At 37.5% G+C, this 121,896-nt stretch overlaps 2 protein-coding genes and 1 non-coding gene across 5 annotated transcripts in view; 2 read left to right on the top strand and 1 right to left on the bottom strand.

Moving 5' to 3' along the window:
- The window catches only part of RPUSD2 (RNA pseudouridine synthase domain containing 2), a 7,130-nt gene extending 6,862 nt beyond the window's left edge, over nt 1-268 (top strand). Inside the window, exon 3 of the mRNA XM_072624967.1 lies at nt 1-268. This exon is cut by the window's left edge and continues 2,543 nt beyond it. The gene's annotated coding sequence lies outside the window, so the exon portion shown is untranslated.
- A 13,085-nt stretch (nt 269-13,353) lies between these two features.
- Nucleotides 13,354-13,435, bottom strand: TRNAS-GCU (transfer RNA serine (anticodon GCU)). The gene has a single exon. It is a non-coding gene; the product is annotated as a tRNA-Ser (tRNA).
- A 433-nt stretch (nt 13,436-13,868) lies between these two features.
- On the top strand, nt 13,869-118,109 carry KNL1 (kinetochore scaffold 1). Of its 3 annotated transcripts, XM_072625405.1 has the most exons (26): nt 13,869-14,116; nt 23,964-24,031; nt 24,456-24,495; nt 27,020-27,079; nt 27,960-28,021; nt 41,217-41,269; nt 41,526-41,559; nt 43,084-43,121; nt 63,599-63,651; nt 66,516-74,198; nt 75,877-76,015; nt 86,135-86,202; nt 87,397-87,495; nt 98,628-98,743; nt 100,192-100,282; nt 100,836-100,952; nt 101,529-101,616; nt 105,527-105,604; nt 105,952-105,991; nt 106,433-106,534; nt 108,031-108,131; nt 111,420-111,488; nt 111,886-111,995; nt 112,174-112,292; nt 115,331-115,453; nt 116,365-118,109. In XM_072625405.1, the coding sequence occupies exons 2-26, from the start codon at nt 23,997-23,999 to the stop codon at nt 116,477-116,479; spliced, it is 9,633 nt and encodes a 3,210-aa protein (XP_072481506.1). In that variant the 5' UTR covers nt 13,869-14,116; nt 23,964-23,996; the 3' UTR covers nt 116,480-118,109. The 3 variants fall into 3 exon arrangements, with proteins under 3 accessions (XP_072481506.1, XP_072481507.1, XP_072481508.1); XM_072625406.1 differs by lacking the exons at nt 13,869-14,116; nt 23,964-24,031; nt 24,456-24,495 and adding an exon at nt 26,056-26,143; XM_072625407.1 differs by lacking the exons at nt 13,869-14,116; nt 23,964-24,031; nt 24,456-24,495; ... (3 more) ...; nt 41,526-41,559; nt 43,084-43,121 and adding an exon at nt 51,359-51,421.
- The last annotated feature ends 3,787 nt before the right edge of the window (nt 118,110-121,896 follow it).

The raw sequence follows: 121,896 nt of genomic DNA on the forward strand, positions 1-121,896 counted from the left end.
TTTTTCTCCCTCCCTCCCTTCCTTTCCCTCCCCTCCCCAAGACAGCTAGCAGTCTGATATTGGTTATACATGTACAATCATATTTAACGTATTGCCACATTAGTCAGGTTGTGAAAGAAGAATCAGAACAAAAGGAGGGAAGAGGTGAAAATAGTCTGCTTCCATCTCCATTCAGACTCCATGGTTCTTTCTCTGGATATAGAGAGCATTCTCCATTGCAAATCTATTGGAATTATCTTGGATCATTAAATTGCTGAGAAGAGCTAAATGTCTCGTGGTTGATCATCTTGCAGTGTTGCTGTCACTGTTTACAGTGTTCTCCTGGTTCTGCTCACTTCACTCAGCATCAGTTCATGTAGTAGACAAGAGTTTATTTATTAAGCCCCTAATAACAGCTATATACATAGGAGGACCTACCAGCTTTCCTTAGCACAGCTTTTGGGAACCCAGGATCACCTCAACACTGCAGTGAAACATTCAGTTAAAATTCAGCAAGCACTGAGAGTCTGCCACCTCCCTAGCTCAATCCCTTAACATTTGCAGAAATGGTCAGGCCATATGCAGCCACAGCACTCCGTGGTGTGGACTGACCCAGATTAAAATATGATTGGGAAATATTTACCAAAATAAATAAAATGCATTAAAACATAGTGTCCATATGTGAATTTCTATGTCGGTATATGACCTACAGGGTTTAGTGGCCCCTATTTTTATTTGACTTTGACCCTTCTGACATGAACTGTTAATTAGACTATTTGTTTCCAATCTTTTCCTTCTCCAATCCACCCAAAATAATCTCCCTACAACATAGATCTGACTAGGTCGTTTCCCTACTCGAGCCTTCCATGGTTCCTCATTACCTCTGGTATAAAATACAAACAAGCTTGGCCCATCAAGGCCCTCCAAGATCTGGCTTTGACCCAGATTTCCAGCTTTATATCACATTACTCCCCTTTACACAGTATGTTCCAGCCAAATTGCAATGCCAGCTGTTCCCTAAACTCTTTCTCCTGCCTGCTTGTATTTTCCTAACCCATTCCCTATGACTAGAACTCACTCATTTCTTTTTAAAAAATTATTTGTTTTCAGCATTAGCTTTCATAAGATTTTGAATTCCAAATGAGTTACAAATTTCTCTCCCCAAGACTGAATGAAATCTGATAGACTGTACATGTACAATCATATTAAACATATTTCCACATTAGTCATGTTGTGAAAGAAGAACCAGAACAAAAGGAGAAGACCATGAGAAAGAAAATAGTCTGTTTCCACCTGCATTCAGAGTCCATAGTTCTTTTTCTGAATGTGGACCATGTTTTCCATGATGTCACTCATTTCTGCCTCTCAAAATCCCTGCCTTCAAGGCCTAGCCTTAGTGCTGGCTACTCTGGAAAGCTATTGCCATCTGTGATGTTGAAAGCACTGTACAAGGTGATGGGGGTACAAAGACAAAATAGTCATGAAAATAATACAGCATAGGTAAGTAGAACATATACCATGCAAATACAAAATAATTTTTTTTGGCAGAGAGCACTAATCCATGGAGAAAGGGTATTAAAAAACGTCCATGTAGGAGGTATCCTAGATAGGTCTAGAAGGAAGTTGTATTCTAAAATGTGGTACTTAAGAGAGTGCATTCCGACCACAGAACTTGTGTATAGATGTAACAGTGGGATATGGGAATATCCTGTATGAGAACAGTAAACCTAATGTGGAACCTAGTGAGTGAAGGGGTAGAATGTGACATCTGGAATGTTAGCCTAGAGCCAGATTTTGGGAGGAATCAATACATAAAAAAACAGGAAGTTCTGTTTCATCCTAGAGTTCCCGGGGAACCACTGAAGGTTCTTAACAGACGGAAGTGATATGGTCAAACTTGTGCCGTACAAAAAGATTGGCAGTTGTGTGGAAATTATATTAGAAAAAGAGAGATTGGAAACAGACCACTGAGGAAAGCAAAAACCTGGTGGTGGGTCAGCCTACCTCATGTCTTTCTCCCCTCCAATTCTTCCATTTAGCAACCAAAGTGATTTTCCTAAAGTTCCAGTCCAATCATATTACCTCCCTACTTAATAAACTCCAGTGGTTTCCTGTTGCCACCAAGGTCAGATACAAACTCCTCTGCTTGGTGTTAAGAACCCTTCATTACCTAGCCCCTTCCTGACCTTCCACTCTTATACCCTACACCCCAGTGCATACTCTCCAGTCCAGTGACTGGCCTCCTGGTTGTTTCACAAACAAAACACTGCGTCTCAACTTTCAAAATTCTCTGGGAATTCTCTCCCTCCTCTCCTCTAACTATTGACCTCCCTCGATTCCTTTAAATCCCAACTAAAATCCTACCTTCTACTGGAAGACTTGCACAATCCCTCTTAATTCTAGTGCTCTCACTCCTATTTATCCTGTATATAACTTGTTTTTGTCTGTATTTGTTTTCATGTTGTCTCCCCCGTTGTATTGTAAGCTCTTCAAGGCAGGGACTGTCTTTTGCCTCTTTTTGTATCCCTAGCACCTTAGCACAGTGCCTGGCACACAGTAGGCACTTTAAAAAATATTGATTGAGGGCCTACAGTAAGTGGTAGTTAGGTGACTAGAGAGAGAGGATCAAGTGCACAATAGAATAAATACATCCTGACAGCTGATTGTAGGAGGTATAGTAGGGTGGGTGATAGGGAAAGTATAGAATTGAAAATGACTCCACGTTTGCCAACCTGGGTGACAGAAAGGTAAGTGCACTGTGTACAACTCCCCACTGATCCCCAATTTTCTTTGGTTCTCCTTAAATTTATATATTTACTCTTCTTAAAATTTTATATTTTCTTATCTGTGTATCCTTCCTGCCCTGCCATTACAATGTAAGCTTGATGGCAGGAAATGTTTTATTTTTATTTTTGTAGGTGCTTGATATGCTATTAGGCAGCTAGATGACTCAGTGGATAGGGTGCTAGAGCAGGAGACGGAGATAGGAGTTCAGATCCAGCCTCAGACACTTACTAGCTGTGTGACTTTGGAAAAGTCACTTGACCTCTGCCTTAATGCACTGGAGAAAGAAACGGCAAACTACTATAATATCTTTGCCTAGAAAATCCCATGGACAGCATAGGCAAGCTGTAGTGTATGGAGTCACAAAGAGTGAGACCCTGCTGAACACAGTAACAAAGTATACAGTTGCATATGGCACCATTGGATTGGTATCCGTTCTAACAGACATTAAGCACCTGCTGGGGGCTAGCACAAACATTGTGCTAGGTGTCAAAATAAAAATGAATTTGTAACCCAAAGGAGCTTAATTCAACTGAGAGGATACATACATCTGCATGATCTCGGTAACCTCTCAGCTTCAGTTTCCTCATCTGTCAAGTGAGGGGTTCTGATAGCATGGTCTTCTTCGGCAATGAAGGATGAACACACAAATGAGGGTTTAGACTTGGTACCTCCGAGGTCCCTTCTAACTCTCAATCTGTGATCCTAGGTGTACAGATATAAACAAAGAATCATGGAATTTAGAGCTGGGGTGCCTTGAAGGTCATTTTGTATGTCACGTCGTTTATTTATAGGTGTAGAAACTGAGGCCCAGAGAGGCATATGATTATTTGAGGAGGGGCTATAAACAGCTCAGAAGTAGTACATGAGCTAAACCTTGAAGGGAGTCAGGCTAAGTTGGAGGGAAGGAGAAATGAAAGCCTTTGCAAAGATGCTGGAGTGAGGGTTAGATTGTTGAGTTCCTGGAACAGCAAGAAGGCCTATCTGGCTTCAATGTAAAATGCATGAAGGGACATAATGTGAAATAAAGCTGGCAAGGTAAGCTGGAGCTATATGGTGAAGGCTTTAAATGCCAACCTGAAGTGTTTATATTTTATCCCAGAGGAAACAGGTTTAGTAAGAGGGACACATCCCCATTTGTGCTTTAGAAACATGTATTTGACAGCTGGGTCAAGGGTGGATCAGAAAGGGGGAGATGCTGGAAGCCAGTCATTTAGGAGGCTTTTCTAATAATCCAAGATTGAGGAAATGGATTAGAGATGGTGGCTATGTGAGTGAAGAGAAAGGGAGAGAGACAACATATATTTTGGAGGTAGAATTGGAACAACTTGGTAACTGACTATGTAGGGGTTGGAATGGAGTGAAAGGCACCACAGAGTTATGGACTGTGGGGAATCAGGGAATTTTTGTGTGAGTGAGAGCACCTGAGCTGAATCTCAAAGAAAAGGGCAGCTAGGTGGTACAGTGGATAGAGCATCAGGAGCATCTGACTCTTAAAAAAAAGCATCAGATTCTGAAAGAGGTCAGGAGAATAGGAACATGTGAGGAGAGGAGCTAAGGAGATCAGGACCCCTTGTATTGCTATCCTGGGGATGCAGATTTCTTTACGTCCGATATAAAATGTGCGCTTCCATATTCAAAGCAGAATGCAGCAGGGATTGCCTGTTTTTCCTTATAAATATAGAGTATCCTCAATGTGCTGCCCTTGTCTCTTTCTGGCTTTCCTTCTTGTTTCCTTCTGCGATGGCCATCTCCTTTTCACTAAGAATATCTGGACCTCTAGGGTTGTATGTATAATGAGTCTCGTACATGACAAAATCAGCCATAGACCAAAGATACACCCCAAAGTCTAGGATGATAAATAAAAGATGTCAGCAGTAACCCCGGTCCCTTTCTCTTACATCATAACTGTTGAATCCTATATTCTCCTTTTATTCTTGATCTATATTTATCTCCATTTCCTTCCTAATTCAATTCAACGTGCATTTATTAAGTGACTGCTCTGTGCCTAGCACTGTGGTAGACTTCAGACAAAAAAATAGATCATTCCCACCCTCAAGAAGCTTACTCTATACTATTTCATCCTCCTCCTGTCAAACATCATTAATCTTCCAATGGGTGTTGAGCAGCTTATCAAGTAGGTGTTAAAAGCATATATAACATACATTTACATCTTATTATTATATGTAGAACATTTATATTTTAGCTATTTAATATATTTACATTATAGAGAGAGAATATATTATTATAGAGAGAATATATTATTATACAGAGAATATATAAAACAGCCCCTGCCCACAAAAAGTTTGCTGAACTTGAGACAGAGACCCACATACTTAACAAGAACCATAGAATGTTAGAGCTAGAAAAAACCTTTGACTCTATTGAATAAAATCCCGCCCCCATACACACACCCCATCCCTATTTAGCATTTGAGAAACTGAGGCCTAGAGAAAGCAAGTGACTCCTAAGATCAAGCTGACCTGAGGAAGAGATTAGCTGAGTTGTAGTCAGAACCCTTGCTTGAATCAAGGCCTACTTCATTGAAAGCTGGAAGATCTGGATGAACATGAGTCCCCTTTGGTCCCAAAGACCACGAGGAATCCCTTTGACCTTTGTATAAAAGTCTAGATGATCTTAAAATAATCTCAGTAGAAGGGGAGAGAACTGATTTGTTCTCAGTCCTCATTTCATTTGCTCCTAATGCAGTTTTTGACATTTGGCATAAATGGATGCAAATTAGGCCTTACAATTGGGTTCTAAAGATCGGTTTCAGAATGGCATGGTTCGATGGCTCGTAAAAAACAAAATCTGGGGGTTTGATGTGACCCAGTGCATAATGGAGTGAATAATAACTAACTGTCTGACTCTGGACAGATCACTTAACTTTTACCTCATTTTCCTCATTTACCTCATTTTCCTCACTACCCTGGTAGGAAGGTGTTATTATTATGAATCATAATAACACCTTCCTACCAGGGTAGTTGTAAGGCTCAAATGAGATATTTGTAAAGTGCTTAGTACAATGCCTGGCACATAGTAGGAACTGTGTAAATGCTTATTCCCTTCCTCTCTGTATGAGTGAGCTGTGTGCTGTGGCCATCGGAAGAGCTAATGTGATCTTGGACTGTGTTAAGAAGCATAGGTTGCAGGAAGTGAGAGTCCTTCTATACTGTGCCCTCTTCAAACTTCATCTGGAAGATTGTGTTTGGTTCTGGGTGCCATACTTTCAGAAGGATGTTGATATGATGAAAGATTGTCAAAGCAGGCACCAGGATGGTAAAGAGCCTTGGATCCATGTCCTCTGAAGATCGTTGGAAGAAGTGAGATGTTTAAGATGTGTTCATAGATCACTTAGCAGTAAAAGTACCAGAGTGTCCCAAATAAACAATTTGATAGGATTATAGATCTGGAGAGGACTTTAGAGTTAATTGACTGAATCCAACAGTTAAAGTAATTGTGTCTCAGGTAATTTAAGCTAAAAAAACCCCTCAAAGGTAGCTAAATAGTAGGGCTAGAATTTGAATACTACTTCTGTAAATCTTATAATCCTTTAAAAGGGATGTTTAGAGAAGAGAAGACTTCAGAGGATATGCTGACTGTGTTCAAAGATTGTCCTGTAGACTTGCTCTGTTTGGCTTCAGAGGACAGAACCAGAAATAAGGGGTAGAGGTCAAAAAGAGACAAACTTAGGATTGTTGTCAGGAAAAACCTCCAAACAATTAGAACTGTCCAAAAGTGGAATGAGATACCTCTGGAGGAGAGGGGTTCCCTTTCACTGGAGACCTTTGAGCACAGACTGTATGACTACTTAGTGACCGTGGAGTAGGGAATGCTTGTCAAGTGTGAGTTGGATTACATGGCATCTGAGGTCCCTTCCAAACTGGAATTCTGCGATTCTGTGACCTTCCTTGAGCCTCCCCTGGCTTTTGAGACACTCTTCTCTCTTGGTTCTGCTTAGCAGCTGACCACTGCAGTGCTGACCACTGCTCTGTATTCTTTGAGTGGATCCTACGTTATTGTGCTCCCATCCACTAAACTTGGGAATTTCTCCCAGGATTGGGTCTCTAACGTCTCCACAATCTTTTTCAATAAGCTTACCAATTCCCATGGGTTCAAAGATCTCTAAACAGATACTGTCCAAATGAATACATCTAATTGTAATCTCTTAAATTTGAAGTCCGCATCACCAGTAGTCTCCTCGATATCTCTACCTAAATGTCCCAAAGACTTGTCAACTCAATATGTCCAAAATAGAACTCATTACATTTCCCCCCAAAATCATGCAGCATCACCATCTTTCAGATCACTTAAGTTCATGATCTCAGGGTCATCTTTGTCTCTTCACTCTCTTAAACCCACCGTGTTGGGTGAAAGTTGCCAAGTCTTGTTGATTCTACCTCTTAAATGTCTCATCTATCTCCTCTCCACAGAATGTCTTTTTTTAAAAAGATAGACCTTTTTTTTTACTGATATCTTTTGTTTTTACACCACCCTATTATCTCTCTCCCTGCTCTCTGGTAGAAATCCATCATTTTTTCAAGTTCAGACTCTTGTTACCTCTTATCTAGAATACTGCAACAGCCTCCTAATTGGTCTCCATACTTTCAAACTCTTCCATCCAACACACATCTGCCAAATTGATATTCTTTAAGTGTAAATCTGGGTCTGTCACTTCCCTAATGAAACATCTTCTGTAGTTCCCGATCGGCTCTGGAATAAAATTAATCGTCAGCATGGCATTTAAAGCCTTCCACAATCTGGTTCTTTATTTACCTTTGTAGTCATGTTTCACAGTACACACAATTCTCTGTTTCAGTAAAACTGGCACAATAGATATAGTACACAATTTTCCCTCTCACTTCTATATCTTTGTACAAATGATCCACCATGTCTGAATTTCTCTTCATCCTCTCCTCTGATAGAATCCCAATTTTAATATGTATATATGTTTATATGTATACGTACATACACATATACATACTTATAATTTATACGAATATAGACCACTTAGCAGTAAAGGTATCAGGGTGCTCCAAATAAACAATTTCATAGGATCATGTACCTAGAGGGGATTCACTGAGTCCAACAGTTAAAGTAACTGTGGCCCAGGTTAAGCTCAAGGTCTCAAAGGTAGTTAAATAACAGGGGGAGGATTTGAACCCAGATCCTGCAAACCCTGCAAATCCCAATTAATACACTTTGTACCATATTCCATCTTATTTCCTGTTTCCATCATTTCTGCACTCTCAGAAAACAATGTCTTTTCTTAGTCTAACATTTCCTAACACTACCACCCTCCCTAGTGCTGAAAAGAAGGAAATGTTTCCATGTTGAGAAAAATTAAGCATCAACAGAGGATCATGGTAGTACAGTGGAAAAGGTTCTGCCTGACTTCCTTAAAGCACAGCTATCACCTCCTTCGTGAGGCAGCTAAATAGTGGGATAGATAGACTGTTAATTAGCCCTGGAGTCAAAAAGATCTGAGACAAAAATGACTCAGACATTTAGAACTACTACTATTGCTTCCAGTCATCATTGCTACCAGTTACAAATATCATCTCATTTTATTTTCACAACAACCCTGAGAGGTAGGTGCTAATATTATCCTTATTTTACAGTTAAGAGAATTGAGTCAGACCAAAGTTAAGTGACTTTTCTGAGGCTGGATATGAACTGAGATTTTTCTCATTCTAGACCTAATACTCCAATTACTACTGTGACCCTGAACAAATCACTTAACTTCAATTTTCTCATCTGTAGAAATGGGGATAAAAAAACAATACACCTCCCATGGTTGTCATGTGGCTCAAATGGAATAATATTTGTAAAGCACTTTACAAACTTTAAAAACACTATGTAGATGCCATGGAGCAAAAAGGGCCTTTTTTGACTTCCCTCTCCTAGTTTTTAGTAGTCTTTCTCTCTTACAGTTACTTTGCATGACTTTACGTGTGGCTTGTATTTATTTATCTATGTGGATGTCCTATCTCCTATAAGATTCACAAGGGAGGATGGGGAATTTTCCTTTTTGTCTTTGTACCTTCAACACCTAACACAGAAGATGCACAGAAATTGGACTGATAACTGTTGGTTGCAGTAATTTGGACTGATTTTGTTTTCTAGGACCTGCCCTTCTTGGGAGAGCACTGCTTTGCAACTTGCCTATTGCATTACAAGAAATGAGCCAAATCAGTCTGGAGAATTCATTTGAGGCTCCCATCCCCTTCTCCCCCAGACTCCATTTCCTCTCACTTGACTTAACCCTCTAGTTCTTCAGGATTAAAGCATCGCTGCTCATTTCTCTGAGACAAATCAAAAGGTTTTTTCTCCATCCCCATCCATGCTATTCTGTGGGTAGTTCTGAAATGCATCAACACCTTTCCTTCCTATATGAGTGATCTGCACAAGGAAGGCAACTAAGTGTGGCAGAGCCCTTCTGGTCATAACTCTCCATTTCTAGTTCTACTGTCATTTGCCCCATGGACCTAAAGGTCCCATGGAGAAGTCTAGCCATAGTGGTCCCCACCCCAAGCTCTATATAATCTTCCTCTCTGACTCTCCTTAAGTAGCTTTTTTGAAATTCATCTTCAGTCTTTCCCACTAACTAAATAGTGCTTGTGCCCTTGTCTTCTGCCCTTATCGCTTTCTGTAGCCTTCCCGATTGATGTCATCCATTCCTATGTTGTTAATAAAACTATTTTATCTCCTGGATGTATCTGCCTTCTGTTTAATCAATTCTGTGGAAGGAAGGAATTTCTACTTGTTCTACTCATGCTCTACATAATTTTGCAGTGGAAGAACATTGTAAGTTGAAACAAAAAAAGATGTGGGATCTGGTACAGTCTCAACCATGTATTAACTCTGTGATGTTGAGCAAGACAAATGTCTCTGAGCCTCAGTTGCCTCATTTGTAAAGTAATGATTCAAGTTCAGTGAACATTTTTTAAGTGCCAACTGTGGATAAGGTACTATGAATACAAATATGGATATGAACCTAGCTCTGCTTTTAAGCTTGGATCTTATGGGGGAAAGGACAAATACACACACACAAAAACAAAAATAAAACCCTACGATCTAAGAGAGAGGGAGAGAAAAACAAAGGGGTGGGGGGTAAAGAACTAGGAAAAGAAAAGGTGCTGTGAGAAGCAAGAGGTAGAAATCACTTATTTGGAAGGAACCCTGGGAAGACTATCTGGAGGAATTAACACTTAAAATGGACCTTGGAATGAATGAGTGAATGAAAAAGAATTTCAAGAATTTTGTATGTGCTAGATTTTGTATGTGCTAAACACTGGAAATACTAATACAAAATCTAAGGCAAGTCCCCACTCTCAAAGAGCTAACCTTATGTTGGGAGGAGACCACACTCACACCCATCAGGGAAGTTGGTGGGATAGTGAATGGGGCCTGAAGAGAGTAGATTGACATGTACACTCCACCCAGTAGCCTTGATTTGATCAGTTTATGGTTCCAGCTAGGAAGCATGGGGCAGCTAGATGGCAAAGTGGTTTGCAGTCAAGAGGACTGTCTTCTTCAGTTCAAATCTGGCAGGATTTAGCTGTGTGACAGGAACTATCTATGTGACTCTAGGCAAGTCACTTTACCCTGTTTGCCTCAGTCTCCTCATTTGTAAAATGAGCCAGAGAAGGAAATGGCAAACCACTCCAAGTGTCTTCGCCAAGAAAAATCTCACAAGAGATCATGAAAGGTCAGCTATGACTGAACAATAACATGGTTTCAGAGCTAGAGGAAGGAAAGAAGAATTGAAGGCATACATGAATAAATATGTGAATGTAAGTATTATCTAGGAGGCTGTGAATGAGATGATTAGAGAGGAGGGAGTGAAGACTGGAGGGAGCTTTCCATCAATAAATCAACAAGACTTTAGTAAGTTCTATGTTGCAGATATTGTGCTAGGTCCTGGGGCTACAAATACAAAAATTGAAATAGTTATTTCTACCAGAGACAACTACACAAATAAATATATCTCATTGTCTCCGTTATCTGCCCCTTACATCATACAAATTCATCAATCAATCATTTAGAAGGAGGGGGAGCTGGGAATTCAATTGATCAGACGTCTCTAGGTCAGACCTGCACAACTTTGCAGTAGGGAAGGGTCAAAATTAAAATAGGCTAAACTCCAGCCCTCTGGTAGGTTTTTAGTGGCTCACTTTCCAAGTAAAGATATAATTAATGATTAAACTATTTTGCAAATAAACCATATTTTTTAAAAAAAAATTTTAATTAACATCAATTAATGATACTTATTACTTAAGATTTTTATTTATTATAAAATCATATTAATGTTATAAAAATTACTTTGCTAAGCAGTACAAGTTTTAATACATTTTTCAGGGTTATTTTTACTGTTTACATTTAGTAATGACCTAACACACAGAGAAAAGAAACAACTCAATCCAATTAGACTAGAAACAGACTGATAATGGTTGGTTGCCTGGGGTCATGTGGCAAACAGAAGAGAGTTCCCAGTGCCAAACCACCGGCCAAATTACATGATGGGCACGATAGTAACTGTGGAAGGTTAAGGATTGAGGGGGCACAGACAAAACACTCGTTACAGCTTTACTTTCTTTTACATCCTCTACATTTTTTGTGGGCAGCCAGAAATCCTTTGGTGGGCTAGAAGTGACCCAAGGGTCATGTGTTCTGCAGGTCTGCTCTAGGTCAACCCTTGCTACACACACTGTTTTAATTTAACTGGAAGAACAAAATCCAGGTAGATGAGAGAGAACTAAGAGGTATACAGTTTGGTTATCTAATCCCATTAAATTGTGAGGTACTGTCTTTTGCTTTTTTTTTACATTCTAGGAGCTTAGCACAATACCTGGCACATAGACTCTTAATAAATGACTGGTTGGAATGTAGACTATTATATCACAGATTTGAAACTGGGAAGGACCTCATCTAGTCCAACCTTCTCATTTTACAGATGAGGAAAGTGAGACCAAGAAATATTCAGTGTCACGCATCAAGTCTGAGACTACACAGGTAATGACAGAGGTGGAATTCAAATCCTAGACCCATTATTCCAAATCTTGTTTTCTTTCCTGTGTAAGGGGAAATAGTATGAATGTATGTCAGTCAGTGCAGAGAAAAAAATGTGCACTGGAATCCTGTAGGATTGTTGTGATGCCCAAACAAGATAACGTGTAAGGACTTAGAAAATTTTAAAGTTATTATCATTTCTAAGTGTGCTTGCATGTTCTGCAGGGGCATGACTGCTCTCATACTAGATGGAGGGATGGTTTTTCTCCAATCTGAATGGAAGGCTGTTTTTCAGTAGAGATGAGGGAGAATCGTCTGTTGATTTGCAACTGAGGAGCATCCTGTGCTCCCTATTTCATTCAGCCACGCAGGTTGATGTGCCGACTTTCTTGAAATCAATGGAGCCCTGCTCTCTGGAAAGAAAGTCCTTGGGTTCCTGAGATGCAGATTCTAGCTCCTGGTTACAACTGGGGATGCTTCTGTTGTTTCTGCCTTCTTATTAACCATCCCTATGTGTTTTGTAAAATTTATCATGCTGTATTAATAATCATTCAGTGAGGGTGAGAACTATCCCTGTTTTACAGAGAGGGAACTGGAAGATACAGAGAGGTTAATCAACTGGCCTATGGTTATAGTGCTAGCAAGTACCAGTTTTAACTCAGATCATATGATCACAGACTCAGAGCTAGAAGTGACTTCTAAGCTGAGAGGCCATGAGCTCCAGTTCCATTATACAGATGAGGGATTTCCCCAGGGTCAGGATTTGAACTCTAGCCTTCTCCCTTCTGCAAATACATGCACTGTTTTTCCTCTGTTGTTCCACCACTTGCTGCATTGGGAAAGAACATACATGTTTAGTGGCTTGCCCATGAACCTCACTCAGAACTGTTGCATTGGGGCTGGGGAGGGATTTAATGGCAGTGCCTGGAATAGGAAGCCCCACCACTACTTGTAAACCCCCAAGAGCAGCTCTAGGTCTGGGAAATGATCCCATTGACAGTAATGGAGGCATACTATGTGTTACATGGTTTAGTCACTGCCAAAAAAGGGGGGGGGGGGATGAAAACCCCAGATTTTCTAATTTCTAGATTAATCTCATTTCCTTATTTTGTTCAACAAAAATTATTGAGTTGCATACTATGTATAGGACATTACTAAGAGGAAGAAGGTGAGATAAATTGATTGTTAAAGTAGAAAATACTGTTGGGCAAGTTGTCTCAAAGATCGGATAAATTGTCTTATTTTTTTGTGTTAAAGGTATTGCGAATATCTTTTTTACTGAGACTCGGGGCAAAAGTGCAAACGATGCGGATGAAAGGCTAAATGGTTTTCTTTTATCTTTCTGGGTTAAAGGTATTGCAAATATTTTTTTATTGAGACTTGAGGCAAAACTGCAACAGAGGAGGAGAGCAGGCTAAATTACCTTCTTTTATCTTTCTGCGTGAAAAGTATCATAGGTTTGTTTTTTTTACTGAAACTTGAGGCAAAATTGCAACAGATGCGGAAGGGAAGTTAAATTGTTTCATTTGTCTGTGCTGGAAGGAGGGTAAACAGCTTTTACTGAAACAAAATTGCCACCGACGAGGATGGGATTCGAACCCACGCGTGCAGAGCACAATGGATTAGCAGTCCATCGCCTTAACCACTCGGCCACCTCGTCGCAGAAGTCTACAGCTTCCTGGCAGCTATAGGGAATATACTCGTCTGGGCGGTGACGTACAGCTACGGAAGCCGCCATGCTGTACGGATGACTACCGTGATCCTCCATACCTCGTTCCAACCAGCAGGTGTCTCCGTTTAAAAAAAAAAAAAACCTGAAGAAAGTGGCGGCCGCCATACTGTACGGAATGCCCTGCGAGGGAAAGCCCGCTCTCTGGGTAATTAAGGTGGACGCAGAAAATAAAAAGACGGATGAGAAGTGAAGGTAAGGGAGAATAAGAAAACGGAACCGCCTGCTCCAAAATGAGCGGCGTCACCAGGTTGGATTTGATGCCTGCGGCTGAGATAAAGGAAGGGGAGGGGGCGGGGCTAAGGTTGCGTCGCGTCCCAGGCGCGCAGGCGCGGCTTGTGCGCCTGCGCAGCGCGAGGCGGTTAGATTTGAACCGCCGCGCTGAGGCAGCTGCGGCTCTGAGGCCGCCGCTTAGCGCCCGCCTGAGCCGAACCCCGCCGCGAGCGGCCTGAGGGGATGAGTAGGCCGACCGGTGGGCCCCGGGGGGTCGGGCGAAGGAATGGTCTCTGAGTCCCCGGATGCCTGAGGGTTTCCTTGTCGTGAGTGGATTCCCCTTCGCGAGGGGGAGCGCGGGAGGGCGGGGCCGCCCCCGCCGGGGCCTCCTCTCCTCAGGTAGGCCTCGAGCCCGGCGCCAATAGCTGAACCCACCCCTCCCCCCTTCTTCCCCTCCAGATGGGGAAACTGAGGCCCGGAAGCTCCACCAGGCGGGGCTGTCAGTCACTGATCGCACCCCCCAACGCCCCCCCAGAGCAGACGTCGTCCTGACTGCTTAGCGTTCACGTTTAGGGTACCTGGGTTCGAAAGTCCGTCTCCCGCGGCGCCTAGCACGGTGCCCGACCTCCTCCGCCCCACCCCCGCCTCCCCCGGCACTTCCTGCTTGCTGGCTGATTGATTGATGGATAGGGAGCGCAGTTCTGTTTTAGGGAGACTGTGAGCCAGCCCAGAATGGGCCCCGGGCCTGGGGGTGTCCGGCCTGGACAGGAGAAGCCTGGCGGTGGGGGGGGGGGGGGGGCAGAGAGCTTGGCCGACCCTTTCTCCCGCATTCCCACTGTCCTGCCTGGTGGGGTGGGCCAGAGGGGCCGACTTGGACACCGGTGTCAGGACCGTCTTAGAGTGGAATCTGGACAGCAGCGAGGACTGGGCACGGACGTTTGCTCCCCCTCCTTTAGAAGGGGTGCCCTTGAGTGGTGGTCAGCTGTCCGAGGCGCGAACGGATTCCTGGGTGGCCGCAGTACCGTTTTTGGTGGGTCTGAACTAGCCATAAAAGAGTGCGGCTCATCCGTGGGAAAGTCTGGAAGGGGAGTGAGGTGAGATGGAGCAGGTGGATTGGGAATCAAGGAGCCAGAAGCCTTGGGAGTGGTTGGGGTCTCTGCTTTATTGCTTCCTAATAGGAGGAATTCAGGTTCTGCATTTGATCGATTCTGGCCCAGGTAAGAGGCCAGTAGTGGTTGTACCGCGGTCTAAGTGGGACTTCAGTAAGTATTGGACTTGATAATCAATTTAAGATGGAGTTTGAGGACCATTCTTCTGTTGGGTATACGCAGCTGGCCAGAGTAGTGTCTCCCCTAACAGTGTTGTTGATCAGTTTGTGTTGTTATGTATCCGCTTCATTGGTAATGAAGCTTGTGACCTGCTTATGGACCACAGACGAGTACATCAGGGAAGACAGGAATCCAATCTAAAATAGCCTCTGAGCGTGGATTTACATGAGGAGACATTGCCTGGCAGAGTGCGTGGAAATGGCCTGGGCCTGGATTTGAGTCTTGCCTTAGATCCGTATTGGCTTGGTGACCTTGGGCAGATCTCTTAACCTTTCCTGATAACTTCCCAAAGATTCTAGTTGAAGAGTGGGTTAGGGTTGGCTGGAGTAGTTTCCTTACCAGAAGTTGCCTATACAAGTGAAAAACAAGTAGAACTGCATGCCTGCTCTTTGTAAGTGTGGGTCTGTTGTGTGTAGGGTTAATGGAAAAGGGTCGATATTTGATGAGTATGTCCTAGGTGTGTTGTTTACTCTTGACAGTTCTCTCTCCTTTTTAACTCAGTTGTTTTAATCACAGTATCCAAAAGACATGAGTGGAGCATCCCGGGCTAGTTGTAATGTAGTAGATGCCATGAAGAGTTAAGGACAGTATATAATAAGCTGTGTGTGTGTGTGTGTGTGTGTGTGTGTGTGTGTGTGTGAAATAGAGTATAAAAAGGTTATTTAATCATGGTAGTAATGAAGAATTATGAGACCATATAGCGTTAATTTGATATGGGGAATATTAATGCCATTGGCAGATTAGGAAGAAAAATAAAAGGTTTAGGTCCATCTAACTGATATTTAATTGTCTTGGATGGTATTTTATCCCAGAAGTTTATTGTTTTTTATTGATGTTCTATTATAACTGGAGAAGGATTTTTCAGGGTATTTTTTTTTAGGGGTGGGGGAGGGGGCTTTGTTAGTTTGAATTTTTGATAAACCATTCATGACTGTTGAGAATGATTGTCAGAGTTGAAAAGAATAAGTAGTAGCTAATTAAAAAGCGTTTAGGAAGTATAAATGAACAATTATTGTATTTAAAAGTCAAATAATGAGAAATATGAAGAAAAATCAGCATAAAAGCAAAGCCTGAATGTGAATAGAAAATTTTGATTAATAATGATTTAGACATAACTTTAGCTTCAGAAAAAAGCTGTTTCTCAGGCTCTTTGTTAAATTTAATTTGGTAATGCAATATTCTGGAGATGTCTTTTGATATCAAAAGATTTTGAAACTATACTAGCGATTATTATTTCTTTAACCAGAACATAACCTAATCTTGATTGAGCATTGAGTGCTACTATGAAAGATATATGTATGCACACATGTATATGCATATATTATGTATATATGCACATATATACATATATGGGAGGGTTGCTGTGATGGGAATTTGGCTGCAAGACTATTAGTAAAAATGACACTTACTCTGGAGTTAGAGGACCTGATTCCTGCCCTATACCCTTACTATCTGTGTCACTTAACCTTCATGGGCATGAGTTTTGCCCTCTGTAAAACGAGGGGATTGGACTAGATAGATGGCCTCTGAGGTCTTTTCCAGTTTTAAATCTATACTTCTATAATTTAGCCTTCTTGGAGCTGCTATATTTTGAAATGAACCTCAAAATAATTTAACAGCTATTTATTATATATCTACCATATGTTCAGGCTCTGTGCTAGTTGTTGTGATACAAAGAAAAAAGAAATAGTCCTTGCCCTTGAAGAACTTATTTCTCCTGGGGGGGGAGGGGCGGGGGTCTGTGGGGGAAAGGCAACATATACAGATAAATAAAATAAATGCAAACTTGATGTGGAGAAAGTACTAATAAATGGGAAAATCAGGAGAGTCATTATGAAGGAGGAGGATCATAACTAAGGATTTTAAGCTGAGTTAAACTAGAGATTCTAGGTTTGGTAGGTATGAAGAAGTGTATTCTAGAAATGAGGGACTACTTCTGCAGATGCAGAGAGGCAAAGGATGAAATATATATGTACAGTGAAGAAAAGCAGGCCAGTTTGACTGGAATGAAGAGTGCATGAAGGTGAGTAGTATGAAGTAAAACTGGATAGGTGAAAGCCAATTTATGGAAGACTTGGAAATTTTGTGTTTTACCTCAGAAGCAATAGGGAGGCACTAGAAATTTTTGACTAGAGAAATGACAGGATTGGATTTATGTTTTAGAAATATCAATTTTGGATTTCTGGGTCATGTAAGCAGCAAGATGGTGGACTAGACTTTTTTTTTCTGACCTCTGCAGCCTCTTAGGCCTTTCCACAAAAGAGGTTTTGCACTAAAGATAAAGCAACTTCCATGGTCTGTTTCCATGGTCTGGGGTACCTAGAATTCAAAGGAAGATTTAAAAATTCCCCCAAAACCCAGGAACTAAGGCTTACAAAACCTGAGCTCACTCAGTGTCCTTCCTCCTACCATGCTACTGGCAGCTAGGCTGCACTAGTGAACCCAAGAACCTGACACCAGCTTACATCAAAATCCGCCCCTGGACCCCATTCTTCACTCCCTCTTTCCAGTGCCATCGAGACTGTCAGCACTGGGCTGAGAAAGTTCACTTGGCCACAGCCCTTTAAGGGTAAAAGCCTGCCAGAGGCTGCAACCTAGAAGCACTAGTGCTGCCATAACAAGTTCTGCCAGTTCCAAGGGAAGCACGGTGTGAATTGGTGGTCCTAGATCGTAGAACAGAGAAACAGAGAGAGTGGGATAAGTTACCAGGAGGACATTATGCATGTGGAGAGCTGTGTAGCACTCCATCAAACCTAAGAGAACAATATAGCTAGAACCAGCTGGGGCAAGTTCTGAGCACCTAAAAGGCACCAGTTCTAGCTATACTGAATGAATTGAACTGAATGCAGAGAGAGGGGTGGTGAAGAGAAATGAAGACTTTACATTTGATGGGGTCTGGAGGATTTGGTTTTTGCAAAGTCTACTTGTCCTGGGAGTGAGGTGGAGTTGGAACTTTTGAGGTTAAGTGGCACCTGGTGGAGTAGGAGAGTATGGGCACAGGGAGATTTCCAGACAAATGTAAAGGAAAAGGTTCACAAGAGAATATAGATCAGGCGGCATAATGGCGGTGAAGGAGGGGCTCTACAATAGGGCAGTGCTACATGACACAGTAGATAGAGTGCCAAGTCTGAAGTCAGGAAGAACTGAGTTCAAAATATGCCTCAGACACTTACAAGTTGTGTGACCCTGGGCAATTCACTTAATCTCAACTCACCTCAAGTTTCCTTATCTGTAAAATGGAGATAATAATAGTGCCTAACTCTTCTCCTACACTCCAACCCCTAGGATTATTGTGAGAATCAAATGAGGTAATAATTGTAAAGCACTTAGCACAGTGCCTGGCACATAGTTAAGTGCTGTATAAATGTTAGCTGCCATTATTATTACAACAACAACAACTACTGATGCTACTACTAATAATAATTGGCATTGGTCTGGAAATGAGGCACATTGGAAAAGGGGAATCCATGAGGCAAATCCTATAAGACAGTGACAGAAAGTAGAGAAGCTAGAATGAATACCTTGGAAGCTCCAAAAGGACAAAGAACACAGAGAAAAGGGACAAGATAATTGTAGGAGTCATGAATCAAAGAATGTTTATAACTGGAGAGGAGTGCTTATCCATGGATGAGAGGGAATGACCCATATGCTTTTACCAGATTAGTTAAGAGGGTATGGGTTCAAGAGCCACCGGTAGAGGTGGCCTAGAGATGACCCAATGCTACATTAGAGATTGGAGCAAGGAAAAGAAAATGGGAATAATGAAGATGTGTTTTGAGATTTGGAATAGAGAAGAAAGAGTTTGAAAGTGGTAACCTCTGTTTTCTCAGTAAAGTAGAAGCTAAGGTTCTCTGATGGGAGGCTGGAGTAGTAGCTGCCTACAAGTCCTGAGGAATGAAAAATGTTTGAAAGAACTACTATGAAGAATGTGATGGAGATTAAATCAGAAAGAAAAAAAGGATTATCGTTAAGCAGTGAAGGCCTGGTTGAGATTAGAGGACAAACTAATAGTAAATCTAATTAGTTCAGGACCATGTAAATAGGAACAGAGGCCAACTGTTAAGGGTAACTGAGATCTGGAGATTGGCAAGGCATGACCAACAGTAGGACAAGAGGGCAAATTCAAGCATAGCTTATAGTTCATGGTTGGATTGGGTGATCAGGACTGTGGAGGGAGACCTGAACTGGTAGACTGGGAGACTAGATTGCCTCTGAGGTCCCTTCCAGTTTTAAATCCAGGGAGAGGTGGAGGGGACTAGTCATGGTAAAGACTAAGAATAGATTTAGAAGGGATAAAGTAAAAGAAGTTGAGTTTATGGTCAGAGAGGGGATTTTTAGGATTCTGAGTCAGGGGGTCAGAAATCTGGACATAGGTTGACAGAGGGATGTGTTCTAGGTGGGAGAAATGAAATAAAAACATAAGCAGAAGTAATCAATATGTTATATAGGTTGGCTTGACTAGAATAAAGTAGGGAGAAAAGAAATTGGAAATATAAGAAAGGATGGTGGGGATTTTAGCTTTTATGCAGTAGGCAGTAAAAGTAACAAAGCAAACTCATAGAGTGTGTAAATAGGGCTGCACTAGACTGAGAGAAATTAGAAGTAAGGAGACCTGCTAGCCAGCTGCTGGAAATTTTAATCTCTTCTACCACAAAACCTTTCTAGACAACTCCAAAGTGCATGTTAGAGACACACTTGACACTAATAAGGTATCAAGGAAAATTTATTGCAACAGAGTTCAGAGGAATTGAACACTTTTGGCCAAAAGTGGGCTTAACTCCCCCACCTCCTTCAGGAAGGAAGACCACCAAATACAGAAGCGAGATGTATACTGTTAGTTCAAGAAGTGGAGATGGATTGGTCAGTTCTCCATTAGGTAACCATCCCATTACATAACCACCCTTGGCATGATTCCCCCCTCCCAAACATGCTTTAACATAGAACCCATGATCATAAAATGGAGGGATAATTTTATGCGGGGTATGTCTGCTTACGTGCATGAGGTTCATTAAGCAAGTGCAGTGAAAAAAAGCTTTCTCCAGGTTATTCTAGGTCATTTTTCCTGACTGGTTCAGGCTGGTTTCAGGCCTGGACCTTCTTATCAAAAATTTTGTGACTTTCTGAAGTCCAGTGTCTATCTCCTGATTGGTTGAGTCCACTTGCAGTCTGCTGACTTTCTTATTATCTGATTTATTCTCAGTTACTATCTACTAATAACTTCTGTGGAAACTTAACTTTTTGCTGTCTCTCACTCGCATCTATCTCTCTCCTCTGAACTTGTATAGTAGAAAACCACATAGTTTAGTAGCCTGAACTTGTTTTAAATTAGTCTTGGTCCTCCATCTGCATTGTAAGCTCCTTGAAGGCCAGGACACTATATGTACATCTTTTGTAGTACTATGTACTCAATAAGCTACTCAATACTTTTGGTTGATTCAGACAAGATATGATCAGACTCAGTGGGAATTTTGGAAATAAAGACAAATGGGACTAACTGAAGAGAGGTAGGGAAAGAGAAGAATTTTAAAATTGTTTTAATATTATGGACCTTATGAGTAGTATAATAGTGATACCATCGATAGAGGAGAATAAGATAATGAGTTTAACTGTAAAAGATTGCCCCATGTCTGAGGAGCAAGGAAAGAGCCTTTTTTGCTAAAATCCTAGATCTGTACCAACCAAATTTTGTCCTTTTATGTGTGATTCTTTGGGCCCCCTCTGTCCCAAGTATGAGGATCCTTCAAAACAAATGTTGCTGCTAGATCCTCTCTGGTTTTACTCAGTCCTAGAAATCCTTCCTTTATGTATGCCTCAGTTAAACACTGGAGAAGTCTTTTTTTTTTTTTTTAATGTTTTACTGTGTCTGTGGGCAGGCTCCAAGTGAGGATACAGTAGAATTTCTTACCTCTGAACAAGTTGCTTTAAACATGTTAGCCTTTTTTGTTTTAATTCTTTGTATTCATATCCTTGGTAGCTAGTGTAGTACTTGGCACATAGTAGGTTTTTAAGTGATTTTTTTCATTGGTTGAGTCCCCTTCCCGGGATTGATAACCTGGAGAGCTAATAGTTCCCATCCTTTTTTTCTCCCAGAATGATAATAATTGTTAAATTTTGATGGTCTTCCTTGGAAGCCTTTATGTCTATGGGTCCCAAATCATGGCCACCTAACTCACCATAGAAAGCAAGCTAGATTGTTGAAATTCAAGCATTATAAATAAAATCTTTTAAATTCAGATTAACTTTTTTCAACATGTAAAGTCTCCCTAATTGAGGGAGCTAAGCCAATGAATAGAACACAAGCTCTGGCAGCTGCCAGTAAGTTAGAAAGACTTTAGCAGCATTCTTGACATGCCTGTTGTTTGAGGAACAACCTGAGTTGAGAGAGACTTATCACCAAGTTGACTACAGGATTATGAATTTTTCATGCATAGAAACTCTTTAAAACTAAAGTGAGCTTTGATCTGTCTTTGTGGAAGGAATATCTACCCAGATGAAATGACAAATTATTGAAATAAGTTGTGGTTAGCTGTGAGCCATCCACCTACAGAGACAGATAGATATAGGACCAAAAAAGTATGTGGAAGTCATTAGTATGGGTGGTAATTGAAACCCCACTGATCTGCTCTAGAAAATGAGTATAAATAAGCAACAATAGAGAGCCAAGGACTAAAGCTTGGATGATGTCCATAGTTAAAAGGTGGGAGAAAGAATGGAATAGTATTGTGCTATAAGAAATGATGGACAGGTGGACTTCAGAAAAACCTGGAAAGACTTACATGAACTGATGCTGAGTGAGGGGAACAGAACCAGAGGACATTATACACAGTAAGAGCCACAGTGTTCAAGGACTGTTTCTGATAGACTTAGCCCTTCACAGCAATGCCAAGGACCTCAAACATTCCCAGAGGACTCTTTGAGGCAAAATGCCATCCGCATCCAGAGAAAGAACTGTGGAATCAGAATGCAAAATGAAGCAGACTGTTTTCTCTTGTGTTATGTTTTGTTTTGTTTTGTTTTTTCTCTTGGTTTCTCCCATTAGTTTTAATTCTTCTATGCAACATGACTAATGTGAAAATGAAGGGGCAGCTAGGTGGTGCAGTGGTTAGAGGACCAGTGCAGGAGTCAGGAGGACCCGAGTTCAAATCTCACTGCAGATACTTGACACTCACTAGCTGTGTGACCTTGGACAAGTCACTTAACTCCAACTGCCTCATCCTGGGTCATCTCCAGTCATCCTGATGAATATCAGGTCACTGGATTCAGATGGCTCTGGAGGAGAAGTGAGGCTGGTGACCTGCACAGCCCTCCGTCACTCAAAACAAAGTCAAGTGCGAGTCATGTCATCATTTCTCTGATGGCATGGTCTCCTTTGGCAACGAAGGACGAACACACAATGTGAAAATGTATTTAATAAAAATGTATGTGTAGAACCGATATAAGATTACATGCCATCTTGGAGAAGGAGGAGAGAGGGAGGGAGAGAAAATTTAAGACTTATGGGAGTGATTGTTGAAAACTGAAAACAAATTAATTAATTAAATTAAAAAAAAAACTCAACCAACAAAGCTATCAAATCTCATAATATAAGCAACATTTTATACCTGTAGTCTTCCTCTTTGAAAACAAAGGATGAAGAACAACAACACCTTCTAAACAAGACAAGGGAATTGCAACCCTCTCTTTTTCCCTGGTACTGAAAACTGGTCATTGCATAATTATGATGGAGGCACCTCAAGATACTAGATCACCAAGATATTGTTAAATAGTTATCATATGAAGTTTTTTTTATTATATGAAGTTTTTGTGCATATGTTTGTTTTCTGGGAAGCAATATTTTCAATTTAATATGCTTTCCATAATATATTACTGTCGTAGCTTGAGTTTATATGTTACATAACCAACTAATTGAATCCATTGAAATGGAAATATGAAAATTAGCAGAATTCCATTCCAGTTTAGAGATTAAGTTCTTTGTGTCAAGTTGCTCAGAATTGATTTCCTGTTGTGTATGATGATGATACTATATATAGTAAGATTATATCTTTTGTCCACATATTTTTCTTTTTGCTTAAAAAAATGCAAAAAACACCAGCTATCTGAATATTTGTTTATTCAGGACTGGTCTGTTCTTATAAGAACAATTGCAGATGTGGTTTAGAAAAAAGCTCTAGATATCATGTTCTTTTTAAGAAAATAATATGTCTAGATAATGTTCTCCATTTAATTGTTATATAACCCACATAAGAATCCTGCATATCAGGCCAAATTTTTCATCTGGAGTCACTAAAATTCATGTCATCTCAATTGGAACAATAATCAACTTTATTCAGAATATTTAGAAAATCTCTAAAGAGATTTATTGAATTCATTCGGTAAAAGTTTATAAAAGGATGTATATTGTCCTGGGCCAGTTATTGGGGACGTTGACTTGAAATACTTGCCTTCAAAGAGTTTACAGTTTAATAAGAAGAGATAAGACATCTTCACAGATAAATGTAATACAAATTAGACCATGACAAATTCATAAGTGGTGTATAAAGTTCATAAAATTCAGTAAGAGAAAATTTCAGCTTTGGGTAGGGATGGGGAATCAGTAGGGGCTTTATGGAAATGGTAGCATTTGAACTGGTCCTTGATGCCATCAACTCATCTGCTACCTCTTTGAAATTATTGTTACCAAGCTCTACCTTTATCTTGTCTCAACTTAGAATACTGCATATGTTAAATCAGGTAGCACATTAGTGTGTTGGAAGTTCTGTCAAAAGACCATTTGTTGTCCCTTAACAAAGAAACTCTCTTTAGATTTTTCTCTTCTTGTGTTTTTTCCTTCATATATAACCTTGAGTTATAGAATATAGTTATGTCCTTAATGTGTTTTCTATATCATCTATTCTTCTTTTCTATTTCTTTTTGTACAGGGCAATTGTTACTTGAAAAGTAACTCTTCAGAAATGGATGGGTTTTGCCTAGAGCCCAGTGAAGAAAAGTAAGTTCATCCAATGCTTTTCTCTGAAAATAAAAAGATAGCTACTTTTATTGCTCTGTCTTCTAAAGACAGATGTTTTTTTAATTGGTAAGGACTATTACTTTTGAAATCTTTTTTCTATTCAATCCTACAGGCAAGAAAGAAAAGTCATGACAACACAGCCTTTTTTTTGCTGTATTATTTTCTGTATAAACAGACCTCATAAATTCTTGATATAAATTTTTATAGGTAGAATGAAAAATTAGTGAAGTTGTAGTGTGGGTAAGTGCTGCCAAAGGTAGTTGAGTTAAGCTTTCTTAATTTTAAAGTAGTGCTGGCCAGTTTAAAAACATGCTATAGATGCAGTGATGTCCTATGTTGAAAACAGTCCCTTATTACAAATCAGTGCATGAATGTTTTTGTTCTTTTTCTTTTTCCCTTCCAGTAACCATAAAGAACACACCAGCCGAAAGCGGCGTTCTTCAGTAAGTAAAGCCAATTTTAGTCATTTCCCTGGTTTTTCAACAGTGTACATAACCTAGAGTTTAAAAAAATTTTAATCTTATTTTATTGATGTCATGTGTTTTTATATCACATTTATTTCTGAATGTATCCCTGCCCCTCAGTGAGTGTCCCTTGTGACAGACTTAAAAAAAGAAAAAAGCACTTCATCAAAACGAAGCACTACACTGGGCTTAACTGGTAGTGTATGCAAATTTCATACTCATAAATCACCACTTCTGTAATGCTCGTACCCTTTTTTTAGTGTTCTTTTGTAGCCTCCCGTGCTAAATTTGGGCATTGTAATTACACAACCTTCAGTTTTGGGTTTTTTCTTTTCATTTACATTGTTATGGTTGTGTATATTACTTTACTACTCCTTTGCATCAGCTGTGTAAGTCCTCCTGTGCTTCTCTTAATTTTTGATGTTCATAATTTCTTATAGTGCAGTGATATTCTATTACAAGGCAGTTAAGTGCTCAAAATGGACAGGATAGGACTTGGAGTCAGGTAGACCTGAGTTCAAATTAAGAACTTAACAGTTGTGTGACTCTGGCTCGGCAAATCACTTTACCTTTCTCAGCCTCAGTTTCTTCATCTGTAAAATGGGAATGATAATGGAACCTCTCTCACAGGATTGTTCTATCTAATGAGGTCACAAAATAACACGTGTAAAATTTCTTTGCAAACCTGAAAGCAGTATACGGTACCAGTAATGGTAATGACAGCGTCAACAACCGCGATGATGTGTGATCTACTGGAATGAAGAGAAAAGGGCACAGTCTGTTCAACAAGCAAATAACAACAATAATAATTGCAGTTATGATTATATTCTTGTGCCACAATTTGGCCACTATCCAGCTGACATCCACTTCTTCTGGGCTGTCAGGAAAAGTGTTGGCTATCACCTATAGAGCTAACCAAACAAATACATAGCAAATTAGCATTTTCCACTTTAAGGTAGTAAAAAAAAAAAAAAGGACAATTGGCTCTCCTAAGGCTGATGAATTAACTGGTTGAGAAGTTCTCTTCTTTTAGATTATAGGAAAGTCACAAAACATTTTCATACTAAGAGTTTTCACGTATATTCTCAATATCTGATGGTGGATTAGGATAGTAGTTATTCCTATTTTACAGAATTCTTTCAATTTATAAGGTCAGTATTATTAAAATTTTTGTCAATAGCAAGGGATGGATTTCTTGAAAAGTATTAAGGTATTTTCACTGTTCTAAGTTACCAAAAATGAGAGGAAATTATTTGTAATATCTTCTGTGATTTAAATGCTATTCTTATGGGAAGAAAAAATGTATGTAATAAAGCAGGGATGGAAGGCAGAACTCTAAGCTACTTGAAGGTATTGAATTTGCCAAACCAATTAATTTCTCCCTGTTTTTCTTTAGAGGTTATGTATTACCTGCTTCCTGTATTTTTGGCAGCCACATCCAGCAGGCAATAAAACTGATGCACCTGGGGCAACTCGGTGGTGCAGTGCATAGAGTGTGGGAGCTGCAGTCAGGGAGATCTCAGTTCCAATTCAGCCTCAGACATTTACCAGCTGTGTGTGACCCTGGGCAAGGCACTTCACCCCTCTTTGCCATCTGTAAAATGAGGACACGCTGGAGAAGGCAATGGTAAACCACTTCAGTGTCTATGCCAAGAAAATGAAGAGTCAGATACAACTGAACAACAACAATTGGGGTCTAGCTTTGAACAGCTGATTGATTAGCCACTGCTTTGCTGTATCTACTGTTGTTTTTGAAAAAACCCTGCACAGCACTTTTAGAACCTTAAGCATTTCTAAAAGCCTTGGATAGAAGGGGTAGGGATGAATTTTTCTGACCCACTCCTGTTGCCATCTGCTTCAACTTTTCTTTTCAGCCCAGGCTATTCTGATTCTATCTGAGTTTCCCCTACTCTGAGTTGAGAGCAGTTGGTGAGAAAAAAAGAAAATAAAATTAGTCACTACCTAGCTTCTTATTTGCAACAAAAATTTTGGTTTCTTTTTTGAATACTGTAAAGGAATACTGAATTTATAGATGTTTTTGGAGGAACCTTAGTTGCATAATATTTTCAAGCTAAAGTGATCTATTAAATGATATAAGCTATCATTTTCATTAAAGTTCAGAAGAATATTGAATGGCTTAAGATAGTGAAATGAACTGTGCTTCAGAAATATGGAACATATTAACCTACTAGCCTTTTAAAATAAAGCTGCACATTTAATATCATTAATTTATTTTAAATAAGTCCTTACTAATTCTTAAATTTTTAATTAACTGCAGGCTTCAGCACTGATGAGTCAGATGGATTTGCGTAGTTATTGGATTTGTCATGGAGTTGGTTTTTGTTTTGATTTTTAGCAGCAATGCCTGACTGGTCTTTGGATTGATTTGGCCTCAAAGGTCTCCGTGAGCAAATCTAAATCTACAAGCCTATAATCCTTTAAAATGAATTGATTTCTAGTGGATATACCTGAGTAACTTGAATATTTTAAATGTATCCCTTAGATTTTGAAACCCCCACGGAGTCCTCTTCAAGACATAAGAAGTGGAAATGAAATTGGTCAGGTAGGTAGTTTTGTAAATGACCTTGCCTCATTTTAATAATTGCCAAATATCAAGTTATTTTATTAGGTAATATGGAGAGAGAACTCCATAAGTTATTCTCAATTGAACTGGTATAAGAAAATCAAAGTATAGGTAATTTGAGGTCGCTACTTGATCAATAATGCAGACTCACAAATTTTTAGTTTGTTACCACAGCTATACCACATCAGCTACTTTATCAGCCTCATTAATGTTGGGCTTAAGTTACCTCATTATATCTCTTATGGCACTAGCAGTTTAAATTTCTGAATGCAAAATAGAGAATCTTTGTTGGTTCTCCATTGTGAAAAGGTCTGTGCCCTTCTTTCAAGAAGAATCACCAAGTAAAAACACCTATGGATGTGTTTTTGTGTAGGTAGAGATGTTTATTCTTGTCAGGGAAGGGACTGGGAAAAAAAGAGCACCACACTTTCTGCTGTGTCTGAATTGTTCTTTTTCCTTATAGTCAAGGATACCTATTTATTTGAAAGGAGGGTATGACAGGAAGGGAGAGTAAATTTCCTACTTTAATGTATCCTAGTTGTCCATATGTATTGACATTTTAATATTTTTTCCTCTTTACATTGGAAATGAGATTCAAGCAAATTTAACACTTATACATATGGGATGTTATGGATAAATTATTTTTTGGTCTGGACTTCAGTATATGTCAGAATCAGACTTTGAATTCAGGTCTCTCTTGCTCTGAGACTGGCTCTCCCCAGTCATATGCCAATTCTCTTGCAAGGTACTGTTCCAAATTAATTAAAAAAGAAGATTTGGTTTATGCATATAATGCCCCTGAGTTCTAGTTTATAATAGCTTGATCTTAACAATAATGCCACCTATTTTTTGTCCTTAGGACTTTATCACTACAAGAAGTCGGAAAAGCTCTCGTCGAGTCAGCTTTGCAGAAACCATTAAGTAAGTTAAAAAAGGAGAGTTAAAAAAACTAGGGTTTATAAATTATACTCCTAATGTGTCAGACCCCATATGATAATAGAAGAGGTCAGTAGGACAGTCTCTGGTTGGATTAAATAAACATCTGAAAGTTCTAGTTTTAAAAAGTTAGTGTTTAAATTTATGTAAAGATTGAGATGTATAGATGTCTTACAAGAAGGAAAAACCACTACAGATAAAAATCCAATTTCAGTGAAATTAGATTGAATATTAAAACTGTTATGATACATCCAAACTTCATTAAAATGGAAGCCTATTAAAATTAAATTAAAATTAAAAATTAAAAAAAGCCTCTAAAACAGATGGAATGTACATTATTTTCACAAAGACCTATGGTGAAAAGACTCAGGCAAGATGGAGATGTTTCACTTTTTTCAAAACGGTGATACCCTAAAGGGTAGATATTACATTGCCTATCTTTATCCTTTCTGCCATAATCCTATTTGAATAAAATATTACTGTTGGGTCAGTGATTTTGTGAAGATTTATAACTTTTGGGAACCTTATTCCTAGCTTGTAGTGTTTAGGTAAGCTATCAGCAGATAATTGTACATTCAGTGTACCGTGCTGGTGCCCCTGTAGGTACTATTCTAGATAATAATGACACTTCATATATAGTATGTAGCACTTTTGAGTTTACAAGTACTTTATCTCATATGATCCTCATAATAATCTTGTGAGCTAGATAAGGCAAATATTATCATTTCCATTTTAAGGATGAGAAAATTGAGGCCCAGAGAACTTAACTAATTTGTCCATTCGCTGCTAGTAAATGGCGGAGTTGGAATTTATAAGTCAAATTTTTTTACTTCGTCTGACATTCCAATAAACTATCCTAATTCTTGCTTTTTTTAGCAACCTAATTTAACAAAACACTGGGTATCCCAGCAATATCTGAAGGAGACGTCCACATGGTTATATATTGTGCAGAAGATATACCCTGACTAGAGATATCAGGGAACATTATACTAAGCACCTTAGTAGCTACTCAAATACTTGTAGGTTGAATTGATTTGATAATTTTTATAGTTCTCTACCTTGTCATTTCAACCAAAATTATGTTTCATTTAAGTAAAAGGCCCTGTACTGGGTGCTTTTTTTAAACAAAAACAAAGCAGTACCTGCCCTCAAAAACCTTACCTTTTTTCAGAGGATGTAACATAAACATGTGAAAATATAAAGTGATTTGAGGTTGGAGAAAGCACTGAAAAATGGAGGTGTCTGAGAAAGTATCATAGAGGAAGTACCAGTTGAACTGAATCTCGAAAGAAGATAAAGATTCTAAAACATGAAGTGAATACATTTTAGGCATGAAGGCATGAAGGTAGGAGATGGAATTTTGAATTCAGAAAATAGCTAAGAGCCCTACTTACCTTGAAGACAAGATTACATAAAGGGCAGTAATATGAAAAAAGACTGGAAAAGTAGGTTAAAGTCATATTGAGGAAGGCCTTAAAATACAAGTCGATTTTATTCTAATTGCAATAGCCACTGATTGTGTCTGAGCAGAGGAGTGGTGTGGTCAGACCAATGCTTTAAGATGATTATTTTGTCACCTACAATAAATTGGAAAGGGGAAGTATTGGAAGCAAGGAAACCAATTAGAAAGCTTTCACAGTAGTCTGTCTGATTGGGGTTAAAAGCCTTGAACTCTTGTGATGGCAGAGGAATGGAGAAGACACAGGTGTGGGAGATGTTGTGAGAGTAGAATCAGTAGAACTTGGCAAGTGATTGGAAATAAGGAAAAAGGAAAAGTCAGAGGATCCTTAGGTAATGAGTTCCCCTGAATGGGAAAATGATGGTTTCCTTGACAGAAATAAGAAAGTTTGGATAGATGGATGAACATATGTGAGCATTTATTAAGCACTTATGCAGTGCCAAACATTACTCAGAAGCCTCTCCATTGAGCCTTGTCACTTCCCAACACTCTCATCACATGCCTTTTCCTGCTGCCAATTTCACTGTTTCCACTAAAAGAAAAGAATTATATGGTCACCATCTAGAACCTCAGGATTCTTTCAAAACTATTTCTGATGCTAATAAGGGTGATAACCTGCTTCTTGGTGGGAGTGAGGATTATTTAGCTATATTAGAATTAGACAAAGGTGGGGCAGAGCCAAGATGGTAGAGAAAAGGCAGGACTCACCTGATTTCTCCCCCAAAACCTCCCCAAACAGCTTTGAATAATTCCCCAAAACAAATTCTGGGGTAGCAGAACTCACAAAAGGACAGAGTAAAACAATCTTCTGGCCCAAGAAAACTTAGAAGGTTGGCAAGAAAAGTCTGTTGAACTGAGGTGAATAGGTATAGTCCAACACAGGCCATGCTTCAGCAAACCAGCACTGCCTTGGGGGTGACTGAATCAGTGGTGGCAGTGGCAGTTTCCAGATCTCTCAACTGACAGGCAGGAAGGGGGTCAGCTGGTCAGAAGGAGATTAGAGGGGTCCCTTTGGTGGAACTGGGGGCAGGACTCTGTTGCATTGTCCATACTTGGATCTGGGTTTCAGTCCTAGGTCTCAGTCCCAGGCCAAGGAGGAGCAGTAGCACACCAGAGCTTGTGGCTGCAGGGGAGGTGGGACCCTCATTATAGTTCCAAGGGTGGAAAAAAATCCTTGGGATTGCAAAACAGAGCACAGGTAGTAAACACCTCATCTAGATTGTACCACCTTGGAAAAACTGAAAACTTATAGGTCCTGCCCTCTCCCCCCGCCATTATCTCTGAAAACAGTTGCACAAACCTGAGGCTTGGGGAAGTGCCCTCTCTACTCAGAGGCAGAGCCCCACTTTAGTATAGAATTAAAAGTCAAAAACTAAGCTAGAAAAATGAAGAAACAGTGGGAAAAGATCCTGACTAGAAAGTTACTGTGGTGACAGGGAAGATCAAAACACAAACTCAGAAGACAACCAAGTTAAAACGACTACATCCAAATCCTCAAAGAAAAACATGAATTGGTCTCAGGCCATGGAAGAGCTCAAAAAGAATTTTGAAAATGAAGTAAGAGAGGTACAGGAAAAATTGGTAGGAAAAATGAGAGTGATGCAAGAAAACTATGAAAAAAAGAGTCAACAGCTTGGTAAAGGAGAATTAAGTAAAGAAACTCCAATAAGTCCCTCATTACTCTTTGTGAGATTTCTGATGATTGTGATAAAAAAAATTAGTGAAAACGTTTAAGAAGAAGTTTGCGTTCAGTGATACTGTAATTGACCAGTATAAGAACATATTCTGGTTCCCCTCGAGACTGGATTAGCTAAAGACAACCAGCTAAAAGTTTCATAGATTTTAAGTGCATTTTGGTCACTGAAGTTTAAGTGAAAATTTCCTTGAAGTTGAAGTAAGTAGAAAAATTCCTTTTCTGTCTCATTGTAAGTTTTAAAAAACCTTACAGCTTATATAATATAACCATTTGGGGTCTACTGTCTAAATTGTTGGTGGCACAGTGGATAAGTGCTGGGCCTGGAGTCAGGAAGACCTGAGTTCAAATATGACCTCAAATTCTAGCTGGCTCTATGAAAAGAACCTGGGTAAGTCATTTAAGCTCTGCTTCACTTTCCTCAGTTGTGAAAAGAGGACAATTATAGCATCTACCTCAAAGGGTTGTTGTGAGAGTCAGATGAGATACTTGTTTTTTAAAGAGCTTGTGACACTGACTCATGTAGGTGGTATGTAAATGCTTGTCCCCTTGTCCCTCCCTCCCAGTGCAACTTACTCATTTAATAAACAGAAAAGAGCCATTCCCCCTGCTTCCAACAACAACAACAAAAAGACCTAGAAGAGACCTTAACGGCTATCAATTCCAAGGATAAATAAAAAAATAGAAATAGAAAAGATGAAACAGTTTCTTTTCAAAGACCTCATACTTTAATTGGGAGAGGTAACTCATAAAAGAAAGTTAAGCAGATGGAAAGGCCTAGAAATCCTGTGGGTTTAGCGGTGCATTGGCCAGCAAGACCTAGGGGTGCTTAGGCTATATTTGTTGCTCACTACTTAAAGTTCTGCAGGGAGTAGAGGCAAGATAGATGGCAAGCCTAGTGTTCCCCATCTCACTAGAATGAAAAGAGCTGGTGACTTTCATTGCCTCCAAGCTATATGATCAGTCAAGCAAGGGTCCTGGGTCCTGGGAAGCCCCTGCCAGGGGAGAGGGGAAATAGAACAGGGGAAGTATGTTCCCAGTGGGAGCCTAGCTGTCTTACATGGGTTCAGGAAGATCAGATTTAAAGGAAAAGGTGATTAGTTCTAATTGAGACATTGATTTTGAGGTAGCAAGGGGAAATCCAGGAAAGATATCTTGGAGGCTGTTAGTGATCTAGAACTTGAATTCAGGAGAGAAATTAGCACTGGGACTGTGTAGTTTCAGGAGTCATTTGTGCAGAGATGATAATTGATTCTGTGGGAGCTGATGAGATCATCAAAGATGAGAGAATAGAAAGAGAGGGGAGCCCCAAGATAAAGTCTGAAAGAGGAGAGATGACTGCTGCTTCTCAATCTCTTACTAATTCATCATGCATTTGCCAGCCCTAAGTATGAGTCCCCTTCTGGCTCAACCAAAGAATATAAAAATGAGTGGAATCCAGGGCACAGATACAAAGGTTGACCTGGGCAAGGAAAAAGGCGTCCTCATCCTCTTCTCTGAAACAAAGGAAGAGATGATGGGGTAAAGATGTAGGTAGAGTTTGAGATGTGAAGTCAGAGAGATGAGCAAGTTAAAGACACATGGCTCTTACTTCCTCAGGTTATCTGCTGAGAGCAGGATGGGGCTAGGGGCTTGAGAAGAGAGTTTTTGGAACAATTATGTAGGGATCATCATAGAGCCATTCAGGGTACAGCAGTGAGGACCCAGTTGAGATAAGATAACATCAATTTGTAGTGAACCTGGTTAGCATTCACCACCCTAGGAATAGGGGTTCAGAAGATATTTAATGAAACTGACCCACAGTGAATTGGATGGAAGTAGGCCAAGGCAGTGAGGGAATCAAGTATGGAAAGTAGGGAAAACAGTATAGTTGGATTGGTCAAAGGTTAAGACTGAAGGCAGGGAAACGAGGCCAAAGCAAGGGTGCTAGACTGGGAAAAGAGAGAAGGGTAGAGTGAATGGAAGTCACTGAGGACAAAGAGTAGTTCATTGGTATGGAGGCTGAGGAGAGATGGAATGATAGGAAATTATGATGAGGAGAGGAATTTCGAAATGTAATATTATAGAGGTGGCATAGTTTAGGTGATTATAAGAGATCTTGAGGTGATCAAAGGTAAAGTGAAGGAACAGGTCATGAATGTTGAGAAAAGTGATGAGCTAGAGTCTTTAAGAGTAAATCAGTGTGTATGTTGTAGCTCCCAAGAATGATTGCAAGGGTTGAGGTCAAGAGAGGAAGACTATGAGTCAGGTAATGAATTCTTGAAAAAAGGAAGAAACAGGCTGGTATATTGGAACAGAATGGGAGAAGTTGCACAATGAACATGGCAGAGAGTATATCTGGAATAACTGTGTGCTAGGAACATATTGACTTCATGATCCTGTGGGTAATGAGGGGGTTTGAGAGAGGAGCACCCAGTCCTAGAGAGGGTGGTATGAGATGCAGAACCACATTTCCATGACTGCAAAAAGATGGAAAGTGATTGAGAGAAAGAGATTTAGAATGAAGAAGAATTTACTTTTTAATGATAGACTGGAGGTCCAAAAGGCAAAGGGAAAGTGGAAGAGGACAAGTACTGGAAAGGCAGAAGTGAAGAAGACTTTCTATCTATCTTGGGCAATTATAGGTCACATATGCATGAATATTTTAAATAAATTAGGAGCCTGGAACATACCCATCAAACTTGTATAGGGAAAGGCAGCCCCTTGGGTTCCACTCTGCTTTGCAGTGTAACATATTATAAGACCAAATAGGTCAACTATGCAGTTGATTGTCAAAAACCAGTACTGTCCCAGCCAAACTAATGATCTTAAATTTGGAAGGGAATTTGAAATTCATGTAGTCTAAATACCCCAGTTTTACAGACAAGATCTTCCGATTTCTGATGTAGTGCTTCTTAGTTCAGATATTTTGAATTCCTATTGACTTTTCTCTCCATTAAAAATAAAAATAAGTGTGTGTGTGTGTGTGTGTGTGTGTGTGTGTGTAAAACTTTTAAGTTTCACAAGTTGCTTTACATTATTTCATTTGTTCTCCCAACAACCTTGTGAGGTGATATCATTCCTATTTTACAGATGAGGAAACTGAGACTTAGAGAAGATTTGCCCAGGGTTAAGTAGTTAGTAAGTTAGTATCTGGGGAGTGATTTTAATTCAGATTTTCCTCATTCCCAGTTCCTCATTCTGTTCATTACATGTACTTTCTTTTTACTTGCTTCACTTTTAATTTTGTATTTATTTTTAAATTTTACTTATTTATTTTTGTTACGTTTTAAATTCCAAACTGCAAACCACATTATTCATACTTCTGTTTATCCGCTCTTTCCCTGGAGGTGGATATGGCATCTTCCTTCACTGGTCCTTTGTAGTTCATTTGAGTATAATACTTAAAACAACTTAGTCATTCACAGTTACTCTTCAAATAATATTAATGTATATAGTAGTCTCTTCAGTCTGCTTATTTCATTCTCCATTATTTTATGTAAATCTTTCCATGTTTTTCTAAAATCAACCTGCTCATCATTTCTAATAGTACAGTAATATTCCATCACAATTATATAACACTACTTGCTTAACCATTCCCCAACTGATAGACTTCCCCTTAATTTCCAGTTCTTTGCCACCACAAAAAAGCTTCTATGAATATTTTAGAACATATAAGTTCGTTTTCTTTTTCTCTGATCACCTTGGGAAACAAATCTAATAGTGGTATTGCTGAGTCAAAGGATATGCAATTTTATAACTCTATGGGCATAATTCCAGATTGCTTTCCAAAATGGTTCGATCAATTCACAGGTCCACCAACAATGTAGTTTTTCCCTCTCATTTTCTCTGTCTGTCATTTTAACTAGTTTGATAAGTGTGAAATATCTCAAAGTTGTTTTATTTGCATTTCTCTAATCAACAATAATTTAGACCATTTGTTCTTATAACCATATATAGCTTTGATTTCATCGCCAAATTGCTTGTTCTTATCTTTTATGAATTGGAGAATGATTAATATTCTTATAAATTTGACTGAATTCTCTACATATTTGAGATATGAGACTTTTATCTGAGAAAATTGTCTGTGAGTTCCCTCCCCCCCCAATTTTCTGCTTTTCTTCTAACGTTGGCTACATTGGTTTTATTTGTACAAAACTTTTTTAATTTAATGTAATCAAAATTATCCATTTACATCCCACAATGCCCTCTGTCTCTTATTCATAAAATCTTTTCCTATCCTTAAGTCTGATATGTGCTTATGATATCTCCCTTTATATCTCGGTCATATGTACATTTTGATTTTATCTTGGTAAATGGTGCATACCCAATTTCTGCTTTCCAATTTTTAGGGGTTTTTTTGGAGGGGGGAAAGGCAGGGCAGTTGGAGTTAAAATGATTTGCCCACACAGCTAGTAAGTGTCGAATGCCAGAGGCTGGATTTGAACTCAGGTCCTTCTGACTCCAGGATCGGTGCTGTATTCACTGCATCACCTAGCTGCACCTGCTTTCCAGTTTTCCCAACAATTTTTACCAAATAATGAATTCTTATCCCACAAACTTAAAGCTTTACATTTGTTAAACCCAAGGGTTCTATAATCATTTCTGCTGTGTATTATATGTCTACTCTGTTTCACTGCTCTACTTTTCTGTTTCTTAGCCAGTATCAGATGGTTTTGATAATTTTGCTACCTAATAATAGAGGTTAATATCTGTACTGCTAAGCCTCCTTCCCTTACATTTTTTCATTAATTTCTTTTATATTCTTGATCATTTGTTCTTCCAAATAAATTTTGTTATTTTTTACTAGCTCAATAAAATAATTTTTGGGTAATTTAATTGAGATGGCATTGATTAAATTACATAAGGTAGAATTACTGGTTTTTTCCTACCCATGAGAAGTTAATATTTCTCCATGAAGACTACAATAAGTGTAGATACACAAACATATGTATACATATATATATATATACACATATGCATCAATATCCATAATCATACACATATATACAATATACATTCAAACACATATATGTAAGATTGCATTATGCTTATTTCCATTTCTCATTTTTTTTATATTGTCTAGTTACTTTATATAGTCTAATACTATTGATTAACATGGTTGACACATAGTGTAGTTTCCCAGTTTTTCTTTTGATTAAATCTGTTTTAGCTTTAACTTTGTCTGAGATCATGATTTCTACCCCTGCTTTTTTATATAATGAATTCTACTCCTGACCTTTATTTCATGTTTGTGTGTATCTCTCATTTTTATAGCATTTCCTGAAAGCAAACATATTATTGTTGCTATTTTTATTTTTAATCCATCAGTTTCCATTTTATAGGTAAATTCATCCCATTCACATTCTAACCTGTCTTGTTAGATATTTTTCTTCTTCCTATTTTCATCATTATCCTTCTTACCCTGTTCCTCACTCCTCTGCTTTATTTCTAACTCACTACCTTGCCCTCCTGTTACTGAACCTACCCTCCTCCAAAAATCTCACCTTTATCCTTTCCTTTCATCCTATCCCCTTACTCTCTTACTTCTTTCTGAATTTAGAAGACTTTTATATCCTTCTAGATATATATATGTAGTTCCTTCTTTAACACTTTCTCATCCTCTTCCCCCATGTGTTTCCTCTGTATCAGTTCTTCTCATACCTCATTTGTAATAATTACAAAATTACCATTTTGCTTTTTTAGAATCAACATTACTCAGCTCTACACCACTCTTTCTTTCAAACTGCCTAATTACTAATGACAATCTTAGGTATATGGTTTGTATTTCCACATATAGAAAGTGAACAATTTGTTCTGATTGAGTCCCTTACAATTAGTCTTTGATGTTGACTTTATATTTCTCTTGGATCTCGTATGTCAAATTTTCTATTAAGTTCTGATCATTTGGCAACAAAATCCTGAAAGTCTGTCAAGTCATTTAATTTTCTTTTTTTGTTGTTGTTGTTCAGGATTATATTTAACTTTGCTGGGTATGACATTTTTGGCCACAACTCCAATTCTTTTGCTCTTTGATATATGGTGTTTCAAAAACTGCAGTCTTTTATTGTAGCTCCTGCTAGGTCCACCGTATTTGAATTTTTTTTCCTTGTGGTTTGTAATATTTTCTCCTTAATCTGGGGATTTTGGAATTTGGCTATGATATCCCTGTATGTTTTCCTCCTAGGATCTTTTTCAGGTGGTGATCAATGAATTTTTTCTCTTTCTACTTTCCCCTCTTGTTCTAACTCTAAAGGACAATTTTCTTTATTTCTTGTATTATTGTATCAAATTCTTTTTTTTTAATCATAGCTTTCAGGTAGTCCAGTTATTCTTATGTTTTCTCTTTTTGTTCTGTTCTCCAGATCAATTGTTTTTCTTATCAGCTATTTCTCATTCTCATCTATTTTTTGATTCTTTATATTTTGTTTTATTATTTCTTGGTATCTTATAACTTCGCTGGCTTCCCCTTGACCAGTTCTAATTTTCAAGGAATCATTTTTTTTTCCTTAAGATTCTGTATCTCCTTTTCTAGTGGGTTGACTTTCTTTTCATAATCTTCTTGTTTTTCTTGGGTTGCTCTTTAAAAAAAAAATCTTTTTCCCAATCTCTCTTATTTGATTTTTTAAGTCTTTTTTGAGTTCTTCTATGAATTCTTTTTGGGGAGGTAACCATTTGATGTTAGTTTTGGGGGTAAGAGAGGCTTTTTTTGCATCAATATCCTCTGAAGACTTACCTTGGTCTTTTCTATTCCCACAATAACTGTTTGTGGTGGGTTCTTTCTCCTTTGCCTGCTCTTTTGTTTTTTTCTAAATTTTTAGCAGCTTCACCTCTATGGTACCTCTGGCCTCAGGTCTTTCTTACTGTTATTTTTTGAATTGTGTCCTGATCTGAACCTCTGCAATCCTTTCACCCTCTAAGCTACACTATACTGAAAACACTTTTGCTCCCTGAGAACCTGCCAGTGGCTATAACCCTCAGTTCTCTCCTCTGGCCTGAAACCAATACCAAGAACTGGGCTATCCTGTAAGTGCCCACAGCCAGCAGCATCCCCGCCCCACTGCTTCTGCACTCATTGGGCATGTGTGCTGGTTCTTGCCTAGGACTGCCCAGAGCTGGGCCTGGTATCTTTTGTCAGCAAAGGCTCCCTCAGTCTTCCCCCAACTCCCCACACTGTGTGGGAGGTGAAAATTCCTGTGGCTGAGGTCGAAGCTACCTCCCAACCTGGCTGACCCCCTTGCTGCTTGCTTTTTTAGCGGAGCTAACCTGGAGGTGTTTACACTTCACTTGGACTGAACCTCCAGCCTTTCTTCAGACTTTCTCCCAGGAAGACCACTGTTATGCCCCAAATCTTATTTTTGTTTCTCTACTACTTTCACCCTGAAGTGCTGTTTTGTGCTGTTAATGGAGGAAATCTGGAGAGCTTGGAATTTTCTTACTCTACCATCTTCCCAAAATCCTCTCCTCTCTCCATCCTCTTTTTCCTCACTATTTATCCTTCTCCCTTCCTCTTCTTCCTCTTTACCTATTCCTCTTCAGACATCTAATTTACTTCTGACCAGCGCCTCCCTAATCTGTACCTCCTCTAAGATTCCCTCTTATCCTTTCTCCTTACCCTCCTCTTCCTTAATCTACACACCTTTCTAAGAGTTCCTTCCTTATCCTCTCCCCTTTATCCTCCTGTTTCTTAATCTGCACACCCTTCTAAAAGTCCTTCCCTTACCTCTTTGCCCTTCTATTTCTTAATCTGCATGCCTTCTATGAGTTTCCTCCTCCCATTATCCTGTCTCCTCACTCTATTTTTCTGTAAGTTAAGAAGACTTTTATAACCATATATATATATATATATATATATATATTATTCTGTCTTTAACCCAGTTCTGATGAAAATAAGGTTCTAGCACTACTAGCCCTCCATCCCTTCCTGCTGTCTACTGTAATAGTTCTTCCTTTCATGCCTCAGTTATATGAGATAATTATTCCATTTTACCTCTCCCTACAAATTTTATTTTTTTAGGATTATTCCATCATACTCAACTCCAAGCCTTCTATCTATGTAGGTACTTTCAAACTACCATAATGATAACATTCTTAAGAGTTACAGATAATGTTTTCCCATATAAGAAGTAAAAAGTTTGACCTTATTAAATCCCTCATAATTGGTCTTTCACGGTTTGCCTTCTTATGATTCTTCTGATTCTTGTAAATTTTCCATTTAGTTCTGGTCTTTTCCTCATAAATACCTGAAAGTCTTTTAATTCATTAAATTTCCTTTTTTTCCCATTCAGGATATGCTCAGCTTTGCTGAATAAGTTATTCTTGATTGCAGACACAACTCCTTTGCTCTTTGGAATATCATGTTCCATGCCCTTAGTCTTTTAATGTTAAAGCTGCCAAATCTTGTGTTATCTTGACTGTAGCTCAACAGTATTTAAACTGTTTCTTTCTAGTTGCTTCTAGTATTTTCTCCTTGACCTGGGAACTTTGAAACTTAAACTGTAATGTTCCTGTGAGTTTTTATTTTGGAACCTCTTTCAAGCAATGATTAGTGAATTTTTTCAATTTCTATTTTGCTGTCTCATTCTAAAATTTCAGGGCAATTTTCCATAATAACTTCTGTAAGTATATTCTCTAGTTTCTTTTTGTAATCATAGCTTTCAGGTGGTTCAACAATTTTTATATTTTCTCTCTTCACTCTATTTTCTAGGTCAGTTTTTCTAATGAGATGTTTGACATTCTCTTCTATTTTTTCATCCTTTTGATTTTGCTTAATTATTTCTTGATGTCTTATGAAGTCATTAGCTTACCTTTGCCTAATTCTAATTTTTAAGGAGTTGTTTTCTACAGTAAATTTTTGGATTTCTTTTTCTAGTTGGTTGACTATCTTTTCATAATTTTCTTGATTTTCTTGCATTACTTTTTTTCCCTAATTTTTCCTAAAACTCTCTTGCTTGATTTTTAAAGTCCTTTTAAAGTTCTTCCAAGAACTTTTTTTGAGCTTGTGACCATTTTACATTTTTCTTTGAAGTAGAAGTAGCTGCTTTGACTTTTATGCCTTCTTCTGAGTTTGAACCTAGTTCCTCTCTGTTGCTGTAGTACTTGTCTGTGGTCACGTTCTTTTTCTTTTGCTTACTCATTTTTTAAAAGTGGCTTATTTCTTGGCTGTTAAAATTTTTTATTAATTTATTTATTAATATTTTTATTTAACTTTTTTGTATTAGAGTAAGACCCTAATCCTCAGGTATTGGGGATAATGTCTCAAGCTTCAGGTTTTTGGTGGTGTTGTTTTCTGAGCTCTCTCTGGGAGCCTGACCTTAGATATTGCTCTCTGCTCCCAAGCCTGACCAGGGGCCTCCAGATATGTTGTCTCCAAAAACACTCTTGTTCCCTGTGTTCCCTCCCTCGCCGTCAGCTTCAGCTCACCCTTCTTCCCTAGAACCAAAACCAGGGTCTCCACTCTCCTGCAAGTGACCACAACCAGCAGGGCCTCCACCCCCTCTGCAGTCACATTCACCAGCCTGCATTCATTCCTTGTCCATAGACACAGCCTGGGACTGCATCTAATCAGCTCACCCGGGCCCCGCATTGGCTCCACATCCAGTGCCAGCAGAGGGGTGTGTGTGTGCGTGTGTGTGTGTGTGTGTGTGTGTGCGTGCGCGCGCACATGTGCACATGCGTGCCTGTGTCTCTGTGTCTGTATGTGTCTGTGTCTGTCCATGTGCGTCTGTGTCTCTGTGTCTGTGTGTGTATACACACATACATATGCATTTTTTAACTGAATGGTATTCATTAAAACAGGATCCTGTCTCTAATGAGAAGTATATCATGTCATTTTGCTGGTAGTAAGACTACGTTAGCAAATTGAAGTGATGTATTTGAAATACATTATTTTGTGGCAAATGAAATTCTCTTAGCTTTTTTAGCTTATGGACAGTATACAGTGGGACAAAAATAAAAAATAATATTCTTGGCTTAGGACAGAAAATAAGATTAAAGCATTCTTCATTTGAAATCTACAGATTTTCATTAACCTTTATTGGCTCTTTCAGAGTATTCCAGACAGAAGTTCCTACAGAAGTTAAGGAAGAGCCAAAAAATACAGGTGACTATGTTGTTATTTGTTTAATTCACTAACCCTAAATTAGGTCAGCCTTTCCTGAGTTAGTTTTCCTTTTATCTGCTTAAGGAGTTGTGAATGGCTAGGAAATTGTCTAAAGTTAATGAAATTCTATAAGTGAGGTCCCATTTGGCCTCTACTGGAGTTCTTTTCTTCTTTTTATGAATATTCTTATGCAGTTTTTTCTTATTGCTTTTTTAATTCATCCCTTAACACATTGTGTTTTCTGGCTTATTTTTAGGACTAGCTGTAGAAGAGAAAGTTCCATTTAAACAGTAAGTAGAAAAACATTTTACTGCTTCTAAGAGTTTCTGGTTCATATTATACAAATAGAAGTATATTTTTTCCTAGTTTCTATCAAACTGAAATTTGATTTGGCATCTTTTAAAAATAGTTCAACTTTGAGATCAATAAAAATTTAAGGCTTTAAAATTCCAGTAAAGTTACTTCTAAGAAATGACCACAGGTTATCTTTTTAAATTTCTATACCTTCTCAGTGTACTCAGCACTCATTTTTTAATATTTTATTAATGTATTTTGATTTTATATTAGATTCACTTCCCAGTAATCACTCCCTACTCTTACCAAATAATATCCTTCCATATGACAGAAAAAGGAAGTACTTAAATAAAACTTACTGCTATAGAGCATGAAACATTCATCTAGGTTCACAAAAAAACTCCTACAAAAAGTATACAAAAATTATATGGAGTCACTCAAAGGGAAACTTGAAGAACAGAAATCGGAAAAAATAATAGCATTTTTCATGGGAACTGCAGAACAAATTGAACATATCCTTATTCATATCAAAACCTATTAGTACTTTATGGGCAAAAACATGAAGGCAGATGGTATGGTGGGTTTATTAGACTTCTGTGAGAATGGGGCAATTCAATTTTGGTTTTATTTACGGATGATGTAGAATGGAGAAATATTAACAGATTTGACCGACTACTTTGATCACCTCTTTGCATAATTGTCACCTGTTTTTTGTCACCTGTGCAGCACCAAGAATTGGACAGACTTTGAACTGATGTCATCTTGATCTTTGTTAATTTTTTTAACCTTAATTTTTTTGAAGTGGAGGATTGTTTTTTAAAAAGTTATGTAGCCTGTCTAAAATAAAGTGCATTTAAACATGTTTGAAAGAATTTCTGTTGGTCTGATGTTCTTAAAGCTAAAATTATAATAATCTGATACAAGCAATATACTTCAAGGATCATTGCTGAACCTAGGTTACTTTTCTGCATGATTGTCTTCAAACAGACCTGAATAAAGCTGACTGCTTGTGAGATTCCACCTGCTAGTTAAATCTCAACTGAGAATCAGGAGACACACCCAGAGACATGCCAATAATATGAAGTGGACCTTTCTACATTTCATTTCAATATCTATAATGTAGATTTAAGTTTGGAAGAGATTACCAAATTGAATAAAAAGAAACCATGTGCATCTTTTTTTAAATGTATTCGACAGTGGTTTTGAAGTAAAGTCAGTATCAACTTAGGCCCCTTTCATTTCCTCTCCATAGTCAGTAAATGTAGAAGAAATTAAATGGCTCACTAGTAAAATTTTTCTATAATCGTATACTGTATCCTGTAACTACCAGTAATAGAAAAGTCTTCCAGTGAAAACACACAGAATGTGTGTGTGCATAAACAATGCATATATGTGTCTGTTACATCCGTACTGCACGTACTCCAGGAAAGGTTTTTTACACTTAACGTTAAATGCAAGTTATTATTCTTATAAATATTTTTTTGAAGGATGAAGGATGATAAAATTTTATTTATTTTTAGAGCCAAAAGGACAGAAGATAATCAATGTGAGATCATTGGTGAGTGAAGAAGTAGACTTCCTTACTGTGTGACTGTCTGTCTAGATAGATTGGATGTAAGTGACTCTTGGGCTGTTGGATGAGGTGTCATGTTGGGAACCTTCTTGCTCCTTAGTATCATGTGATGTGTAAGTGAGGATGTTAGTGATAGCCAGCTACTAATTCAATACGCACAATTTGGCTGTTAAAGGAATTTTTAATGTATGTATTTAACCTACAACTTTTTTCATACATGCATAAATTGAAAAATAATGCCAGTGAATTATATTAGAAAGCAAGATTCCTAATGAAGAAGCTAAACGTATATTGAGTCTGTCGTGTCACAAGTTATACCCTCCCACATCACGACTTTTCTCATCACAGTTTTGATATTATTGTGGGTTGGCATAAGAAATTAAATGGAAATTTTTGGGGGAGTTTTGCTGATGCCACAGACAACACACGAAGGCCAGCAAATGACAGAAAAAGTTTAGAAACTCAGAAATGCATAAAACATGTATATGTGTGTGTGTGTTTGTGTATATATATGTATATATAAAATATTATAATATCAACAGACTTCTTCTGTGGTATGAAGGGAGGGCCAAAAAATTTTATGCTGATTTTTTTCAGATTGGAGATGGCACACACCCCTGGGGTGTGTAAGGGACAAGTGTATTCATTTTGCATATTACTTTGAATTCTATAAGTTAAGTTAGATTCTTTGAAAGAGGGAAGAAATTTCAGAAACTAGCACACTTAGAAAATATATATACCATACTCTCTGAGATTTAAAGCTGAAGAACAGGAATATTCTATTTAACTTCAGTTTTCTCTAATGACCTATAGAGAGAATATCTAAAATAATTTAGTCCCTACACCACAAATTCTTTTTGCTAAATTAAAATCAATATCTTGGATTACCCTTTGAAATATTGTCAGGATCAACTGTAATGCACAGATGGAATAGGAAATAGCATATTGCAGTGGAAAGATCACTAGACTGGGAGCCAGAAGATCTGTGTTCTTGTCCCATTTTTGCCACTCACTAGCTCCATGAATTTGGGTAAATCACATTACCTCTCTAGGTCTCAGTTTCATCATCTGTAAAATAAGAGGCTTCATTTAACTATTTATCACTAATATTACTTTTGGGTGTCTTGGTCTTTGAATATACTACTTTGTTAGTTTTGTTGTAGTAGACTTCCAAGAGGAAATGTGCTATTATGTTTACAATATCTTTTGTTTTAAGTGCTTTTTGAGAAAATGTGTGTGAAACAGTGGAAAGGGTGCTAGATTTGGAGCCAAAAGAGCGGGGCTCAAACCCTGTCTCTACTACTTAGTTACCTGTGTGACCTTGGACTTAATTTATCTGCTCCGTTTATGGATGTATATAATCCCATATCTACTAGGATATAAGTAACAATGAGCTATGCACATCAGAATCACTGCTTTCTGTCTGTCTTCCTAAGCATACAAGTTTATTTTTTTTTGTAAACACATTTTTTAAAATTAGTAGACATTTCTTTTCTCTACCTCCCACACTACTGAAAATAAGAAAAATAAATCCCTTGTAGCACGTATGCATAGTCAAGCAAAACAAATTCCCACATGGGCCATGTCCAAAATTGCATATGTCATTATAAATTTTTACCTTTCTGCTGAGAGTATGAGAGTATGCCTCGTCATCTGTCTTCTGGACCTGTGGCTGGTCACTGTATTGACCACCCTTTCAAAGTTAGTTTTTATGATATTGTTGTTACTATAGAAATTATTCTGCTGGTTCTAGTCACTTCATTGTGCATATGTCCTCCCAGATTTCTATGAAATCTTTCATTTTAATCTTTTAAATCATGTAATCCTTTCTTATAGTGCAATAGTATTCCATTGCATTCATATACCACCTTTTGTTTAACTGTTCCTCAATTGATGGGTAACCTTAATTTCCAGCTCTTTACGATAGCTAACAAGCTGCTATAAATATTTTTGTTCCTATAGGTCTTTTTTCTCTTTATTCAATCCTTTTGGACCCAGTCCAGCCTAGTATTTGCTATCATTGGGTTTAATACCTTTTTGGGTATAGTTCCAAATTGCTTTCAAGAATGACTAATCCAATCCAATAAACATTTATTAAGCACCTGCTATGTGCCAGGTACTGTGTTAAGCATTAGAGATTAAATTAATTTTTTAAAAGACAGTCTCTGCCCTCAAGGAACTTACAATCTTACGAGGAGGGAGGCAACATACAAAGGGAAGCAAGAAAGTTGGAATGGGGGGGGAGAAGAGGCACTTTGGGAAATCGGGGGGACTTGACTTAGAGATATCTTATTCTGTGGAGCTGAAACCAGGCAGAGTAAGAAATGCAAAATGGAGTGAGCTGAGAGTCCAGTTTTTTTGCCTTCTATAAAGGAAGGCATTAGAAGGAGTTTGGTGCTCAGTCTCCAGTCAGAAGGAAGAGGAGGCTGAGGGAAGTGGTGTCAGTCAAGGCTTGAGTTAGTAGCTTGGTGGTGAGTTTAGAAGTGAGGAGCTTAACCTGGAGGGGGCATCTTGTTCCTTGAAGTTGAAATCCAGCAGAGCAGCTGAGGCAGAGTGGCTGGACCCATTAATATCTCCACCAGCAGTGCATTAATGTTCCTCTTTTCTAGAATTTCCTGCAACATTTGTCATTTTCCTTTTTATGTCAGCTTTGCCAATTTGATGGGTGTGAGACTTTAATTTTGCATTTCTCTAATCGTGATATGGAGCATTGTTTTCATATGGACATTGGTAGCTTAGATTTATTCTTATCCTTTGACCATTTTATCTACTGGGGAATGGTTCTTATAGATTTGAATCATTTCCTTCTGTATCTTGGACATGAGACCTTTATCAAAGAAACTTGCTGCAAAGATTCTTCCTACTATTTCCCTTCTGATTTTGTCTACATTAATTTTGTTTGCATGTAAACTTTTAAATTTTATGTAGTAAAAATTATTCATTTTTTCTCTGTCTTGTTTCATCATGAACTCTTCTGCCTATAGATCTTGATTTCTTCTTTAATTTTATAATTTGTGATGTGACCTTTTATATCTAACTTGTATATCCACTTAGAGTTTATGTGTGTATAAGTTGTTAGATTTTTGTTTGAATGTAAGTTCTGCCTATTTTCCTGTTTTCCCAGTTTTTGGCCGATGGCAAACCTTTGCCTCAATTGTTGGGTCTTTGGGTTTACTGAATCATAAGGTTATTAGAAATTTATCTACTTTTGTATATTGTTTCTTTAACCTGTTCTGCTGTATCATCCTCTCTATTTCTAACCAGTATGATGATAACTGTCCTGTAATACAGTTTGGGATCTGGTATAGCTAAGTCCGCTTTTTTTCTTTAAAAAAATTATTTCTCTTGAGATTCTTGATCTTCTATTATTCTAAAATCTAGATTAATTTTTATGTAATTTTTCTACATATATAAATTTGATGGATATGCACTGAATAAGAAAATCTAGTATTGTCATTTTTATCATATTGGTTCAACAGCAATTAATATTTTTCCAATTATTTAGGTCTGTATTTTTGTAGAGTGTTCTGTGGTTAATCGAGTTTCTGTGTGACTTGACTTCCAAATACTTTGTATATCATAATTATTTTAAATGGAATTTCTCTTTCTATCACTTCCTGTTGATTTTTGTTGGTAATATATAGAAATGCTGAACATGGATTTATTTTCTTGATATGCATCTTTGCTGAAGTTATTGTTTCAACTAATGTTTAATCCACTTTCTAGAGTTTTCTAATTAAACCATCATATTATCACAAAAAGTGATTGATTTGTCTCCTTTTTGCCTTCAATTTCTTTTTATCATTCCTATAGTTAGCACTTCTAACTCTTTATCAAGCAATAATGGTGACAATGTACGTCCTTGTTTTATCCCAGTATTGTTTAACCCTACCACGTATAATGCTTCCTCTTGCTTTTAGATAGATTCTTTTTGTTAAAGTAACAAAAGATCCATTTATTCTTATAATTTTTTCTATTTTTTAATAGGAGTAGGTATTATAGTTTGTCAAAAGCTTTTTCTGCATGTATTGATCGTGGTCATCATGATTTTTGTTCTTTTTAATATTATATGTTATGTTATGGTTTTTCATTTTTCAATTTATCATTTTTTTAATTTTCATATTAAAGTTCTGAATTCTCTCCCAGCTTCTCTCACCCTGCCTCTTGAGAAGGCATGAAATATGATATCAATTACACTTGTGAAGTCATGAAAAATACATTTCCATATTAGCCATTTTGCAAAAAAAAACAAAAAAAAAGCAAGAAAAATAAAATTTAAAAAATTATGCTTTAATCTGTACTCAAACTCCATTAGTCCTCTTTCTGGAGGGAAGAGCATGTTTCATCATGAGACCTTCAGAACTGTCTTGGATCACTGTATTGATCAGAATACCCAAGTCATTCACTGTTGATCATTGTACAATATTGCTCTTATTATGTGTGATATACTCCTGGTTTTACTCACTTCACTTTGCTTCAGTTCATATAAGTCTTCTCCATTCTTTCTGAAAGCATCGTGCTCATCATTTCTTAAAAGCACAGTATTCCATCACAATCATATACCACAACTTCTTCAACCATTCTCCAGTTGATGGGCATCCTCTTGATTTTCAAGAACTGCAATAAATATTTTTGTATATATAGGTCCCTTTTCTTTTTCTTTGATCTCGTTGGGATACAGACCTTCAGAAGTTGTATTGCTGGGTCAAAGGGTATGCACAGTTTAATAGCCCTTTGGGCATAGTCCCAAATTGTTCTCTAGAATGGTTGGATCAGTTCACACTTCCACCAACAGTGCCTTAGCATCCCAATTTTTTTCACATTCCCTCCAGCATTTATCATTTCACTTTTCTGCCATATTAACCAGCCTAATAGGTATGAGGCTGTACCTCAAAGTTGTTCTAATCAATAGTGATTTGGACCAGTTTTTCTTTTTTTGTTTATTTAATAGTATTTTATTTTTTCCAATTACATGTAATGACAGTTTTTAACTTGCATTTTTTGAAAGATTATGAGTTGCAAATTTTTCTCCTGTCCTCTCTCCCCTCCCCTAGACATGTGCAATCATGTCAGATATATTTTCACATTAGTTATGTTGTGAAAGAAGAAATAGAACAAAAGAAGGAACACAACCCCCACTCCCCAAAAAAGTGAAAATATTCAAACTCCATCAGTTCTTTTCTTTGGATGTAGATAGCATTTTCCATCGTGAGTCTTTTGGAATTGACCTGGATCATTGCATTACTGAGAAGAGCTAAGTCAATCGAAATTGATCATTTCACAATGTTACTCTTATTGTGTACAATGTTCTGGTTCTGCTCACTTAACTCAGCATCAGTTCATGTAAGTCTTTCCAGGTTTTTCTGAAATCTGCCTGTTTATCATTTCTTTTAGCACAATGGTATTCCATTACATTCATGTACCACAACTTGTTTAACCATTTCCCAGTTGATGGGCATCACCTCAATTTCCAGTTCTTTGTCACTACAAAATGAGCTGCTATAAATATTTTTGTACCTATGGGTCCTTTTCCCTTTTTTATGATTTCTTTGGGATACAGACCTAGTAGAAGTAGTACTGGGTTAAAGGGTATGTATAGTTTTATAGCCTTTTGGGCATAATTCCAAATTGCTCTCCAGAATGGTTGGATCAGTTGACACCAACAGTGCATTAGTGTCCCAAATCTTTCCCAACGTTTATCATTTTCTCTTTTTTTGTCATATTAACCAATCTGATAGGTATGAGATGGTACCTCGGAGTTCTTTTAATTTGCATTTCTCTATATAGTGATTTGGAACATTTTTTCATATAGCTATAGATAGCTTTGATTTCTTCTGAAAACACTATTCATATCCTTTGACCATTTATCAACTGGGTAATGACTTGTATTTTCATACATTTGACTCAGTTCTCTATATATTTGAGAAATGGAGCCTTTATTAGAGAAACTAGTTGTAAATTTTCCCCCTGGTTTCTTGATTTCCTCCTAGTGTTGCCTGCATTGGTTTTGTTTATGTAAAATCTTTTTAAATTAATGTAACAAAACTATCCATTTTACTTCCCATGATCTTATCTATCTTTCATTTGGTCATAAATTCTTCCCTTGTCCATAGTTCTGATGTAAAATTTTCCATACTCGCCTAATTTTCTTATTGTAATTTTTCTAATATTGAAGCAACTCTGTATCCCTGGTACAAATCCACCTTGGTCATAATGCATAATCTTTTTGATATTTTGCTGGATTCTCTTTGTTAATATTTTAAAAACTTTTTGTCATTATTCAGTAGGGACTTGGGGCTATAGTTTTTCTTCTTTATTTTGACTTTCCTGGTTTAAAAAATCACTGATGGAAATTGATAGGATCCTTTCTGTTCCTATTTTTACAAGGAGTATATGATATTGGAATTAATTGTTCCTTGTTTGATAGAATTCATTTGTAAATCCTTCTGGTTCTGACTTTTCTTTTTTTCTCTAATAGTTCATTATGCATTGTTCATTTTCTTTTTCTGAGATTGGATTACTGAAGTTCCCTGTTCTTTGTTCTGTTGATCTGGGTATTTTCTTTTTGTAAATATTCAGCATTTTCTTTTAAGTTATTGATTTTATTTGACATAAAATCAAGCAAAAACATTTCTAATAATTATTTTTTATTATAAACTAAAACACCAAAAAACTTACATAAACAACAATACAAGAAGGGCTTTACATATGAAACTATGAATCCTACATGTAGATATATGTGTATTCTCATGTTACTTTCAAACTGTTCCTGCTTGTCTGAACTTCCTTCTGTTCCCCTCTCTTTGCATTTAGAAAAATGTTTCAATTGTCTTCTCTCCCTTTTTTTTTTGGTAGCACTATTGCTAACTACTGTTCTCTCCCTCCCAAGTTAAAAATCATGAAAGAGAAAAAAAACCACCCTGAAACAACCAAGCAAAACAAATCACCACAGTGACTATGTCCAAAATATTTATCTCTTTCTGTACCTGAAGTCCATTGTATCTCAGGTAACATGCTTCATCCTAAGTCCGCTGGAGTCAGGGTTGATTTATTGCATTGATCAGAATTCTAGTCTTTCAAATTCCTTTTTTTTTTTTTTGACAATGTTGTAATTATAGAAATTGTTCTTCTGGTTCTTACTTCACTCTATCAGTTCGTAATACTCAGAATTCTCTGAAAGTGTCTCTTTCACCATTTTTTATGATTCAGTAAGATCCTATCACATTCATATTGTGAAATTTGTTCAACCATTCCCTCATTGGGGGGTACCCATTAGATTCTAGCTCTTTGCTTTTCTTTTTTTCCCTTCATCGAGGTGGTACGGTGAATAGATTGCTGGGACTAGAGTCAGGAAGACCTGGTTCAGATCCTACCTCAGACACTTACTAGCTGTGTGACCCTGGGCAGCTCACTTAACCTCTGCTTGCCTCAGTTCTCTCATCTATAAAATGGAGATAATAATAGCACCTACCTCCCAGAATTGCTATGAGGATCACATGAAATGGTTAGAAGTCATCTATTCTATTAAAAATCCATTTTTTCCTCTGTAAAATTATACTTAGCTTTTTATTTTTTGTTATAAGCATTTTTTTTTTACTTTTATAATATCATATTCTAATATATCCTAACATTTATAGTGAAAGCTCAGGTCTTGTGATTGGTTGTGATTCCTTGATACTTGAACTGCATCTTTAGGTGACCTTGTAGTCACCTAGCTCACCCAGGGTGAAATCTTGAAGTCATCCCTGGGGCCAAGGGTTTGAGTAAGAAAGAGCTGGGGAAAAGCTTTTGATGAAGTATCAAGCAAGAATATATGTGTAGGAATGGGAGCAGATTGACCTGAGCTTCTCCTTAGGGTGGCAGCTAGGGCACAAACAGAGCCATTACCTCCTGTAATCTGCCTTCCCTTCTATTCACTTCCCCTCCCTCCTTTTTCTTAACCCATTTCTCTGTTACTTCCCTCTAGGGTGAGATAGATAAGATAGATTTCTATACCCAATTGAGTGCGTTATTCTTTTTTTGAGCACTTTTGATGAAAGAAAGAAAAAGCCTTAAACCTAGTGCAGTCTGAAGCCCATAGACTGGACAACAATATGTTCGGGCCCAAGCTTCACTTAAGGGCTGTTTTCTGGACCCTCCTGGCTTAAGAGTGATTATCAATAGTAACTGTTGCTCTTTCCCTCCCATCTTGATTTAGTTATTTTTTCTTTTGTTCTTTAAAGGGGCCATTCCTTGACTACTTTTTAAAGAGGCCTATTCACTGAATGGACATTACCTCACTTTAAGTAAGTACCTGACAAGGCCAAAGTCTCCCATTGCATTCTGGGCCTTCTCCAGTCATCCTGATGAATATCTGATCACTGGATCCAGATGGCTCAGGAGGAGAATGTGAGGCTAGTGACCTGCACAGCCCTCCCTCACTCAGAACAAAGTCAAGTGCAAGTCATGTCATCATTTCTCTGATGTCATGGTCTTCAAAAATGAAGGACAAACCCAACACAACAACAATATAGATGCTTGTAACAATTTATCTTTGAAGTGGGAGTGATGGATTTTGGCTATGGCAGTCCTGGGATTTTTCCTTTCGAGGTTCCTGTCAGGAAGTGAACAATGTATTCTTTCTGTCTTTACCCTCTGGTTCTAATAGATCTGATTAGTTTTCATTAATAATTTCTTGAAATATTGCAGACAGGTTTTTTTTTTTAAAGTCATGGTTTCTGAGTGAATCCATTGATTCTTAAATTATCTCTCAACTTAGTTTTAATCTTTTTATACCACATATATTACATTTTCTTCTATTTTTCAGTCTTTTTATTTCTAATATTTTTTACTATCATAGAATTGTTGATTTCTGTACTAGTTTTTAGGGATTCCATTTCTTATATAAGTTTTACTACTTCCCTTGCTGTGTGCCATTTATTCTTCTTCCAATTCTTTCCTCAAGAGCTTTTATTTCATTTTACTTTCTGATCCCTCTTTTTTCCGTTCCACCTTTTCACCATCTCTTTTGCACATTTACAGATAACTCATCTCTGAAGCAATGCTTGTTGGTTGATGAGCCTCTACTATGAACCACATCTTAAGAAGCCCCAGCTGTCCCTCCCTTTCTTCACACTCCCTCTTTAGTCTGCTCTGCTTCCATACCACTTGCCCTGTCCCTGCATGGATACTATCCCTCCTCTTCCAGCTCCTTGTTTGTATGGGTTTTTTTTAAGCTCCTTGGGAGCAAGTAGACTTATTTTCTTGTTTTTTGTGTTCCCAAAGCTTAGCACAGTGCCTGGCAATTAATAAATGCTATCTATCTTTTTTTTTTGTCTTTTATTTCATTTCTTCTATGACTTCTTCATGATTTCTTTCAGTCTTCAAACATTATTAAGTGCTTTCTGTGTGCCAGGCATTGTGTTACATGCTAGAAGGCATCCATGTGGTTCTTATCAAATAGCCATTTTTTCTTTGAATCACTATTTGCGATTCTCCCTTATACTAAGCAATGTTTTCTTTGGCTTACTTATCTGTCTAGTTTTAGTTCCTAAATTGGGGTTTTTGTGCCAGGGCCAGGTCCCATTCTCTGCTCTTCTTATGGATAGGTTGATTGACCCTTCTCTGTCTTACCCTTGGCTTCCTGTGTTTGCCTCTACCCTCTGGCCTAAGGCCCCAGGGATCTTTGAGATTCAGAGCACTTCTTTTGTGTCTCAGGACAGAGTACTAAGGATCTTAGAGCTCCTACTCCAGAGCTGTTTGATCTGCACATTGCTTGCACTATTTTTGTTGCTACTACTTTCTGAGGCTTTCTCATGTCTCTGGGACTTTGTAGGAGGGCCTCTGGACCCGAGTTCCTCAGCATGTGTTATAGAGTTGATTAGATGGATTACAGTTTTGTCACGTACAGTAAGAGCTGGGAAAGTTGAGGCTAAGATACAAATTTTTAGTGGATCCAGTTGGCAGAATTGTATTACCTTTTTCATTAGCGTTTAGCATCTTGGAGGCAGGAGAGAAGATAGATAATGAGGTTTGCCAAGGGTTCAGGATTGGTAGTATGTGAGTAGCAGAAGGACGTAAAGACATGAAATTCAAGGGCAAAAGACAGCGTCTTATTGGCTTGATTAGCCATGTGGTCGGTCAGCGGCTAGTCCTGTGGTGTCTCTCACATCTATTTCTCCAATCTGTTTCTTTTCTCTTCCCATCAAACAGAAAGGTCTTCATTACCATTCACTTGAATTATTGCAGTAGCTTCCTGGCTACTTCATTTCTTTTGTTCAATCCACGAGGTCAGCCAATCACAGCCCAACCCAGTCCAATAGACATAAACATTATACTAAGCATTGGGTATACCGCCTTCAAGGAGCTACAATGTAACGGGGAAGACAACAAATGAAAGGAGGCCAGAAGGCCGGGGGGGGGGGGGGGGGGGGGGGGGGGGGGGCGGTGCGGGCGGGTCACCAGGGAGTAAAGGAAGGAGGATCTTGTTCCTTGAAGTTGAAACCAGCAGAGCAGCATATGCAGAGTGGAGGGAGCTGGATCCAGCCCCTGCCTGTTTTTGCACAGCCTGTGAGCTAAGAGTGCTTTTTACATTTTAAATACAATAGAACCTTATTCCAAATTGCAGAAATCATTCTTATTTCAGGGGCTATACAAAACAGATGGCAAGCTGGATTTAACTGCCAAGCAGTAGTTTGTCAATCCTTGCAGTTCAGTCCTTTATATTTCAGCCTGGATAATCTTTTTTACACATCTAGGAATAAGCATTTACACTTACCATGTTCCCAGCATTGTGTTAAGTGCTTTCACAATTATTATCTCATGTGATTCTTACAAAACCCTGCAGGGGAGGTATTATTATCCCCGTTTTGCAGTAGAAGAAACTATGAGGCAAAGAAAGATTAAGTTACTTGGTAAGGGGGGCACATCGTTAGTGTGTGAGACCATTTTAGAACTCAGGTCCTCCCGACTCTAGGCCTAGCATTCCAAAAGCCTGTGGGATCTGAACATCTGTTCTGGGAGAACTTCCACATTCCTTCAGTGAACCATTCAGAGCATCAGGGCGCAGATGAAAGAAAAATTTACTAAAAACATAGTGATTTTCTTTCCCCCAGGTAAAAGCAGCCCACAGAGAGGTTTTGTGCGGTTCAAACTTCTTCCCTAAAGTGAGTTTCAGGTCAATTCACCTGGGAACAAAGTTAACGCACATTCCTCAGGTCTGTTGCATCCTAGCCTGCAACAGCCCTGCTTGATGGTGGGTGTGACCCCCAACATTGATTTGGTTGTCATTCTGTCACTCCAAAATTTCCATTGGCTTCCTACTGGTCTAACCAAGTAAAGTTCAAACTACTTTTCCTGACATTCAGAGCCTACCTTTCCAGATATATCTTATGTCACACTTTATACTTCAGTTAAGCTTTTCTGCTAGAAAAATGCTAGAAGTTATTCTAGAAATGTTGTCCTCTCTACTCTTTACAAACAATGCCAACCCATTCTTTTAAATTAAGATAGATAGATAGATAGATAGATAGTCTTTGTCTTAATATTTCAAATTTCCAAAATGTATTCCTTCACCCTCCCATACCCATCACACCATTCCTTGTGAAAGAAAAAACAAAACTGTTAAGAAAAAACGAACTAATACAGTCAGTTCAGTCAGACAGTATAGTTTCACACCCATGGTCTCCTGTCTTTCCTATTAAAAGAAGGAGGTTCATTTTGTCATCAGTTTTTCCAAAACAACTTTGGTAATTATAATTACAGTATCAATTTTTTTCTCTTTCCATTTGCATTACCGTAGCCATTTTGTGTATTGATTTTTCTCATTCATCTTAACTTTACTGTGCATCAGTTCATACGTGTTTTTTATGCTTTTCTGGATCCTTCATATTCATTATTTCTTTATGGTATGGTAATATTCATTTACAATCATGTACCACAATTTGTTTAGCTATGCTCCAATTAATGAGCTTCTAGTATTTCGCTACCACAGAAGTGTTACTATGAGTATTCTGGTATATATGAGACCTTTCTTTGAGTTTTTTACTTTCTTCAAGTAAAGGCCTAGAAGTGTAATTTCTGGGTTCAAGGGTGTAGATACTAAAGTTATTTTGGTGGCATAATTCCAAATTACCTTCCAGGATAGTTCACCACCTCTTTATAGTGTGCCTTTCTTTCCTCAGCCTTTATAACATTGATTATTCAGATCTTTTATGATCTTTTCCAGTTTATTGTGCATGAAGTTAAACCTCATAGAACAACCTATTCTTTAAAATACAATTCAAATGCTTCTTCTAACAAGCAGCCTTCTCTGATCCTCTGGCAATGACTGTGACCTTTACCCTCTGACCTTATCTAGTACCATGTTTTGTAGCTTTCTAGTACACTATCATGTTATGTTATTAAACTATTCTGTGTCTTATTCTTTTTCTAGCCTGTAAACTCCTTGAGAACAGGTTTCTTATCTAAATTTTGTATCACTCTGGGCACCTTGCATCCAATAAATGCCTAATTAATGTTTGAATGAATTAACTAATGAAATGAGTGTGGAAATGTATAGTTGGTTGTCCTTTTTTTCTCCTGTGTTTTGCTCCCATCCGTTGCCTTCTCCAGGTATAGTTTCCCATTCATTTTCACTCACTGGCCAGCCTCTGAAGGGAGGAGGAAAGGAAGTAAAAGTCCACCTAGTGAGTCCAGATGTGATGAGCATTGGAAAGTCATGGGTAAACAGACAAAAAGAAGCATGTGTTAGAATTTCCTAGCAATGCCAAGGAGAGGGGGGGCACATAAGGATGCAGTCACAGGAGTAAAACATGACTCTTCCTTTTTCTGTCATGTGCACCCTAGTCCCAGAGACATGGGGAAAGCGGGAAAGGGATGAGCAGCTCAAGGAAACACTGTTGTTGTTTTTTCCAATAAACACTGATTTTTTTCTCCCCCATATTTCCTCCCTTCCCCAATTGAGAAAGAAAAAGAAATCTTCATAACAAATATGCATAGTCAAGCAAAACCAATCCCCACACTGGCCATGTCCAAAAATATTTCTCATTCTTGGCACTGAGACTGTCACCTCTCAGTCAGATGGCAGATAGCCTTGCTCATCAGTCTACTGGAATTATAGTCAGTCATTGTGCCAATTAAAGTTCTTAAATCTTTCCGTTGTTTATTTTTGTAATGGTGTTATTCTTCAATTCTTTTCCTAGTTCTCTTCACTTTGCCTGTATTCATTACAAATCTTTCCAGGTTTCTTTGAAACCATTTGTGTAGTTATTTCTTACAATAATAGTTCATTTTATTTATACACCCTTTTTTCTCTTTTTAAGTATCTTTATTTTTTCACTAGTTTTATGTAAAAGCAATTTTTAACATTTGTTTTTAAAACTTTGAATTCCAAATTCTCTCCCTCCCCTCCTGTAAGCAATTCTATATAGGTCATACATGTGTAGTCATGCAAAACATATCTATAATAGTCATGTTGTGAAAGAAAACAGACAAAAAAACCTCAAGGAAAATGAAGTTTAAAAAGTATGCTTCAGTCTGTATTCAGACACCATCAGTTCTTTCTCTGGGGACAGATAGCATTTTTCTTTAGAAGTCCTTCAGAGTTGTCTTGGATCATTGTATTGCTGAGAATAGCTGATCATCTTACAGAAATCTTACAGTAATGCTGTTCATATACTGTTTTTATTCATCTATTCCCCAACTGATCTGATCCCTATAGCTTCCATTTCTTTGAGGTGGCATCTTTTGAAATACGTTGAATCAGGTTGCCATGAAGGAGTATATATGGGAGTCCAGAAAAGATTAGAAAGGATAGATTACAGGAGGAAGCTGCTGACAGGTCAAAAAATAAAGACTGAGAAAAAGCCAACAGATTTAACAGTTAAAAATTAGAGCAAAGATGGTGGGGTAGCAGGAACAATACAGGAAGCTCTCCCTTTCAGCCTTCTACAAACAGACCTAGAAAACACACCAAACTGAATCATTTTGAGGAAATCTTAAGAAAAAGTCACAGTGAGTTATTTTTCCAGCCTAGATTGACATAGGGAAACAGAAGAGGTCTGTGAACAATGGGAATGGGGTTTGGTCAAGAGCACTCCAGTTCTCAGGAGAAGTCACACATACTAAGGGCAAGAAAGGGTCATAGACGCATAACCGGGCACCAAGACAATTGGCAGCTTTTGTGCCCATTACCCATTTCTGTGCCACAAATCCAGGGTGGACTGAGAAGGGGTCTGACACTGAGGGATAGCAGTGGAGTAGTTACACCACAGGTCTCAAAAGGTGTACTGAGGAAAGCAAGTTTAGGAACAAGTTGAGAAACAAGCAGTTTGGTTCAGATCCCAGGAGCAGAATGGGGTCTTAATTCTGGCTTCTGGCCCAATCTGAAGACTGTAAAGGAGTAACTAGGGCAAGAATCCCAGACCAAAGGGAAGTCTATAGTTCTGGCACTCTGAAGCAGTAGGGTTTCTGAGTTGGCTGATAGTGACAGTCCAGCAGCAGTGTACACTTAGACCAAAATTCAGTCCAAGAACAAAAAATACTTATGGTCACTCACAGACCAGAGCACAGGCCAGGAGAGTAGTAAACATATGGCTCCTTAGATTATCCATCTTTTTTTTTTCTCCTCCAACTTTATTTTTAATTTTCAGCAATCACTTCTATAAGTTTTCAGTTTTCTCCCCCCCTCCACAGATGGCATGCAATCTTATATGGGCTCTACACATACATTCTTATTAAACACATTTTCACATTAGTCATGTTGCATAGAAGAATTAAAACAAATGGGAGAAAGCATGAGTAAAACTAAACAAAATCGAAAATAACAAAAGGGAAAATAGTCTGCTTCATTCTGCATTCCAGCTCCATAGTTCTTTCTCTGGATGTGGATGACATTTTGTATCATGAGTCCTTTGAAATGTTTTAGGTCCTCGCATTGCTGTGAAGGACGATGTCTATCAAAAATAGTCCTCGCACACTGTGGTGGGCATTACTGTGTATAATGTTCTCCTGGTTCTGCTCACTTCATTCAGCATCAGTTCATAGAAGTCTATCCAGGTATTTCTGAAGTCCGCCTGTTCATCATTTGTTATAGCACAATAGTATTCCATTACATTCATATACCACAACTTGTTTAACCATTTCCCAGTTGATGGGCATCACTTCAATTTCCAGTTCTTTGTCACTACAAAAAGAATTGTTGTAAATATTTTTGTACACGTGGGTCCTTTTCCTATTTTTATGATCTTTTTGGGATACAACCCTAGAAGCAATATTGCTGGGTCAAAGGGTATGCACATTTTTGTAGCCCTTTGGACATAGTTCCAGATTGTTCTCCAGATTGGTTGGATCAGCTCACAGCTCCACCAGCAATGAATTAGTGTTCCAACTCTCCCACATCTTCTCCAATATTTATCATTTTCCTATTTTGTGATGTTAGCCTGTCTGATAGATGTGATATGGTACCTCAGAGTTGTTTTGATTTGCATCTCTTTAATCAATAGTGATTTAGAGCGTTTTCTCATATGACTATAGATGGTTTTAATTTCTTCCTCTGAAAACCAGTTCATATCCTTTGACCGTTTATCAGTTGGGAAATGACTTGTATTCTTGTAAGTTTGACTCAGTTCTCTATATATTTTAGAAATAAGGCCTTTATCACAGCCACTAGTTGCAAAAATTCTTTCCCAGTTTTCTGCTTCCCTCCTAATCTTGGTTGCATTGGCTTGGTTTGTGCAAAAACTTTTCAATTTAATATAACCAAAATTATCCATTTTGCATTTCATAGCATTTTCTATCTCGTTTGGTCATAAATTCCTTCATTATCCACAAATTTGACAAACTTTTCCTTGCTCCCCTAATTTGTTTATAGTATAAGCTTTTGTACCAAGATCGTGTACCCACTGGGACTTTATTCTGGTATGCCGTGTCAGGAGTTGGTCAATGCCCCGTTCCTGCTGCACCATTTTCCAGTTTCCCCATCAGTTTTTGTCAAACAGTGAGTTCTTATTTCAGAAGCTGGGGTCTCCCGGTTTATCAAACAGTAGACTGCTATAATCATTGACTACTGTGTTATATATACTCATCCTATTCCATTGATCTGCCCCTCTATTTTTTAGCCAGTACCAGATGGTTTTGATGATTGCTGCTTTATAATACAGTTTCAGATCTGACATGGCGAGGCCATCTTCCCTAGTATTTCTTTTCATTAATTCCCTTGATATTCTGGACCTTTTGTTCTTCCAGATGAATTTTGATATTATTTTTTCTAGCCTTTTAAAATAGTTTTTTGGTAGTTTGATTGGTATGACACTGAATAAGTAAATTAATTTAGGTAGAATTGTCACTTTTATTATATTAGCTTGGCCTACCCATGAGCAACTGATGTTTTTCCTATTATTTAGATCTGACTTTATTTGTGTGATAGATCATACATCCTTGGAAGAACTGAAAACTTACAGACTCCCAGAACAGTTCTGAAAAGAGCTGCACAAAAAGACTAAAGCTTAGGTCAGTGTCCCCTCCAGCCTGGGAGCAGAGCATAACTTTAACATAAAATTAAAAGTCAAGAAATAGACTGGAAAAGACAACAAACAACAAAAACTATAAGAAGTTACTATGGTGATAGGGAAGATCAAAACACAAACTCAGAAGACAACAAAGTCAAAATTGCTACATCCAAAGCCTCAAAGTAAAATGTGAATTGGTCTCAGACCCAAAAGAATTTTTGGAAGAACTCGAAAAGGATTTTAAAAATCAAATAAGAGATGTTGAGGAAAAATTGGGAAAAGAAATGAGAGTAATGCAAGAAAATCATGACAAAAATCAACAGCTTAATAAGGGAGGCACCAAAAAATAGTGCAGAAAATAATACCTTAAAAAACAGAAATGGCCAAATGGTAAAAGAGGCACAAAAATCCACTGAAGAGAAGAACTCTTAAAAGGCAGAATTGGCCACATGGAAAAACATGTACAAAAATTCCTTGAAGAAAAGAGTTCCTTAAAAAATAGAACTGGAGAAATGCAAAAGGAGGTACAAAAACTCACTGAAGAAAATAATTCCTTAAAAATTAGATTTAGGCAAGTGGAAGCTAAAAAGTTCATGAGACATCAAGAAATAATCAAACAAAACCAAAGAAAATGAGACTCAAAAGAAGCATAAAAAGTTAAAATCATAAGGGATTCAATAAGGTTAAGCTGTTTACATCCTCACATAGGAAGATGATACTTGTAATTCTTAGAACTTTATTGTTCTTAGGGCAGTTAGGAGTATACATAGACAGTGCGTGGGTATGAGTTGAATATTGATGGAATGGTATCTTTTAAAAAATAAAATTTAGGGGTGAGAAAGAGAAAAGCACTAAGAAAAGGGGGAAGGGAGAGGTAGAATGGGATAAATTATCTCACACAAAAGAGGCATAAAAAACTTTTATTCTCATCAGAATTGGCTCAAAGAAGGAATACCATACACAGTCAATTGGGTATAGAAATCTTTCTTAACTCTACAGGAAAGTAGGGGAAGGGCATAAGAAAGGGGGAGACAGGAGGAGTGGAAGAGCTGATAGAAGGGAGGACAGACTGTAAGAGATGGTAGTCCAAAGAAGAACATTTTTTAGGGTGGACAGGGTGAAAGGAGAGAGAGTAGGATAAATGGGGAACATTGGATTGAGGGAAATACACAGTAATCGTAACTGTAATAAATATTTACACCAAGTTTCTCTGATAAATGCCCCATTTCTCAAATACACAGAGAGAGAACTGAGTCAGATTTATAAGAATGTGTCATTCCCAAACTGATAAACAGTCAAAGGATACGAATGTGTAGTTTTCAGATGAAGTAATCCAAGCCATCTATGGTTATATGAAAAAAGTGCTCCAAATCACTATTGATTAGAGAAAAAAATGCAAATTAAAACAACTCTGAGGTACCATCCTTCGCCTATCAGATTGGCTAATATGACAAATGTTGTAGGGGATGTGGGGAAATTGAGACACTAATGCGCTGTTGGAGTTATGAACTGATCTAACCATTCTGGAGAGCAATTTGGAACTATGTCCAAAGGGCTGTAAAACCTTTGACCCAGCATTGCCATTACTAGGTCTGTATCCCAAAGAGGGAAAAATGAAAAGGACCTTTATGTAAAAAAATATTTATAGCAGCTCTTTTAATGGTGCAAAGAATTGGAAATTGAGGGACTGTCCATCAACTGGGGAATGACTAAGCAAGTTGTGGTATATGATTGTGATGGAATACTAGTTTGTTATAAGAAATGATGAGCAGGCTGCTCTCAGAAAAAAATCTGGAAAAACTTACATGAACTTATGCAAAGTGAAATGAGCAGAACCAGAAGAACATTGTATATGCAGTAACATCAATATTTTATGGTGATCAACTGTGAATAACTTAGCTATTCTCAGCAGTATAATGATCCAAGACAATTCTGAAGGACTAAGGATAAAAAAATGCTATCTATCTTCAGAGAAAGAACTGATGGAGTCTGCAAATCAAATTATATTTTTCTTTTATTTTTTGTTTGTGTTTTGTTTTATCATATGACTAATATGGAAATATGTTTTGAATGACTGCACATGCATAAGCTATATCAAATTCCTTGCCTTCTCAAGGAAGGGAGTAGACTGAGTATTTGAAACTCAAACTTTTTGAAAATGAATGTTAAAAATTGTTTTTAAATGTAATTGGGAAAATATTAGAAAAGAAGGAAATGAGGGGAGGTGAGAAAGATGAAGGCCTCTTTTTTTAATTTGGCATTGAAAGGGAGAGTAGATATAGGAGGTAATGACAGGATTAAGTAAAGGTTTTTCAAGGCTGGGGAATGTCTTTAGGCATCAGGTAAAGAGCCAGTAGACAAGGAGACACTGAAGATGAGAGGGAAGAGGAATGATTGCTGGAATAAGTTCAGGGCAGATACTAGGGGCAATGAGGTCAAAGGCACAGCTAGAAGAGTCATCCTTGACAAGAAGATTTCCTCAGGGGCTGGAGCAAAAGAGAAGCAAGTGAAGGTCTATATAGAGGGGTTCAAGGTGTGGAGCAAATGAAAAGAGGGAGCTGAGTCTCTTTTCTTTGTAAAGAAGCAAGAAAATCTGAATGGAAACAGCATATAGGAGATGGTAACGGAAAGGTAGAGGCTTTTTTCTAGGAGTTTGGCAGAGAAATGGAGGAGAAATAAAGAATTTTGAAATTTACTGTGAACAGTACATTTTGACATATACACTGGGCCTGGCTCTGAAAGCAAGGTCTTTGTTAAAACCGATTGTTCATTTCTGTGTAATGCTCTTAGTATCCAAATTAATGTTAGCAACCAATAGAAAATATCTTGTTGCCAAAGTCAAGACAAATCATCAGAGACTTAAGCTGTCTTGGTTGGGGGGACATCTCATTATGGCATCCAATTCTGACTGGAGAAGGCTCTCTCTTTGAAGGAAGATGAAATTTCTTGTAGACCAAAGAATGCAGAGGATCTGACTGCCTACCATAGGATGTTGAAGGAATGACAGAAGCAAGGAAGGTTTTCTCTGTAAAGTTAAGAAGTAAAAGATTGAGAAGACAGGATAAAGTTCAGAATATCCCTGCAGGAAACTGGGATTTTATTACATGAATTTGTAGTAGATATGGTTGCATAACATTCTCCATTGGAATTCATTAGCGTAGCAGGTGGAGTAGAGAAGGCAGTGTTGGGGTGATCCAGGGTTGAGCATTGGCAGGATGTGAATGATAGTGGTAGGTAGTGTGACTTTGAATTCGTCAGTTAAAGAATCTAGATTGTAAAGAAAGGAATGTAGACCAGAACAGGATTATTGTTCTGGAAGAAGAGAACTTGGAGGTTGTGGTAAGTATGAAGTATAGGTTTTGGAGTAGTAAGGAAGAAATTAAGACAGGAAATTATAAAGAAGGGAAATTTCAAACTACATGATAATGGAGATGGCACAATTGTGGGAGGCATCAGAGATTAGAGGGAAGGACATTCACAGACAGTAGGAATGGGATTACAGGCTTAGAGTCCTGCTGGGCCTTATTCTACTCTGCTCCCTGACCCCACCCCCTAACTCCTTCCTACCCTACCATAATAGAAAATAGGAAAAAGAAAGAGGCAGAATGATAAGGGGGAAAGAGTCTGGATTTGATGTCACAGGACCTGATTGAGTCTCTCCTGGACATTTACTAACTGTGTGATTGTGGACAAGTAGTTTCTTATCCCCAAATCTCAGTTTTTCCATTTGTAAAATGAGGCATGGATGAGGTGCCGCCACCTATGCGAAGCATTCCCTGATCCCCCATTTGTTAATACTTTCTCCCTCCTCACCTTGTACTTTACTTATCTGTGTGCATATTATATCTGCCCCAGTAATATGCCAACACTTTAAAAGCATGAACTGTCTTTGTATATGTAGTATAACATGTTAGTTAAATTGAATTCTTGGAAAATGGGAACCATGGACTAGCATTCCTTTTTTTTTCTCTGTAGGAATGGAAACACTGCTTCGTGCTCCTATTCAGGTCCAGTTGCAGCAGCCAGAGGTATAAATGTGTGAAGATATTTTCATATTTGAGATTTACTCAAATAGGAAACTTTTAACTGTAACTTTTAACTGTAACTTTTAACATTACTTTTAGAACTTTAGGTGACAGGAGCGTGAATGTGTTGAACCCTTTCCCCCAAGAATAAAACCATTGCTAAGTATTCTAGATTTTAAAAAGAAGCTCCATAAAATAATAGTGCCATTGATCCATAATAATACAGCTTGTTATATTGTGGTAAATCATTGGTCTGTTTTTTTAATTCTCTTCTTAGGAAAATGCAATAGCAATTTTTCTTCTGAGTAGGTTAAGATACACAGGCCCAGTTAGCATTTATAAGATAGCCTATCCGTTGCTTTAAAAAAGAATGGACCCTCCACACAACTTCTGAGTAGGAACATTTTAATTCTTACCAAATATACTTCTACAAAGTTAGATTGCACTGAATTATAAGGTCATGTTTTTGAGTGATTGCTATTGTTTTTGCCCAGAGTTAATTTATACTGTATACATTTTACTGAGAGGGTCTTTCTTAAATAGTCTTCTCCATATAAACATATGTGTTTTTTTATAGTGCCTATATCAGTGCCAAGTCCTTGGGGGGAAAATAATAAAAACATATTGCCTACACTGATGACTGTTCTTGATTTAAGTCACATCTGCTAGTTCTTTACTAATACTATGTCTTTCATATTTTACAAAAATTCTTGCAATCATTTTTGTTAACTGAAATAAACTTACGTTATTTTTTTAAAAAAATTTAAGGTGAATTAGTAAAGTATCATCATATAGCATTTATTAAGGTCATTGCCGTCCTAGAGAATTGTTTTATTCTGAAAAAAGTTAAGCAAAAATTGTTCCTACCTTCTAGAGGCAAGTGAGGAAGTATGATATAATTTAAAGACTACCCATCTGTGTCCTATTTCTACCATTAACCAGTTGTATGAATTTGGACAAATAACCTTGCTGAACCTTGGTACCCTTAACTGCAGAATAAGGGAGTTGACCTAGTTGATTTCTAAGGTCCTTCCAGCACTAAAATTCTTTGATTCCCATGAAAATGTAAATCTGAAATTTATATAATGTATAGGAGTTGTGATTTATAAACAGTGATGTTCAATTCTAATAGAAACAGAGTCCTGCAGGCTACATAGTGAATTAGAAAACCACAAATTAGTATTATCTATGTTACAATGGCTTTTTATTTATTTTGTTAAACATTTTCCAATACATTTTAATCTGGTTCTAGCCTAACTGACAGTTTGACATCTCTGCTCTAGAGAGTAGGAACTCACTGTGCTATATATGTGAACTTGGTGCTATGGCAATGGCTGTAAGTCATGATAACATGTTTATATGTTGCTTTTTCTTTCTCCTTATCCCACTTCTGACTGGCTATTCCCTAAGTGTCTATAAAATACTGTTGTCACATGACTTGAATAGTAGAGTACTTTATTTAAGTTATATATTAGTAATTTTTATACTTCATATAATTTTGAAGCAGTAACGTTCCTACATTTTTCACGTTTCTTCTGAAAATAATTTTACAAAACTAAGTTGGTGCATTGTGCTTACGATTTTTCTCTGAAGGTTTTGTGTTTTCCATTGACTATTTAACTATAGATAATATGAAATGGAGTAAGTGAAGTGAAGTGTGAACAGTTTGTGTTCTCTTGCAACTCCATAATCTACTTTGGTTTGGCTCCAGCTCTAGGAATGTGTGTCTTAATGAGCTATAGACTGACCTAGTACTGCTCACATTGGATCCTTTTCTCACGCTTAGAACTCAGCAAGGTAAAAAGCATTTATTAAGCACTTACTGTGTGCCAAACTCTCTACTAAGTGCTAGGGATACAAATACAAGCAAAAGGAAAAAAAAAACAGTCCATAAGACATACAAAAGGAAGGTAAAAGGAAGGGAAGGGAGTGAGAAAGAAGAGATACTCATGGTATCAAAAGTCAGAACCAGAACCAGAAGAGAAATAAAGGTTGGCCAGCCTGGGCATTTCCCCAAAATTGAGGCCTTAGGGGGAATTCACCAATGAGAGGGAGGGAAGGAAGGCGTGAAGAAACAAGTATTTATTAAGTGCCTTTTTTGCCAGCATTGTGCTAAGCACTGTACAAATAACTCATTTGAGAGCAGAGAGGAATAAACCAACATGGTGGATGGATGTTCCAAGGTGAGGAGGCCCCAGGTACAGAGGGAAGTTATAAGTGAGACTACAGGTGAGGCATAGTATTCAAGTTGAGAATGTCAGAAGCATAGCTCAGAGGAAAATGAAAATTAGTCTGTCTGGACCTCTTCCCAAAATGGAATATAAATTGGATTGGTTTCTGTGGGTATATAGATGGAGTTCAATATCAACTGATGTTTACTTCACTATATTCAATATTCTACATGACACTTGAAAACATTTTGATATTCTTGTTAATAAATGGGATAAACATTACTGACAATAGGACAATTTGGATTTCATACAGAGAATCCTTTAGTAAAACAAGATGCCATGTGACTAACAATTCCCATCTAATTCTAATCGTTATTGAAGATGCTGTTTATTTTTAGTACGTGCCACATGTTATAACTCATCATTTAATTTGTAACAATTCACTTCTCGGTTTTAGAATGAGAATAATTTAGAATGTAAGTTCCTTAAGAGCAGGGACTTTGCTTGTATATGTATTACTATCACTTAGCACAGTATCTGGTACATAGTAAGAATTTAATAAATTTTTTTTTTCCTTCCTCTGTTCTTTGAGACTTATACATTAAAACATCACCTTGGTACTATAGGTAGGAAAGATGTAAAGCCTTTGGTATGTACAACCAAACACTAATTTGTTCTTTTTTGCTTTTATTACAGGACTCAGATATGGAACCTATTCATGAAAAAAAATGTGGAAATGATCAAACAGTCATCTTCTCAGATGAAAATCAAATGGACTTGACAGCTAGTCACACTGTAATGATTACAAAAGACCTCTTCAGTTGCCCTGAAATGGGAAAGCCCTCCAAAATAGACACCAAATCCTTTCTGACCAACTTAAAGTCCCACACTGAAGATGTAACCATGAACAAAGAATTTAATTTGTCTACTGATCCTGATACAATAGCTGATAAATGTTCTTTCCAGTCCAAGACAAGCACCTCTTCAGAAAAAAAAGTAAATTTCAATGACTTTATAAAAAGATTGAAGTTAGAAAAATCTATTAGTTCTTGTACTGAAGGACCTGATAAGGAAAATGTCTTTATAGCCCATGTCCCTTCCCAAGGACCAAACAATGATGCCTTTTCTCTGCCAAAAAAGTATGTATTTGCTAATGCAGAAGAGAACAGCCTTGGTGTCACTAGACTCTTCAGAGAACAAGGTGATGGAAAGGATATCACCCAGTGCCATAGAGATAATATTCAGTCCACGGACCCTATTGCCAGAGAGACTCTCTTGAGGCCAGCTGAAGGATGTGATTTTACAGTATATGGCAATGACTTTATGGACTTGACAGTTAACCACACTGCACAGATTTTCCTTCCTACAAATAACGTATCTGGGATAGAGAATCATATTCAGAGTGTCACAGTAGATGTCACAAAAGGTGATTATACTACTAAAAATCCTGGGTCAAAGAGAATCTGTAGCAACCAACAGAATGTTCTGTGTCATGACCCTTCAGGAAATCTTGAGGATAAAATAGACATTACCAGAAGCCACACCGGGATGACAGATACTCCCCCAGCATCACAGGCTTCCAACCAGAGCTCTGTGACATTGGCCTTAGCCCCAGAATCCACATGTCCTGGCCCAGTATTTCAAAGTGATAAAACAATTTTCTTCTCCAGTTGTGATGATGCCATGGAAATGACCAAAAGTCTTATACCCAAAGGAGATGACAAAAATGCATGTGTCAGTAACTTAACTCAAATGTATTCAAATCCAGAGAAGGCCATCTCTAATCTCATGGATAAAACTGTTTATTCAGAAGAAGATGACATGGACATTACTAAGAGTAACACAGTTGCCATACATGATCAGATTATTAAATTATCCCCAACTAATGTACAGGGCTCTTCTGTACCAAATCTTGAAAATGAGTTATTATTTCAGGATCAGGAAACTGTTTCAGAGAATATAAAACAGAACAAAAGCTGCAGTCCAGTTTCTTATGTAACTGCAGGAAGATTACAGCAGAGTCTTGCAAATCCTTTAAGTGTTCCATTGTCTGGTAACAAGTCTGTTGTCTTCTCAGGTGAAGATATGGATTTGACCAAGTGTTGTACAGTCAAGATTGATAGCAGTGACTTAGGAACTCAGTTACCTCTGACCTCAGCTAATTTGCTAGCCCCTGTGAAAACCAAAAAACCTCTCTCTCACAGCAGCAGACATTCATCTGGTTTAGAGATGTGGGAAGAAATGGAAATAACTAAAAGTCATACTGTGCCTATTCATCTTCACGACAGTGCATTAGTCACACAAAGAAAATTAGGACCTAAAAATACCCAAACAGAAACCTGCATCAAAGATAAAAAAATCTTGGAACTTTCATCCTATCCTGATAACGATATTCTTCATTCAAGTGTTTATAAAGTAGATATGACAAAAAGCCATACCATAGATATCTGTGATGAGAATCTTGAAAGAAAAGTGGCATTGGGAAACAATGGAAATGCACATTTTCACAAGCAGTCTTGGTTATCCAATGTAAAACCAATAACTTTTTCATCAGAAGATGACATGGAAAGGCACACTATTGACATTAACACCTATGCATTGAAATCTACACTTGGACAGAATTCTAGACTTTCTGATCCACTGAAAAAACATGTAGCCAATACTTCACTTGCCTTTTGTCATGACAAGACTGTCATGTTTACAGAACAACAAAATATGGACTTAACCACAAGTCACACTGCTGTTATTGGATGTATGTCCTGTCCTTCAATACAGGAGTCTGGAGACATGGTTCCACAGAACATCATCTTTAAACCACAGTCTGAGTTGCAAAATAATGCCAATTTACTTTCTAATTCATCAGTTATGGATTTTGTTAGAAATAATACTGCAGTCATACAAATGGGAAAGCCCTGCAAAATAGACTCCAAATCCTTTCTGACCAACTTAAAGTCCCACACTGAAGATGTAACCATGAACAAAGAATTTAATTTGTCTACTGATCCTGAAACAATAGCTGATAAATGTTCTTTCCAGTGCAAGACAAGCACCTCTTCAGAAAAAATAAATTTCAATGACTTCATAAAAAGATTGAAGTTAGAAAAATCTATTAGTTCTTGTACTGAAGGACCTGATAAGGAAAATGTCTTTATAGCCCATGTCCCTTCCCAAGGACCAAACAATGATGCCTTTTCTCTGCCAAAAAAGTATGTATTTGCTAATGCAGAAGAGAACAGCCTTGGTGTCACTAGACTCTTCAGAGAACAAGGTGATGGAAAGGGTATCACCCAGTGCCATAGAGATAATATTCAGTCCACGGACCCTATTGCCAGAGAGACTCTCTTGAGGCCAGCTGAAGGATGTGATTTTACAGTATATGGCAATGACTTTATGGACTTGACAGTTAACCACACTGCACAGATTTTCCTTCCTACAAATAACGTATCTGGGATAGAGAATCATATTCAGAGTGTCACAGTAGATGTCACAAAAGGTGATTATACTACTAAAAATCCTGGGTCAAAGAGAATCTGTAGCAACCAACAGAATGTTCTGTGTCATGACCCTTCAGGAAATCTTGAGGATAAAATAGACATTACCAGAAGCCACACCGGGATGACAGATACTCCCCCAGCATCACAGGCTTCCAACCAGAGCTCTGTGACATTGGCCTTAGCCCCAGAATCCACATGTCCTGGCCCAGTATTTCAAAGTGATAAAACAATTTTCTTCTCCAGTTGTGATGATGCCATGGAAATGACCAAAAGTCTTATACCCAAAGGAGATGACAAAAATGCATGTGTCAGTAACTTAACTCAAATGTATTCAAATCCAGAGAAGGCCATCTCTAATCTCATGGATAAAACTGTTTATTCAGAAGAAGATGACATGGACATTACTAAGAGTAACACAGTTGCCATACATGATCAGATTATTAAATTATCCCCAACTAATGTACAGGGCTCTTCTGTACCAAATCTTGAAAATGAGTTATTATTTCAGGATCAGGAAACTGTTTCAGAGAATATAAAACAGAACAAAAGCTGCAGTCCAGTTTCTTATGTAACTGCAGGAAGATTACAGCAGAGTCTTGCAAATCCTTTAAGTGTTCCATTGTCTGGTAACAAGTCTGTTGTCTTCTCAGGTGAAGATATGGATTTGACCAAGTGTTGTACAGTCAAGACTGATAGCAGTGACTTAGGAACTCAGTTACCTCTGACCTCAGCTAATATGCTGGCTCCTGTGAAAACCAAAAACCCTCTCTCTCCCAATGGTAGACCTACTTCTCAAATTGTTCTCCAACAGATTCCATTTCCACTGAAAGAGGCATTTAATTCCTTCTCGCAAGACAAAGGTGATCTACAGTCTGAAAAACCATTTGGTAACTGCCAGAATTCATTATCACAACCTGAGAATCTCACAGTTGCTAATACAGATGTGAGCCCAGAATATGCTCATCAATCACTGTTAGCCACGAAATTAGTTTCGACCAATTCACTCTTGCCTTATCCTTCAGAAAAGACTATTATTTTTGCCCCTGAGCAAGATAATATGGACTTGACTGAAAACCATGAAGTAATTATTCAAACTGGCAACTCAGAGATACCTGCAGATGAACAGCAGAAGCAGAAATACAGTGAGGCTTCCATGAGATATGAGAAATCACCAAGCTTAACTCTCTCATGTTTGAATAAGAAAGGGATGACTGAAATTCTGGGGGATAGTTTGGAGATCAATAAATTCCATACAATTGCAGGAGACAAAGCAGATTTAGAAGAAGGAGCAAGCAGGGCCACAAATAAAACGGTAGTATTTGTAAATAATCAAGATGAGCTAGAAATTACTAAGCCCCACACTGTCCTCATTGATTACCAAACTATGGAAAAGAGGCAAGGTAGGTCTCATCTGACAGATTCTAGAAGCAAAAGCCTGGGTCAAGCAAAGATGATGTTTGCTCCTAATGATCAGACTGTTTTCTTTTCAGAGGAATGTGGGAATGATTTGGATCTCACTAAGAGCCACACAACAATAATAAACAGCCAGACAGTGCCACAAGGAGATGGCCACAGAAGTATTCCTGTGGATAAGACTATAATGTTTACATCCAATAATGACATGGAATTAACTAAGCCAGTCCCTTGTATGACTGATAAAACTGTGGAGAGATCCAGATTGGAGAATGCACAGCTGTTAGACAAACCTGGGGGAAGTAAAAGCATGAACGAACTCTACAGTAACAAAACTGTTGTATTTCCAGTAGGTGATGAGAATAATATGGAAATTACCAGTGCTCCTACAAAGGAAATAAACCACAAAGATGTCTTAAAAAGTGAACAGGATAGTTGTTTGGCACCTTTAGCCTCAGCTTCCAAAACTGTTTTGTATAGAGGTGAGCAGGATGACATGGAGATCACTGACCTCACTAAAAGCCACATTTTTGCAATGGACTGTGAAGCCAATTTACAAGATGCAGGAACCAGTAGGAAAATGGATAAAACTGTGGTATTTGCAGATAATCAGAATGAGCTAGAAATTACTAAATCCCATACTGTTGTCATCAATTACCAAACTATGGAAAAGATGCAAAGTAGTTCTCATCTGATGGACTCTAGAAGAAAAAGCTTAGGTCAAACAAAGATGATGTTTGCTCCTAATGATCAAACTGTTTTCTTTTCAGAGGAAGGTGAGAATGATTTGGATCTCACTAAGAGCCACACAACAATAATAAACAGCCAGACAGTGCCACAAGGAGATGGCCACAGAAGTATTCCTGTGGATAAGACTATAATGTTTACATCCAATAATGACATGGAATTAACTAAGCCAGTCCCTTGTATGACTGATAAAACTGTGGAGAGATCCAGATTGGAGAATGCACAGCTGTTAGACAAACCTGGGGGAAGTAAAAGCATGAACGAACTCTACAGTAACAAAACTGTTGTATTTCCAGCAGGTGATGAGAATAATATGGAAATTACCAGTGCTCCTACAAAGGAAATAAACCACAAAGATGTCTTGAAAGGTGAACAGGATAGTTGTTTGGCACCTTTAGCCTCAGCTTCCAAAACTGTTTTGTATAGAGGTGAGCAGGATGACATGGAGATCACTGATCTCACTAAAAGCCACATTTTTGCAATGGACTGTGAAGCCAATTTACAAGATGCAGGAACCAGTAGGAAAATGGATAAAACTGTGGTGTTTGCAGATAATCAGAATGAGCTAGAAATTACTAAATCCCACACTGTCCTCATTGATTACCAAACTGTGGAAAAGAGGCAAGGTAGGTCTCATCTGACAGATTCTAGAAGGAAAAGCCTGGGTCAAGCAAAGATGATGTTTGCTCCTAATGATCAGACTGTTTTCTTTTCAGAGGAATGTGGGAATGATTTGGATCTCACTAAGAGCCACACAACAATAATAAACAGCCAGACAGTGCCACAAGGAGATGGCCACAGAAGTATTCCTGTGGATAAAACTATAATGTTTACATCCAATAATGACATGGAATTAACTAAACCAGTCCCTTGTATGACTGATAGAACTGTAGAGAGATCCAGATTGGAGAATGCACAGCTGTTAGACAAACCTGGGGGAAGTAAAAGCATGAACGAACTCTACAGTAACAAAACTGTTGTATTTCCAGCAGGTGATGAGAATAATATGGAAATTACCAGTGCTCCTACAAAGGAAATAAACCACAAAGATGTCCTAGAAGGTGAACAGGACAGTTGTAGGAAAATGAATAAAACAGTGGTGTTTGAAGATAATCAGAATGAGCTAGAAATTACCAAATCCCATACTGTTGTTATTGATTATCAAACTATGGAGAAAACACAAAGCATGTTTCCAGATAAGACAAAAATTGATAGCTTTAAAAGGACTAGTCTAGTTGGAGCACTTGTTCCTAATAATGAGACTGTTTTCCTTTCAGATGAAGATGTTAATGATAGAAAGGTCACTAAAAAACAAATAGATGCAATAGAAAACAGAAGTTTTCTTCAGGCTGAACAGCACTGTGCGTTATCTTTCTTCCCTGCAGATAAAACTATTATGTTTACTGGTGATCAGGATGCAATGGAAATTGACAGATCTCAGAGCACTGTTATTAATGAAAAAACTTTAGAGAAAGTTGTTGATCATATGGTCAAAAAAGAAGTATGTTCTTTTGATAGTACAGTTTTACTGGGAAAAAGAACTAAATCTAACTCTAAAACAATTCCATTTAAGTTTCCAAAGCATCAAGTGAAAGCTTTCATTGATGATAGAGAACAAAGACAAAGAAGTGAGCTCTTCAGGGATACTGTATTTGTTGACTCTCAACCTCAGTTACCAACTCACTCAATTCCCTTACCAGAAAAGGAGCAATATAGTGTAAATGAGGTTAAATTAATGCAACCTGAGGCAGAAAATGGAAATTTGGAAGTTGCTGCAGGAAACCTTTGCGCACTTAACTATGAAAACAAGTCCAAAATGTTGCATGATGATAGAGAACTTATTCCAGCCTCAGAAAAGAAACCAAAGCAGAATATACAAATATCTGAATGGGGAACAACTATGGAAATCCAAGTTAACTCAGACTCAGCTACAGAAATAGATCAGCTTCATGCCACTTATTCCAAACTGTCAGATCCTGTGATTTCATCTAAAGTTATTAATACTGCTAATATTGAACAAAATCTGAATACAATCAAGAGATCTGAAATTTTTTCACAATCTCAGATTAGTCAAATAGCTAACCTTACAGAACAGTTACCCAAATTGGGAAAACAAGTGGGAGACAGTATGGATAAATCTCAAATGACTGAAACACAAAACACAGAAATAGGAACCAATAATACGAAGAACATCGAAGATGAGGGAAAAGCATATTCTTCTAATGGAGATGCAACTTATTCTGTACCCTTAAAAACTGTTGTAAAGGATACAATTAAGGCAAAAAGGTACTCTTTGGGAATCTTCTTACCCAAACTGCCAAACAAAAGAAATTGCAGTGTCACTGGTATGGATGCCTTGGAGCATAACTCAGTAGATTTAACTGATTTAAACAGTTTAGAAATTCAACCAGTCAATAAGAAAAATTCAGATTTGATGTCTGCTTTAACAGAGTCACACTTGAGTCCTTCTCAGTATATAAATGAGGAGCACCTTCCTCTAGATCCAGAAGAGAGTAATTCTTCTGAATCCATCAGCATTGAAGCCAAGGGAAAGGCTGTGGTTGAGACTTGCCAACAAGAGACCCAGCCACCTGAAAGTATAGTGAAGGAAATCTTCAGTAGTCAGAAAAGACTCCTACTACAAGGAGAAGATGACAGTATTCCCAGTGAGAAGAAAGTTCAAAAAGATGAAACCAGTCTTAGTGATTCAGCCCAGGCTCTCCAGGTGAGTTCACGTCTGTGTAGTAACTAAAGTGTGTTCAACTTGCATTTTAGTCTTTGATGAAAGGGAATTGATTTTTTTGCTCTCTTCCAATTAACAGTGCTGTAGAAAGACTTCTGTGTCAAAAGTCGAACAGGACAAAGATATACTGCAAGAAATTGTTGCATTCTAAATTTTGTTAGTTTTAAATGACTTAACCAAAATACATTTTCCTCCAAACTATAATTTTTTAGGTAGAGAACAGAAAGCTTCAGGAGTTCATAAAAGATTATAGGTGTTTTTATAACAGTTTTAAGGTTTATTAATTTTTTGAAAAGTAAGTCATGAATTGCCAAATGCAGTGTAGCATAGTTTATAGAGAACTAGACTTAGAGTCAGAATACCTAAGTTCAAGTTAGGCCTCTGATTCATACTGTCTATGTGACCCTGGGAAAGTCACTTAATTTCTCAGTCCCCAAGGCAACTCTTAAAAAAGTATAAGTTAAAAAAAGAAAAAAAAAAGTATAAGTTGCAGAACAGTTTCTAACCTACATGAGGCAGAGGATTTTCCTTATTGGGAGAGTTATATGCCAGTGAAACACAAGAGTGGACAGGAGAAAAAAAATGTAGAAGTTATAACTTCACAGGAAAGATGGGGTTCTAAAAAAGGATTAGATGAGTTGAAGTTTTAATTAAGGCCATGTGACTCCTAAGAAGCAGTCCATGTATGCTACATGGCCACCATCTATATGTGTGCCTTTGGGCAAATGTCTTAACATTCCTGAGTCTCAAGTTTCCCTACCTATAAAATGAAGTAGTTGAATGTTTCTTTATGATCACTAAGGTGACCTGTAAAGCTAAACTTCTATAACTAGATGTCAGGTAACACTTTGCAGCTTTCCTTCCTTTAGGTATTATTCTGTATTATAATTATTTGTATATGTATCATTACCACCACTGTCCTGCCTCCCTTTCCACCACCACCGCCACTCCTGCTTTAAGACCAAAAGATCCATGAGGACAGAGCCTATGTCTTCTGTAACCTTCATATCTTGCCCCAGCACCTGGTTTAGCTGCTTCATAAATGTTGAATTAGTTTAATAACTGATAAGGGATCTTTCCCTAAAATATGTACTTGTGGAGAAGTCAGAAATCACAAAATCAAAAATACTGACTTGGGGATTTTATGAGTTGTTTGCCCTCTAGCCAGAAACACCTTAGCTATTTATGATGTTGGCTAATCTTGGAGATAAGCCTTTTCCATTAACCCTAGTGCAGGACTAGACAGATGACTCAGATTAATGTTAGGTAGCAAATTGGGCCTGCATTAGTGTAAAAATAACTATAAAAGAGAGAGTTTATAAATATGGGATATAATCATGAAGTTTTTCTATGGGCCTTAGTAAAATTATTTTAAATTCAGAATGAAAGACCCAAGTTAATGACATATTTTCTAATTTTTTATTAGAGTATCCCAGAAACATCAAATGGATTTTTAGCAAGTGATGATTCTTCTTGTACCCAGCACACACATCTTGGTCAAAAGGACATCTTACAGGCTGTCTCTCTGGGAGAAGGGGAGGGAGAGGAATGTGGGAAAAATCTGGGCAATGTAAAAACAAAAGATCAGAATCAAAATCTTTTTATGAAAGTATACCTTATACTTGCTTCTTGATAGTTTTTTCTTAATTAACGATTTTAGGCATTTGATCACCATACAGAAGAGTATGTGGATAAAAATCCTTGTAGTTCATTGATGAAAACTCTCAACAGGACCCCTCCTAGTTGTTCCAGCTCCTCGGACTCCATCAAGACTGATGGGACATCTATGAGTTATAGCAGTAAGATCTCTATTTTTTTTTTTTTGTTACGTTTTGAGTTCCAGATTGTTTCCCTTTCTTCTCCTTCCCAACCCCTCATAGAAAAGGCCAACATTCGATATAGATATGTATGTGGAGCCGTAAAATACATGCTTCTCCATGTCAGTTCTTTCTTTGGAGGGGGACGGCACTTTCCTTCTTAAGAACTCCATAGTTGATTTGGATGAACGTATTACTCAGCATAGCTTAGTCATTCACAGTTACTTTTCAAACAGTATTGCTGTTATTGTACGCAACCTTCTTTTGGTTCTGTTCATTTCACATTGTATTATTTCATGCAAGTCTCTGCATGTTTCTGTAAAACAACCTGCTCATCGTTTCTTACAATGTAGTAACAACAGCAATAACTCCTTCGCAAGCATGCACCACAACATATTCAGCCATTGCCCGATGGATGGGCATCCCCTCACTTTCCAGTTCTTTGCTACCACAAAGAAAGCTGCTATAAATATTTTAAAACACATAGATTCTTTTCCTTTTTCCCCGATTACCTTGGGAAACAGGCCTAATCGTTAGGTCAAAGGGCAAACACAGATTTGTAACTCTTTATATGTAATTCAGAATTGCTTTCCAAAATGGTTAGATCAGTTCACAGTTCCATCAACTGTGGAATTTTGTTGTTGTTGTTTTGTCATTCAGTTGTATCTGACACTTCACGACCCCATGGACCATAATACACTCACCCTTTTGTCTTCAGTCTTCCAAAATCTGTCCAAGCTCATGTTCATTTCTTCTGTGACACTATCTGTCCATCTCATCCTCTGCCATTTTCTCCTTTTCAGTCTTTCCAAACATAAGGGTCACATCAGTTGTGCAGCTCAACTTTATAGTCCAGTTCTCACAGTCATACATTGCTATTGGAAAAACCATAGTTTTGACTATACAGACCTTTGTCAGCAAGAAGATGTCTCTGCTTTTTACTCTTCTATCCTGATTTACCATAGCTTTCCTTTCAAGGAGTAAGTATCTTTTAATTTTATGGCTGCAGTCACCATCTGCAGTGATCAATGAGGCCAATTATATAAAATCAGACACTGCTTCCATTTCTTCTCCCTCTATTTGGCAGGAAGTGATGGGACCAGTTGCCATAATCTGTTTGTATGTTTTTTTACTATTGAGCTTCAGGCCTCTTTCATTCTCTCCAAGAGATATCTTAGTTCTTTCTTTTTGCCATCAGAATGATGGGGGCTATCTCCAGTCATGTTGATGTGTATCTGGTCACTGGACCCAGATGGCTTTGGAGGATAAAGTAAAGCTAGTGGCTTTACACAGCTTTCCCTCACTTAACTCCAGTTCACTTGCATGTCATGGCATCACCTCCATGATGACATAGTCTTCTTTGAGAATGAAGGACAAACAACCACCCACCGCCCCACTGGGGACCCATCTGGAACTGGCCAGTTCAGCAATATAGCTTTTTTCTTTTCCTTCCTTCTTTCTCTTCCTCATTCCCTCCCTCCCTTCAGAAACTTTCAAAATATCTCGGGGTTTATATGCTAGATTTCTTTCTTAAGGACCATGCCTTAAACTCAAATCACTCTGGTTCTCACTAATTGGCCAGCAATAGGTCTGAGACCAAACCCCACTTGGTCATTGTTTGGGCCCTGATTGACTCAGAGTGAATGTAAATAGGAGTTGTTTCTGTTTTGGCCAGAAATCCTGAGAGTCTTCTCCCAGTTTGATTTTTTTTTTTTCTGGACTAGATTAAAGATGCCTTTCTTTACCTTATTTTTCACCTAACCTTAATCACTGAATGTGTGTTGCCTCAGTCAACTTGAGATCTGATAATGAATTTAGCTTTAAACGGCCAAGATCTTCCACTACATACGTATATTTGACCACTGGACCCAGATGGCTTCAGAAGAGAAAATGAGGCTGGTGACTGCATAGTCCTCCCTCACTAAAAGCCAAATCACTTCCATGATGTCATAGTCCTCTTCGAGAATGAAGGATTAACAACAGCAATCAGAATGGCATTGTTTGCATCTCTGAGATTGTTGATATTTCTCCCTGAGCCTTAATTCTGGCTTTTGATTTGTCCATCTTGGCATTTCACACGATGTCGTCTGCATCTGAGTTAAATAAGTAAGATGACAATGTACAGTTGTTGTACTCCTTTTTCATTTTTAAACCAATCTCTTTGTTTCATGTTCAGTTCTAACTGTTGCTTCTTGGACTACATACAGGTTGCTTAGGAGACAAGATGACCTGATACTTCAGTCTCTTTGAGCTCTTACCACATTTTGTTGTGAACCACAAAGTCAAAGGCAAAGTGTAGTTAATGAAGGAGAAATAGATGTTTTTCTGGAATTCTCTTGCTTCGTCCATAGTCCAGGGAATGTTAACAATTTGGTCTCTAGTTCCTCTGCTCTTTGAAAACTAGCCTGCTGTTCTGGTAGTTCTTAATTCACATATTGCAAGCCTAGCTTATAGAAGCTTCAGTATAACCTTGCTGGCACATGAAATGAGAGCAGTTGTTCAGCCATTTGAACATTCTTTGGCATTGCTCTTCTTTAGGATGGGAACATAAACTGATCTTTTCCAATCCATGGGCCAATGTTGTTTTCTGAATTTGCTAGCATGTTGAGCGCAGTGCCTTAACAGCATTATCTTTTAAATAAAAGGATTTTAAATAGCTCAGCTGGAATTCTTTCACCTCCACTAGCCTTATTGTTAGTATTGCTTCCAGAGGGCCACTTGGCTTCAGTCTCCAGGATGTCTGGCTCTAAGTCAGTAACCACACCATCATAGTTATCAGTGAGGTTAAGATCTTTCTTATATATTTCTTCTGTATATCTTTGCCACCTCTTCTTAATGTCTTCTACTTCTGTAAAGTCTCTACATTTTTGTCTTTATCATGCCCATTTTTGCATGAAATATTTCCTTGATAGTGATAGCTCTAATTTTCTTGATGAGATCTCTTGTCTTTCCCATTATATTGTTTCCCATTATATTATATATATATATTCTCTGCAATGCTTGTTTAAGGAAACCTTTTTTTTATTTCTCTTTGCTATTCTCTGAAATTCTGCATTTAGTTGGGTTTATCTTTCCCTTTCTCCTTTCCCTTTCTTTCCTCAGCTATTTGTAAAGCCTCATCAGACAGTCATTTTGCTTTCTTACTCTTCTTTGGGACGTTTTTTGTTGCTGCCTCCTGTACAGTATTTTGAACCTCTATCTATAGTTTTTCAGGCATTCTATCTACCAGATCTTAAACCTTAAATCTATCCAGCACTTCTACTTCATAAGGGATGTGATTTAGGTCATACTTATATAGTCTGATACTTTTCCCTACTTGTTTCCATTTAAGTCTGAATTTTGTAATAAAAACTCATTATCTGAGTCATAATCAGCTCCAGATCTTGTTTCAACTGACATCATAGAACTTTGGCTGCAAAATGTGTAATTAATTTGATTATTGATCATCTGATGATGTCCATATGTAACATCATCTTTCAACTTGTTGAAAAAGTGTTTGCTTATGACCAGTGAGTTATCTTAACAAAACTCTATTAGTCTCTGCCCTGATTCATTTTGTAATTCATGGATAAACTTGCTTGTTATTCCAGTTATCTTTTCATTTTTGACTTTAGCATTCTAATCCCCTGTGATGAATGTGACATTGGCGGGGTGGGGAGAAAGAGCAGGGAATTTGTAGAAAATGTATGTCTTCATAAATTGATCAACTTTGGCCTCTTCAGTTGGGGCATAAATTTGTATAATTGTGTTGAATGGTTTGCCTTGGATTCAAACAGATATTGTCATTTTTGAGATTATACTTCATTACCACTTTTCTCCTCCTTGTTATTGACTATGAAGGCTAATCCATTTCTTCTAAGGGATTCTTGCCCACAGTAGTATGTGTAGTGATCACCTGAATTAAAATCACCCATTCCTGTCCATTTAAGTTCACTGACACCCAAGATGCCAGTGTTTAATCTTCCCATCTCCTGTCTGACCATATCCAACTTACCTTAGTTCACAGGTCTTACATTCCAGGTTCCTATGCAGTATTGATCTTTACAGCATCAGACATTCCTTTCATCACCAGACACATCTGCAGCTGAGCTTCTTTTCAGTTTTGGCCTAGTTGCTTCATTAGTTCTGGAGTTATTTGTAGTCATCCTCTATTCTTCCCCAGTAGGTAGGTGGCCTAGTGGACAGAGCACTGGACTTGGAGTCTGGAAGACCTGTATTCAAATCTGGCCTCAGATACTTACTAGCTGTGTAACCCTGGGCAAGTCACTTACCCTTGTTTGCCTTAGTTTTCCTCCTCTGTAAAACAAGCTTGAGAAATGACAAACCACTCTAGTATCTTTGCCAAGAAAACCCCAAGTGGTGTCATGAAAAATGGAATAAAAACTGAAATGACTGAACAAGTAGTGTCCCAACTTTTCTACAACCCCTCCCACATTTGTCATTTCCCCTTCTGTCATTTTAACCAATCTGGTAGATGTGAGATTGTACCTCAGAGTTGTTTTGATTTACAGTCTTCTAATCAACAATGATCTAGAGTATTTTATATGACTATATGTAGCTTTGATTTTTTTCTTCCAAAAACTGCTTGTTCTTATCCTTTGACCATTTGTCAATTGGAGAATAACTAATATTCTTACAAATTTGACTCGGTTCTCTCTATATTTGAGATACAAGAACTTTTTCCAAGAAACTGACTAAAAAACTTTCCCCCCAATTTTCTGCTTTCCTTTCTAATCTTGGCTACATTGGTTTTATTTGTACAAAACCTTTTTAATTTAGTGTAATCAAAACTATCCATTTTACATTCATTCCGCAATGGACTCTATCTCTTATTCATAAATTCTTCTCTTATCCATAAATCTGTTAGTTAATATATTCCATGCTCCTCTAATTTACTTGTGATATCTCCCTTTATGTCTAGGTCATGTACATATTTTGACTTTATCTTTGTAAATGGTATAACATAATGGTCCATACCTAGTTTCTGCCAGCCTGCTTTCTAGTTTTCTCAGAAATTTTTATCAGATAATGAGTTCATATCCTAAAAGCCTAGATCTTTACATTTATGAAACTCAGAGTCACTATAATCATTTATGACTGTGTCCAATTATTTAAATGTAACTTTTTTTTTTTATAAAAAGTGTTTTATAATCACATTCATGTAGTTCCTGAGTTTGTCTTGATAGGTATGTTCCCAAGTATTTTATATTCTGCAGTTATTTTAAATGAAATACCTCTTACTATCTCTTCTTGTAGGGCTTTGTTGGTAATATGTAGAAAGACTGATGATTCATATAGATTTATTTCATATCCTGCTACTTTGCTAAAATTATTGTTTCAGATAATTTTTAGTTGAACCACTGGGATTTTCCACCTGTACTATCATATTATCTGCAAAAAGAGATAGTTTTATTTCCTCATTGCCTATTCCGATTCCTTCAATTTCTTTTTCTTCTCTTATTGCTATTGCTAGCATTTAAAAAAAAAAATTTTACTTTTCCCCTAATTACATGTTAAAACAGTTTTTAAACTTTTTTTAAGTTTAAATTAATTCTGTCCATCTCTCCTTCTCTCCCTGAGATAATAAGCAATTAGATATAGATTATACATGTATGATCATATAAAACATTTTCATGTTAGTCATTTTGTACAAGAAGACTCAAATAAAAGCAAAAGAAAGAAAGAAAGTGAAAAATAGCATGCTTCAGTCTGTATTCAAACAATACCAGTTCTTTCTCTGGAATCAGATAGCATGTTTCATTGTTAGTCCTTTGGGACTGTCTCAGAAGACTTAGATCATTGGATTGCTAAGAATAGCTAAGTCATTCACAGTTCTTCATCGAACAATATTGCTGTTACTGTAAACGACGTTCTCCTGGTTCTTTTCACTTCATTTTACGTCAATTCACGCGCATCTTTCCAGGTTTTTCTGAAATCATCCTGCTTATCACTTATTATAGCACAATAATATTCCATTACAGTCACATACCACAGCTTGTTTAGCCATTTCCCAATTGATGGGCATTTCTGCAATTTCCAGTTCTTAGCTACCACACAAAGAGCTGCTATGAATATTTTTGTACATCCAGGTCCTTTCCCCCTTTCCTATATCCTTTGGGATATAGACCTAGCAGAGGTATTGATGGATCAATGCACAGTTTTATAGCTCTTGGAACAGTTCCGAATTGCTCTCCATATGGTTGGATCAGTTCACAACTCCCACAACAGTGTATCAGTGCCCCAGTGTTCCCACATCCCCTCCAACATCCATCATTTTCTGTTTTTGTTGTTGTTACATTAGCCAATCTCGTAGGTGTGAGGTGGTACCTCAGAGCTGATTTAATTGCATTTCTCTATTCAGTAATGATATAGAGCATTTTTTTCAGATGACTGTAGGTTATTGCTGGCATTTCTGATACAATGTTGAGTAATAGAGTTGATAATGGGCATCCTTGCTGATCTTACTGGGAAAGTTGATACCTTCCTCCCTTAACAAGTAATGCTTGCTAATGGTTTTAGGGAGATTATCATTTTAAGGAAAAATCCCTTCATACTTATGCCTTCAAACATTTTAATAGGAATGAGTTTATTTTGTCAAAAGCTTTTTCTACATCTATTGATATAATCATCATTAATTACTTTTGTTATTGATATAATCAGTTATATTAATAATTTTCATTATATTGAGCTAACTCTACATTCCTGGTAAAAATCCCACTTGGTCACAGTGTATAACCTTTGTGATATATTGCTGTAGTTTCCTATCTAGTATTTTATTTAGGATTTTTGCATCCATATTCTTTAGTGAAATTGGTCTATAATTTTCTTTTTCTGTTTTTGCTCTTTGTGGTTTAGATATCAGCATCATATTTGTTTTATAAAAGGAGTTTGGTAGGACCCCTTCTTTGCCTATTATTTCAAATGATTTATTTAAATTAGTTGATCTTTAAATGTTTTGTAGCTTTCACTTGTAAATCCATCCAGTCCTGATCCTTTTTTTCTTAGGAAGTTCATTTGGCCTATTCACTTTTTTCTAAAAATAGATTTCTTTAGATACTCTATTTCCTCTTCTGTTAATCTAGGCAGTTTATATTTTTGTAAATATTATTCCACTTCACTTAAGTTGTTAAATTTATTGGCATATAATTGGACAAAGTAACTCCTAATGATTGCTTTGATTTCATCTTTCTTAGTGATATAGTTACCCTTTTCATTTTTTATACTATTGATTTGGTTTCTTTTTTAAAATCGTGTTAACTAATGCTTTATCTATTTTATTGGGTTGTTTTCTCCCCATACACACACAAAACTAACCCCTGGTTTTATTTATTAATTCAACAGTGTTCTTACATTCAATTTTATTAATCTCACCTTTAGTTTTCAGGATTTTCAATTTGGTGTTTAATTGGAAATTTTTAAGTTGTTCTTTTTCTACTTTTTTTAAATTGCATGCCCAATTCATTGGTCCGCTTTTTCTCTGTTTTGTTGATGTAAGCATTTAGAAATATGAATTTTCTTCCAGTTACTGCTTTTACTACATCCTATAGTTTTGGTATGTTGTTTCACTATCATTCTCTTTAACTAAATTATTGATTGTTTCTGTGACTTGTTCTTTAACCCACCCCATTCTTTAAAATTAGGTCAGTTTCCAATTAATTTTGAATGTTTCTGTGATCCCTTATTAAATATAATTTTATTGCAGTATGATATGAAAAGGGTACACTTAATATTTCTGCTTTTCTGCATATGACTAAAGTTTTTATACTCTATTATACTGTCAGTTTTTGAAAAGGTGCCATGCACCACTGAGAAAAAGATATATTCCTTTCTATTCTCATTCAGTTCTCTCCAGATGTCTATCATTGTCAGGCCTAGAGGCCTAAGGGCTACCCGAGTCTTACCTTACCTATCGCAGGTCTTCAGCTGGCCAAACCGGATAAATGTATGAGAGAAGAGACTTTCCAGAGTCAAACAAGGGTTAGGCTTTATTCAGGGTCTTGGTTACATGTGCAGGGGGAATTCTTCCTCAGGAGAGAGAAATCCTCTTCCCAAGGAGGCAAAGATCTTACAGTAAGAGGAGGGAAGAGGGGCCTTCTGTCCTTTAAGGGCCCCTCAGCGCTAAGAGCGCCTTCAGGCTTTCCTGACCCTACTTAAGCTCTCCCGCCGCATAGTTTGCACCTGAATACCGTGCCTGTTCTCAGCCCTTAGACAACAATAGGTGTGCTCAGACTATGGATTAATCTCGAGGGCAGGGATGCTCTCCCCAGCAAGTTTCCCACGGGGAAGAGGCGGAAATGCACGAGATAGCCCGGGTCTCACACCTCAATTCCCAGCTGTTCCCTGGAGGGCCTCATGAGAACTCTAAGGTTTAGAAGTCCTCACCTTTACCTGCCCAAGACTGTCCACATAGAACTGAGCTTACACCCCCAACATATCATATCTAGCTTATCTAAGACTCTATTCATCTCCTTGACTTCTTTCTTATTTGTTTTTTGGCTAGATTTATCTAGTCTCAAGGGGGGAAAGTTGAAGTCCCCCCCATTATGGTTTTGCTATTTCCATCTAATTCATTTACCTTTTCCTTTATAAATTTGGATGCTGTAGCATTTGGTACATAGATGTTTAGTATTGATATTACTTCATTTTCTATGGTGCCTTTTAACATAGTATCGTTTCCTTGCTTATTTCTTTTAATTAAATCTATTTTAGCTTTAACTTTGTCTGAAATTATGATTTCCACACCTACTTTTTTTTTTTACACCTGCTGAAACATAATAAATTCTACTCCAGCCCTTTATTTTTAAATGTGTTTTTTGTAAACAACGTATTGTCAGATTCTGGTTTTTAATCCATTCTGCTGTCCATTTCCATTTCATGGGTGAGTTCATCCCATTCACATTTAAAGTTATAATAACTACTTGTGTATTTCCCTCCATTCTATTTTCCCCCACTGTTTATGCTTCTCTCTCTCTCTCTCTCTCTCTCTCTCTCTCTCTCTCTCTCTCTCTCTCTCTCTCTCTCTCTATCTCTCCGTGTCTCTGTGTCTGTTTCTGCTGGCTTATGTCTTAGTTTTTGAGTAACCTGAAGTACTCTACTCCTGAGCTGCCCCCCTCACTGCTGCTACAAACACCTTCACTCCCCATGAAGTCCTGGAAACACACTTCAGTTCTCCCACTGCTACAAGCATCATCTCTGTCCTGGGCATACCTACTACCAGGGATTTCACTCTCCTCAGAGTGACCACGTTCAGCTCTCTTTGTCCTAGAACTGCAAGTGGTGCTGCCACTCTGCAGCCATACTCAGTAGTTTGTACTAACTCTTCCTCGAGGGCAGCCACAATCTGGGACCATGTCCAGTCAACTGCTTAGGCCCTGCATCCAGTGTTGTACTTGTACTGCCAGCAGAGGGCCCCTGCAGTCTTCTCCCAATCAGTCTCTGACCCCCCAGGGCAAAAGTTCTCACCCACACAGCTGCCCCCAAGGCTTGCTGTTTGTGATAGTGGTGTCTGTGCTTCCCTGAGTCAGACCACCACCCTGTAGATCAGATATTTTCTAAAGTTCTAAGTTGTCTTAAGACTAGATGACTGCTTTATCCCAACTTTTTATTATTTCTGCCTCTCTAAAATTCTACTTGAGATGTTGTTTTAAGTTATTTGGAGGGAAATTTGAGAGAGCCAAATAATTTCTCCTGCCTCATCCTGCCGTCTTCACTGTAGATCTGTCTGTAGCATGTAACTTAAAGTATTTATCTCTTGGTTTGACAAATAATGAGAATTTTTCAGCGTATGAAGTATATGAATATTGTTTAGGCCTTACTTGGTTCTCTGAAATTAATGTTTTATGAATTTAGAATTTAAAGTTTATGTTTTTCATTTTAATAAACTCTAAGTAGTGAAAATCTACAGAAGTATAAAGTGAGTGACAAAGTAAAAATGAACTCACCCTGAGCAGTGAAGTTAAACCTTAACTGGAAATAAGCCACTTGTATATTTGAACCCTGCAGAAAGGTCTCTGGAGGTGATTTCAGGTCCAGTTACACAAACATGAGTTTGCCAGTGAAGTTCTTTCTGACTTATTTCTTAATTTCTCTTTTTATTCTTAGTGCAGCAGAGCAGTCAGATGGAATCACAATTTCTCATGGACCACATTTGTGAAGAGAACTTGAAAGAGGTGTGTTAAAGCATTTGAAAACCCTGAAAATCCTACAGCTAATCCTATGACTTTCCATGTTTTCCTTTAGATTTTTTCAGTTAGATGGCACAGCTTAATGCACTGAGTATAGCTGTAGCTATAAGGATATACAGGCTATTTTCTCAGCTCTTTTCATGTTGAATAGTAGCACTTTTGAAAGTATTTCTTTCCTTTTTTAAAAAAAAATAAATTTCAAAATTTTTGTATTATGATGTCACCTTTATTTCCAACATATCATTTCCTTACCCAGCAAGCCATCTAGTATAACAAAGAGTACTAAAAGAAAAAGGAAAAGAAATATTTCAGCAAAGCCATACAGCACTACCTGAGGCCTGACAATATACTAAATATTCCCACACTCAGTCCCCTAACTCTGCACACTACAAATGGAATTACATTTTCTTTATACTTTTCCAGGGGCCAAACTTCTTAGTTTTTATGATAACAATGTTTATTTTGTGGTTTTTTTGTTATTATTTTCATTTATATTATAGTCACATATGTTCTTATTTTACTCTGGACTACTTCTTTTAAATCTTCCTATGCTTCTGTGAATTCTTCATATTAATTTCTTATGGTGCAGTAAAAATCTATTACATTCACATAGAGAAATTTGTTTAGCTATGCCCCAATTGATGGGCATCATTTTGATATTTTGATGTATATCCAACCTTTGTTGTCTTTGGCCTTCTTGGGTTACATGCTTAGCAGTCGGATCTTTGGGCCAAAGGGTGTGTATATAGATGTTTTAGTTGCTTTTTTAGCATTAATTCCTAATTGCTTTACAGAATGTTAGGGAGAGTCTAAATCAGTTTTTTGCTAAGAGTAGCAACATATTATAGCAGAAGTAGTAATAAACTAGGAGGCAAAGGATCTGGATTCTAGTCCTAGTTTTACAAATGCAGCCTTGGAGAGGTCACCTAATCCCTCTTAACTTTCAGTTCCTTTTTCCCTGAGGTGATGTGTTTCGAATTCTTTGAATAATATATGTTTACTTACTGTATACCCTGGGAAAATAGGAATGATTATATTTTCTGGATAATTCACATATATTGTATAAATTAATAAATATGGATAACGTGCTTTCATCTCTTTGGAAGAAAATTATGAGATAATAATAGTCAAAGAGAACATATTTCAAATGATAACACAATATTTCCTTTTCTTCCTCAGAAACTCCATGATGGTAGGATCACAGTAAGAGAGTTCTTGTCACTTCTGCAGGTCCACATTCTAATTCAGAAACCCCGACAGAGCAACCTTCCAGCCAATGTAAGTTGAAATCTCTTTTATATACTTTACCTTTCTTTAAATTTTGTTCTGCTTGATTGACTAGTAGGACCAGTATAGACTGACATTTTTTTTTAAAGTTTAGTGGGAACCCTCCCCCCTAATTTTGAAGTAAGAATTCCAGGATTCAAAAACTAGACTTTGATTTTTTTTTTTAATGTATTTATTTATTTTAAATTTTCAACATTCATTTCCACAAAATTTTGAGTTTCAAATTTTCTCTCCATCTCTCCTCTCCCCCCACCCCAAAACGCCGAACATTCTAATTACCACTATCACTAATCTGCCCTCCCTTCTAACATCCCTCCTTTCCCTTATCCCCATCTTCTCTTTTGTCCTGTAGAGCAAGATAAATTTCTATACCCCATTACCTGTATTTCTTATTTCCCAGTTGTATGCAGGAACAACAGTCAACAGTTGTTCCTAAAACTTTGAGTTTTAATTTTGTATCCTTCCTCCCCACTCATCCCCATTGGGAAGGCAAGCCATACAGGCCATATATGTGTAGTTTTGCAAATGACTTCTATAATAGTCATGTTGTGTAAGACTGACTATATTTCCCTCCATCCTATCCTGCCCCCCATTTCTTCTATTCTCTCTTTTGACACTGTCCCTTCCCAAGCGTTGACTTCTGATTGCTCCCTCCTTCCATTGCCCTCCTTTCCATCATCCCCCCAACCCTGCTTATCCCTTTCTCCCCCACTTTCCTGTATTTTAAGATAGGCTTTCATAGCAAAATGAGTGTGCATTTTATTCCTTCCTTGAGTCAAATGTAATGAGAGTAAGCTTCATGTTTTTTTCTCTTACCTCCCCTCTTTTTCCCTCCACTCAAAAATCTTTTACTTGCCTCTTTTATGAAAGATAATTTGCCCCATTCCATTTCTCCCTTTCTCCTCCCAATATATTCCTCTCACCCCTTATTTTCATTTTTTTAAGATATGATCCCATCCTATTCAACTCTCCCTGTGTTCTCTGTCTCTCTTTCTCTGTGTATGTGTGTGTGTATGTGTGTGTGTGTGTAATCCCACCAACTACCCAGATACTGAAAAACATTTCAAGAGTTTCAAATATTGTCTTTCTATGTAGAAATGTAAACAACTCAACTTTAGTAAGTCCCTTATGATTTCTCTTTGCTGTTTACCTTTTCATGCTTCTCTTGATTCTTGTGTTTGAAAGTCAGATTTTCTTTTCAGCTCTGGTCTTTTCATCAAGAATGCTTGAAAGTCCTCTATTTCATTGAAAGACCATTTTTTCCCCTGAAGTATTATACTCAGTTTTGCTGGGTAGGTGATTCTTGGTTTTAGTCCTAGTTTGACTTCTGGAATATCATATACCATGCCCTTTGATCCCTTAATGTAGAAGCTGCTAGATCTTGTGTTATCCTGATTGTATTTCCACAATACTTGAATTGTTTCTTTCTAGCTGCTTGCAATATTTTCTCCTTGACCTGGGAACTCTGGAATTTGGTCACAATGTTCCTAGGAGTTTCTCTTTTTGGATCTCTTTCAGGATATGATCTGTGGATTCTTTCAATATTTATTTTGCCCCCTGGTTCTAGAATATCAGGGCAGTTTTCCTTGATTATTTCATGAAAGATGATGTCTAGACTTTTTTAAATTGTCTCTCCTGGATCTATTTTCCAGGTCAGTTGTTATTCCAGTGAGATATTTCACATTATCTTCCATTTTTTCATTCTTTTGGTTTTGTTTTGTGATTTCTTGGTTTCTCATAAAGTCATTAGCCTCCATCTGTTCCATTCTAATTTTGAAAGAACTATTTTCTTCAGTGAGCTTTTGAACCTCCTTTTCCATTTGGCTAATTCTGCTTTTGAAAGCATTCTTCTCCTCATTGGCTTTTTGAACCTCTTTTGCCAATTGAGTTAGCCTATTTTTAAAAGTGTTATTTTCTTCAACATTTTTTTGGGTCTCCTTTAGCAAGTTGTTGACTCGTTTTTCATGATTTTCTTGCATCTCTCTCATTTCTCTTCCCAATTTTTCATCCACCTCTCTTACTTGATTTCAAAATCCTTTTTGAGCTCCTCCATGGCCTGAGACCATTGAATATTTATTTTGGATGTTTGGGATACAGAAGCCTTGACTTTTATATCTTTCTCTGATGGTAAGCATTGTTCTTCCTCATCTGTAAGAATGGGAGAAGATATCTGTTCACCAAGAAAGTGACCTTCTATAGTCTTATTTTTTTTCCCTTTTTTGGGCATTTTCCCAACCAGTTACTTGACTTTTGGATTCAAGAGTAGGGTATACTCTGGGGATCTGTAAGATCTCAGTTCCTCCAAGGTGGCACAATCAAGCCTGTACACTGGTCTGGGAGCAACCAGAAACTTTTGTGTGCAAAATCTGTGAGTAATAGAGTTTCCTCTCCACAGCCACCTGGCCTCCAGTCCTACCAAGCCAGCACTGGGGGCTGAGATTCAAATAAGCTTCTCAATTCCCCCAGAGCCTTTTGGTGGGGGCAGGGCCACCATTCAGTGTGAAATAAAGATCAGCTGCTCAAATCCCTCAGGAGTATTAGATGGGGGCAGGGCTGCTACACAGGGCTGAGGTAAGGATCAGCTGCTCCGTGCCCCCAGGGGTTTTATAATCCAACAATGGATGCAGGCTGCTGTGGGAGCTACTGCCACCCAATGTGGCCTCTACTGCTGCAGCCTGAGACTGGAGCTGTGGGAAGACCCTGCTCCCTTCTTGGCCAGCTGAAAAAACCTCTCACTGACCTTTGGTGCCTATGGGTTGAGGGATCTACAAACCATTGCTACTGTTGCTGGGTATTCCACCCCCAGACCTGCTCTGTCCTCCTCTCAGAGGCCAAGGCTGGGCTGGGCTCCACTCCGAGTATGGTGCCGTGTGACAGACCTTTCCCGTTGGCCTTTCAGGTCACCCTTGGCTGGAAATCTCCTCAACTTTGTTGTTCTGGGGCTTCTGCTGCTCTAGAATTTGTTGAGAGTCTTTCTTTACAGGTATTTTATGGGCTGTGGGGAAAGAGCTAGTGTATGAGTGTCTTTCTATTCTGCCATCTTGGCTCCGTCCCCCTGATTTTTTTTTTTTTTTAACCATCTGTGTGACCTTGGACAAGTCATTTGGTTTTTCTGGGCCTCAATTTCTTTATCTGCAAATTGAGGCAATTAGAGTAACTTATTTCTAAGGTTTCTTCTATCTCTTATGATCTCCATTGACCAGACTTTGCTAAAAGGTCTGTTTCTTTCCTTTTTTAAAAAAGTTTTTATTATGAACTTAATCACCAGCCATCAACAAATAAAAACATTTTAATATGCAAAGAACAAAACTGAAACCATGAACTTCTTTTAATGTACAGGTATTTTAAAGTAGTAATAAAAATTTGCCTAATTTGTATGTCTCATTCTGCATTTCTGGTCCTTTATCTCTCTGTCAGTAAATCCATAGCTCACTGCACTGAATAGAGTTCTGCAGTCTTTCAGAATCGTTTTTCCATAGATTATTGGGGTGATTCTCCTGATTCTGCTTATTTCATTCTATATCAATTCATCAAAATTTTCCTAGTTTTCTCTGATTTCGTAATATTCCTCATTTCTTTCAGTATAATATTTTGTTAGATTCATATACCATAACTTGTTCAGCTGTTGCCCTGCTTTTTTTGTTTTTCAATTCTTTGATATAACAGAGTGCTTCTATGACTACTTTTGTACGTATGGATCTTTTTCCTCTATCTTTGACCTCTTTGGGGTATATACCTGTAATGGTTACATCTCCTTTAAGTAAACCAATAAAACATGAACTTTGAGAAGCAAGAAAATGAAAAATGAATCCTATTTTGAAGTAATATAGAAACAGTTTTCACATAAGAGGTTTCTTTTTCAATGTATTAATTTATTTTTTAGTTTTCAACATTTACCTCCATAAGTTTTAAATTTTCTTCCCTTCCTTTTCCCTCCTCAAGATGGCCTGCCATCTGATATAGGCTTTATACATACATCCCTGTGAAACACATTTTCACGTTAGTCATGTTGCATAGAAGAATTATAACAGATGGGAGAAACCATGAGAAAGAAAAACAAAACAAAATGAAACAAAAAAGAAATAGTCTATTCCACTCTACATTCCAACTCCATGGTTCTTTCTCTGGGTGTGGATGGCATTTTGCATAGTGAGTCCTTTGGAATTGTTTTAGGTCCTTGCATTGCTGAGAAAGGGCTAAGTCTATCAAAATCGGTCATCACACGTTGTGGCTGTTTCTGTGAACAATGTTCTCCTGGTCCTGCTCACTTCACCATCAGTTCATATAAGTCTTCCCAGGTTTTTCTGAAATCCACCTGTTCATCATTTCTTATAGTACAATAGTATTCCATTACATTCATATACCACATCTTGTTCAGCCATTCCCCCATTGATGGGCATCCCCTCAATTTCCAGTTCTTGGCCACCACAAAAAGAGCTGCTATATTTTTGTACATATAGATACTTTTCCCATTTTTCTGATCTCTTTGGGATACAACCCTAGAAGTGATATTGCCACGTCAAACGTTATACACATTTTTATAGCCCTTTGGGCATAGTTCCAAATTGCTCTCCAGAATGGTTGGATCAGCTCACAGCTCCACCGGCAATGAATTAGTGTTCCAGCTCTCCCACATCTTCTCCAGCATTTATCATTTTCCTGTATTGTCATATTAGGCAATTTGATAGATGTGATGTGGTGACTCAGAGTTGTTTTGATTTGCATCTGTCTAATCAGTAGTGATTTAGAGCATTTTTTTCAAATGAATATAGATCACTTTAATTTCTTCCTCTGAAAACTGCCTGTTCATATCCTTTGATCATTTATAAATTGGAGAAAGACTTGTATTCTTGTAAGTTTGACTTGGTTCTCTATATATTTTAGAAATAAGGCCTTTGTCACAGCCACTAGTTGTAAAAATTCTTTCCCATTTTTCTGCTTCCCTCCTAATCTTGATTGCATTGGCTTTGCTTGCAAAAACTTTTCAATTTAATGTAATCAAAATTATCCACCCTTAAGGGTTTTTAATACTAAGATTGTGCTTTCATTCACAATTCTGACTCTAAGAAAGAATTACATATATTTTTAAAGATACTACCAGGCATGGTCACACATGCCTATAATCTCAGTTACCAGGGAAGCTAAGGTTGCCTGATGTGAGCCCTGCAATTCCAAACTGCAGGTGGCTGTACCAGTCTGATGGGACTAAGTTTAGTATATCAGTATGGTGAGCCCCTGGAAATGGGGTGCCCACCGGGTTGCCTAAGGTAGGACAGACAAAACCAGTTCAAAAATGGATCAGGTCAAAGATCTTGTGTAGATCAAAAAGGGCAATCAGGGTCATCATGGTCTCTACATGTCTGGCCTGGGGATCCTAAATTTTAAAAATAAAAATAAAGATATAGGCAACTTTTTCATTATTAAAGGGTTGATTAACAAGTATGTGTGTTATCCAGTATATTTATCATCTGAGTTTTGCTTTTTTTTTTGTTTTCTTAAGCACTTTAACTAAAGAGTGAAAGTATTCAGAGATTAAACACAAATCAATTTTGCACCCTTTTGTACTTCAGGTAAATGTTTTGGTGGAGTAGTAGGAAATTAATTGACAAAATAAGACTTTTAGATTATTATATATTTGTTCAACTACATTTAATTAAATTGAATTATGATATTCTTGTCATTAATACACAAAAAGTAAATGTGTGAGAGAGAGAGAGAGAGTGTGTGTGTGTGTGTGTGTGTGTGTGTGTGTGTGTGTGTGTGTGTGTGTTGATAAAAGTACAACCTTAGAATCTGGCTTTGAGAGTGTAGGGAGGGAGACAGGGAGGAATTATTTAATGTCAATTTGTTATAAAGTAAAATGAGCTTTATCTGGTTTTGGGATGTGGGCTCAGGTGCTTGTATGCTGTTAAAAGTGTGATACTTTGGACTGATACAGAAAGAAAAATATATAACTTTTTTTCATATGATTGTTGGTAACTTGGATTATTCCTATGAAATCTTCTTGTTCTTTGACCATTTATCTATTGATGAATGACTCTTGTTCTTATATATTTGAATTAATTCCTTACAATATCTTGAACATGAGACCTTTATCAGAGAAACTTGATTTAATCATTTTTTCCAGATAATCATTTCCTAATTTTAACTACAATTAGTGTTTTTTGTACAAAAGCTAATAAAATTTATGCAATGGAAATGATCCATTTTTTCTTTTATGTCATCTTGAAGCCTCAAGGCCACATGTGGCCCTCTAGGTCCTCAAGTGCAACCCTTTGCTTGAATCCCAACTTCACAGAACAAATCCCCTTAATAAAAGAATTTTTTCTGTAAAACTTGGACTTAGTGGAAAGGCTGCTCCCAAAGACCTAGAAGGCCCTATATGGCCATGAGGCTGCAAGTTCCCCACTCCTGTGGTAATCTCTGTCTCTCTTGTTTGGTCAGAAACTCTTCCTCTATCCAGGGTTGCAAGAGATCTTTTCTTTCTTGCTCTTCTAATTTATTATATGACCTTTTATATCTAAGTTATGTACCCACCTGGAGTTTATCTAGATTTATGGTGTGACACATTGATCTAAAAATCATTTTTACCATACTGATTTTTAGTTTTCCTAGCAGTTTTTGTTGAATAGTGAATCTTTGCCTGAATTGTGGGGTCTTGGCTTTACTGAACACGATCACTTCTATGTACGTTTGTTTATGAATGCTTTGTGCGTGATCTGCTGGTCTACTCTTGGACATTTTTATTTTTTACCAGTACCAAATAGCTGTGATTATACCTGCTTTGTAATAGAACTTGAGTTACAGTACAGAGTGGCTCCTTTTCGTCCATTATTTTCCTTTGAGATTCTTGATCTTTTGTTCCTTCTGGGTAATTTTCTTATGTTACATAATCTCTTGGTAATTTGATTGGCGTAGCATGAAATAAACTCATTGATTTTAGATGCTGCTACCATTTGTGGTGTATTAACATGGCCTAAAATGAGTGATTACTCTCTCTCCAGTTCTTTAGACCTATCTTTATTTCTGTAGTGATCAGACCCAGGGGCTCCAGTGATAGCTGAGCTCCTAGGCTGCCAGGTGATAGCCGTTTTGAAATGATACAAGCGTTTACAGATCTTTATAGGTAAGTGAAATGAAATGGCTATTACAAAAGAAAAAAATGTAAAGAACAAAGAGGATCTGCTTTCCCCAATCATGAGTTGAAAAAACAATTTATCTTATCATCTATAAACTGAGGGGAACTGGATGACTTCTAAGATCCCTTCTAATGCTAAATCTTTCTCTTATGATCTAGGTAAATGTTAAAGTAGTAGAACTTTCTAGTTAAAGGAAGTCATAAATAGGTAAAAGGAAAAATTATTTTGTAATACAAATATTCACACTTAATTGATCCATTTTATTAGTTTGAATTTGTATATATCTATCATACCTTTTGTATAATAGACCTGGGGTAGGAACCTGCAGTCTCAAGGCCACATGTGGCCTTCTAGGTCCTTGAGTGTGACTTTTTCACTGAGTCCAAATTTTAGAGTGTTTCCTTTTATTAAGTTCTGTCAAGACTTTTAATAAACATTATCAATATTTGTTTAATTAAGTTAAAAATTTAAAGGGAGCACACATGTTCTAATCATTTCCAGTCATCTCAACATGGACATTATGAGTTAAACCTATATGAATATCCAGTTTTTTGTATTTAAAGTGAATTTATGCACACACGCACACACATCACATGTATGCATGTATTTTGGCTGATGATTTGTCTGATTTTATTTTATATTCTGCAACTTTACTGAAGTTGCTAATTGTTTTGATTAGTTTTTAGTTGACTCTAACTTTTCTAAATAAGCCATCATACCTTCTGCAAAAAGTAAAAGTTTTGTTTCCTTGTTGCCTATGCTTATTCCTTCAATTTCACTTGTTAATCTATTATTCTATTAATCTAGGTTTGAGAGGGATGAATTGAGGTTCCCCAACTATTAAAGTTTGCTATTTTTCCTGTAATTCATTTAACTTTTTCTTTAAAAACTTAAATACTATTCCATTTGGGGGGGGTGATTATTGATATTAATTCATTGTCTAAGATACCTTTTAGCAAAGTGTGGTTTTCTTTCTAATTTTTAAAACTAGGTCTATTTTTTCTTTTGCTTTGTCTGAGATTGTAGTTGCTACCCTTGCCTTTTTTATTTATTTATTTTTTGAGGGGTCAACAAGCACTTTAATCAAGCACATGTATCATTCACTTAGTTCAGGGGAAAAAGTCAGCACCCTGAACTTCAGAGAAAATACAAAAAAAAAAAATGATCAACAGACAAGGCTTCCAACTGTCTGACATAAGCAGTACATACATCACAGATCAACAGACAGATCCAACTGTCTGACCATTACATACATACATAGTTACCAGAGAGAGAAGCACCAACACCTGGGATTTCAAAGCCGGGGGCTCCTAGCGGCTGCCCAGAGTCTTGTCTGGCCCAACAATACTTCCAATCATTAAGCCCTCCGTGCCTTTTTTCTTTAAACTGAAGTGTATTAAATTTTTCTCCAGTCCATCATTTTAACTTGGCATGTATCTTTCTGTTTCAAGTTTTTGTTAAACAATATACTGTTAGATTCTTATTTCTAAATGTGCTATCCTCTTCCAATTTATTTATGTCCATCCCATTCACATTCACAATTATTGATAACTGTGTATTTCTCTCCATCCTATTTTCTTATATTTATCCTCCTCTTTTTTTCCCTACATCCTCTTTAAGATGTTTTGCTTTTGACTGCCTTCTTTGATCTACCCACCTTTTTTATTCTTCCCTTTTCCCTTAATCTCTTTTCTTTCTGTTTGCCCCTTAGGTAAGATGTGTTTCTGTTTCCAACTGTGTCTGTATGTATTCTTCCTTCCTTTAAGCAGTTCAGATGAAAACAAGGTTCAAGTGTCATCTACGCTCCCTGTTTCCCTTTCCTTATTGTATAAACTCCTTTTTGTGCCCCATTTTTGTGAGATACTTTTTCAGTATTCTTCCTTTCACTTCTCCCTTCTCCCAATGCATTCTTCTTCCTTCATCATCCAGTCTTATTTTGAGATCATTTAAACACAACAGAATCACACCCAGCTACTCTAATTAGACTTCCTCTGTGATCCCTGGTGATGAAAAACTTCTGAGAGGCAGCATATACCATCTCCCCATATGAGAAGTTTAGTCCCTTATTTTTTCACTCATGTTTACCCTTCTATGCTTCACTTGACTCCTTTGTATGTCAAATTTTCTACTTAGCTCCAGGCTTTTCATTAGGAATGCTTGGAAGTCTTTTTTTTTTTTAAGATCAGTTTTTTCATTTGTGGGATTACACTTAGTTTTCCTGGGTAGAGTATTCTTGGTTGTAAGTCTAGATCCTTTGCCTTCTGGAATATGATATTCCAAACTCTCTTCCTCTTTATGGTAGTAGCTGCTAAATCTTGTGTGATCCTAATCATGACTCTTCAGTGCTTGAATTTTTTCTTCCTTCTTATTTTATAGTATTTTCTCTTAATCTGAGAGTTTTGGATTTTAGCTATAATGTTCTTCTAAGTTTTCATTTTGGGGTTTTCTTTTAGAAGGTGACAGGTGGATTTTTTCACTTCCTATTTTGCCTTCTAAGATATCTAGACAATTTTCTTTTATGCTTTCTTGAAATATAATGTTTAGACTCTTTTTAAAAAATGACTTTCAGGTAGTCTACTCATTCTTATATTATCTCTCCTCTGTTTTCCAGGTCCATTGTCTTCATGAGATATTTCAATTTTCCTTTTTTTTTTCCACTCTTTTGACTTTGTTTTATTATTTATTATTATTTCATGATGTCATTAGCTTCCATTTGGCCACTTCTCATTTTTGAGGAGTTATTTATTAAGGTCTTGTACCCCTTTTTGCAAGCTGTTTGTTCTCTTTCCACATCTTTCTTCCCTAACTTTTTTTCTCATTCTTTTTTCTACTCTCATTTAGTTTTTAAGATCAATTTTTAGTTCCTTCTTTAACCCTTCTAGGAATTCTCGTTGAATTTTTGTCTTTTAGACTTTGTTCTTTTTTTAAAAAATTATTCTCTTCTTTGTTTGTATCCTGAGCTTCCCTGTCACCATAATAGATAGCTCTTTAAGTTCTTGTTTGTTTGTTTGCTCGTTTTTCCAACCTACTTTTTGACTTGGGAATTTATAGTAGTGTTGGGCTTTTTAGGGGGCGATGTCTGACCTGAACTTCTGTCTTCTTACATACTTTTGTTATTTTCATAGCTCCATCAGGGAGCCTGTAAGCTTTCAGTACTCCTGAACTGATATGATCAGTGGAAAATCCGTTCATTGCCCTCTGGTGTAAGTTTTGCAAATTCTTGGCCCAAGTTTGGGTCTCAGCTTCTTTCTAGCAGGAGTTTCAGCAGTCTGCTGATAGACTCAGCAACTATTGAGCTGCTAGTATGCCCTCCAGATTCAGAGTAACTGAACTGCCAGTTCCCCCTTTGGTCTGTGGTGCTGTCCTCTTCTCCTAGGATCAGAGCTGTCCTATACTAAATACTTACTTAAGGCCAATGTTCACAACCATTCCTCTTTACCCATGGATCTGAGAGCCAGCACCAAGTGGTAGGTGACAGAGCTGCTAGGTGGCACCTGTACTTGTACCCAGCACTTGCTCAGGAATCCCCCAGGATCTCTTTTTAGTGCTCTGTCTTGGCCCTCTGTCAGTTCCTAGGTGCTAGAATGCTCACCTATGCCAACATTACAGTCATGTATACTCCTAGTCAGACCCCCTCCCCAGTGTCCACAGACTTCTCTGTCTCCCTGTAAAAATTACTGTGACTTTCCTTGGGCTTTCCCAATCAGAAGTCAGTCTGTTGCATTCTCTAGATCTTATTTTAAGGAGGCATGGAGAGAGCTAAACTCTTTCTGATGGTTCCTCTCACTCTGCTATCTCTGAATTTTTACATTTTGGATAGTTTTTTTACCTTGTTAATCAAGTGGATTAGGGTATTGTTGTTTCCATAGACAAATTCATCAAGATAAGAATTCAAGAAGTTAGTTCCTGATCATGAATTTGTCGACAATTTTGCATTTCTGAAGTGCTACGGAATTTACCTTTTTGTTTTGTTTTTTCTTTCAGTTTGCTACAAATGTGCCATCTACACCAAAAGACTTAATGTTAAGTCAGTATGTTTACTGGCCTAAAATACAGATTTATAAAGAAGATTGCCAGGCTCTCCATCAAAAGACTGAAGAGTAAGAATGTGTTTGCTTTCTTGGATGTAGTAAAAGAGATATTACAGTTTTTTAAATCACCATCTTTAATTAGTGGCATGGTACAAAATTGAGTGTGAGTAGGTCCTCCACTTTTAGATTTGTGTAAGAAAATGTAACTTATAACATTGACATATCATTACCTTATACTTCATGTGAAAGTTGAATTTGAGAGAACATCTGAAAGTAAAGATAATCTAGCCAATCAGCCACCAAACAGTTATTAAGTGCCTGCTAAGTAGCTGGGGAAACAAAAGCAAAACTAGGCCCTACCTGCAAAGAGTTCACAGTCTAATAAGGGAGACAACCTACAATTATGTACAAGCAAAATGCTTATAGGATAAACTGGAAATAATCTCAGAAGGAAAGGCATCCATCACCCTTTTTTAGAAGTAATTTGCTAAGTCTGATAGACACAGAGACAAAAACAATGTAGCCCCTGGCCTACTGTGACTGGAATTCTGGTAGGGGAATGTGATGAATGTATAAATAATTAGAATACAAAATCTTCTTAATTCATATGTGGGACCAGATGTCAGACTCATACCTCTACCTTTTGGCCCTCATTTACATGCAAAAATAGTGTTCCTTTCAGAACAGTGAAGTGCATCTCAGTCCTTCAATTGAAGGCTTTATATGCACAAATACTGAAGGAAAATTAGCAGATGGTCACATCTAAAACATCAAGTATCCTCCAATAATTATTTTTAAAGCCTAGAAATTTAAGTCACTAGATTCTTTTTTTCATACCTACCTGAATCTGAGTGGGTACTTCATGATTTGTCCAGGCATATTTCCATAATTTGCTTAAATTTGTTATTTTGCCTGTGACAATGTTAGGATTTGTCTAAAATGAGTAGGTAGATCTTAATAGGGTATCATTTCTGGATTTTGTCTGTGGCACAAGCACGTACTATACCCTGCTACATCTGATAAAAGTTTGTTTTTATTTATTGACAAATGACTGGATTCCTGTGATGACAGTTAACCTCACTGGGCTGTTTTTAACAATGAAAATAGGGCATGGAGGAAAGAGTCTTTCTTGCAGATGCATTCTGATTAGAATATTCACAATAGCTTTGGAAAAGCATAGTAATTTAAAGGCTAGATCTCAGAGGCACATTTCCAAGCTGGAATGTGAAATCAATTATTTTTGAAAAGGAAGTTTTTAGGTTATCACATTCTACTGTCATTTTGCAAGTTCTGAGGAGTGTTTAAACCAAGGAAGGTCACTGTCCAGGGACGGTTTTCGTACTCATTATGTGGAACAAAGTTCAGAATTGGTTGATAGTGTTGGTTAAAGACAAAAGAAGAAGTTATTTCTTTTGTTCCCTAGCATATTTAGACATTGTTGGTTTTAAAGAATATAGACAGCTCATTTTGTGCTTTTCTGTCACCTTATTCTCATGAACTCTTTTTCATTGCTTTAGATTAAAACTTCATGCCTTGAAACAGGATAAACTACTGGTGGACGTGAATAGGAGTCTGTGGGAAGTAATGAAGGGCTGCTCTGATGAAGAGGTACTTTTCTTCTGAATGGTGAAAATGTCTGAACTGATTCCCAGTGTTTGTTATGAAATATATAACTCGAAGATACATTTGACTGTGATAAATTTTTCTCTTTGAATCTGCTCTTAATGGAAGATTAATTCAAAAAAGCCTTTTTTAAAAATTTTGCAACTGTGATGTGAAGTTTGCTTGTAATCAGGTTTTCTCCCTTTTTTATTTCATAGTAGACTTAGATAAGGAAAAGTTTAGGACATAACTGGAGTTTGAATGATTGAATAATAAGTAAACCATTTAAAACTTGACTATTATGTTAAATAGGGTATCCTTACTAGACAGTTTTATGTTCAGTAGTTTGATGTAAACCTCAGCTGGAGAGTGAAACTCAAGTCCTGAGTTCTGTAATCAAACAAATAAATGGAATTACATTTACAAAAGAGAGGATGCCATAAGAATTAGGCTTGGATGACTAAAGGAAATTTTGTGTTGTGTTACCTACCTACCATACAGCGGCTAAGCCTACCCCACCGAAATGACTTTTAATGTAATGCCTTATTCTTTCCTGCAGCTGAAGACATTTGGAGCCCATCTGAACAAAATGAAATCCCGTTTTGCCAAGAAGACTAAAGTTTTTGCTCACCAAGGGAAAGCAGTTCTTTATAGCAAACTGGTTCAATCAGCAAAGGTGATTTTGACAGAGAGCAATCAGAATTCCTTTTTTGTGGTAGTGATCATGAAATTGGCAAAAATATTTGGAGAAGTGTGGGGAAGGTTATGCTGTTAGGGAGTAGTTCCTAGGATGTCTGACCCATGAATAAACCAGAATAGGTTTAAAAATCTGGCGTGTTATGGAAAATATCCCCATCCCTGTTCTGTGCTCAAAGTGAGCATCCCAATGTGAGGGCCATCCTTTTGAATTCATTCTTCAAAGACAAGAAGATCTTAGTAAATGTATATCATGATGCCATTGGTCAGAGATCAGCCAATCAACAAGCATTGTGCACCTACTATGTATCAGGTATTGTGATAAGCACTAAGAATATAGATTCAAAGAGTAAAATAACCCTATTTACAAGAAGCTTACATTCTAATAGATCATCTTTCTTACTTTATTTAGGTCAGTTATTCTGTCCAAGTTTGAAACATGAAGGATTGTCTTTTTATTCTAGGATTGCTTTTCGTATCCATCATGTCACATGAGTTATAATAAAGTTTTTCGCTTTAACTTCAGCTAATCTATTTGCATTTATTTTGTGTGTAGGATGAACTGGAGAAGCTTCAGACAAGGATGGGCAAGATGGATTCTGTACTCACAGAGGTGGATACCTGTCTTGCTGCTCTGGACCTGGGTAAAAATTTTTGGACACATTTCCAAAGTTGGGAGTTCAGACAGCTAGTATCTTTTCTCTTCAGATACTTTCTTTTCACATCATGAATTCTACATTGGAACAAATTAAAGCCCTTCTATTCTGATGATTCATAACCTAGCCAATAAGAACAGTTCAGGCCACTAGATTGCTTTAGAAGACTGTACATTCCTTTTTGTTTTTAGAAAATAAACCTGACTCAGCCTGATGAATAAGCCTTTTTAAGCACTGAGTAAATTCCTAAATAACCAACACTCCATGACCTACTGAAAAGACAATAAGCACATAAATCCACAATCTCAGAGCTGTCAGCTACAAAATTATTCACAGATATTTTTTTGAGTAGCTACTTTGTGCAAGATACTTACTATTGAGGACATAGAGACCTGTAAAATAGAAGTCCTGAACTTTGGAAATTATCTTGTCCATACATCCCTAAGCCTTAACAGAGGATGAATCAGCAACTGGAAAACTCTCCCTCTTATAGCCTTTAGTGGAATTATTTTCCAAAGTGTGACTTAAGAATACTCATGGCACTTAGAACGCTCTTCCCTTTCCTCTCCTCTCCTGATTTTTGAAGTCCCATTCTCTGCTGTAGAGGATTTAGGAACCAAAAATAATGGATACGATAAGGAATACTTTGATAATTCCAGAAACCTGTAATGTTATTCATGAAGTTACTCCCTCCAGTGGTGCAGATTGTACCTTATCTTTACAGAAGAAATAATGAAGAAATAAAGAAATTGTTGCCTTCAAAGAGTAGTAATCAAATCTTACCACAAAAACTATCCCCCTCTCCAATCCCCCCAGAAAGGAAAGAAAATTACCCTAAAACAGACAACACTTGCTCAAGTAGTCAACATGGTTAGAGGTCTCAGGACTGAGAGCAGGAAAGACCTGTAGAGACGTACAGGTCTTTTTATAGATCAGGAAATAAGTCCATAAAGATTAAGTTAAATAACTCTTAAGTAGCTATTAAGATAACATTTACACCTAGGTCTTCTCATTTCACATGTAGTATTCTTTCCACAAAATCAAACTAAGGGTTAAGAAATCTCATTCTATTAGTATTCATTTCTGACTAGATTAATCGCTTTGGAAAGTATAAAGTTATATGATAGGCAACATGATGTAGTGGATAGAGTTGTCCTTGGAGTCAGGAAAATCTCGGTTCATTTCTGCCTCTGATACTGGCTCTGTGACTCAGGATGTCACTTACCTTCTCAGTATCCTTTACAAGTCTAAGACTATGTGAGACATAAAGAAAATGCTGATCTGAATTGGTAAGAAAGTGGGGGGGGGGTTTCCTGGGAGTTCCCTACACTAATGAAATCACAAGTCCAATTTTTTAAAGTGATGTACAAATATAAGATATTTATCGTTAGATATATAGGCATACCCAATCTAACTTCCTTATTTAGTTTCTTGAAAACATTAACTTGGTAAAACCCAAATATGAGAGATAATTTCAGAGTAGCAGCATTACCTTAAATGAAAGATACATTTCTTATTTTTTGTGTGTTACATTTTATATTTTAATCTTACATTTTTTACATGCGAAGTTTTATATTTTTTTACATTTACATTATATAATGTAATCTTACATTTTAGTCTTTACGAAGATTAGTGAAAGTGAAGATATATCCTTTTTTTAAAATTTATTTGTTTTCACTTCTCTACAATCACTTCCATAAGTCTTAGATTTTTCTCCCTCTCCTTCCCACCTCCCTTCCTGAGAGGGCATGCAATATATGGGTTCTACACATACATTCTTATTAAATACATTTTCACATTAGTCATATTGCATGTAAGAATTAAAATGAATGGGAGAAATCATGAGAAAAACCTAAACAAAACATAACACAAGAGAAAATATTCTGCTTCATTCTGCTTTCCAGTTCCATAGTTCTTTCTCTGGATGTGGATGGCATTTTGCATCAAGAGTCCTGTGGGAATGTTTTAGGGACACATTTCTTATAACCCAGAATTCTGACTATAACGTCTAAAATAATAAAGGAAGAGAACTAGAAAAGATTCTTTAGGCCTTAAAAACTCTTTCTCCATACTCTCCACCCCACCTCAACTGAATCTCTCTCTTCATTATGTCATCCTTCTCCCCATCCAGTGTCCCGTCTCCTTACCATTTCCTACCCCCAAACTGCAGAGCACCATTTTCTTTTTTTAATTTTATTTAATATTTTTTCCCAATTACATGTAAAAACAATTTTAACATTCTGGTTTTTGTTTTCAAATTTTGAGTTCCAAATTCTCTCCCTCCTTCTCCTCCCTCTTCCCCACATTGAGAAGGCAAGCAATTTTAAGTAGGTTATACATGTATAGTCATGCAAAACACATTTCCATATAAGTTATTCTGTGAAAGAAAACACAAACCAAAAACTCCAAGAAAAATAAAAGAAAAAGTGTCTTTGATCTGCATTCAGGCTCTACCAGTTCTTTCTCTGGAAATGGATAGCACCTTTCATCATAAATCTACAGAATTGTCTTAGATCATTGTATTGCTGAGAATAGCTAAGTTATTCATAGTAGATCATCATACACTATTGGTGTTACTTTGTACAGTATTCTCCTGGTTCTCCTCATTTCATTTTGCAACCGTTCATGTAAGTCTTTCCAGGTTTTTCTGAGAGCATCCTGCTTATCATTTCTTAAAGTACAATAGTATTCCATCACAGTCATATACAAAACTTGTTCAGCTGTTCCCCAATTAATGGACATCCCCTCAGTTTCCAAATCTTTGCCACCACTAAAAGAGCTGCTATAAATATTTTCGTACATATAACTCCTTTTACTTTTTGTTTTTTATCCTTTGGGAATATAGATCTCTAAGTAGTATTCCTTGGTCAAAGGGTATGCATAGTTTTGTAACCCTTCCAAAACCTCTCTCAGAATGCTTTAATAACTATACAGTTTCACCTGTAGTATATTACTATTTTCATTTTCCCACATCCACTCTAACATTTGTCCTTTTCCTTTTCTGTCCCTGTGACCACAAACTCTGCAGTGCTAGTGCTCATCCTCACACTGGGACTAAGACCCAGATCCATGTCTTCAGCAGAGTCTTGCCCCTGGTGCCCTGACCCATTGTCCCATCCCCTTTTCATCTGTAGTCTGAGAGGTCTGAAAACCACCTCTGATGCCACTGATTCAGTTGCCCCAAGGCCTGCTCCTGGTTTGCTGGGGCCCAGTCTGCACTAGCTTGGACTGTGCTCCTCTCTCACCCTGGTGCAGCAGACTTACCCTGCTACCCTTCTAAATTGTCATGGGCTGGAAAATTGTTTCACTCCCATCTTTTTGTGGGTTCTACTGCTTTAGAATTTGTTTAAAGTAAGAATTTAAAGGTATTTGGAGGAATTTAGGGGAGCGCCCAGGCAGGATCCCTGCCCTTACTCCATCATCTTAGCTCTGCCCTGCACCATTTTCTAATTGACCAGACAGGCTATTTTCTACTGATGAAAGCAAAGGACAGATTCACCAGGAACATAAAAACAACTGTCCTCCTACAATGAAGTTGGTTACAGAAGAGTTTGGTTTTAATATATTAAATTTGCTGCTTACTGATACTGTTCAGAACAACATCACACTACTTATGCCTGTACAAAAAAAATGCTAGCTATTTCTCATAAGGCCCTTGGAAAAATTTCATTCTGCAGCTTAAAATACAGCTTAAAAAAAATTTGACTTCTTCTAATATTATTCTTCATTAGCATCATCATCCTGTGTTTTGATCTTAGAGGACTGATAGTTCTTATGTACTTAGTGTTTAAAAGAAATACATTCTTCTGCTAGTTTTAAGACATTGATTTTTAACACCTGTGGTTACATAGTAAATGCTTATTTATAGAGTTACTCTACTGTATGTTTTCTCCTTTAGAAATTAAGAATCTAGACAAGAATGAAGAAGATATCCCTGTGGTAGAGTGGGATTCTGAAATGTTAGCTACAGAAAAAGGTAACTGCCATTTAATAGGATAATAATTTAACTGAGAAAAGTTTTCTCAGTGCATAATTTTTATGTAATAATAATCACTTTATGATTAAAGTGGCTCATTTTATGTAGCACATTACAGCTTTAAAAGGACTTTTATCATAGTATTTCTCTGAGATAAGTAGATGTGGATTAGTAGCTATGCAAGCCCTAGTTGAACAGAGGTAGTCACCTGGGATTTTCAGTAAAATTATTTTCTTCTGTGTGTGTGGCAGAAAATCTCTGGACAATTCTCTGTTTCCTAAGAGGTGTTAGTAGAAAATATGTTCACTAGGAATATAATTTTGTCTCTCTCTCCTTCCTCTCATCAGAATTAGAACAATTACAAGCTGAAGAAGAGGAACTCAAGAGGTAAGCCTTCAATTTTTGTGTTTGTCAGTATAGTGCCAAAGACCATCAAACAAATGGCATCCTACCTCCAGAAACTGGTTTAGTTCCAGACCATTTTGGGAGGATGTGTCTTAATAATTCTTAATGGTTCAGAGCTTCTGTTTTATTCTGAAATAAGTCCAGATAATTGCTTCATTCAGTTGATGACATTTTTTGAAACTGGACTGACATAGAGTGTTGTTCTGGATCTGTCTAAAACAGACCCAAACCTCTTTGTCAAAATAGTCTTTGTGGATTCAAGGGTAGCAACAAAGATGTTCACCAGAAGTTTAAACTTCATGAGGATGAGGATTAGGGCATTAAGTATTTCTTTTCATGTTCATACCCCATATCTATTGATGGATTCTGGAGTTTATACTAAAGGATTTATCTTTCCCTGAATATCTGATTTTTTTGCTGCAGGAATATATCAGAATTGGAGATACAAAGGGAGCAGGTACTTGCCCAAGTAAACAGTCTACAACAAGAAGCAAATAGAACTAAGGAATGCCTGGAAAAATTCAGGTAAGGAAAAACATCTCATTTATTCAATTAAATTCAACAAATACTTATTAAGTGTTTCTCTTACCTCACTGCCCTTTCCTCCACACTCCTGTTTCCATTTTCTGGAACCAAGAGCCATGATCAAATCAGCTCTGCTCTTGTTTCCAAATGGGGTATGTAGACTATTTCCTCTTGCCCCATTCACCTATCTAGTGAATCTTGTGAACCTAATCTTTCAGATTAAGGTGACCCTTCCCTGAGCACCATTTCCCCATGAATTCCTTAAAGGCAGGGACTTTATTTGCTTTTTTAGTGGTGTAGTGAGCCTTTTGGAAAGCTAAAGATTCTGAGAGGCAATGGGAGGAATGTTCTTAGCAGAGGCACGAGGTGTAGAACTGACTTTGGAGAACCTTGGTCTGGTTTGCCTGGAATGTAGAATACATCAGAGTCATGGGAAACAAGCATGGAAAGGTGGCTTGGATGCGGACTGGGGGAGCTTAACATACCAGGATAAGAAAATTTGTATTTAATTCTAGAAATAGTAGGGAGCTTTAGAAAAAGCATGAAGGACTTGCATTAAATAACCAAGAGTGAAATGAGCAGGACCAAGAGAACACTGTATACAGTAACAGCAATGTCATTTGAAGAATAAATGTGAACAATTAAGTTATTTTGAGTATCATATGGACTCAAATCAACTACAAAGGATCTATGAAAGAAGATCCATCTCCAGAGCAAGAACTGATAAATAGAAATATGTATAGTATGATTTTACATGCAGACACACATACATACGTATCTAATGGTGGTGCAGGGTCTGAGGGAGGGAGAAAAAAATAAAGTACACTGCAGAAAACAAAAAATTCATAAGGAAGCACAGAAAAGCAGGGTAACTTTGAAAACAACGTGTAGTACGTATTATGTAGTTTTTTTATAGTAAACTGAAATGGAAACTAGTGGTTTCATATTGAATCCTTTTCATGTTGTGCTATGTACGTGGAAATGTGGAATTCTTTGTCTTTTTGTATTTGAGTTCAAGTTGAAGAAATTTTTTTTTTTTAAAAAACGAAGAATAGGGAGTCATTAAATATTTTCTTTTCTTCTTTCTTTCAACAGCCTAAGACTATAGCATCATAGTACTTAATTTTAAATACCTGGTGTCACTTGTCCAGAGGAAAGAGTACCACCTGATACTATTTTTGTGGGATTAGATGTGATTTGGTTATTCTTATCTCAAAAAAAAAAAAAGAGAGAGGCAGCATGACGGTAATTAGTCAACCTCAGAATCACCTCTGACCCTGGGATTGTGGGCAAATATTTGCCTTCTTTGTCAGTGCTCCAGGAGACTCTTTTTTAGGCTCTAAGTCACAGAGCATGTGCTGACCTGCATTGCTAAAGGAAATTTCCTTACTGGGAGCTCCCTATATCAATGAAATTTCAGGTTCACTCCAAAGAAAAGTGATGATTCCTGAAACTGGTAGATTGACTTTTTTTTTTTTTTTTTTGGTAAACTCTAGCTACTCAGAATGGGAGATCATTGAATGGAGTGATAGCCAGGCTGTATTCACTTTCCTTTACGATTCAGTAGAGCTCACCATCACCTTTGGAGAGCCTGTGGGTAAGTAGCAGAAGCAATCTGATTTTATTTTACAACCATTTCTGTGTGAGGAGGAACACGTCATAAAACCCCATGATTAAATTCATCCAGGATTCAAATCTTAATTTTAAATATGGGAAGAAATAAAAAGCAATATGTGCTGATGCTGCAGGCTCACATAAAATAGAACATTTGTTGATTGAAAATGTCATCATTCTAGAGCTTTCACAGGTGTTTACCTGTTGCTTACAGAGTAGAGACTGATGCATGGATGGACAAAGAAATTGTTTGGTTCTATCATCGTTTTTAAAGTTTTTTTATTGCTATAAACTTGATAAATATCAACAAATTTGAACATTTTCTTATAAAAAGAACAAAAAAAGTATTTCATGTGACATGACTGCTTACAGCTTGGGTTTAGTTGTTTTTTTTTAAGCATATACCATATTAAAGGTAAAACGGTATTTGCAGCACGGTTCTGCTTGTCCGTTATCTCCTGAACTTCCTTCTCTTCTCTGTGTTTTTTTCTTAATGTTTTGTTTTGTATTATTACTTTCACACACTACCCTTCAAGAAATGAACGCACCTCCTTTCCCCCACAACAGATAATTACATACAGTCCAAATCCATGCATGAACTCGCCTGAAAACGTGCACCCTTCTGTCCCTTCTGCTGAGGCAGGAAACACTTCTCATCCCCAGTTTGCCGGACTTACGTTTGGTCATTGCCGCTCTTTAAAACTTGCCGTTTTTTCTTTTACAGTGTTGAGGTCATTGTATAAGTCATTCTCCTCGCTCCATTTATTTCTCTCTGTTTCAGTTAATACACAACCCCCCATGTTGTTTCTAGAGCTACCCCTTAGACCGTCTAACAGTTCATAATATACCATTAAATTAATATACCTTAATTTGCTCCGCACTTTTACGGCAACATTTTGTTTCCATTTCTTTTCTAAGACAAAAAGTGCCATTGGAGGTGTTTGTGCAGTTGGTTCCTTTTTTCCATCTCTTTGCTCTGTGTGTTCAGTAATTACATACTGAATCCAAGCATATGCATAATTTAATGGTTTTTTCTGTATAGTTTCAAGTTGCTTTCCACAATGATTGAATCAGTTCACAGTTCTACCACCAGGGCAGGGGATTTAGAAAGGAGAGCAATTCTGATGTCATCATCTTCTAATATTTTCAGAAAAAAATTAATTTCAGAAACGTAGGCTTACCTAAATTCTATTGCTAGGCAATTTTAAATCTCACCCTATGGAAACCAGATTGGTGTTAAGGAATAGTTTTCCCATCTTGTGGCTTGGTGCTGACATTGCTTCACTGGTTCAACCAGGTTGTTACTCAGATGTGAAATGCTTTGTAGAAGAATTAGAGTATTTTAGTGAAATTCTTTTATCTCAGTTCCTTCATTTTACAGATGAGGAAACTAAAGCTCATAGAAGTTACATGACTTGCCCAAGACATCGCCGCTTGTGTTTGTGCTTTGTTTATTGTACTGTGCTGAGGTTTCTTGAGAACACTGATCTACCTTGCATACATTTCTTGATATTTTAAGAGGCAGTGTGTATAGAATGCTGGACATAGAGGCAGGAAGATTTGTGTTAGAGTCCTTCCCTGGCACTCACTGTGTCTGTGACCATCTTCACTTAAACTTTCTGAGCCTCAGTTCTTCTGTTTCTTCTCAGTTTCTTCTGTAAAGTTGAAAAATACCCGTCGCAGGGTTATTAGATTTAAATGAGATAATATAAATTACTCTGCAAGCAAAAATTTCTATAAAATATTAGTCATTCATGATACTAAATTGCACGTTAATTGTGCCCAGAATGGTGCTCAGTGTCAAGAATTAAAAAGACCTAGTAGAAGAATTTTGGCTTTGTAGAATGACTTCAGAAGCATTATCTGTTGATACTGATGTAGATTGATGCTCTTGTCAACCACCCTAGCAGAAATTTCTTAGTGAAGCATTTCCAGTCTTTACTTCCCACCAGCAGACTTAGCATATATTAGACGCAGATGACAGGTGCTTGTAGTCCACTGTGTAAAAGTCACTAATAGTGCTTTGAACGGTGCTGACATCTGCAAAAAGTTAAAATAAGATGATTTTCTTAATGATTTAAAAATCATTAAGTGCACAAAAGCACTTCAGAGAAAAGACCTCTGCCTTTGCTGAGTAATTTTGCAAAAAGGCAGCTATATTACATTATAGGGAGTTAATGAAGATTTTAACCATTCCTAAAAATAAACTGGCAGTTCTTATTGGTAACAAAGAATTGACAGTGAAATAGATGCCAATGGGTGGGGGTGGGTAGCTAAGCAAAGTATGGTACATGAATGTAATAGAATAATATTGCACCGTAAGAAATAACTATAAAGAATTAAGAGAAGCTTAGGAAATTTTATACGAACTGATGTAGAGTAAAGTAAGCAGAACCAGGAACATAGTATAAAGTGACCACAACAGTGTGAACAAAATAATAAATTGAAGCAGTATGCTATTTGATTAAAATACCAAACTTGTTCCCAGAGAAGAGCTGAAAAATTGCACCCACCTTCCTTCATTTCACAGGTGAAAGACTATGAGTATAGAATATTGTATCTTCTATCAGGTACTATCAGTCATGATCAACACTTTGGGTGTTTTTATAAATGGCTTTTATTCTTCATTCTTTTTTCAACAAGGTACCTAGCTGAATGGGAAAAGAGATGTATGCAGAAATGAATGCTGTATAAAAAATAAAAGGTGTTCTGCAAAAAGGCATAGATTAAAAAATTAGAATAAGATGGTATATGGGTCTTTCTCAGTATCAATAATGTAAGCGCTGTGGACTCTTACGTAGTCAGCACCACTCTGCCTCTGTGTTCCTATGCCATTTACAGCTAAATCTTTATTATGTCCCAGTAATTAAATAATAATAATGCCCTTGAACAATTAAGAAAAGGTTAAATTATTTTCAGTATGTTCTAAGAAGTATATGCTATATGTTAGATTTCCCTTGATGTTTTTTTTTAATCTCCTTCCTAAACATAATCAAAACCAAAAATCTGGAGAAAAATTAAAAATTGAAATCAAATTGTTTAATCTGATAGTTATTTTGGTAGGGACCGAACCTGTGATTTTCCTGGTATAGGGAACCCCTAGGTCCTTCAAAGTTTTAAAAGCTTTGGCACTTAATGGGTTAATTAATCTAACTAACCAAAACTTTTCTGCATAAAGCTACTTATTTTATGTAGTTGAGATTATGATGCACAAGTGATTTAAAGCTAATGAGAGAGTTAGGAAATGACTTTTTCTTCTGACTTTTCCTAGATGGTCTTCCTTTCCTGAGCAAGGCTTGCAGAAGGATTATTGATATAAACTTTAAAACTCTGCTGCATGGTATGACTTTAAACATTTGTTCCTAAAGTTAGGAATTTTCAAGTATATGTTACTCCTTGAGGTCTGTGCTTCAAGGGCTATTGCAAAGTTAATACAATCTGATATTTCCCAGCTTGAATCATTGTATAGAGATCATCAGTGTGGGTCTTAGAACTTTAAATAAAATAATTTTCTTATGATTAGTCCCAAGGAATGATTGGTATTGAGATTTTTATAGTTCTATATAAGTATATCCTACGTTATCCATATCAACAGTTATCAAGTTTTTCTTTCACGTGACTAAAATTTAGAATGAAAGAGCACTCATTTTCACAGAGCTTTGTGAGGTTGCCATCTAGTCACCTATAAGGAACAAATTTATATGAAATATGAAAAATAACTCAATTTATTTTTGCAGAAAATAAAGCTCCCCCATCATCACTGTTAGTGCATAGACTCATTTTTCAATTCATCGAGGATCAGGGATCATGGAAGAATAAGTGCGTAACACAGCACCATGTGCCTAAGGTAAAGTATGAGTGCAAAATCCTCAGAAACATTAGTGGTGTCACCTGCCCCTGAAGGCGGCAGTTCAGTTGCAACTTCTGAAATAGTCCATCTGGTTCCGGGGCTTTGAACTCCATGGAGAAAAATCACTAAGGGCAAAAAATTATTTACAGTCTCATTTATCTTCCTGTTTCTCCAGATGCTACAAGAGATTTCATTGGTAGTAAGCCGTTGCAAACTCCTGGGAGAAGAGATTGAATTTCTAAATAGATGGGGGCCGAACTATAACCTCATGAACGTAGATGTGAATAATACTGAGTAAGTAGTTATTAGAGAAACCTACTGTACTTATGATTATTGATTTTACATCCAAAGTGTGCTTATACACTTAGCTCTTATTGTTGTGAGCAATACCTGCTTAAGCATAAAACAATTGAATAATTATAGTTTAAGAAGCCTCCTGGTTCTCTCTCATTTTATCACCACCCTAGGGCACTAGCTCCATTTCCTTTACTACTATTTTGAATCACAAATACAGTTGTTTAATTTGCCAGTCATAACCCCAGGAAACCCTAGTCTTTCCGCAAATATATATTTGATGCCTACTGTGTGCTAGTCCCAGTGCTAAGCTATGCAAGTACAAAGAAAAGAAATATTCCCTGCTGTAAAGGAGCTTATATATCAGGGGAAATAATGTGTAGGTATATACAAAATAGATATAAGGTCAATTGACATTTGAACTAACTCTTGAAGGAAACTAGAGATTCTATTCAGTGTCTACTATGTTCCAATTCCAAAGGTAAGAGTAGGTTTTGGGGAAAAAATAGTGAGTTGTGTTTGAATATATTGAGTTTGGGATGCCTGTGGGATATCCCATTTTAAATGGTCAGTGGGCAGTTGATTGAAGCAGGACTGACACTCCGCAGAGAGACTGGGAGAGAGACTAGAGCTGTGTATAGAGATGACAAGGCTGTGGAAGATGATGAGGTCTGCAAGCAGGAGGGTGTGGAGACCCACTGAGGGCCAGGGTACCGCAGCTGCTGAGAACAAGTAAAATCGACAAGCATTCATTATGGACTAACTGTGTGCTGGCCACTGTGCTTGAGTGTTAGGAATACAAAGAAGGCAAAAACTGTCCCTTCCCTTAGGGAACTCACATTCGAATGGGGGACATAACATGTAAACAACGGCATACATAGAAGTATGTACAGGTATATTGGAGGGGAGACTCCAGCCTTGAGGGGACCAGTAAAGGTCTCTTGCATAAGATGGAATTTGAGCTGAAACTTGAAGGAAGCCAGGAGGTGGAGGTGGGGAGAACATTCCAGGCAGGTATCGCTGGTGGACCTTCAAAGAATTGGGAAATGAAGCATCATATGGGAGGAACAGCCGGGAGGCCAGTGTCACTAGGAGCATGAGATACGCTTGCATTATCTCTCTGCCCCCCACATTCGCTGTTGTATGTATACTGCATGACAGTGAACAAAAAATGGAAAAGTGACATCAAATCCTTTTCCCCCTTAGTTCTATGTTTCTGTTTCGTTTGTAGCTCCCTTGTCATTGACTCAGTAATTTCTCTAAGAATACCATCTTCCAAACTAGATGAAGTCGTTCATTTGGAGTGACTTTAGAACATGTTTTGTTGTTGTTTAAAGAGCAGTCACAATAGTAACCCTGTTGCAGATGTTCTGCCTTCTGTTCATTCAAGTCCCTTCAGAGAAGACAACACTGTGCATCTACCAGTTCATTTTACTAATGAAATGGAGAGAAGCATAGCCAAGTGCTCCACTGTATCTTTGTCCTATATGTCTCAACAGGCAATTTTGGGCACCTTTAGCAGCACGGCTCTACTGTTTGCATCCACCACTTTCTTTCTCTTCCCTCTTATTCTCTCTTTCCTCCTTTCCTTTTCTACTTTGCCATGCACTATTTCTTCTCCCTTTCGTCTTCTCTCATGTGGTTTTTTAGGCCTGTCAAAATGCCACTGGCAAATATTCCTTAGTCCTACTCTGGTGCTCTAGGGAATGAATGGAACACGACCTAAGTGGTAGTTCTAGGAACACGTCACCATTTGACAGCAGTATGACTGGGGAGCCAACATTAACCTAATTTGGTTTAGCCAACATATAAGTATCTCTTCTTTGCAAGGTACTGGGGATGCAGACACAAAAACAAGATAGTCTCTGTCTGTGAGTCTATACACAGATAAGTAAATATAAATACAAAGTTGTTCAAAGTCATTTCTAGAGAGAGAGAAAAGTAATAGCTGGAGGATTGGGAAGGGCCTGATATAGGAGTATCCCTGGAGATGTGCTTTAAAGGAAGCTGGGATTTGAGGAGGGAATGTATTCTAGGCAGTGAGGGAATCATGTAAAGCCATGGAGATGGGAGGTGTCATTCTGTGTACATGAGTAGTGAAGAAGCCAGTTTGGCTGGAACAGAATATACATGAATGATGAATAATGTGAAATAATCATGGGAAGGTAGGTAGGAGCCAGATTGTGAAGGGCTTTAAATGCCAGACTGAGGATTTTGTATTTTGCCTTCAAGGCAATAGGGAACCGCTGAAGATTTCTGGATAGTTGAATAACATGACCAGATCTGTGTTTGAGGAAGATCTATTTGGTGGCTGTGTGGATTAAAGAGGGGAATCATTTCTGTGTCTTGGTTCTCACATTTATCAAATGAGGATGATAGTAGTTATTATACCAGGCTATCTTACCAGAACGATATAAGGACAAATACTACACAATAAAACATTAATATAAAAAGTTAATCAGGAAAAAAAGACAATATAAAAGTCTAAGACACTACTATAAAAATAGTATTACAAATTAATGACTGATTTTGTCATTTGTCGGATTCACAGATTCTCAGAGTAAGGAGAGAAATCAGAGTGTCCTAGTCCAAATCTTACTTGAGCAGAAATTTTTTTTTAACAGCTTCTCCTAGAAAAGCCTCCAGGGATGAAGAGCTCACCATTTCCTTCACTTGTGGAGAGCTCTAATTAATTGCTAGTAACTGTAATTTCCTTTTAAGCCAAATTCTGCCTCTTTTATACTTTCACTGTTGTTACTAGTTCTACCTTTTAACTACAAACAAAACACATGTAAATCTATTTTCTACATGACAACCTTTCAGTTACTTGATAGTGATAATGTCCCCACTAAATCTTGTCCTCTTCTAATTTCACTTTTCTTTATTCAGTTGAGATTAGGGCCTTCTATGGAGACAGAGAGATTGCTACTGAAAATGTACAATAATTGTAAAAATAAATATTAATGATTTCTAAGATCTTTTAGATTAAATCAGAATGCCTAATTTAATGGGATCTTTGTGGGTCTTGTCTTTTACAGACTGAAGTTCTTATTCTCCAGCTCTGCTGCTTTTGCAAAATTTGAATTGACACTGACTCTTTCAGCCCATTATCCATCTGTCCCATTATCTTTCACCATTCAGAACCTCATTGGGAACATTGCGTGAGTAAAACAAAGGGAGAAATAAGATAGTGCTCTGCTGCTAAATTTCCAGCATTTCACTTGAAAAACCCTGAAATTGATCCACTGAGGCAATGTGGAAGTGAGCTGGGAGCTTATCTAGGCACACTGCCTCATAGCAAATGGTTTCTTTGCCCACCCTTAGCTTCATTTTGAAGTGTTGCATCTTCAAAGACCTGCTATTATCTACACTGTGGTTATATATGATGCTGTCCTCAATAACTCATTTTTAGTGAGGAGCTCTTAGGCTCTTTTTAACTCCAGGGCTTAGAGTTGCATGTTTTATGTATTTTTGCCTTTAAAGATATCTGCTAGGTGAAGGCATATTTTTATATTTCCCAACCACTCCAAATTCTTTTTTACATCCCTTTCGCTCTTTTGGACACCCCATTCTAGTGTCCTTCTTGGCTAAGCTAGACTGGTAGAATCTGAAACCTTTCCTTACTCTAATATCTCTGGTGAGGAGTCTAGTGTGGATTTGAAAAAATCCTAAACATCCATGAGGTCAGATTCCCATAAAATCTAGAGCCAACATTTTCGGCTCTAGAAACTGAATTGTTGGCACATGCTGCAGAATCTGAGAAGTGTGTGCTAATTGTAATAGCCTGACCTCAGCTGTCTGACGGAACCACACCTGAAAAGAGCCAGCTCACATTCCGATATGGAGTGAATCTTATCCATTCTTTAAGCTTAGCCCTAATGAACTAAGAGGTGACAGACCCCAAAATATATACCTGCTAGAAAGTGCCAATAATTCTCCCACTGGTTAGACACTTCACTTTTACTCAATTCACTCCCCGTTTGTGACTTCTAGTGCTCCATTAAAAAATTAATCCCTTGAATTGAGAATGTGAGTTTCCAGAAAAACTGATTCTCTTTTTTGTATTTCCCAGCCAAGACAAAATTGCTGCCATTTTGTCTAATGTGCCACTGGATAACAACTACCTGAAGACGGCGGTCAGGTGTATTTACCAAGATCTCCTCCAAGGCCCTCATCTTCATCACTAGAGCCACCACTAGAACAGCTATAATGATCAAATTTTTTCCACCACTTGCTGTTCAGCTTTGACCCTCTTTGGTATACTAGAAGCAAATTTGATAGAGCTCTTACTGGTCATATTATTTTTATATTTAAACGACTATAATCAGGGATCATGTGTTTACCTCTTTATTAGCCTCTTTTTCTTAGATTCATTACCAAGAGAATGGTATACTGTGCTTTTATGCTAAGGCTAAGTGGGATACCTAGGAAAAAATGTCCTTAACCTGTAGTGGAATTTTCGAGCTATGACAAGCAACCTATTGAATGTGAGAAGGAAAATCATCACAGAGAATATTGTCTTCTGCCATCGCTATATATTCTGGCTTCTGCTTGACAGCATGTTTCTAGTGTAGAAAAATTGCATTTCCCAACATAGAGACAATGCTAAAAACTATCAAACTCATTTATTTCCATTTAATCTCCAAAAGGAGAACAATGAACCCACAGTTATTAAAATAGGTCGATCTTTTTTAGAGGGACTGGCTTCTTGAATTGTCATTGTATAGTGTCTGCTGGTAGCTTCATTTGTCTTGACTATTTAAGGTGTATTCTAGTGAAAGTTCATCTTCACTTAGGATTGTGTAGATATTACTTAAATGACACAGTAATCCATAGAGTGGTGCCCTTCTTTCAGCCTAGGCTGTTAGCCTTTTTCCATTCTTCTAGAGATCACGTCATGACAACATGATCATCCTTTTGATAAATCACCTTTGCTCTTCATTTGACTACACATCACATCCACAACCTCTACTCAATTCTGGGACAGGTGGTCATGACAAAAGTCCAAGCTCTGTGCCACCAATCTGATCTTCCCTTGTAAAATGAATTGCACTGGATTATGAGGTGTGCAAATTTAGGTTCAAAGCTGAATTACTCCTTTTCTATCCATGCCTTTACTGAAATACTTAGTGTTCTTTTAAATGATTTCTTTTCATTGTTAAGAAGAAACTAATTAACATTACATTTTGTTTTTACTATCATCCCTTAGCATTGAGGTTTTGCTTTTAAGACCAGGTTAAAGTCTTGCATATTCCATGTGTAATCTTCATTTGATTATTTTTTAGTCATAAAACAAAGGTTAATTTAAAAGGCTAAGTGGTTTTCTCTCTGCAGAAATCAGAATTCATCTTTTAAAATTTTATACAAAAACACAAAACTCATTTTCCATAAATATCACCATTCAAGTTCACTTTATGGGTTCCTTAGAAAACTACTCTAACATCATCCACAGTATTATCTTGCTATATGTTATCACTACCTGTTCCATGAGTCTCAAATTTTTTTTGGGGGGGGGGGTAATTTCTGTAGCCCTAAAAAGTAGGGTTCTGTGTTTTGTATGATAGTAATCGCTTATGAACAGCTTTAAAGGAGGAATGAATTGTGTTATGGTGATAGCCTCAGCTTTCCAAAACATATTTCTTTTTTGTTTCAGTATATTTATAAAAACTTAACTTTTCTGCACTTGTATGTGTTGAAAGCTTTGGCTGTTTTTATGTAATTATTTGGTATGTTTTTCTTCAATGATTGGAATAATTTTGTACCATTAAAAGACTGGTTGAAAGTATTCAGTAGTAAATAAATAATATCTCTACATGATGAGACTTCTGAGGAGTCCTTTGAAAATAAGTTAAAGAAAGCAAAGGGTCATGTAGAAATACTTAACTTGGAGCTAAGCCAAGATTATAGCTAGCAGTCGTCACAGGGAAACAAAGCTGTTTCAAGATACTAAGAGAAAACTATTCCTGTAATTCAAGGAACATCATTTTTCTGAGCTGAAATTAGGATTTGAGAAGGAAAGTCTCAGGAGCTAACTCATTCCCAGTGTTTTGAGCAAAAACTGCTCCAATTTAGACAAATTATTTTTGCTAGTTTATTGCCAATCTCATATTTATTCCTCAAAATTCACAAGTAAATGGATGTTTATTGGCCATCTATCAAATATACAGGCCTGTGCTACATATAAGGCATAAGTTCAGAAGAGGAAGGTCGCTCCTCTCCGTGAGTTTATACTGTAGTCAAGGAAACAATGTACATTTAATTCAGACATGGTTAAGTACTAGTTTGTGTGTAAAGACAATAAATACAATAGGAATTTAAAAATGGAAGACATCAGTATACCCTGAAGAAATGAGAAACTTAAGCTAGGAGATAGAAGTTGGTCAGGGAAGACATTTTGAAAGGAAAGAAGGGATAGCAGTTTGAATAAAGGCATGCGGATGAGAGTAAGAAGCACTCTAAGACCATTATAGTGACGATAAAGATTAAACAACTATTAGCACAAAATAATTCCAGTAACACAAAATAAATCTTAAATCACCTTGTCGATGGGCTGGTTGGTTTGTCCATGGTAACCAGCATTCCCATTTAATTTGAATTGGAGCCAAGAATGCTTTAGTTGGTGGCAAGGTGCCATAAGTGCCTAGGATTCTAACTCCACAAGTATGGCCCTTTGACTGAATCCAAACTTCACAGAACAAATACCAGGATTTGGCTGCATTTGAGGATCTAGAGTGACACATGTAGCCTCGAGGCTGCAGGTTCCCCAGCCCTGCAGGAGGAGACTTTTTGGTAGTTTGGTACTATATACACTGACCCATTCTTCCTATATGAATATCTTTTATTTTTCAGACTTAGCCCCTATTTTGCTTTTCTTGCAAATAAAATTAGACCCTGTAAATGAATCTAGCATTAAATGTACAATCACAAAATTTCAAAGTTGGAAAAGACTTTATAGAAATGGGACAGAATTGACAAGCAAGACCTAGAAATAAATACAATAGCTCTGTGAGAAACCTAAGATCACAAGCTAATGGAAGAAAGAATCCCTTTTCATCAGGAACTGTTGGGAAAACTAGAAAACAGTTTCACTTAAAGCAGACCTGCACTACACACTTTTTGTTGTCCTTCGTTCTCGAAGAGGACCAGAATGACATCACTGTGATAAAGTGAAGTTCCAGTGTGTACGGATGTGGCTGATCAGACCAAGACGAGTTCGGAATGCTCTACTACAGATTTGGCACAGATATTCCGTGTGAACATTTGGGGTGGTTACTCCAAATTTGTGCATTTCTTTGTGCTGTTTCAATTCTGCTTTGCTCATAGAGCACAGGAGCCTTTCTGAGGTAGGCACACCATGCTGAGCAGTCCTGTGCCAGTGTCTCCCATGTCATACAATCAAATCCAAAGTTCTTGAGAAAGACCTTGAGAGTGTCCTTGTATCACTTCTGGTGGCCACCATGTGATCGCCTGCCCTACGTGAGTTCTCCATAAAATAGTCTTTTTGGCAAGCATACATTTTGCATTCAAACAATGTGGCCAGCCCATCAGAGTTGCGCTCTCTAAAGCATAGTTTGAATGCTTGGCAGTTTGGTTCAAGCAAGGACCTCAATGTCTGTTACCTTATCCTGCTAGGTGATCCTCAGAATCTAAGACAGTTAAAATGGAAGTGATTCAGTTTCCTGGCATGGCGCTGGTAGATTGTCCATGTTTCACAGGCATATAACAATGAGGTCACCACAACGGCTCTGTAGACCTTCAGTTTGGTAGTCAGTCTAATACCTCTTCTCTCCCAAACTTTTCTTTGGAGCCTCCCAAACACTGAGCTAGTTCTGGCAATGCATGCATCAACCTCATTGTCAGTGTGTGCATCCCTGGAAAGCACACTACCAAGGTAAGTGATTTATCCACAGCATTCAAAACTTCTCCATTTGTTGTAACCAATGATTCCATGTATGGATGGTGTGGTAGTGGCTAATGGAACACCTGTGTTTTCTTGGTGTTAATTATTAGGCCAGGCTAATTTTGAATAATTAGCACAGGTTAATTTTGAACTGATCCATACTTTGTTGCATCCTAGCTTCAGAGGCTGCATTGAGTACACGATCATCAGTAAACAGAAACTCATGCACCAGCACTCCCTACACTTTGGTCTTGGCTCACAGCCTTTCTAATTGAATAACTTGCCATCAGTATGGTAGTTGACCTTAATGCTGTGTACATCCTCATTGAAAGCAGTTGACAACATGACTGAAAACATCTTGCTAAAAAGCATGGGAGGAAGCACACATCCTGTTTCACTCCATTGGTGACTGGGAAGGCACGAGAGCATTGTCCACTATCCAGAACCCGGGCAAACATGCCATCATGAAATTGACATACAATACTGATGAACTTCTCTGGGCAACCAAATTTTGACATAATTTTCCATAAGCCCTCACAACTAACAGTGTCAAAGACCTTGGTCAGATCTACAAAAGTTGTGTACAGACCTCTCTTCTGCTCCTGGCATTTCTCCTGGAGTTGTCAGGCAGCAAACACCATATCTACTGTTCCTTGGCCCTTTCTGAAGCCACACTGGCTCCCAGGTAGATGACCATCTTCCAGGTGAAGGATCAGCCTATTAAGGAGGACTCTAGCAAGAAACTTGCCAGCAATGGCTAAGAGACACCCCGCGCCCTCCCTCCCCCCACTGTGATTGTCGCAGGACAATTTATTCCCTTTACCTTTATAGAGATGGGCAGTAGAGGCATCCTTGAACTCCTGGGGGACAATCTCCTCTTACCATATAACCTGGAAAATTTCAGTAAGCTTTTGTATGAGCATTGGTCCCCCTACCTTGTAAATCTCAGCTGGAATAGAATCAGCACCAGGTGCTTTGCCACATGAAAGGAGCCTAATGGCCCTCAAAACCTCTTCTTCAGTTGGAAGTTCAGCTAAGGAGGGGTTGACTTCAACCTGAGGTAAATGGTCAATGGCCTCAGCATTGATTGATGATGGTCTGTTGAGAACACTATGGAAGTGTTCAGTCCATCTCTCTAGGATCATGTCCTTATCGCTAATCAATGTGGCTCCATCAGCACTGAGTAATTGTGATGTATCATAGGTTTTTGGTCCATAAATAGCTTTCAGCAATCCAAAGTGCTCTGGATTGTTACTATCAGCATAAAACTGAATTTCATCTGCCTTCTTACTGAGCCAGGAATCCTGCATCTCTCTAAGCTTTACTTGGACTTTACTTTTGATGGAATTAAATGCTGCCTTCTTAGAAATGAATGGATGAACTACACACACATACACATAAATAGAGAGTACAGGGTGTGTTATATCAGAAGAGATGATATCCACATACACACACAAAAAAAATATATAAAAATTAAGGGGTGGAGGAGGAAAATTCCGGGAAGAGAAAGTAAAATCTTATTCAATGGAGGAGATGGGGGGGGGGGGGGGAATAAAGCCACTCTCCCCACATGCGGCTGAAGGAGGGAATAACATGCTCACTAAATTTGATATGAAAATTTATATACACCACAGGAAAGTAGGAGAGGAGGCAACAAGCAGAGCAAGGGGAATGTTAGAAGGGAGGGCAAATGGGAGAAGGAAG

Source organism: Notamacropus eugenii, chromosome 7 (genome assembly GCF_028372415.1).
Source record: "Notamacropus eugenii isolate mMacEug1 chromosome 7, mMacEug1.pri_v2, whole genome shotgun sequence".
NCBI lineage: Eukaryota > Metazoa > Chordata > Mammalia > Diprotodontia > Macropodidae > Notamacropus > Notamacropus eugenii.

Excerpts from the sequence above, each read along its gene's own strand:
- KNL1 (XM_072625405.1), top strand. The coding sequence starts at position 23,997 with ATGGATGGGTTTTGCCTAGAGCCCAGTGAAGAAAA. Across the intron at positions 98,744-100,191 it reads CTCCATCAAAAGACTGAAGA|ATTAAAACTTCATGCCTTGA; the intron begins GTAAGAATGTGT and ends TCATTGCTTTAG. Across the intron at positions 112,293-115,330 it reads GTAGATGTGAATAATACTGA|ACTGAAGTTCTTATTCTCCA; the intron begins GTAAGTAGTTAT and ends TGTCTTTTACAG.